Source organism: Lampetra planeri, chromosome 7 (assembly GCF_965212315.1).
Source record: "Lampetra planeri chromosome 7, kcLamPlan1.2.h2, whole genome shotgun sequence".
In the NCBI taxonomy this organism is placed as follows: Eukaryota; Metazoa; Chordata; class Hyperoartia; order Petromyzontiformes; family Petromyzontidae; genus Lampetra; species Lampetra planeri.
Window position 1 is genome coordinate 4,035,486 of NC_136113.1, and position 144,179 is coordinate 4,179,664.

The 144,179-nt window shown below is 49.7% G+C and overlaps 5 protein-coding genes across 5 annotated transcripts; 3 read left to right on the forward strand and 2 right to left on the reverse strand.

Annotated features, from left to right (window-relative positions):
* The first annotated feature begins 646 nt into the window (after positions 1 to 646).
* Positions 647 to 7,042, forward strand: LOC144719796 (prokineticin receptor 2-like). Its single transcript, XM_078595995.1, has 3 exons — positions 647 to 1,119; positions 2,366 to 2,675; positions 6,629 to 7,042. Exons 1-3 carry the CDS (start codon positions 647 to 649, stop codon positions 7,040 to 7,042), a joined length of 1,197 nt encoding a protein of 398 aa, XP_078452121.1.
* A 7,517-nt stretch (positions 7,043 to 14,559) lies between these two features.
* Positions 14,560 to 28,370, forward strand: BFSP1 (beaded filament structural protein 1). The gene is made up of 8 exons (XM_078595996.1): positions 14,560 to 15,238; positions 18,197 to 18,257; positions 19,857 to 19,952; positions 21,688 to 21,819; positions 23,519 to 23,620; positions 25,437 to 25,657; positions 25,803 to 25,909; positions 26,331 to 28,370. Exons 1-8 carry the CDS (start codon positions 14,730 to 14,732, stop codon positions 27,377 to 27,379), a joined length of 2,277 nt encoding a protein of 758 aa, XP_078452122.1. The 5' UTR covers positions 14,560 to 14,729; the 3' UTR covers positions 27,380 to 28,370.
* A 2,709-nt stretch (positions 28,371 to 31,079) lies between these two features.
* Positions 31,080 to 63,237, reverse strand: PCSK2 (proprotein convertase subtilisin/kexin type 2). Its single transcript, XM_078595998.1, has 12 exons — positions 62,571 to 63,237; positions 56,603 to 56,707; positions 50,601 to 50,714; positions 49,531 to 49,639; positions 49,375 to 49,412; positions 46,420 to 46,496; positions 44,916 to 45,004; positions 41,625 to 41,800; positions 37,160 to 37,375; positions 36,694 to 36,794; positions 36,059 to 36,286; positions 31,080 to 34,080 (listed from the first exon to the last, which is right to left on the reverse strand). The coding sequence occupies exons 1-12, from the start codon at positions 62,751 to 62,753 to the stop codon at positions 33,567 to 33,569; spliced, it is 1,950 nt and encodes a 649-aa protein (XP_078452124.1). The 5' UTR covers positions 62,754 to 63,237; the 3' UTR covers positions 31,080 to 33,566.
* A 4,729-nt stretch (positions 63,238 to 67,966) lies between these two features.
* On the reverse strand, positions 67,967 to 82,271 carry LOC144719798 (uncharacterized). The gene is made up of 6 exons (XM_078595997.1): positions 81,674 to 82,271; positions 77,622 to 77,725; positions 76,942 to 77,255; positions 73,771 to 73,907; positions 72,108 to 72,198; positions 67,967 to 69,082 (listed from the first exon to the last, which is right to left on the reverse strand). Exons 1-6 carry the CDS (start codon positions 81,902 to 81,904, stop codon positions 68,676 to 68,678), a joined length of 1,284 nt encoding a protein of 427 aa, XP_078452123.1. The 5' UTR covers positions 81,905 to 82,271; the 3' UTR covers positions 67,967 to 68,675.
* A 40,531-nt stretch (positions 82,272 to 122,802) lies between these two features.
* On the forward strand, positions 122,803 to 133,658 carry ABCB10 (ATP binding cassette subfamily B member 10). Its single transcript, XM_078595999.1, has 13 exons — positions 122,803 to 123,648; positions 124,124 to 124,327; positions 124,963 to 125,165; positions 126,205 to 126,339; positions 127,010 to 127,156; positions 127,433 to 127,568; positions 127,851 to 127,946; positions 128,148 to 128,357; positions 128,643 to 128,722; positions 129,820 to 130,000; positions 130,991 to 131,034; positions 131,149 to 131,183; positions 132,237 to 133,658. Exons 1-13 carry the CDS (start codon positions 123,117 to 123,119, stop codon positions 132,493 to 132,495), a joined length of 2,262 nt encoding a protein of 753 aa, XP_078452125.1. The 5' UTR covers positions 122,803 to 123,116; the 3' UTR covers positions 132,496 to 133,658.
* Positions 133,659 to 144,179: the final 10,521 nt, after the last annotated feature.

The following is a 144,179-nucleotide window of genomic DNA, read 5'->3' on the forward strand; positions in this document are numbered from 1 at the left end:
TCGTCAGTCTCCGTGTGGCCAATGCGTGGGCGGGTCATTCGAAGAGAGGGACGGACACCGCACGCTAATTGCAGGCACGACCTTCATCATAACCATCTGAAGCATCGGCGCAACAACAACAACAACACAAAAACACACACAACAAAAAACTGTTCATTTGGAATCGGTCGACCCGACTCGCGTCCGCTCAGCCAGCATCGGATGAGCGCGCCTCGCCTCCGCGTTTGCGCATTAAGTCTCTCTCTCTCCCCCCCCGCTCCTCGAGGAGTCCCAGCGGTGCCGATCCGCTCTCTTCACGCGGCGAAAATCGCCGCTCTCACGACACGAGTCGGCAGCGAAGCCGCGGCAAATGAACACAACGAACAAACACAGTCATTGCAATTCCACACTCCACGCGAGTCGCTCGCAGACCCACGCTCGCGCCTCCAGTGACTGCGCGCGCATTAGCGGCGCGGCGCTGCCTGTGCCCGGGGGCCACGAGGAGGCCGGACGAGATCGAGCGTGCGTCACCGCGCTCAATCCGGGAGCCGAGTTAGACTCCACCGCCTCCTCCTCCTCCTCCTCGGAGCTCTCACCTCGCGTCCTGTACGGGGCTCGCGGGCAGAAGCTGCGAGCAGGCGTCTTTACGCGTTTCTGCACTCGAGCCATGGCAGCCGAGCCCTGCAGCGCGTTTTACGCGGAGCCTTGGGACGGCACCGCGCCTCCCACGGGACAGCTGAACGCCACGCACTGGCCCCCGGGTTGCGACTACGGGGGGTACGACGTGGAGGACGAGAACGGGGCGCAGGGGCCCGGAGACCCGACGCTGCCCACGGCTCGCCTGCTCATCGGCGTGGCGTTGGGCACCACGATGCTCGTCTGCGGCGTGGGTAACGTGCTCTTCTGCGTGGCGCTACTGCGCTGCCGCCGCCTGCGCAACACCACGAACCTGCTCATCGCCAACCTCGCCGTGTCTGACCTCGTGGTGGCCGCCGTGTGCTGCCCCTTCGAGCTGGAGTACTATGTGGTGCGGAGGCTCACGTGGAGCCACGGGCCCCGGCTCTGCGCTGTGATCAACTACGTGCGTGCCGCCTCGCTCTACGTGTCCACCAATGCGCTCCTCGCCATCGCAGTGGACAGGTGTGTGCGCGGAGACACCGGTCTCACGCAGGTGATCATCTCCCATCTCACGCAGGTGATCATCTCCCGTCTCACGCAGGTGATCATCTCCCATCTCACGCAGGTGATCATCTCCCATCTCACGCAGGTGATCATCTCCCATCTCACGCAGGTGATCATCTCCCATCTCACGCAGGTGATCATCTCCCGTCTCACGCAGGTGGTCATCTCCCATCTCACACAGGTGGTCATCTCCCGTCTCACGCAGGTGGTCATCTCCCATCTCACGCAGGTGGTCATCTCCCATCTCACGCAGGTGATCATCTCCCATCTCACGCAGGTGATCATCTCCCATCTCACGCAGGTGATCATCTCCCATCTCACGCAGGTGATCATCTCCCATCTCACGCAGGTGATCATCTCCCATCTCACGCAGGTGATCATCTCCCATCTCACGCAGGTGATCATCTCCCATCTCACGCAGGTGATCATCTCCCATCTCACGCAGGTGATCATCTCCCGTCTCACGCAGGTGGTCATCTCCCATCTCACGCAGGTGGTCATCTCCCATCTCACGCAGGTGGTCATCTCCCGTCTCACGCAGGTGGTCATCTCCCATCTCACGCAGGTGGTCATCTCCCATCTCACGCAGGTGGTCATCTCCCGTCTCACGCAGGTGATCATCTCCCATCTCACTGAGGGACCACCCTCTTGTCTCTTTATCGCCCAGGGATACTGCGAACACCGCACGTGATTCACACATTGGCAAATGAAAAATGTCATCCTCCACGGCTGTAACGCGTCAGTGTATCTTCCCGATTTATTATTAATATCCTGTGTTATTATCTGGATTGGCAGAGCTCCATGATCACTTGTCTTCATTCAAACACCCCCTAGGGCTCCATTGCCTCGTGAGATGTCCACTTTTATCCCCATGAGATTGTCCACTCATTGCCTCATGACATTCAGCGACCTATCAGACAAATGCCTGAGTCCGCCACGGTCTTTCTTAATGTTACCCTCCGCTTAAATGAGCTGAGATCTTCACTCAATGCCTCCAAGTTATCGCTTCAGCGCGCCGTGACACTTCGCACGCAATGTCCCCATGAGATTTCAATCGCAAACCCATCACCCTCCCCCCAGGTTCGCCTTCTCATTCATCAGCCCTCACGAGGACCGGGACGTCCCCCTCACCACGAGGCTCCCGTCTCCATCACACCCCCGTACCCCCCACGCCCGCTCCGCCCTCTCTTGCCTCCTTCCGCAGGTACTTGGTGATCCTGCGCCCACTCCAACCCCGCATGGCCCGGCGCACCACGGCCGCGCTGCTGGCCGCCGTGTGGGCCCTCTCCGCGCTGCTCGCCGTCCCAGCCGCGCGCTTCTCCACGGAGACGGCGCTGCCGGCCGCAGGCCCGCGCGACCCCGCGCAGCGCAAGTTCTGCGGGCAGATCTGGCCCGCTCAGAGCGCGCTGCTCTACAAGTCGTACTTCCTCACCGTGCTCAGCGCGCAGTTCGTGGCGCCCGTGCTCGCCATGAGCTTCTGCTACGCGTGCATCGCCAAGGAGCTGTGGTTCAAGGTGGGACGGTGTCCCTCGCTCGTTCCCTCGGCGTCCTTCGTTCATTCCCTCGGCGTCCCTCACTCATTCCCACGGCGTCCCTCACTCATTCCCTCGACCCCCCTCACTCATTCCCTCAGCGTCCCTCGTTCATTCCCTCGACCCCCCTCACTCATTCCCACGGCGTCCCTCACTCATTCCCTCAGCCCCCTCACTCATTCCCTCAGCGTCCCTCACTCATTCCCTCAGCGTCCCTCACTCATTCCCTCGGCCCCCCTCACTCATTCCCTCGGCGTCCCTCACTCATTCCTCTGCGCCATGGCTCTGCTCACCGATTCCCTGCTGCTTGTGCCCCATTATAACGCGGAGTGGCTGCGATGAGTGGTGTCCCCTGGCGGGGACACGAGAGCAAGGCGCGTGCGATGCGCGCGGCGTCTAAATGCGACACCACATTCGAGGAGGCTGCGTGGAATCGGTGGACACTTTTTTTTGAGAATAGGTTTTGCCCTTTTTTCTGGCAACGAAACAGGTGTTGAGATGTTAAAACCCCAAACTGAAACCTTTTAACAAGGAATCATGTCTGCATTAACCACAATACTTGTGGTCAGAATGCAAACAAATACATACTCTGATAACACTGGTCAACACACTTTTCTGGCATAAGGTATTCCAACGGTTTTAAGGTAATTTTGGGGTGCTGATTCCATATCTGGCATCAGTTTTTTGAGATATCAAATATTGCATTTTCAATAAAAACTGCGGAAGAAAAATATTAAATAAATGTGGATATCTACATAAAATGATATGATAAACACACTATCCTAAAAATACAGCACCATATTTTAACACTAAAGCAGTCACTGACTCGCAACAACTTGCAATCATAAGTGACAGAGTTAATTTCGGGTAAAATCAATGAAAATGGGGTATGCCGATAGCATAAAAATGAGACGTGATAGAGCAAATCTGAGATCAGATTTGGAATCAGCACCCTGAAATTAGTCTAAAACACCTGCAAAAGTCCAGGCCAGAAAAAAATGTTTTTTTTTTGTTGACCAGTGTAATATATGCATTGTCTTTGAAACTGATTGGTCCACACTTTTTGTCTTGCCTTCTTCCACAAGCGACGTCAACAAATTCGTCTCGAGTGGAGCGGCGGGTTAGGACATTGCGCTTTGAACTCTACGAGCGCCTGACATCAGTAGCGAGTGGTATCTGAACGAATCCCAGGGCCCATGCCAGCACTTTACTGACACGCACTCGCCAGTGCGGTGGTAGATGCCCGATAAAACCCGCGCGACAGACATCGCGTGGTAAGCGAGACGACACGGGAATGTAAACAATACTCGCGACGTAAAAAAAAAATAGGCGTTTACCCCTCTCTGGCAATAAAAGAGGCGTTCAGATGTCCAAGCACCAAATAGAAACATTTTGGAAGGAATCGAAGTCCGAAAAAAATGTCCACCATCAAATATTCGCCACAGGCGTCGCTGTGCGTGGTGTCCCGTGTGACACCCAGAGACCCTGGGGAGTGGGGGGGCATTATAATCCACGTGGAATCCAGACGTACACGGCGGTCATCTTCCTCACCCACACAGCCCTCACCCCACAAAGCGTGGAGCGGCGTGTCCCCCACCGTGTGCTCACCACCACTCACCCCCCCAACTGCCCACACCCAACTCCCCACCCCCTCATCCCCCCCAACTCCCCACTCACTCAAACCCCTCCCCCTCATATATAGACAAAGATCCCTTCCCTATTAGAATGAAACATGTTGGGGGCAAGTTCTGTTAGCGAGCACCTATTGTGGCCGGGATGGCACACGAGAAGGGGTAGGTGGTCAGAACCATGCACAGCCGATTCTCCCCAATGCGGAGGTTTTCACACGGCACAAGGTATTTATTTAAGGCCGAGTCGATCTACAGGAACGGCCCAGGACTGGTTCACATATTCGTCACCGATGTATGCCGTGAGCGGGAATCGAACTCGGCTCGCCGGGATCGTTAGCGCAGTGCGCTAACCGTTGCACTACCGCTCCCCACTCACCCACCCCCCCTCCCCCCCGTCCCTCCCCCACCCACCCCCCTCCCTCCCCCCCTCCCTCCCCCACTCACCTTTTCATTGCTTTCACAATTGGCCGAAGCGTTTTGAGACGGGAAAGATGTTTCATGGGATGATGATGGATGACGGAGAACGCTGGATGGGTAGAAATATGAAGCAGGCTTCGGTGGTGGTAGCGGTCATCTGATAAGTAACGAATCAGTATGTGGTGGCGAACGAGAGCAATGGGGTGAAGCAGTGCGTCATGAAGGAGTTCGTTGTGAATACAACTAATGATTGGCGAGTTATGAATGAGTGAATGTGGTCATTAGTGGTGAAGCATGGTTGTGAATGTGCATCTGTACATGAGCGGCACAAATTAATCAGTAGCGCCGTTGAGAGCCTAATAAATGACTAATATGGGATTATAAATAGCAATCAACGCGCCCCCTGCCGCGAAAATCTGGCAGGACCCTCCCGTAGAAGAGTCACGAGTCTCGGTCCGGCTTTCCTGGGAAACCAAGAGGAATACAAAGACACAAAGCAGACACGACGGCCTCGCTCAACCCTCCATCAGCCACGCGGTCTTGTTGGGGAGAGCGCATGCAATCCGCAGCTTTTGTTCAACGCAAGGGGCCGATTTCAACATTCGGCGACATCGTCAGCTGTTTTCGAACCAATTGCTCGTGAACTGGTATATGTATCGGTTAAGGAGAGACTACGCCGAGAGTAGGAGGCGTAGTGTCTGCGTGTCTGTGCTACTCGTACCCAGCGCAGCGACCCGACATGATGACACGGTGTTAGTCATGAGCAGATTGCACCCATTCACGCACAGCACGCTCCGTCATTCGTGACCACGTTCACTCGTTCATAACACTTACACTCATTAAAAAAAACCACACACACGCACAAATCACGCTCACCAGAAATTTGTTTCGACTTAAAACTTTCGTGACTGCAGGAATTCATATTCTTTGGTTCTTTCGGTAAAGTCACGTAGATCGAAAAGAAAAGAAAGTGAATAGAAATAATAATCTACACTATGGGAACCTCATTTGCCAGTAAAAAATATGATAATTGGTTCTTTACCCTTCTATCTGGCAACAAAACTGACACCTTTTTACAAGGAGTCATGTTTGCATAGACCGCAATACCTGCAGTCATAATACAAACAAAAGAACATAACTCTGATAATGTGCACTGTCCTTAAAGTTGATTGATCCACACCCTAGACAGCTTTCCTTAGAGCCTAGTCTCATATGGGTTGGACCAGATGACGCCTTTTGGCGTCATCTGGTCCAACCCATATGAGACTAGGCTCTAAGGAAAGCTGTCTAGGGTGTGGATCAATCAACTTTAAGGACAGTGCACATTATCAGAGTTATGTTCTTTTGTTTGTATTATGACTGCAGGTATTGCGGTCTATGCAAACATGACTCCTTGTAAAAAGGTGTCAGTTTTGTTGCCAGATAGAAGGGTAAAGAACCAATTATCAGAAATAATAATATAAATAAATAATAACCCCACGACGTTTCGATCGCAACACAAGCGGTCGTCAACACAAGCGGTCGTCATCAGGACCGCTTGTGTTGACGACGACCGCTTGTGTTGCGATCGAAACGTCGTGGGTTTGTTATTTTTATTTTATTTTTTATTTTATTCACTTTATTATTATTTTTCTATCTACGTGACTTTACCGAAAGAACCAAAGAATACAGTCATTTGTTGTATTCATAAGAAATATATTCAGCCATTCATGAATTCACGCGACGCTAGTGATTTGTGTGCGTTAACAAGTGAGCGTGCTAATGAATGACTATGGTTTAGGAGCGAAAGAGTGCGCGTGTTTACGAGTGAGCGAAGGAGCGAGCCGAGTCGAGTCTCTGATGACCCCCCCCACCACCTCCCCCCCCACCACCACTTCCCCGACACAGCGCGTCCCGGGCCACCAAACGGAGCAGGCGCGTCGCCGGCTGCGTTCGCGGCGGCGCGGGGTGGTGGCGCTCGTGGGACTCCTGGTCGCCTTCGTGCTCTGCTGGGCGCCCTTCTACGGCTTCGCGCTCGTGCGCGACTTCTTCCCCGCGCTGCTGCTGCGCCAGCGCCACTACATCACCGTCTTCTACGCGGTGCAGTGCGTCGCCGTGAGCAACAGCGCCGTGAGCACCGTGCTCGTGGTCACGCTCAAGCCCGACGCGCTGCTCGCGCACGCGTTGCGGCCCTGCCTGCGACGGGGGCCGAGCGGTCGCGCCGCGGTGCCGGCCCCCGCGGTCGTGGCCACGGCTTCGGCCACTGCGCCGAGCAGCCCGGTCGGCGTGGAGCTCAAGTGCACGGCGGTGTCGGACGCGTGATGGGGGGCGTGGGGCGTGGAGGGGTGGGTGGGTGGGGGTGACGCGGCTGCTTCACTCGAATTCAAGCTCGTCGTGGTTTGGGCATTTTTTCGTTTCTGTTTGGACGTGGGGAGTCGCGATTTATTCACGGCGAGTATAGGGGGTTTAGAATGCCGCTGTGAATTTGTGAGTTGCGGCGCGGTGCCGCTAATTCATTAATGATGTTAATTGTGGAGGGGGGGCGGGGGGTTAATGAGTGGTCTCGTTCACTCGCGCTGGGGATGAGCGGAGCGCGCAAATTGCGTGGCGATGTTCTTCGCTGCCGCCAGTGCTCGCGACCATCACCACCACCACCCACAAGGGCACAGCTTGCCGTAATTACCAATCGTCAAGTGCATCGTGAAACGTGGAGCGAATTGATTTGCGTCTCAATTGCAGAATGGGTAAACAGAAAGAAAAAACGCTGCACCGTGGAGGTGCTGGGTGAGGCGGCGGCTGGTGGGGGGGGGGTATCAGGGTGAATGGTTTAAGTGAAGCGCATCTCGCGCACCGGGAGCTTTCACCATGCACCTTTCTCCACTGGCCGTCATTTCATTGCCGCTAATTGTGAGAAGCGTGACGCTTTCTGCAGAGACGGGGGGGGTGGTGTCTCCGTATCCTCATCACTCACGAGCACCCCCCCCCTCCCCTGCCGAACCCCCCAAAAACCTCGTGTAACCCCTCGTCTCTCTCTCTCTCTGATGTCGAGGTCACGATCTCGCCAATGCAGCCTAAATTTATCCACAGGTCACGTGATCGATCAGAGTATTTACAATTACCCCACGCCACCGCTGCCACATGACCAATTACCAGGGTCATTATACAATCGTACTAACAGCAGCGCGCGCAGTGACCTCGCCCTGTCGGACCCGCCACGTGGATTATTATTCGCGATGGAAAAAGGCCGCGTCGGGTCGCTCGGCACGCGGAACCGTGCCCGCGGCTCGGGTGGAGGCGAGGGGCACTCAACTCGCCAGAGGGGGAGCCCCCCCCCTCGCCCTCTATGTGTGCTTGAGATGGAGCAAGAGAAGGCATCACAGCTTCGGCGCGTAGCTATACACACCCCCCCTCCCCACCACCTCCGTTGTTACATTGCCGCGTTCATTACACTGTGTAACAAACACAAATTTGCTCCTGGGTAGTAAGTGTTATTTCCTAATTGCTTATGCCTCAAAAGTACAGAAAATGGCTTTTGTGACCAGGACAGTGATATTTTGAAATTGACCTATTTTTAATGAGAAAACGTGGTGTGCATTTGTAGTGACTGTGATTGTCACTGTGTGGTGCCGGGCTTACGAAGCCACGGCGGTTAATGTGCCGACATTATGTGTAGCCCGCTTACTGGGCGAAGTACCACCAGCCCTAGCGGGGCTTGGGTGAGCGCTGGTCAGCACAGAGACACCGCGAACAGTGTGCGGTGCGGGCTCCCGGTGAGGGAGCGAGAGGGAGCGTCAGCTAGCCAGGGTTACCTCGGGGCATGATATGCTGGTTGACCTGCCGACACGTGACCGGATGATATTGGAGGGGTGCCACCGGTGGACGGGGGCCGCTGGGCGGTCACGTGGTCCAAAAGAGCTCTCGGGAACCTTCGAGAAAGAGCTCGAGAGAGATCTGGAAGGTGGGTGGGGCGAAGGGCGGAGCAGCCCCAGCCCAGGGGGATATAACGAGGGCCCCGTGAGGAGCTCGAGGTGCTTCGTGTTGCTGATGAAGAAGATCCACATCGGGGAGCAGAAGCCTCTAGCCACGCGACCCGGGACCCAGCTTGTGGTCCAGGCCGGGATAGCGAACCGTGTCTAGTTCTGCCGTAGCGTGGCTAGATGGGCAGTCGAGACCCGAGTGTAGATTGTGTGATGTTGCGTTAAGTCTACGTAATAAATAGTGTTGCTCCCAAGATAACGTCTGCGACTCAATTGGACTCGCTACACATTTGTGTAATTCCTTCACGTAGAGTCCTGGTCACAAAAGCAAAGTTTGTGGGGAATAATAGCCATTTTCTATACTTTTGAGGCATAAGCGATTAGAAAATAACACTTACTACCCAGGAACAGAAATCGTGTTACATAGTGATAATTATCGTGGCCAATTGCCTTCGGGAGGTCCTGGGCGTCGTCAGGGTTCCCCGTTTGCATGCGACTCACTGAAGCAACCTCGCGTTTATTTCGAGGGGATTGCTTACTTTGGAATAAGCGGCTCTGCGTACGGGTTTTGTTGTTGCTGCTGCTGCTGTTGTTGTTGTTTTAAAGTAGGATTCGTAAACAGTATATGTGTGTAGCGGTTAGCGCTACGCTGCACTACGAACCCGGCGTCCCGAGTTCGAGTCCCGCTCGCGGCCAACACCGGTGACGATGATCTGAACCGCTCCTGGGCCTCCCCTAGGTAAACTCAGCCTCAAATGAATATTTAGTGCGGTTGTGTAAGCATTGCCACTACGGAGACAAAGGCGGTCGTCATAGGTGCTCGTTAACAGCGCTTGCCCCAACAATCAGTTCAGGCTATAGGGAGGATCTTGATTTGAAGCTTTCGTGATTGCAGGAATCCATACTCTTTGGTTCTTTCGGTAAAGTCACGTAGGTAGAAAAATAAAATAAAACAAAAAATAATATATCACGACGTTTCGATCGCAACACAACTGGTCGTCCTCAGGCGGAAAACATATAAACAAGCAGTGGTCCTGCTGAAGCAGCGAGAGAGCTGCTACAACAAGAGGTTATTTACGTGGCGATGGGAAAGCAAGCGGGGTCTGAGCTGGAAAGGAATTCCATCCCCGGACGCAAGCACGTCAGTTGTGTTAATGGGGGAGATTAGGCAGAGAGAGATTAGGGAGAGAGATTAGCATGAAATTAACTTCCGTTGCCGCATAAGAATATCGTCGCATATGCGCACAACAGCAGTGTTAATGGGAGATTAGCACTATGTTGATGGGAGAGATTAGCCTCGGTGTATCGATGGTTCTGGCTGTGTGATGGGCTTTGTGTCTCACTGACGCGACCACCGTTTCGGTGGTTCACTTGCGTGGACGCGCTTGCCTCACAGCACAGTTGGCAGAGCTGCAGCTTGTGTTACACATAGACATGACATTAACTTGCTAATCCACCTAATCTCCTTGCCTAATATCTCCCATAAACATAGTGCTCATCTCCCATTAACACTGCTGCAGATATCCGACGATACTCTTCTGCGGTGACGGAAGTTCATCTCTCTCCCTAATCTCCCCCATTAACACAACTGACGTGCTTGCGTCCGGGGATGGAATTCCTTTCCAGTTCAGAATCCGCTTGCTTGCCCATCGCCACGTAAATAATCTCTTGTTGTAGCAGCTCTCTCGCTGATTTAGCACAACCACTGCTGGCTTATTTTTCCGTCTGAAGACGACCGCTTGTGTTGCGATCGAAACGTCGTGATATATTATTTTTTGTTTTATTTTTCTACCTACGTGACTTTACCGAAAGAACCAAAAAGTATAGGGAGTATATTTGTCTTTGTATATATACGGCAGTAGGGTGCGAAGTGGAGTGTCGAGCACATTACGCTTACGAACCCGGTAAGCCACGTTTGATTCCCACTTACGACCAAAAACAATGGTCAATATTTACACCGGTCATGGGTCTCCCCTAGGTCGACTCGGTGTTAATTGAGTACCTGGTGCGGTGTGTAAACATCGGCACTGGGCGCGGTGTTGGTCACCCACTGCCTCGTGCGTCATGTCTGACTTAATTGATGCCACTCGCAAAAAGCACTTGCCCCAACAGCCTGTTAAAGGCTATACGGGGGATACTTATCTTTGTAAAAATATACGAGTGAATTTAGCGGGAGGTAACGATCCTCTTTAAAATAAAAAAAACACATGGTGGGCTACAGAAATTGGGTCTGTGGAATTGGCTGCGTAAATTGTATATTGGAGGGGGTGGTTCGAGGTGGGTAAATTCAAATCTCTTAAGTGACGAGAAAACCCATGGCGACCGAAATCAAAATCGCGCTTGGAAACAAATCTAGATTAAAATACAAGTCAGTTGTATTATTGTATCGAAGGACGGTGAGAGATGGCTCTACGGCTTGAGGATTAATCATGGCTGATGATGATGATGATATATGTCAATGTGAGCCATCTCGTCGAGCCTGCGGCGGCTTCTGTCCTCGGCATGGCGGATGAGTCGCTGTGCCTTGCTGACAGATGCACGTGGGCATCACGACCCGTGCCCGAACGTAACTCCGAAAGCTTCGCGAAGCCCGCGCCAGTCCACCGGGCGACTTCAGACATCACCGTGCTAACCCGTGAGCTACATTCCGCGTTCCGGATCCGTCCCACACCACTCGCCCCCTCGATTTCCTCCGTGAAAAATTATAGCCCCGGGCCTTCTGGCCCTTCCCGGCCTTCCTTTACAAAATGCTCAGCGTTGAGCGATGATGGGGCTGGCGATGACAAGTGGCGGCCATGAGATGGCAGTAGGCCTAGAAACAATGCGCTCAGCCTGCAGATGATTAATTCTTCACCGATCCACCCGTGGAATGAATACACAGTTTAGGTGCGTGGCGTTGAGTGTTTATCTCCTCGGATGCGTGCGTGGGATGTTCCGGGTACTCCGGTTTCCTAGCTCATTAAGCCAAACACTCGTAAACATAATAAGCTAAACATCCCAATAAATCAAGGCTCCCCTTTAAATGAGATACAATGAGATTCAGCTTGCTAATGGAATTAAGGGACTTTTAATTAAACTGGCAACACACGAATCCAGCAGTGAATTGATAAAGGGCTTCCCAAAACGAGAGCCAATGTATGAAAAATGTTAATCCGTGGGCGTAATGGAGGCGTTTCGCCTAATTATCTGTTCCGAGAACTCTGCGTTTTGAGCGCAGTCGGTGTAACGCGGCCATGCCGTTCTACCACGGCCACATTAATTATCGCGACCCTCTGTGTGGCGAGCGAACGCAGCACTCACTGCCTCGCAACCACACACTCGCGCAAATCACCCCAGCGCGCACGCGGTGAAGAGTCCTCCAGGAAGGTCCTTGTGCGAGACGGATCCATGGAGACAACGTCCCACTTATTAAAGCCACGCTTGGTGCTGACCACACAGAGAGCGCAGGGGGTGCAGAATCATTCCGTTTTTTTTCTTTTTGCGGGCCCAATATGACCTTCCACCACCCATTAAAGCGCAAGCTCACACATTTTCCACGAATACTCACGCGAATAATCACGAGCGTTCGCCTTTACCGAAGGAGCTCAGATTTGAAAGTGCTGCCCTGTGGAATACCCCCCCCCTCTCCGCCCCCACCGAGTAGCCCTAGGGCAGCAGCTCAGAGGCTTGCTGTGACGGATACATTTTGCTTGCGGCCCGCTGCCAAGCGGGTCCGGCTCATGGAGCCCACGGGGGCCTGTGAAATTAATTAGTGTCGGTCCGTGGACCGTAGGCTCCCGCCCTCTATACCTTCGAGACTACTGGACTAAAATAGCTGCTGTCACCGGGCACCTTTTTGAAGCCGGCAATGACAGACGAACGGCTATTGTGACCAGCACCACGCCCGGCCGTCTTTGTCTCCCCCCCCCCCCCCCCCCCAGTGCTTGAGAGTAAAGACCGCACCGGGCGGTACACGTTCACCTAGGGGAGGCCCCCGGGACACAGCACTGATGTGAGCCGTGATCCGGAATCGAGCTCAGGTCACCGAGTTCTTAGAACAGCGTTGGTCACGTACCACCCTTATAGCCTGAACAGACTCTTTGTCGCAAGTGCTGTGAGCGAGGGACCTATGAAATCCGGCACGGCACACGAGTGGCTTGGTGGGCAGCACCACGCCCGGCCGCCTTTGTCTCCCGAGTGGCGATGTCTATACACCGCACCCGAAAGTAAATTGAGGCTAAGTCGACCTCATGGAGGACCAAAACCGGTTCAGATAATTATCACTTGTGTTGGCCGTGAGCGGGAAGAGCACGCGAGTTTCCGGGTTCCTAGCGCAGCGCGCTATCCAATACACGACCATTACCCACAAACATACATCCACAGATATATATGCACCCACATACACACAGGTACATACATACACACATACATACACACAAATGTATATATATATATACGCATACATACGAATATGCACACACGTGCGAAGTGAATACAACCAAATGACCCATGGAAAGCAAAAAAACGATGGTGCTGTGGTCAGTTCTCGTGTAGATGGATCCGTCTTTACAATTTGGTTTTCCGAGTGTCGATTAAACAAGCACTGGCTTCAGTTCGCTGTGGGTATGTGGGCAAGAGAAGAGACATTCTGGAATCGCGTTACAGTGTCAAGTGACAATTCATCGTGTATTTATTTACGGTAAACATTGTTAAGTTTGCATGTCCCGTGGAAACGTAATTTGTCATCAAATTGTAAAACAAAATAAAAATCGCATTTTTTTTGGTGAATATGTTTCTGCTTAAGTATAGTATTACAATATTGTCCAGGTATGCTATTTCGTAATACAAAATGAAGTGACCGCATTGCTGTGCTTTAAAAAAGAACGCTCATTCGCACAGGAGGGATGCCGGCCGTTGGTCAAGACTAATGACGGAGTGGCGGCCAAAGGAGGGGAACGCGTTCGCGTTCACCGTGGATACTGCACGTTGACATCAATCCCTTTGTGAAGGCGCTAGAAGGTTTTTTTTACACGGCAGGCATCGTGAGAGATGGTGACGATTTGGAGAGAGAGAGGCCGTCATCCATCAGTGGAGTGGCGGTGGTGATGATGATGATACAGATGTAGGGCTGCTAGAAATTATTGATTGTAGTAAAATATTAATGCGGTGCATGCACAGATATGGGCTTCAAATTAGACAGCACTTGGAATGGCCCTGGCGGGTCAGGGAGCTGATACCGGACTCGAGACACCGAGGACCTGGGATTGAATCCTGGTTTAAGCCGCCCGTGGTGTTGGCCCGGCCACAAATGAGTTTCCCCTAATACATCATAATTTTTCCAATTTCTGAGAATTTGAAATGGACACTTGTTGTTTCATGATTAAAAAAAAATGACGCATATTGTGCAATGTGAACAGCTCGTGAGGTTTTCAGACATTATCAATTGTAGACAAATCAAGCCAAAGTGCCTCCCTACGAAACCGAGAGTTGACCGGCGCTCATAACCGTTGGCAGCTCTGTGCCAGTGGTGGGAATTCAACATTCCTATGGCGGGGGCGGGGTGGAAATAATCGTATTTGTTTCTGTCAGTGGGGAGAACAGTCCAGTCGCGCGCAACGTCCACGCGATGTCCCTTTCACTGCAAGCAACGCGGTTGGAGTCAGCGCCCGCGCACACACAGACACACACAGACACACACGCGCGCGCGTGTCTGTTGCGCGTTGTATTTATTCTGTTGGCAGAATAGGCCAGCTGTGTTTGTGCAAAGGGCGTGAGAGCTGATCGCAGGCGCGGGGCCGAGCTTTGTTCCCGGCTCTCGGCGGTCGCGGCCCGCGTCGGTGTTTCCCTTTGTCTCGCTTCATCCGCGTGCGACTCGCACAGCAGCGCTGGCATTTTTTGGTTTTATTCGAGCCGTCAGACGAAAATACCGCTGAGCGCGATCGGCGTCCGAGCGCCGCGGATTAGCGAGCAAATCTATAAATATGGAGGCTCTCGGGCCGATTGCGCTTTTCTCACGCTGGCTGGGATGCCCGGCCACCTGACACGACCCGAGCATGTCCCAACCCAGCGGGGTCGGGGTACCGCGCGGGGATGACTGGCACCGAGGAGCCGCGTCCCCTCCGGACCGCGGTCTCGCCGAGCGACAGGAGGTCACCGCCTCCAGAGGGGCGCGTGACCCGGCTCGGAGGGACGACGGCCTCGGGCGCTGGGGAGCCGGCTCGCTGGCTCGCTTCGAGCCATCCGCCCTGCACGGCCGCCTCTCGCCGCCGCCGCAGTCAGCCCACTTCGGGGCCGACGCGGCCGAAGTGGACGAAGTGCGCGAGCTGAGCGCGCACCTGAGCGGCTTCATCGGCCGAGCGCGCGCGCTGGAGCAACGCAGCCTCGTGCTGCGACATCAGCTGGAGAAGGCGCGCCGCCTCGCGCAGCTCTCGGGGCCTGATGCCGTCTACTCCGAGTGCCTCGGGCTCACGGAGCAGAGGCTGGACGACCTGAAGGCAGAGGAGCGGCGCCTGCGACGCGAGCTGGAGGCGGCGCGCGGGGAGGAGACGGATTACAAGCGCCGGTAGGGGGCCCAAGGCCATGAGCGAGGAGGGTCACGTGGAGCACGTGGGCCAGGGGTAGTGGAAGTTGGGGGAACTTGGCCCAGGCACTTGGGGCGTGGGGAACGACGAGGCCGCACGGTGCAGGCGACGGTGTCGTGGCGTAGCTGGTGCCCCATTTATCAAGGACGTTGGTAATCCAGTGTCCGCCACGGCAGGGGAGTGATAACGGGTCAAGGGTCAGGGTGGTCCGCGTGCACACACGGAGACTCCCGCACAGAGAGCTGCGGCAAACGTGCCACGCATTACGCGAGTGTTTACTTGTAAAGCGTTTATTTAATTGGAATCAAATGTATTCATTAAAACACAGCTGCGTATTTAATTAACAACAACAAAAAACTTCACATCTGCACGGTGTCCATCACTACCAGCTCCAAGACAACGGTCCCTCGTATTAGAATTATGAACAGTTGGGTCAAGTGCATTTAGCGATCACCTATTTAAGGCCTGTACGGCACACGATAAGGTGGTGTGGTCACGACCATGTCCGGCCGTTTGTGTCTCTCTCTCTATCTATCCATTGTGCTCATGGTTTTACATTGCACCACTATTTTTTATTAAGTCGAGTCGACCTAGAGGAGACCCAGGTCCAGTCCATCAGTTAATATCAATCTTGATTTGAAGCTTTCGTGACCGCAGGAATCCATACTATTTGGTTATTTCGGTAAAGTCACGTAGGTAGAAAAATAAAATAAAATAACGTCGTGATACATTTTTCTTACAGATATATTTTTAAAATATATTTTTCTACCTACGTGACTTTCCTGAAAGAACCAAAGAGTACAGTTAATATCACTTGCTACTGATATTAACCGTGGTCGGAAATCGAAGTTACATAGCCCGGCTTCGTCATGAAGTGAAGCTAACCACTGCGCCGCCACTCCCTAACGCACTCACTCCCGCTACACACACTGGCTCGCGTTGCAGTGGCGTGCAGTTATGTTTAACGGAGTAGCGATAGGGTAGAGTCCTCTATCGATATATCCTACATTGCCACGGAACTTGGGTAGGGTCCCAAAGTTCTCAAAGCTTACGATAAACATATAAACGCGCTTTCAGATGCGCTTCCGCGGCCGTCTGGAACGCTCTTCTTTACGATATTAGGAAGCTACTAGAGCTGTGCACTTCTAACTCTAGATTGAAAACTCAATTCTTAAGAACTGCTTTTTGTTTTTTAGTTTGCTGTCCTTCCCCAGCACCTCCGACGAGCACGGTTGGCTACGTACGGTGCGATAGAAGTTTGACCTGCTACGTATTATGCTTTGGTACACGCAAATACGTGTGCATTATGCCCGCCTTCGTTGTTGTTTGCTACCGGCTATTGGTCCCGTTGTATAGGCGGCACGAACAAACGAAACTCAACTCAACATTCACGGCCTCGAATCGGGAAACGGCGCGTCCGTTGCACCACGTGTCCCTCCGCGTCGGTCCCAGCGACTCCTCGTCAGCTCACCTTGCACAGGGGCGCACCGAGGGAGACTTCGGTGTCTGCCTGATTGATCGAGCGATTGATTGCCATTATTTAAGCCAGCTAAGATCCCATTGAGACCTCAGCTCTCTCCCTCTCTCTCTCTCAAGGGAGACTTGGGTACAATTGTACACAGGGTGCTTCTAAAAAATGTTAACACTTACATGGGGAAATAATGGATAATACACTGTAACATGATAACAACTGTATGTCAAGAGCTTCAAAAAGTGATAGAGTCTCTCACTTGTTCGCAATCGTTGTCAACGCACGCCTGGAATCTTCTCCAGGTGGTCTCCAGAGCTCGGAGGCACAGTTGCAAATTCTCAGAAGTGTTCACATTATTTTGAAGCACCCTGTACAATTCTTTATTTGAAGCTTTCGTGACTGCAAGGATTGATACTCTTAGTTTTTTTTTTTTCACTCTGTACAAACACGTGTGGGGCAGTAGTAGCAGGCGATGCACGCACGATCCGTGGTTGGACTGTGCTTCTATGCGCCTGTCTCTATGCTCTACGCTTTCACGAACCCGGCACGAACTCAGCGTGGTGAAGTAGAATCAGCGTAACCCCCACGTGGTACGCGTGGTTTGACAACAGGCACTGTACATGTACAAGGCATCACACAGCAAAACAAAAAAACGCCAGGTACTCAGAAGTGGCAGGTTGATAGTGATTATTATCAGTTTAATACCTCGCATGCTTTTGAGACCAATATCATCCGTAATATAGTTTTTTTGTTCGATTGCGTAGATATAAATGTGTCGTTAAACCCGCCACCACCCGACACAGCCGATTAGTAAGGTTTGTCACGTAAACAGAACATGCCAATTCGTCACTAGTACAGCACACCGGTGTGTTGGAGAGTAAACCCACAACATTTACAATCTGAGTACGACGTTTCACCAGGAATTACAACCAGCTTCATCAGGCGGGCAGCCAGATGTGTCAACGAATTGGCACGTTCTGTTTACGTGACAAACCTTACTAATTGTCTGTGTCGGGTGGTGGTGGAGGGTTTAACGACACATTTATATTTACGCGATCTAATCCCCCAAAACCCCATCTATTATGAATATTGGTCGCGAAAGCCTACATGTGAAACTAGCAGCGCCGTCTGTTTTGAGGACGGAATGTTTAACGCATAGTAGGCTTTCGCGACAAATTTCATCCATAATATAAATGTGTCGTTAAACCCTCCACCACCCGACACAGCCAATTCGTAAGGGTTGTCACGTAAAACATGCCAATTCGCTACTAATACGGCACACCGGTGAGTTGGAGAGCAAATCCACAACACATTGACACTTACGCGATCTAATCCAAAACAACCCCATGTATTACAGATGGTAGTGATAATGATGACGATTGATGAGGTGGTGGGTTTGAATGATGGTGCCATGATGTCCCGCTCACAGCCGAGGCAGCGTCTGACCAAGACTCGCCGTGAATTTCAGGTGGAAAAGTGAGAGCGACAACCTCCAACGACTGCGGGAAGACCTGGAGCGGCTGAGCCACGTAAAGCCCCGCTCGGCACTCACCCTCCACCACCCCCACGCCACTCACCCTCCACCACCACCACCACCACGCCACTCTCCCGCACTGCCGCGCCTTGCTCGGCACCGGCGCACGGCAGCAATAACTCGTCGGAGGAGGAGGCAGGGCCTGGAGCAGTGCTTCTTGACCTTCACTGCAGCCTTGCACCCCTTTGGTGCTTCTCAATCGTGAACAAACATACATGTAGAATGTTAATATATACCTCGGGTTTCATGTTCCATGGTTCTTTCATGTAAAGTCGTCACGTAGATAGAAAAAATAATAACAATAAAATAACGGAATAAAAATACCACGACGTTTCGATCGCAACACAAGCGGTCGTCATCAGGAACAGGGAGGTTAGCCTCTGAGGGCAAGCTGTTTGTAAAAGTTTAGAGATGGGCGAGGCAGCTAATATTAATGTAGTAGAGGGCTCCGAAGCCGGCAGTAGGTCGACACATCGGGTTTGATGAAGCAACGTAGTTGTATTTACGTGCCTACGTGCCTAAACTGTGTGTTCGATGATTTACCTTCTAAACTAAATCTGGCCATGTCTCTCGTTCCCCAGAGAGGGCGTCTCGCACCCTCAGGGGAGCGTGCACTCCGGGTTAAGAACCGCTGGGCTGTCGTGACGTTTCTGGCAATGGCCCCTTTTGCAGGGGCTCTCTGCCACATTGGCCCCGCATCAGAATCAGAATCTCGATCTAGACTGCGAGGAATCCGATGAGCTTGTGGAGCTCTGTTTTTTCACAGATGTCCAGAGATGGGCGCCCGGCACAGGGCAGCCTTTAAGCAGCGTCGCCGTGGCGCTGTGAAAGGCGAGGGGGCGGGGGGTTGGTGGATCAGCCACACGAGTTGTCAATCTCCATTCTCGCGGGCGTCGAGGACGTTCCATTAACCCCGGGAGGAGGCAGCAGAGTACAGACAAAAAAAAAGACGTGGACTCCACGTGCCACGTCTGTACGGGGATCCGAGGTTTTCCCTTCGCAGCGCGTGGGTTTCCTCCGGGTGCTCCGGTATCCTCCCCCATGTGAACGCCCATTCATGGGCTGAAAACACCTCTATACGCAGAAGATCGCAGAGCTCGGGTAATTGTCGGTAGCGTCGCCGGCTCGCCGCGTGGCTGCTCTGAGAGTCGTTCTCTCTCTCTCTCTTCGAGAGCGAGTGAATGCTTGAGCGCGTGTTTTTATTACTAATATAATAAGCCAAGAATGTGTGTCCCGCGCGTGACGTCACTCTACATGAGGACCCCCTTCCTCATGAATAATCATGAGCGGGTGACGTCACTCTACCGGCCGCACCCCTCCCCAATAACCATGAGGGGGTGCGGCATGTGGCCGCACCCCTCCCCAATAACCATTAGCGGGTGACGTCACTCCACATGGGGCAACCCCCCACCACCCCGCTCATTAACAATCATGAGCTGAACAATTTTGAATATTCAGATCTACTGCAATATACACCCGTCCTTGGACGGACAAACAAGCTCGTATATACATGATAGACGAACGACACCGGTGGTGGGGTGGAGGATGAGCAGTGCTCGGTGGATCTGTCTCTGGAGCGGACTTTGTGTTGCAGGACGCGCACGAGGCGCTGTCCGCCCACCTCGCGCTGCAGATCGAGACTCAGGTCCTGATGGAGGACGCGGCGTTCACGCGGGACGCTCACAAACAGGTGGCTGCTGCCTTCACACGTTCCGTCACTCATTCATTCATTCAACAACAACCAGCCCCCTAGCCGGCCGTTAGTTCGTTCGTCCGTTCACCTTTGGTCGGGCGTTTGTGTATTCATCCCGCGGCCAGGCGTCCATTCTCGTTCGTACCTGGCTTATTCACACCTCGTCAGGATGCACCGTAAGTCCTGGCCACGTGTCTCAGTCGCTCATGGTCGCGCGTTCGTTCATCCATCGCTCATTCAGTTCATCCCTCGTTGAGCCATTCGCTCATTCGCCCTTGGTCTGGTCGTGCGTTCACTCGTTCGCCGCTGTTCTTGCACTCACACTTCCATTCACAGTTGATCTTCTTATTTCACTCATTCGCCCCTGATCACACTCACACTCATTCGCCCCTGGTCACACTCACACTCATTCGCCCCTGGTCACCCTCACACTCATTCGCCCCATGCCTGGCGCTTGGCAGCGCTGCGTTGTCGTTGCTAAGCACCACCGCCTCGCGAGCTAATAGAGCAACATGCAGCGGGACAACGCTTCGGACGAGGCCCCTTCTTCAGAGGCTTCGAATTCTCCGCGGCATCACGAGAAACGACTTTAGTCCATTACGCACTCCGGCGATGCTCCGGCGTTGACGGTGGAACACATCTGTCTGATGCGAAAAATACCTGCCAGATGTTTTCCGCATACATATTTTCGTCCGGCCTGCGGGGACGAATCTTAGGGTCATCCTGGACTCCCCACGTGGTCCGGGTTCTCTTTCGAGGGCAGCTTGCAGCAGCATTGAAGCTTAGCCACCCGGAGGTGACGCACTGCACAGCAGGGGATTCTTGAGTTGTTTCTCCAAATCGAATTTATTTCTCACGACTCAAAACTAAAGTGCAGCGGAGATACGGACAGAGAAGTTGTGTTATTTTCTTCCAGGAGCTGAGATGTTAACTACCTCGCTTGGTATGGAAAATAGTTTGCATGTTCTCCCGTGCTCGCGTGGATTTCTCTGGTTTTCCCCTCCACATTTAGAATCGTGCGTTTAGAGTATTTAGCTGATGGATATTTTTATGTGATAAGCTACTTCGTTGAGCGATCATTTGTGGCCAGATCGCTTCTGAAAAAAATATCTCTATAGCTCAGTGGGCCTTACCTGCTCATTTTTTTTAAAGTTTAGAGTCGTATGAGTCACCAGGAAGGGTAATCTCCTGGAATCTAGGATGCTTGTTGGCCGGCTGAGGTTGTGACTAGCGCTGCACGATTAATCGATTTCAAATAGCAATCGCAATTTGAAACAATGTGATTAGCAAATCGCAAAGGTTGCGATTTTTTGCGATTTGAAAAGTCCTATTACTTTCTTATTTGAATTTTTTATTTTTTATTGTTATAACTTGTTTTTATTTAACTTAACAATTGTTCTATGTTTGATTATTCTATTTCAATGATTTTTTAAAATAAATACATGTTGGAAGCAATTAATATATTTAATGTTCTCATCCTTGCATTAAAATATATTCATATGTTGATGGTATCATGTGGTAATGCTCCATCACGTGTTTTAAATCTATTACACAGTGAATATTGAACTGAAGCTTGACTTTAAAAAATGTAATCGCAAATCAAATCGCAATCGCAATATCCGTCAGAAAAAAAAAATCGCAATTAGATATTTCCCCCAAATCGTTCAGTCCTCGTTGTGATCCCCCCCCCTTCTCCTGACTCCTCCCCTCCCGTGGTCCTCCTTCGCCACAGCACCTGTCCGAGCTCCGTGAGAGCGTGGAGCTCGTGGGGCAGATGATGTCCTCCAATGAGGGGCTCTCCCCTGACGTCTTGGGGACCACGGAGACCGAGCAGCTTCAGCACGAGATGGGCAGCGACTGGCAGGTGAGCGGGGGGGGGGGGGGAGTCGAGAGGGGGGGTCAAGGGAGGGGGGTTCGAGGAGGGGGGTCGGGGGGGAGTCGAGGGGAGGTTCGAGGGGGGAGGTTGGGGGAAGGGGGAGGTCGAGGGGGGGTCAAGGGGGGGGGGTTCGAGGTGGGGGGTTGGGGGGGGGAGTCGAGAGGGGGTAGGTTCGAGGGGGGGGGGTTGGGGGGGGAGTCCAGGGGGGGGTTTGAGGTGGGGGGGTCGAGGGGGGGGTCAAGGGGGGGGGTTCGAGGTGGGGGGTTGGGGGGGGAGTCGAGAGGGGGTAGGTTCGAGGGGGGGGGGTTGGGGGGGGAGTCCAGGGGGGGGTTTGAGGTGGGGGGGTCGAGGGGGGGTCAAGGGGGGGGGTTCGAGGTGGGGGGTTGGGGGGGGAGTCGAGAGGGGGTAGGTTCGAGGGGGGGGGTTGGGGGGGGAGTCCAGGGGGGGTTTGAGGGGGGGGGTCGATGGGGGAGTCGAGGGAGGGGTCAAGGGGAAGGGGGTTCGAGGTGGAGGGTGGGAGCGAGTCGAGGGGGGGGGGTTCGAGGGGGGGTGTTGGGGGGGTCCACAGCGATGGCCAACGTCCTCACCCGAATGTCCACCGCGCCAATTCGCTGCTGCCACGCGCACCGATAATGCACCGCGCTCGGGCGACTCGACCTGTAACGCCACGGCATGGGCACGCGCGCCGGTGGGGGAGATGCAGCGGTGACATCGGTGGGGGAGATGCAGCGGTGACATCGGTGGGGGAGATGCAGCGGTGACATCGGCTCGCGTGCGTACGGGCGGGCGCCAGGCGGATTGTTGCGTCGCGGGTTTCGTGAGGGGGCGGTGACGGCTTGGGGGAGGTCTTTGCGCAGCGGTGGATTTGGTCACGGTGGTTGGTTCGGGCGAGGGATGGAACTGTTGGTTGATGTTAGTAATAGGGGGAGTACTAGTGGCTGGGTGGTTGGTGTTAGAGGCTGGGTGAGAACTAGTGGCTGGTTGGGGTTAGAGGCTGGGTGAGTACTAGTGGCTGGTTGGGGTTAGAGGCTGGGTGAGTACTAGTGGCTGGTTGAGGTTAGTGGCTGGGTGAGTACTAGTGGCTGGGTGGTGTTAGAGGCTGGGTGAGTACTAGTGGCTGGTTGGGGTTAGGGGCTGGGTGAGTACTAGTGGCTGGGTGGTTGGGGTTAGAGGCGGGGTGAGTCCTAGTGGCTGGTTGGGGTTAGAGGCGGGGTGAGTCCTAGTGGTTGGTTGATGTTAGAGGCTGGGTGAGTACTAGTGGCTGGGTGGTTGATGTTAGAGGCTGGGTGAGTACTAGTGGCTGGGTGGTTGGGGTTAGAGGCGGGGTGAGTCCTAGTGGTTGGTTGATGTTAGAGGCTGGGTGAGTACTAGTGGCTGGGTGGTGTTAGAGGCTGGGTGAGTCCTAGTGGTTGGTTGATGTTAGAGGCGGGGTGAGTACTAGTGGCTGGGTGGTTGATGTTAGAGGCTGGGTGAGTACTAGTGGCTGGGTACGAGTCCCACCTAGCTGCTCGTCCCAGCCCCGCATTCACCCCGAGTTTGCCCCTTCAGTCTCGTCTCGGCTTCCCCCCCCACCACGCTCCACGGGGGGAATGACGCCGCTCGCTACTGCGCTGAACCGACTTGCCCCGGCCATGTGAATGTGGACATGATGAGGCGTGATGGGGGGGGGGGCTGTGAGCGTCTGCAGGGCGGTGCTGGCGGGTCTGGCGACGTCCACCAGCAGCAGGGGACGGAGCTCCGCGTCCTGGTGGACTCCCTCTCCAGCCAGCAGAGGGCGCTCCAGGATGAGGTGCTCCATCATCAGCATCACCACCACCCCCCCCGACTCACGTCGCGTCCGCGGGGTCTTCAAGCGAACACTCCCAAGACCGCCGGGGCCTGTCCGTCACCATCACCATGATCAGCATGCCACGAGTGGGACGCTATGTTACAATGGGAAGTCGCAATGCACATCCTGTAGGTCAGTTAGCTGCTATTCAATGGAAGGAAGCTTCCTCCTCTGTTGCCCAACGTGTCTGGAGCTCTCTACCCCTGGCCGTCTGCACTGCCGTGACCCCATTGCAGTTCAGGGTCAAGACGCTTCTCTTTCCCCCATCTGCCTGTGGACTCTCTGTTCTCTAAGCAGTGTCGTTGTACCCTCTCTACCCTGTACCCTCCGATACCAAAGTGGTTGCAGCGTCGTTGAAATGGGCCCTGGTGCAGAGAATGACATGGGGCCCCCTGTATAATTACCCCTTTGTCTATAGTCTGACGCTTGGGGCCCTGTGAAAAAGAGCTTCATAGCTTATCGGATTTTCCCAGCATCAATCGTCGGACTCTGGGTTCTGGTGCAGTTGCACTGGCTACACACGCCACTGCTCCTACCCCCTCCCCCCTTCCCCCGCAACAGCCTCTTCCAACTGGAAATAACATCGAAGAACCAAAATCTCTTTCCAAAGATTGGCACGGTCTTGTGATGCAGTCACATACAGGCGCCGCGCTAAATCCAAATTGTGTTTTGTATGGAGCAGAGATCTGATGACGCGAAGGCCGTAGCATGCCTGGCACGGGGACGTTATAATCCACGTCCTGGGCTTGTGGCAAGATCCCGTGAATCTACCCCCGCCGTCAGGCAGGGTGCGCGGATTACGTTCATTCCGTCAACTCAGCGATTTGCAAGGACCCGATAATCCCATTGGGCAAAATCAGATTGGACCGTGAGCTATTTCCACAGCGCGTTATTTGACTTCACCTGAACGGCAACAATATTTTGTCGGCAGTGGCTTAGCGGGAGCTTTGCTCGTCTGTGCCGTGTGGCCGCTGGCAATTTAAAATCAAAACGTAATGCTGAACTTATTGTTTTAACGAGTGCATTTGAGCGGTGTAAAGGAAAACGCAATACACTATATAAAAAAACGAATCTTACCTTGTAGAGCCACACCGAGGCTGTGCGTGCTGATCTATCCAACATCAGTTTGAAGCTTCGTTCATGAGAACAAATGAAGACTTGAATTAAAAAAATGCCAACAGGTGTGTCTTTATAACACTCTAGTAATTCTGCTACGTTAAGATTGAAAACAAAAAAATAAACTATCAAACTATATAATTTTTTACCAGGTAAGGCCCACTGAGCTCTATAGATCTTTTTCAGAAGCTACCTGGGCACAAATGATAGCTCAACGAAGTGGCTTATCACCTGCACATTTATAGCAGCCAAATACTCTAAAAGGCGTGTTTTTCTAAATGTCGAGGGGAAAAACCGGAGGACCCGGACAAGATTCCACGTGACCACGGGGAGAACACGCAAACTCCAAATATAGAGGCGTCAGGGTTGGGATCGAACCCACAACCTCCTGTGTACCACGCGAGGTAGTTAACATCTCGGAACAGTGGTGTCCGATTGTATTGAGAAGTGTGCGATTGGCATTGAAGTGATGTTACTAGAACGATTTCACACAGGGGTATACATTCCACATGCGCGTTGCAAAACTAGTTTCTGTGTACAGGATGACCGCAGTGGTGCTCATTTTATTCATCCTAATTTTAACCCTGACTCCATGACACCTGACATACCTAAAACCCACCCCCCCCCCCCGGACCCCACAACGACGCCGCGCTGGTGGCAGTGCAAGCAGCTGGAGCGCAATCTGCGGGAGGCCGAGGGCGCCAGCGAAGCGGAGCTGAGCCGCGCCACCGCCGAGCTCCAGGCCCACCGGGTGGAGCTGGCCCAGGCGCTGGGGGCGCTGCGATCGAAGCGTGCCGAGAACGAGCGACTGTGGGCGAGCACGCGCGACCTGGAGAGCGAGCTGGAGCGCTACCGCCGCGCCATCGAGAACGAGGACTCGCGGTAACGCTGGCGCCGCAGGCAGCGACACCGAACGCGAATAGCGGCGTCGCACACACCCCCCCACCCCACCACCACCCCGCTGAGCAAACACCGATCGCTTCTGTCCGTGCGTGTGCCCGTTTGCTCGTTCGTCTGCGACATCCAGCCTGCACTCGGTGATCATCGGCGCTGTGCCAGCGACGGTGCACACTCTGGAGCGTCGCTGCGTGCCCGAGCTGGTGGCACGAGAGCTGGGCCGCGGGGCACAGGCAGGTGCGTCCTGTCACACCGCACGGAGCGCCGACGCGAGCGCGGTTCGCAAACTCCCAGCAACCCGCTGACGCTTCGTGCCCTGTTGCTGTGATGTTGGTAGACAGGGCGATCGAGTATTGAAACAAAACAAAAAAAACCCATCAGGATGTATAAAAGCTAATCGATTCTACGGAACTGTTTAATGTGTGTTGACATTATAAGTGATGCACTTTCTGGATACAACGTTTTGGTGTTTTGAAAAGAGCAAGGCTTGTGCTCTTTTAGACGTTGGCACAGCCGACGGTAGCAGAAGGAAAACAAGGGCGAGTCTCGAAAGCGTAAAACTATGGGCGGTATATTGCGCCCTAATGCAGGTATTGCACAGTGCGCGCACGTGTGAATTCTGTGCTGATGCGTCGATGCTGGCGCTGTCTCGATACAGACGCAGACTCGGTGTTTGTGCGGGCCCGCGGTCGGAAACTGGCTGAGTCCACCTCCCCGACGGAAGATCCGTGCAGCGGCCACACCGCCGCGCCGGGTGAAGACGTGTTTGAGACTGAAGGCCACGGGAAAGATCGATGGGGGAAAACGGGAATGGAAACGTGGACTGGGCGTAAACGAAACGAGGAGGAGGAGGACGACGACGAAGCAGGAGATGACGTCCCAGACGGAGTGAGATTCAGCAGGGCCTACAGCAGGGTGAAGGATTTAATCAGGGAGAAGATTGGCTACGGGGACGCCGAGGACTGTGTCTCCGAGACGAGCAGCAGCGAGGAAGACATTGCGATGTACACGATGCCGAGCTCCGTGTGCGTCACCGGCCACGGCAGCTGGCCCCAGCCCTCGTGCTACTACGAGCCGAGCCTCGGCCACGTGACGGTGATGGAAGCGGAGGTTGAGGACGAGCTCCTGATTCCCCTGCCATCACTGGGACCCCTTCCTGCTCCTCCTTCAGATCCCTCACTTGACCGAGACATCCTCATCCCTCTGGATCCCATGCTTACGCCAGACCATGTACCTCCGCATCCACCTGCTCCTCCCTCCGTTCCAGATACCGAGCAGAGGCGGGAATCCAGAGAACCAGCGACGCCAGCACGAGAGGGCGGCGAGCAGGAAAAAGATAAAGGCGAAAAGGGGAAGGACAAAGGTCCAGAGGCCTCTCGTGACGCGGACAGGAAGAAATGTGACGCAGACAACGAAGCCAAAGACGGAGACAAGACGTCCATAGGCAAAACCCCTCCATCTCCTCCGCAGGAGACCATGCACGACGTAGAGAAGACCAAGAGCGCAACGGATCTGGGCAGCCGAGCCCTAGGAAGGGCCGGATACGGCGCGGCTGGCGAGTTCACGTCCTCCTCCATCAGCTACGAGAAGCTGGAGGTGATGGAGTCGACGGAGACGACGGTGGATGACAAGCGGCATGACTACGAGGAGAAGTCTTTGGTCATCGAGACGTCAGTGGAGAGGAAGGAGACATTTTCTTCGCACTGAGCCACTTGGGTTTCGACGCAACGCAGGGCGTGGCTCACCGCTGCGTGTTTGACTGAAATTCAACCGAAACGATCGGCCCCGTTAACATGATTTCCAGAGCGATTCGTTTAATGGCTTTAAACCACGCGTCCAGGTTTTTCTGGCGCCGTGCAGGTATTTAGATTTAGCTCACGGCGTGGTCAAGGGCGAATACAATTCACGAAGCACGCGCTTGTGGAATCACACACACACACTCTCAAGCGCTGCATCACCTACTCATTGCCAGAGCTGACCAGTGCCGTTGATTTCCGCAGTGTCTATAGTCTCTACTAAAAAAGCAACGCGCACGGTTGTGGTTTGCATGATGTGGTAGTTGGTGGAATCCTTAGTAAAAAAAAAAAACAGACTACCCCACGGTCTTGAGACATATACTGGTTGTGTTGGGATGTGCAGGAGAGTGACCAGACTAAAGTCACTGTTGACAATAATGTAATAGATACAAACACAAAAACTATCTAATAAAACCGAGAAAAACAAATACCGTGAAGAAAATAAAAAACATAATCTCCTACTGCTAAAGAGCAAACATTGACATTTGCATTATACAGTTGGAAGAGTTAGGCACGAATTTCAATCCATCCGTAAGTTGAACAATAAAAACGAATGAGGGCGGCGATAGGGCTTCAGAGGTTGTGCCGAACGCTTAAAATTTGCTCTTTTTTGGGGCCACGGCGTCAGTAGGCGCCGGTCGCGCTGCCGAGGGCGCAGATGTTGCGGAGAAATAAAAAAATGTGTGTTACCTGCGGTACCCCGCGGTGCAACGCGCACGATCGGACGGGACCGGGGCTCGCGTGGCCTGGTGAGCCAGGTCCCTTGGGCCAGCACTCGGGCCCATCGCTGCCGGTCAGAGTTGTTTGGAAACGCATTTTAGCGCTTCGTACATCGCCGCGTTGGGCGGTGGATGGTGGATGGGGGATGGTTTTTGAGCGCGTGGAATAAAACTTCGAGCGGAAAAAAGGATCCTTGCTGGCGTTGCATTGGGTGTCGCTGCGTGTGTCTTTTAGGCGCTTCATTACGTAAAGGTCACAGCCGTCCACCCTACCACCAAAAACAAATCCGTTAGAGACGAGTCCTAGGTCCGTGTGTGCCAGGCTCGACGAAGTCAGTTTGATGTTCATCCATAATAAGAAGAAAAACAATACTTTCAAGTGACGATCATGAGCACAATTGTAGAACTCTCGTGACATGAGTGCAGTGTGATGTATTGAATTCTCGACATTCACATCGCAGTGACATCATCGCTACATCGCTATGTCGTCACTCCTGAAATTAACTTTGAAGTCTTCATTTGTCTTCTCAACAAACCATCAAACTTGTGCCGGACAACTCCTGCGTGTTGGCCACAAGCGAACTTGAGCCGTTCAATGTTTGGGTTGGGCCTTCCCCTAACATCGTGGCATGCCATCTCCGGCAAGACGCACCCAGCAAGCCCGCAGAGTTGCGTCTCCCACTCCCTCCCGACGACACGCAGCTGAGAAACCAACTCGTTTGTGCCACAGAGATCACGTTCCATCGTTCCCCAGCCATCGTTCCCTCCGTGCGGCTATAGTCACGCGTTCTGAGCTAAACCCTTCATATTAAAACTTTCAAAAACGTGTGAAACGGTTGCTCGGTTTGCTTCGAGTGTAGTTTTACTCTTCCCTTCCGTCTGTTAGGTCCTGACTTCGTCCTCGCCAATGTAAGTGCTGGAGCCCAATCCGCGACTCTATCCCTGGGTTACGCAGGGGGAGCACAACATCCATAATCGAGGTTTTTTTGGGTGACTAGTGACGAATTGGCACGTTCTGCTTACGTGACAACCCCTACTAGTTGGCTGTGTCGGGCGGTGGTGGGTTTAACGACACATTTATATATTTACGCGATCTAACCCCCCAAAAAACCCCTCTATCATGGAAGATATTGGTCGCGAATTCCTACCACGTGTTGAACGGAGCACAACATGCTGCGTGGACCAACGTTCTTTAACACAACAGACACTGGCACGCTCCAACCACGCACGGTGACCCTGTTTGTTTTGATTACGGAGGCATGGGCAAGCCCTCCCCCCATACGGTGGGGGCTAGAGCCCTACCCCCAACGTTGACCGAGAATAAGGCCAGGAATCAGCTCGTGCGCAGGCTTGCTTGGTGGATCACAATGACATCGTAAGTGACGGCGGCGGATTGGCGAGGCCTTCATGCAGCAGTGGAATGACCATGGCTGCTGCTGCTGCTGATTATAACCGTTTAGCATTTCGGTGTCATCCCCAATGTAGTGTCTCGTTTGCCCTTAAACGAACCTGCACACGTGCAATACCCTTACTTCCTACGAACAGCAGACAGTGGCTTTAATTTAATACGAACAACAAAGACAAATATCCCCCGTATAGCCTCAACAGACTGTTTGGGCAAGTGCTGTTATCGAGTAGCGCCTACGAAGGCCGGCACGGCACACGAGGGGGTGGGTGGCCAGCAACCACGCCCGGCCGCCTTTGTCTCCCCAGTGAAGATGTTTTCCACACCTCACCAGGGACTCATTTGAGGCCGAGTCGACCTAGGGGAGGCCCATGACCGATTCCGATAATCGCCACCGGTATTGGCCGTGAGCGGGAATCGAACTCGGGACTCGGCGGGTTCGTAGCGCAGCGTAGCGCTAACCGCTACACCACCCAATGCGAACAACACCCACAGCTCGAGAGAGACAGGGCACACGCACAGGCGTCCACCGAGCACCCCCACGAGGGGTGACAGATCCGCGTGAGTCCAGCAGAGTGGCTTCCCCGCTCACCGCCTCGTCCCTTGCCTCCAACTCTGGCCGAGTCTCTGCGCCACGCGAGACGACGAGGGGCAACAAGGAATGCTCGCGGTGCCAATTTCTTGATGGCAATGAACCCAGTTGTGTTACAAAATAATTAAAAAATTCCCAAAAATAAAAAAAGATCACTTGCGTTTAAAATAGAATTGAAAATTGTGCCAACAAATGTTTAGCTACCTCCGCTGCAACTCAAAGAGTGAAATATCTTGTCTGGGAGCCCATGATCCATTGGGGAAAGGGGCTCAAGCTGTCTAAATGTGGGCAAGCGTCCTCCGAGACACGGGGCACCACGGTGGCGAGACGTTAACTACCTCGCCTGGTATACAGGAGGTCGTGGGTTCAATCCCGACCCTGACGCCTGCTGTATATTTGGACCGACCCTGACGCCTGCTGCATATTTGGAGTTTGCGCGTCTCTCTCTCTCTCATTATCATCACGGTGGCTATGAGATGTTAACTACCTCGCCTGGTATACAGGAGGTCGTGGGTTCGATCCCGACCCTGACGCCTGCTGCTGTATATTTGGAGTGTGCTGTGTCGCTCTCCCCGTGGTCGCGTGGATTTTCCCCCTCCACATTTAGAATCAACGTCACGGCGTTTTAGAGTATTTGGTTCCGATAACTTTCCATGCGATAAGCCACTTCGTTGAACTATCATTTGTGGAAAAGAGCTATACAGCTCAGTGGGTCTTACCTGGTTTCAAAAAGAAATAAACAAGTTGAATAGTTTGAGAATAATGAGGAGCTTAGAAGCCGGGGCAAAGGATGCCATATTGACGCTCGCGGCTCCGGGCGAGGGTAGAGAGGAGAGATCCTCGCGATCCTCAAACGCAACGTTCGCGCGGACACGAGGAGGCGGAAGCACGAGGAGAGAGTAAACTGGAACATTTATGTAAATACGCAGCCGGAAAAAAATTAGACGGAGACTAAAGCCACATTTGGTTGACGAGAGAAGGTGTTCCGTACACACACCTCGCGAAAGAAGAGATGAACGCAGAGGGCAAGATTTGGAATGGCGACAGGTCAGCGAGAACACGGCGTAAATTGCTCTGCTCCCCGTCATGTTAAAACGACGATACGGTACTTCATGTTTACATTCAAATATTAATTCAACAGGCAGAGACTACAACAGTACACTTATATATTTTTATAGGATATTTTAGGGGGTTTTTTTTCGCCCCCTTCTTTCTGAAATATATTAATCTCTCAAAATGTTAACAAATAATTTTAATGTTTTCTTCGATGGACATCCGGCGTAAATGCGGTCGCAAGCCGAGCACACATCTCTCGGCACCGGCACACGGCTCGGTGACGTTTTTTTCTCTCATCTCTTAAAATTGCACATTTTTAGGAGGAGGAGGAAGGCCCTCTCTCACGAAACGCTCAAGAGATTGATAAACGAAGTGATAAAAACACTGCGCCGAAACACTTAGACACCGGTGTGTGTGTGTGTGTAGTATTTATCAAGTAACTGTCAAGCAAAACCGCGTCTCCTATTTACAGAAACGTAGGATCTGCCTGGGATACCGCCGGTCGCCATATCCTCACACTGTTGCTGGCCTCCGTGCACAGACCGTTGCGGAATGACGTGGAGGAGCCACAGGAGCTTGCGTTTAGGGGATTGGACCGAGATCAGAGAACGACTCCGCCGCTTTTCTGCGCTCAAAACGCAACGGGCAATCGGTGCCAGATGGAAAGACGCTTCGGAATCCTGAGCGCCGTGCTCATTAATGCGGCCTTTGAAAATTTGAACGCTATTGTGCGCGCCTACTGTGAGCGGCTATTGTGAGCAGAAAACACCGAACGGGGCCCTAAGGCAATGGGATTCCGATATAAATGACAGAGGGGCTGAGATTGTGACAATCAGGACATGGCGGTGTAGGCCAGGCGGGAGACCCGTCAGCGAGCAGCAGGAGGGCCACTCCACAGCGGCGGCACCGAGAGACTATCGTGGGCTCGCGGAGCCGAAACGCCCGAAGCGTGACGGCGCGTGACCGCTCACCTGCCTGTCTCCTTCTCAAGCGGCACGGGTGCGTGCCCACAGCCCCATCATTACACAGCTGAATCTGAGGACCATCTCAAAGAGGTCTGAAGAGCCTGTGGATGCTGGCGTGTGGGAACGCTGCAGAGACCGACTGCACTTGGGGTGCGGAGGGGAGCGCGAGACGCGGGGCGTCTCTAACCCTGCAGCTCCTCCACGGTCGGAACCAACAGCGCAAGGCGTTGACGCCACGGCCGATTGTTAAAATTCGAAAGCGTGATTATTTCCCTTCGAGTTCATTTTCGAATTTCAATTGTTTTACTCATTTCAGTGGGGCTGTCAAAGCTATGAAATGTATATAAGCAAAGATTGTTTGTGGAGCCAATCCTTTTGAAGGCCGGAATGTTACCGGAAAAAGTTATGGCAGTGATGTGCACACAATTGGTGGTGTTGTGGATTTAGAAAAAAAAATAACCAACCACTGATGCGTGTTTCTGTTTATCGGAGGAACGACACCCACATACGAACGAGCGAGAGCGTTTTCTGGAGCACGGAGAGCCCGAATTGGGGTGAGGAGTAAGCATCTATTTTACGTAACGCCCTAACTGCTATCATCACAAAAGTTGATGGGCAATACGGGGGGGCTGTCGATACGCGTTAGCTCGCAGCATCGATCAGACCCGTGGCACAGTCCGGACGTGGAGTCTATTACTTTGGCCGCATTGTTTTTCAATCGTGAGAAAGTGCCACGTAATTCCTCGTCTCGTTTGTGCGGGCAGTGTTCCCGCAAATGTTTGATGACCTCCGTAGCATATATCCACGTGTGCATTCGAGTTTGAACAAAGCCAAATGAAAAGTCGGTGCTCAGCGGTGCCGGTGGGGTGGAATAAAATAAAACTCACATTATTAAACATCTTTAGAAGAGATTATTATGATCAAGAATATTACTCATAATAGGCCCAATAGAAACAGAGTACATATTACATTAGCGATGTCGGTGGCTGGATGTGCGTGTGTGTACACGCGCGTGGTGTTTGCTACTCAGCTTGGCCCGGTGTGTGCGTGTGTGTGTGTGAGCGCGCGCGTGTGTGCGTGTGTGTGCGCGTGTGTGAGGACAAGTGTGTGCTGTGCTGCTGTGTGCGCGTCGGCATGTGTGTGAGAGCATACATATGTGTTTGAGAACATAGGTGTGAGCGTACGCGTGTGTCAGCGTGGGTGTGAGCTTACGCGTGTGCACGTGATGGACTGCACCCGCGTGTGAGCGCGCGTGTGAGATGCTCTATGTGCGTGCGTGTGAATGTACGTGTGTGTGTGTGTGTACACGCGCGTGCGTGCGCGCTCGAGGGCTCCATTCTAGTCGTCGCCGCCGCCGCCGCTTAGCGGCCGCCGTTTCTCCGCCGGAGGCTTCGCGCCACGGCCTCGCCCAGCTCCTGCTCGAGCTCCTGCCGGCGCGACATCGCCAGCTTGGAGCCCGAGTCGCGCACCACCTGACCCACGTAGGGCGGCGAGTGCGTGCCGTGGAGCATGAGCGTCCACTCGGAGATCACGCCGCTTCGCGCCGCCGCCGCCGCCGCCGCGGGACCCTCCGCTCCGTCGGCGAAGCCCACCTCGAGCGTCCACCGGCCGCGCGGGTCCTCGCCCCACGTGTGCGTCGTCATGAAGGGCCAGCGGTGGAAGCCGACGCGCGAGTCGGAGTCGCGGGGCCGCCGGCCGAGCAGCAGCGAGCGCGTGCCCGCGGGCGAGGTGAGGTTGAGCGTGAGGTCGCCTCGCCGCGTCGCGTTCACCGTCACCACGGCCTGCGCGTGCTCCAGGTAGCGCACGTGGTCGGCGCGCCCCTCGCACGCGTCCGTGTCCACGGTCAGCACCAGCCTGCCCTGGCCCGGCACGGCGCTGCACGGAACGCACGGAACGCAACGGCAAGGGGAGCGACTCCTTAAAGGGTGAAAGGTTTCGAAACGAACTTCTGAAGGTCGCCAAATGCTGCGGCTGTTGCTGCTGTTGCTGCTGCTGCTTGGTGGAGCGGCTGAAGTGGCCAGAAATGTCACAGCAATTTCCAGAAATCGGATGAGCTGTGAAGCTCCTTTTTCACAGATGTCCAGTAGGGGCAGGTCAGAAAGTTCACAAAACAAATAATGCACAAACGATAGGAAAGGTAAGAAAATCATGAAAACTAAATAATTAAACGCCCTCGCCCCGGAAGGCCGTCAGATGTGTCGCTGGTCACTTCCGCAAACAGTAGTCGCGACCGAAACCTAAAAAGCCACGAGATTTAGTGACAAAAAATGCTCGGTTATCGTCACTGGTTGTTGTGCGCCTTGCTGTACACGGGGCTGTGCCTGGATGGCTTCGGGAGCGGGAAAGAGGCTCCACCCGTGGCCGGAGGGACACTGAGGCGGAGGTGCCCATAGAGAGGCACGACAATGAAATGGAGCACGGTCTCCCGCTTCACGCTGCGAGTTAACAGGTGCCGCCCCCCCCGACCCCCGCGCGCCAATGGTTTAAATGCATTTCGTTTTGCCATTACATCGGCGAAAGCCCGGACTTGAAAGGCTTAGTCGGCAGAGGCTAAGGGTGAAGCACTCGTTGATGCGCACGGCTCAGTAAAAGCCCAGTCTAGTGGGCGCACAACAACAATACAACAACAATACAACAATACAACAAACCCCAGATAGACACTGGAAAAAATCCGATGATGTCACTTTCGGAGCCACTCCACAGCTCTGCAATATTCAGAGAGCAAGGGAAAAGTGCTTCCTTGTGCCTGACGTCGAGAGCACATTCTGTGAAAGGACCCCACTGCAGCCATCAGAATGGAAAAAAATAAAAGAATAACAACACTCAGCTCATTTGTCATTAACACTGCCCTAGATAACAGACGAATACACAGCAGGTCGAGAACGCGTCGTCAGAGCAGAGACGTTGGCTGTCTCGTGCTTGTCGATTGTCCTTTTACACCGACGATGGGCACCGAGACATCTGGGAGGTGTTAAGAAAGCTGAAGGCTTCAACGCGCTTTGAATCGACCCGTCAGGAGGTTTACATTTCGTAGACAACGAGCATTCAGCGAGGCTCCGATCGCGGTGTTTTACCCGCGCACCATTTGGCCTCTTGGCTCGTGATGATTTTCTTGGCTTCATTACCCCGCGGTCTCATTTTGCATTGTCCACCGCGCGTGTTGTTTTTTGCTCATTTGAATAATTGCGTTCGCTCAAACAGCCTCGGCAAACACTCGCGTCTTCTTCTTCTTATTATTATTATTATTTCTAAAGATTTTGCAGACACCGCAAATAATCGATTCTCACGTGCGCGCAAATGTGACGAATGTAAAGGGAACGTAAGAATCGATCGACGAATCAATGGATATTCACGTGCAGTGTTTAACATGCCATCGCTGCGAACGTCAGCCTATTAGACACCACAACTGCTGCCATTCCAAGGCAACGTAGCAACGTTGTACGTGTTATTGTTTAACGTGTTGCTTATTCATCGCTGCCAACGGCAGCCCCTTAAATGTTGCTAATATAGTAGCAGCGGGTGTGGGTGGAGCTACATCGCGAGTGGATGACAGCAGCAATTTAGAATTCTATGGCTTCTGGGCACAATCGTATCCCAAAATGCTTTACAAAAATGAAAACCAAACTACATTAGAGCGTAGCAGCGGACTCGGGGGAAAGGGGAGAGATCAGGCCAGGGAAACACGAGAGAGTGGAGCGAGAGTGGAGCGAGAGCAACGCTGCGACACAGCGCTGGGATGAAGCAATCACCAACACTGAGGACAATAACGAGTCACTGGGGCAGCCAGGGCAGCAGCACTGAGACACTGGGACAGCGGGGGCAGCCAGGGCAGCAGCGGTGACACGGCACTCACCGCGCGCTGGTGATGGAGCCACCCTTGCAGTGGAAGCGCTCGGGGACGCTCCTCCAGTCGCGCGCCATGCGCACCATGGCGCCGGCGTCGAGCACCCCGTAGCCGAAGAGGTGGTTGAACTCGAGGCCCACGCCGTTGCGCTGCCACTTGTGCACCTCGTCGTGCAGCTTGTTCCGCTTGGACGTGAGCACGGCGAGGTGCTGCAGGTCACGCCACGTCAGCTCCGGGCTGCGCGTGTTGGGAAAGGTCGGTGGTGGGAGCGAGCGATTATTTAACGCCGACTGCTCCGCGCTGAGCGGCTGTACGCAGGAATGAGCCCGGTTATAATTGAAACAATCATTGAGCGATTCTGCTCGCGTTGGCAGCGGCGCACGAGCACGATGAGCGAACAGGACTCGTCAAGTTCGTCGATAACACTGTGGCCTCAAAAGCAAAGGTGCGCAAACGGTGACGTTTCGAGCAATGGCGCCCTTCGTCCTAGCACGTGGTTATAATGGAGGTGTCCTGGAAAACCTGAAACAATCCCCCAAAGTAGTTGTTTTCTTGTTGCGAGTAGGCGGATTGAGTGCGTGTTGTGGGGGTGCAATCGCGTGCCAATGTGTGGGGTTGGGGGGGGCGCGCGTGTGGTGACTTACTTGGCCTCGATCGCCAGGGCGAACACCCCGGCTGCTTCGGGGGCTGCGGCGGATGTCCCGGAGTGTCGCAGCGTGCAGTTACCGTACAGGTCCGTGGTGGCCTGGGCGGGGAGCGACACGAGACACGATCGTGGTTCCCGTGAAACCTTTCACCCCGTGCGTCTGTCACGCCAACGAGCTGCGCTTGTTCGCAGATGCTGCTGCTGCTGCATGCCTCTGATGCATTAGGCTGCTGCTAATGAGGAATTCCTTCACTCCTCTGTTATAGGCACGACACATCTACAACCCACTGGATTTTCATCTCATTTGTTTTTCAGGAGCGCAACACAATTAGTCACAAACGCGTATTCCATTAGCGGAATCCCATCGATGTCAACCTGCGCGTCAATAACGCAGCTCCCCACTCAAGCCCACGGGTGTCGTGTCCTCCCAGCCACCCTCGTCCCCGTTGCTCAGAAAAACTCACCACGCCGGCCTCGGGGTCCTTCTTGCGCCCGTTGCTGAAGGTGGAGGCGAGCGTGGAGGAGCAACTCTCGTCGTAGAGCGCCGTGCGCCCGTCGTTGATGGCCGAGTTGATGGAGATGGTCCACATGCTCGACGCGTAGCCGTCGCAGTTGCAGTCGTCGTAGGAGCCTCCATCTCCCGACGCCCACACGTAGATGCTGCCCTTGCCTCCGCGGCCCTGGAGGGGCGACGTCGTCAGGGCGATGGGTGGTTGGGATATACGGCGAGCAACGTGGAAGCTATCCGATGTGTTTTGGGGCCGTCCATAAATGACGTCACGCGATTTTGGACGATTTTTGACACCCCCCCCCACCCACCCACCCTTGTCACACGGCGTCACAAAAAGTCAGACCCCCCCCCCTCAAATATGACGTCATAAAGCTTTGCCCCCCCCCCCCCAAAACCATATTTCCATTTTGAAAACAAAACATGCTTAAAATCGCTTTAAACTATTGCCATTGTAGTGCGCATTTAATGTGGCGCTGCACTCTGATGTTGTAGGAGTGTTGTCATAAGAATTCTATATTTATTTAAAGTTGCGCATTTTGATGTGACGTCACATTTCTCACCCCCCCCCCCCCTCGTCACACATTGTCACAAATGTCTGAGCAACCCACCCCCCCAGGTGCGTGACGCCATTTATGGACGGTCCCTTTCGCGTGTCACCGCGTGTGGTTCGGCATGATGCCCGGACGTTTCGCGTCCGCGTGGCGGGAGAGCTCCTTCAGGAATTATTGAAGAAAGCTCCCGGCACGTGGAGCGAAATACGGGGGGGGGGGGGGGGCATCGTGCCGAACCGCACGCGGAGCTACGAGAAAAGCATTGGTAGAGCTATTCAGCACAAGCCACGCTAACCCGCGCTGAAGCGAGATGCACGTTCAGCACAGAGATGCTGGAAGAAAAATCTGTACAGCAGAGCTTATTTCCCATGACTCACATTATCCGTGGGAGCTGTAGGGTCCAGGAATTTTTCCCGTGTGGACAAGTGGAGTCAATTTGCGGAAATCTCTGTGGATAATAGAATCCGGGGTATGCGCCCCCCTCCTCAAAACGGATAAGATGAGTTCCTTTGTAGATGTAATCAGAAAGGGGAGGTAGCCAGAGGCGACGCACACTTGCAGGACGGAGGAGGGCAAGTCAAACAGGGTCGGTAACCAAAGGGAAGATCTAACAGCAGGCAGTGGTGGTGGTGAGCCTGTAAGAGTAGGCCTTGGAAGCCGCGTGCTGACGACACGACAGCTGTGAATTCTAGCAGAAGCAATGGCGAGGTGGCGGTGCCACAACAGCCATTAGGTGTGACGACCTCTTGACCCCCTTGACTTTTAGAGAGCACTTGCAAGCAGAGCACCACAAGAACAAACGGGGACCTCATTGAGGCTCAGCTTGTTACATTATGCAAGGCCCTTCTTTTTGACGAGGAAGCAACAGGAGCACCATAAAGAATATGTACACGCGCAGACGGAGGAGGTCACTACCTCCGTACAGGCATGTAACATACCTTCAATCTAGATTTGAAGTTTTCGGTAAAGTTACGTAGGTATAAAATAAAATAAATTAAATCACGACGTTTCGGGCGCAACACAAGCGTCCGTCATCAGGTGGGACAACCACAGCAAGAAACAATTGCTGAAGTGGGAAAAAGAGAATTTGTATTTCTGTGGTTGTCCCACCTGATGCGCCAGAAACGTCGTGATTTTATTTATTTTATACCTACGTGACTTTACTGAAAGAACCAAAGAGTATGTAACATACCTACTTGCCGTACTGTCTCACACGAATCCCTCATAAGCGCTCGTTGTTTTACAGTCCCGTTGTTGATCTATTGCTGGGTGAAGGCCTCACCACGCCTTGGTGGTCCTGTGGGGTATATGACCCTGGCCTTACGATGCTGGATCAATGCGAGTTGGTGGAGGTGCAGGGCCCAGGACTGGCTCCCGGAGTTTGACCTCGGGTCACCGGATTCAGAGCGCAGTGCACTAACCGTTGTGCCACCGCTCCTCCCCAGCCCTCATTATATTTACCTTTTTTTAAATACACATTGGATAATGTACATGTAAACCACGGTGTACGTATATGCCACTTCGCTCGCACGGTATTAACCAGAGAGAGCTGTTTATTTGTATTCCACACTTCCCTTGTGCATTGGAGTGAGTCTGTCTCCAAGACAATGTCCTTCGCCATGAAAGGGATCAATTGGCTATGATAAATGAACCAAAGGCGTAATGGATCTGTAATGAAATTTCCTTCGTCGATGCAATGGATATCATAAAACAGTTGCGCGTGGTGCTCCACAAACAATAACACACCCACATGTACACACACGTCGTGCACAGAGATACAAAGACAAAGATCCCCTGTATAGCCTTAACATATTTTTGGGGCAAGTGCTGTTATTGAGCTTCGATGAAGGCCGACACGGCACACGAGGGGTGGGTGGCTAGCAGCAAGGCCGGGCGCCTTTGTCTCGATGTTTATACACCACACCAGGTACTCATTTGAGGCTGAGTCGACCTAGGAAAGGCTCAGAACCAGTTCAAATAATCGCGACTGGTGTTAGTCGTCAGCAGGAATCGAACTCGGGTCACTGGGTTCGCAATGTGCTAACCGCTACGCCACCGCTCCCTACGGCACACGAGTACACACACACACATACTCATAGCAATGCGTCATTTCTAGAAATTGGAAAAACAAGCCTGATCACGGTTGCCTGTGTTGCAATCGAAACTTCGTATTCTATTATTTATTTGCTTTTCTTTCTATGTGACTTTACCGAAAAAACCAAAGAGTAAGCCTGTGTTATGGGCATATCGTCATTCACACCACCCTCCACCATCCTGGTAATTCAATGAATTGTCACGATTAGGGAATCCAATTTTGATTTCAGAACTGATTACTTTTTGTCTCGTCCGTACGATTTTGTTAGAATTTCAGTTAATGACATCAGCAAATCATTTTCACAAGATTTCAATGAACTGCAACATATCGATTCTCACGCGCGTAATTCCGTGCACGCACTTGTGAGCACAATGACCGAATTAAGCCGATATGAACGTGAAATAAACACGTGCCCAGCGAATCACAAGCCAGTGACTCTTGACGCACAACCGCATGCCCCCGAAAGTGGAAACCTGGACTTGAGCGAGGGACGTATCCACGATGCAATGGACCAACCCCGAGGGATACAGCGACGACGACGTGCCGAGATCGCGTCGTTTGGGAAACTTTGCAGAGAGCAGATGTCCAGTGACGGCACAAAACGGCGATTTCCCGTCGGCGATGCTCGCGGACATCCCAGCGTAAAGAACCCGCGCGTCGGGGCATCGGGGACGACGTTGCAAATGAGATCAGGCCCAGGCCAACGAGGATCCCCGGATTCGAACTGCGGCCTCGGCTCTCTGAGGTTGTGCGCGTGAGAGAGCAGCGTGTCTTCGTGGTGGCGACAACCCCCTCCCTCCCGGCGGGATGATGTTCAGCGGGCCGCGCGGGAGCGTTAATGAGTCTGGGTGCGTGGAGGAGCTCACGGGCATCGCGTGATATTTTTCGTCAAATTTTTTTGTTATTTTTCCACGAACAATTACGTTCCGTGCTTTGCGTGTGGACTTTACTTAAGGGTTTCTCTTTAAAATATGGACGTGCTTAATTCCTATTTGTAGAATGTGGACGAAAACATTTCGCCCTTCAGAAGGCTTTCAATATCGTTGTATTGGGATACAATGAGAGAGCAAATTATAATTACAGTTCAATTATCAAGTGCAGGGACGCAACAGGTGAGAGAGCTCGCGGTTCTCTTCGTGACAGAGCGGAGGGGACGCACCCAGGAGACCTAACGACGAGATATTGTTGCCGAATGAAGACAAAGACCCCCGTACAGACTTTGGGGCAAGTGCCGTTAGCAATGCACATATGAAGGCCGGCACGGCACACGAAGGGGTTAAGTGGCCAGCACCAAGCTGGCCACCTCTGTCTTCCTAATAAGTCGACCTAGGGGAGGCCCAGGACCGTTTCAAATATTCGTGACTGGTGTTGGCCGTGAGCGGGAATCGAACTCGTGTCGCTGAGTTATTCGTGGAGCGCGCTAACCGCTGCGCCACCGCTCCCCGCACACAACGGCACGTGCGCTGGCGTTAACGAGCGAGCGGAGTCATCTTAACGAGCAGGCGCCAAGCTTCAGAGGAGTGCATAGCGCCTTCGCAGGCCACGCGGACACTGAACGAGCGAGCGTAGCCAGGTCGGCGGGGATGGGTAACGCAGCCTCGCAGTCGGAATTCCTCCCAATTAGGCGTCAGCGCGTGCACTCGCCAGATCCTGCAGCGCTGCCTCCTGCCCGCAGCACCTCGCGATCGCACGGTCTCTCCCCCCCACGCCCTCTCGACTCCCCACAGCCGCTCTCCCCGATGGCACATCCCCGCCCGACTCCCGGAGCGAACCTTGTTGACGCCGTCGGCCATGGCCTGGAGAGTGAGCTCACGAGGGCCGTCCACGGTGCGCCCGTCGTCCGTGGGGCCCCAGCTGGCGCTGTAGATGTCGATCATCTGGGGCAGGTGGCTGATGGCCGACGCCTCGATGATGTCCGTCATGAAGGGCTGGTCCAGCATGCGGATGCCTGCCACACGGGAACGCGCGCGAATCACGCGCACGGACGTGCACACGCGCGTGCACGGAGCCGTAGAGGCACGGTGGCGCGCAGAGCACTTGGTATTGGCCACCCGCCGCCCCCCCCGTGCAAAGCGTGAAACGGGAGCACCCCTTGCCAAATCTTTACCCTCCTCTTGCTAGCGCCCGCGAAGGGGCAAATGCTCATTATTTAAGAGACATCTACTGTTGCCATTGTTGGAGAAGTAGATTCGTGATTTGCATTTGACCCGGGATTAGTAGCACCGCCACGCACGCTGGATAGCTACGTCACCGCATACACACGCACGCACGGGCACACGTGCATCAGCACGCACAAAACAACAGGTGCTCGCACATACAAAGATAAGTATCCCCCGTGTAGCCTTAACAGACTGTAGGGGCAAGTGCTGTTAGCGAGCACCTATGAAGGCCGGAACGGTACACGAGGGGGTGGGTGGCCAGCACCACGCCCGACCGCCTTTGTCTCCCTAGTGGCAATGCTTACACACCGCACCAGGTACTCATTTGAGGCTGAGTCAACCTAGGGGAGGCGTACACCTACATGCAGATCCACACACACGCACGTGTACAGACACAGACGCACACGTGCACGCCGACACCCAATGGCGCACACGTGCGGGTACGGGTGGAAGGCACGAGCCACGGTGCATTTAATCGCTCTAAGTGCGCTATTTCTGGCACGTGCGTCAATTTCACTCCTGGCTGTTTTCGTGTACATTTGTGCTCCGGAAAACCACATCCCCGAGACCCACAATCCCATTCTACGCGTCGGGTTTGCCGCGCTATTCATTGCCGAAGTGCATTATGCACGGGCACGGCCAAGCGGAACAGCCCGTGCCACCGCGATCGCCAACCCTACCCAGGCCCTCCTTCCCGGCGGCGCGCGCCACGCGCACAACGCTGCACACCGCTGCATCAGCCGCACACCGCGCGTCCCATTCCGCCACTCCGGGGAGGAACAGTCCCCACTTTTGACAGTGAATTTAATTCGTCGTCGTCGTCGTGTTTTAATGCCATGGTGATTTATGCCACGGCCGCCGCGGCCCTGGCGTATCGCGCCGCGCGACAGACGGCACGTGCAGAACGCAACAGTTGCGTATTAGCGACGATCGCTCGTTACATTAATTGGTTGGAGGAGTTGGCGAGATGTTGATGGTTGGGTGGGTGGGGGGGGGAGACGGGTGTTGGGGGGGGGTATCACGCGAACTCAAGTGTGGAGAAATCAAGCCCCGCGGAGTAACAGCGCAGACCCTTGACAGGGCACACGCAGTGCCGTGGCCTCGGCAGTCCGAGCGGGGTTACGTCATTGTCATTCTGCCGAGGAGGAGGAGGAGGGAGGAGGAGGAGAAAGCGCCCGCGCCGAGCTGTCAAAGGAGCTGATGAGTTTGGAAGCCGAGGTTGGGGGTGACACGAGCGTTTGCTGCAAGCAATTTAATTCACGGCTCGCTGCCGTTGCCGCCGACGAGAGCAAGCGACTAATCTTGGGAGGGAGGGAGGGTGGGGGGAGCACGTGGACGCAAACTGAGATCAAACGCAACAGGGTCAATAATACGTCTCTTTTACACTGACAGCAAATTTATTGTACGTGATTAGCATCCGTTTTTTTCCCCGCAGGCAACGCAAAAAATTAATAAAAACACGCTTTAGACGGTGGTAACATTACGGAGTCAAAGGTGTTTCTCCCTCCTCAAATGAGCGTTTTGTCAGTGTTTACCTCCGCAAGCAAGCCTGTCGTGGTGGAAATTTCCACGTTCGGTTGACCGGGACCGACGTCGCCACAGAATAAGCACTGGTGGCTCGCAACAATGTGGTGCGAATTTTATCGACCCGAGGAGGATGATGGGTGTGAGCCTGCCATCAAGTCGGATTTCATCGAACGCCTTTTCCACGTGTGAGTGCGGAGCTCTGCGGAATTGCTACATCCGGTGTCATCAGCATAACAAAACTATTCACGTGAGCTAAACAAGCAACACACGAACGTGGCTATTGTCCCAAGAGTCACTAAGGAGGGCCCTGTATTTGGATTTTGGCCAATTCTATTCGCGGGAAGCTCGCACTGTGTTAATGGAAACTAAAACACACGGGAGAAAACCCACACACGTATAAGGAAATAACACTCAAACCTCCCAAGAGATGGATTATATAATCAATTGCTTTGCTGCCAGCTCCCGGCTACCCTCACAATCCAAATCAGCAACACCACCTGGTGTTTCTAGGCCGCCTCCCGTCCAATTGCTAACCGGGGCTCAACCACACTTAGCAATCAGGATGGATTGGGGCCCATTCGGGTGATTTTTGTCATCAGCTCTGGAAAAGGCGCTTCGACCTTCGGGGCTTGTACAATGACTGGTACAAGTGTAGTGATTGTTTCGCACGATCCCTGGGACACAGAAATAAAGAAGGCGGGGGAAAACACTCCACGCTCTGATTGGTTAGAGCACGGAGAGCAAGAGGATTGGCCGGAACGTTCAAAAGGGGAAAGTAGCTGGAGGGTTGGGTGAGCCGTCAGGTGGGACGGTTATGCCAGGTGATGGTAGGAGAGGATGATGAACGAAGCAAAGTGCCGACTACACCGAGCATCTTCTTGTTTCCACTGATCGTAAAAAAAAAAGAGAGGATGATGAGTGATGGGGACAGAGTGCGACGAGGTGCGGAGCCAGGAAGAGGTTAAAAGAGGGAGCGGGAGGCGAAGTTCGGGGGCGTTGCGGGAGAGAAGGTGTGGACCCGTGCCCTGAACAACAGAGACCTTTTACCTTGTGGATGGAGAAAAGGGCCAGAGAGACTTCTTTCGCAAGCCACTGGGAGCGGTGCGGCGAGAAATTCCTGTGTGGGCCGCCCAATGCCGGTGTGTTTCATGCGTGCGCGTGGTAATTACTGCACCGCATTACGTAGCCGGCAGCGGGCAACAATCAGTGGCAACTATCTGAGTCGCGTCTGGGCGTGGTGCTTTGGCCATGCCGCGCACATCGTCCGCCGTGTTGGCAATAAGCGGTGGCCGCGAGCAGCAACTTGCAAGCCGACAGTGCGTGTCGAGGCTACCTCGGGGGATCGTTTGTTCGTGTTTGTGCGCGTGACTCTGGTACCTGCCACGCGTGAGTTGTACGCGACTCCCACTCCACACACGTTGTTGTTGGCGACTGCAGAAACTTCCCCCGCACAGCGGGTTCCATGGCTGCTCCACACACACACACACACACAGACAAAGGTCCCCCGTATAGCCTTTAGCAGACTGTCGGGGCATGTGCTGTTAACGAGTGCAAATTAAGGCCGGCATGTCACACGAGAGGGTGGGTGGTCAGTGCCACGCCCGGCCACCTTTGTCTCCTCAGTGGTCAAGATTTTGACACCGCGTCAGGTACCCATTTAAGAAGGGGGGGGGGGGGGTGGGAGGGGCCCAGAGACATTTCAAATATTTTCGCAGCTGAGGTCCGCCGTGAACAGGAATCGAACTTGGGTCGCCGGGTTCATAATGCAGTGAACGAACCACTGTGATACCGCTCCTCACATCACACGCACGCGCGCGCGCGCAGACGTGCACACACACAGACACGAAGCGCACATTGCAAGCCTAGCTTGAGGGGGAAATAACATCATCTCATTTCATTTCCACTCCAAGGCGACGTCAGCGCGTATCTCTGCTCACTCGAGCATGCAGGGAAGAAGCTTAAATCCACTCGTGGACGTGAGCCAGATATTCCACGGTGAACATCCCTTTTGTGCAGTCAACCTATTCGTTGGACAAGCTATTGCCGACTTCCCCCCCCCGAGGCGGCACGGTGGCGAGATGTTAACTACCTCGCCTGGTATGCAGGATGGTCGGAGGATCGATCCCGACCCTGACGCCTGCTGTATATTTGGAGTTTGCGTTGATCCTCCCCGTGGTCGCGTGGATTTTTTTCTCTGGGTCCATCGGTTTTTCCCTCCATATTTAGAAACATGCGTTGAGATTATTTAGATTATTTAGCTGCTATAAATGTCCTAATGATGGGCTACTTTGTTGAGCTATCATTTGTGATGGCCAGGTCGCTTCTGAAAAATAAGTTAATATCTCAGTGGGCTTTGCCTTGGACAATGGGCATGGTTTCGTTTTCTTTGTATGTTTGGGTGATTTGTTTACCTTTCTCGTACTGTGTGTTGTTGCAACGTTCTCACCCGCCCCTACTGGACATCTGTGAAAAAGAGCTTCATAGCTCATCGGATTCCTCCAGTGTTCATATTCTGACTTACATCCAACCTCGAGCGGCGATCATAATTATAATGAGCGTCTGAATTGACCCCGAATCGAGATCGCAACTCTGGACCCTTACAAATGACGAAGCCAACTGTGGCAGTCTCATTGGTTCTTTCGGTAAAGTCACGTAGGTATAAAATAAAATAAATTAAATCACGACGTTTAGATCGCAACACAAGCAATCATCATCAGGTGCAATCGAAATGTCGTGATTTAATTTATTGTATACCTACGTGACTTTACCGAAAGAACCAAAGAGTATGGACCCCTGCAATCACGAAAACTTCAAATCTCGATTCATAATTATCTCCTACCCCGCGGGGGACGCTGCGCGCACCGCCCCACGAGCGCGTTACCTGTTGAACCAGTCGTCGGTGTAGCGTGGGTACGGAAAGGGGTCGTTGCTGCTGAAGTCGTAGCTGGCCTCGGCATGCTGCGAGCAAAGCAAACACGGATTGATTAACTTACCCGTCGCCTCGCCTGTTATAACCAACGCCGGCAGAATTAATCTGTTCAAAGTGGCGTTTTGTTTTACGCGAGCCCTCCATCGGAGGGTCTAATTGGATCGCGGCGTGAACGTAAATCTCGGCGTCTTTCGCCTCTCGACGCACCGCGAGATGGGATTATTCGGCACGAATGCGTAGATTCACTCCGCTTTTTGTTCATTAGGTTTGGTTCATTGCTGTTGACAGGATCGCCCTTTGGAGGGGGCTGGTGGTGGGGACTCGGGGCTCTGCACCGGTGATGAGAAGTAATACGACTCTCTCCACCCACTCCTCTTCTGAGTCGCCTCGTCCTTGCTTCCAAGACCTTGGCACCGGCCAAGCGGTGATGCCATAGTAGGTAATGAAATAAATAAGCGTACAATATATCGTCTCCATGTATCTGTCTACTTGACATAAAGTAATGCGTTTCTTCCACAACCCATCATCAGCACGGCCTTCTGTGAGTATTGTACTTCCGTGAGTACGGATGTCCCCGTGTAGGCGATGGATTGTGAAATACGTTTTTTTATTATCGCGGAGAGACGGGAATATGGAGTCGTATTGTCCGCTTTTCTATTTTATCATCTATTCTCGACAATGCCGCTTATGATTATTTTGAGTCATAGTATGTACTGCATTGTCAGAGGGTTTTCGTCTTCTTCTATTAAGTAAAGTTTGGGGTGACATTCGCAAATCTCAAAATGTGGCCTTTTACGTCGCTCATACTGTTACCATTTACGAAGACTAAGATCCCCCGTATAGCCTTAGCAGGCTGTTGGGGCAAGTGCTGTTAGCGAGCACCTATGAAGGCCTGCACGGCACACGAGGGGGTGGGTGGACCGCTGCACGTCTGGCCGCCTTTGTCTCCCTAGTGGCCAATGTTTACACACCACCGCACCAGGTACTCATTTGAGATATAAAAAATATAAATACCATTCCGGATTGAACGTCAATACAAAAACAAAAAGCATCGGCATGTACACGGTTTGTTATGGCACTTATTTGTATTGCAATTTAGCAATGTGTTTCACTGTTGAAATGCCACCTTTTTACCACGAATATGCATGTTCTTTTTCAATCACATTATTTCCATTACCCCCAGTTTCAAGTTTTAATGCAGGGCTGAGCAAAACTAAGCAAAAGCGACAATTCCAGCGATTTCACGTTTCAACAAAACCCATTTTTTTTCTTGCAGAATCCTAATTCTACGTGATGCGTTAAACAAGGCGGAGATTGTCACACGCAGACTTTCATTGGAAGTGCATTACAAATCCATTCCATTCACACTGTCAGCCCGGTTAAGTGCACACTCCGCTCGCTACACTTTTACTACCTGCTCATTTATATATATTTTTTATTGCTGCTGCAGGCCGGGAACAATGTTGCACATCGTCCCGCATTAGTTAACCATTACAAAGCTAAGCCACTCGATGCCGAACAAGCCATTCAGGCGACCACCAGCGTAAACCTTGCACAATGTAAGCGGGCAGAATTCATGAGCCACTTCAGCTTGTGTTGTTCCTGTGTGCGCCTAACTCGTAGTCTGTGTCCCCCTCCCCCCTTAACCATTCAAAGCATCTTCTTGACGATGCTCCTGGCTGATGGCGAGGGAGCTTCGAGGGCTGACTGTAGGTGAGGGTTGAACGATTTGGGGAAAATATCTCATTGCGATGTTTTTGACAGATATTGCGATTGCGATTTGATTTGCGATTAAATATTTTTTTAAGTCAAGCTTCAGTTCAATATTCACTGTGTAATAGATGTTAAACATGTGATGGAGGATTACCACATGATACCATCAAAATATTAACTGCTCTGTCTATTCTAATGCAAGGATGAGAACTTAAAATATATGAATTGCTTCCAAGATGTATTTATATTTTTTGAAAAATGAAATAGAACACTCAAACATAGAACAATTGTAAAGTTGAATAAATGAAGTTATAATAAAAAATAAATTCCAATAAGAAAGTAATTTGACTTTTCAAATCGTAAAAAATCGCAGCCTTTGCGAATTGCTAATCGCATTGTTTCAAGTAGCGAAGTCGATTTTATATCGATTAATCGTTCAGCCCTACTGCAGGTGCCGTGGTGAATGCTGCATCTCAGCTGGAACAATCCTTGATGCTGCTCTGCGAATCATATATGACGTGCCACATCCGTATCGCATTATGTTTGTCCGTGTGCCCTATATTCCTATAAACTTGTGCTAGCATTATAGGAATATAGGGCGCGATAATATAGGATTATGGATGCGCGTATCATGTATCTCTAGTGGGAGTGCCTTACGCCGATAAATCACTTTTTAAGCCAGCCTACAGCGGTGTTCCCCAAAATATCGAGCAAGGAATTCAGCCCTGCTCGTTTGTGGTGTCACCGTGTCGGATGTCAACCTCCAATGTGCGCTGCAGTTTGAACAACGGAGGATCAATGGCGCCGTGACATCGTCTTTGATGCCACAGCGGCTCACTTTGCTGTGAATCTCAGAAACCGGTGGTGTGGTGTCACAACCACTGCATTCACTCCCCACTCCGCTTGTCCTTTGCCTTGCAGCTTCTCGTTAGGTGGTGACACCTCCAAGTGCGCGTTGCACACAGGAGCACGCATAACTCAGAAAAATAATGATCGTAATGCGAATAAAAAAAATATATAACGTAAATTAACCGTCCACAGACCCTGTTGAGGCTATGATCAAATCACCCTGAGCGCGCACGACTTCATCAGATCTCACACAGCTCAGCAGCACCGTTTGCTGGGCGTTACGCGCGCCAACGCTGCTCGCGATTCGGCGCGTCGACGGCAGTGAGCGAGTGTGCGTTGACTTACGTAGTTGGCGGCAAGGTCCGGGTGAAGGTAGTCGATACCTGCGGTCGATGCACAAAACATCAGCGGTGTAACGCAACACCAGCAGCGTTCACAATAGAACACCTTTGTAAAACGTGGCCCTGTGTTTTGTTTTGAACAAACACAAAACGGACCCACCGTCATCCATGATGGCGATGGTCACTCCTTTGCCCGTGTAGCCGAGTTCCCAAGCCTCCACCACGTTCAGATCCAGTCCAGGTTTCCCATCTGCCTGCCCCGTGTTTATCTAGGACATCGAGAGGCAGACGTGGGGAGGGGGAGGGGGGTGCGAGGGTGGGGAGCAGGGGGAGACCGTGAATGTGGGGCATGAGGAGGGGGATGGTGGTGGGGTGGGGGGTAATAAGGAGGTACAAGAGAGCGACAATGCAGCAGAGGCACAAGAGACGTATTCAGCAGGACTGTGAACACGGTGCGGCATCATGGAACACTTGAGGAAATACGTGTCCGCTTAAGAGCTCACAGGTGCACGACTTCTGCTTGGAGCGCATTTTCCACGGGATGGACATCCACCACTCGTCCGCCCAGAGAGGCGCAACGATTTTGTCACGTATCGATTTTGTCACGTATCGATTTTGTCACGTATCGATTTTGTCACGTATCGCGTTATTTAATGATTTGTCACGGACTTGCTACTTTTCATCGTTGGCAGAGCTGCGGCTGCCGAGGAGCACACGTGATGGCGGACAAATGGGACGGCGTTGTTCATTGCGTCAGAAAGCGCCTCTTTAGCCCATAAGTGCAGTGCTTTTAGCGTTCACTTTGCATTTTAGCCTCAGGTTGCAAAACGCACGCAAAGTAACATTAATCCGGGACCATTAGCAAATGAAGCCCATGTATAGTGACGAAGGTTGCCACCTCTTGAGGTACAAACCAGAACATATGTAATGGGAAGAATATATCACAATCCTGGAGGAGAGGAGAGCTGCGTGTACACGCGTTGCTTTGAGTGGCGTGCTCTTTTTATTTTAAACACTTCTTTCGCGCCGTACGTAGCCAACCATACTAATCGGAGGTGCAGGGGAAAAAAAATTACTCGTAAAAAAATAACAACCGGGAATTGTAATGTTTCGCAGAAGACTCACAGATGAGCCCGGACGGCTGACTCAAAAAAAAAATGTCAACAATCCCAGGCGATCCGAGACAAGGTGGCGGCCGTAACAATCGGGGTGTGGGGGGGTCCTCCATACCAGGTACCACTGCTTGCTGAAGAGCGGGTCGTTCATGTCGATGTTGAAGTTGTCCAAGGACTTGTATCCGCGCTTGTTTCGCGAGTATCCCTCCTGCTGCACCACGCGCTTCACCTACCACACGCATCCACGGCACGAGGATCGGGGGGGGGGGGGGTGAGAACAACTGCGGTGACAAACGCCCTCGATTGTGGGTCGCAGCAGGGATGGTATCGACAGTGGTGAATTTGTGTCTCCGATTAAACCAGCGGACGACTGGCGCTCGTCTCAGTACTCTTAGGGTTTTTTTCCGGTAAAGTCACGTAGGTAAAAAAGAAAATTAAAATTAATAAAAGTAATAATAGAAATAAAATAAAATAAAAAATAATAAATAATAAATGTGATTTATTATTTTTTTTATTTCTATTATTAATTTTTATTTTATTTTTTACCTACGTGACTTTGCCGAAAAAAAACCCTAAGAGTATGAATCGTTGCAGTCACGAAAGCTTCAAATCGAGCTCGTCTCAGTTTCCGGCCCGTTGAAGCTCTGAGTGAAAATTCCGCATTGCCACGGCGGCCGGAAGCCTCTCCGTCGTGAATAAATGTGGCAACTTTGCTTTTTCTTTTTTTGTCTTAAGCAACTGAACAAAAAAAATTTCATTTGTAAAATTTAGCGATTGTATTGTGAGCGTGACTATCAAGATGGGTTTCAAAAAACAAAACGGCTAAATTGCCTCGGGTCAATGGATGGCTTCTGCACCAGCGGTGTTCATCGTTGTGATGATAGTCATGTTAAAGGATCTTGTTTCTCTTGCTATATTTTGCTACGATTGGGGGGAAGGAAGGGGATTTGGACAACGCACGTGAAGTCAGAACTACACGTTTACGAGAGTCGCCGTGGTGGCGAGATGTTAACTACCTCGCCTGGTCCACAGGAGGTCGTGGGTTCTATTCGACCCTGACGCCTGCTGTATATTTTGAGTTTTCATGTATCTCTCCCCGTGGTCGCGTGGATTTTTTTCCGGGTCCTCCAGGTTTTCCCTCTACATTTAGAAACAAGCGCTTAAGAGTATTTGGCTGCTATGAATGTGCACATGATAAGCCACTTCGTTGCGCTATCATTCGTGGCCAATGTCGCCTCTGAAAAGGAGCTGTACAGCTCAGTGGGCCTTACCCGGTAAAATAAATAATAAATCAACAATACATTAATAAGTCAAACGCCTCGAGTGTTGGAGAACAGCGATCGACTGGCCAAGCGCAGTGGCAGGACAGGTGGCCTCAGTCACCTGTGCGAGCTGACACGCATGGCAATGTCCTCTTTACAGCCCCCCTGCCTGGCCCAGCTCCAACACGGCAAAGCTGCACTTTGTTAAATGAATGCTGGTTGACGGGCTGACGATGTCGGTTCAAAGTCGCGGGAGGCACAATAAATATAATTCGCAAAAGCTTTCGAGGTGGGGGGGGGGGGCGTTTGAGCAAGGGCGGCCGCCCAGGCCCCCCAAAGATGTGATGGGGGAATAGAGTTGCGTGGGTGATCTCCCCCACCCCCCTACACCTCTGCCTTCGCCTCCGATGAGAGCCCCTTAGCATATTCTTAGGTTTTTTCGGTAAAGTCACGTAGGTAAAACATTAAAATTAATAAAAGTAAAATAAAATAAAAGTCACGACGTTTCGGAGGCAACACAAGCCTCCGTCTTCAGGTGGAACCGTCACAGCCACGACAGCTGTATCAAGTAAATGAGAGATTGCAAGAGCTACCACTCCGTATATATAATGGTTGGAGAGGGGGGGGGGAAGGGCCAAGTACGGCACACTTTTTATTCATATGGTAAGGTGATGCTTAAGAGGGTGAGCCTTTGTTATGGAGAGGTACGGTTTGTGACTAAACCTGGCAGAGGTGTGGACTCGAGTCATGTGACTTGGACTCGAGTCATGAATTTGATGACTTGCGACTCGACTTGGACTTGCATAACAATGACTTTGTCCCACCTCTGGAACCTGGCCTACATAACAATAGTGTGACAAAAGGGAGACAACAACTAAACATGGTAAAACAAGCCTGGCTGTCTATCAATAACCTGTAATAGTTGTTTGTCAAATAAGATTGGCCAATTAAGTCTAGTTAAGACGGAGGCTTGTGTTGCCTCCGAAACGTCGTGACTTTTATTTTATTTTACTTTTATTAATTTTAATGTTTTACCTACGTGACTTTAACGACAAAACCTAAGAATATGAATCCTTGCAGTCATGAAAGCTTCAAATCTAGCCCCTTAGCAGTTTACTTACACGTGCCAATAAAGTTGTGTTCGCTCAGGATGACATTCCCGTCGAGGCTGGCCCTGACTAAATCCATAATGAAATGTGTCCACGGACGGAGAATGAGATATTCTTCATATCCACCGCAACTGGCTTAGTCACTGTGTATGTTATAGCCAACAATGACAATGTCAAGATAAGAAATACACGTTTCGCTATCAACTATCAACTCGCTTAAATGTCCCCTCTAGATGAGCACTGTCTTGCAGCTAAATAAAAAAGCCACCTGGAATTGACGACACCTGGAATGGTGATAATTGCGTGCGGAGGAGGCAAGGTAGCCATTGAATGCTGCTACTTAAGCCGCTGGGCACAGCATATTAGAGCTGAGCAGAGCGAGCTTTGGAGATTGGCGAAACAAAACAGGAGCAGGCAATGCCCGTTCTGTGCACTCTCACGCTACACACAGCGCGCCTTTAAATGATTCAGTGTACAGTCCCTGCTAAATTATTCAGTCCGCGATGCCCAAAATCCACAGTCCTCCACGTGCCCAGGCCTCCTGCAGCTGCTCTTGAGCCTCGATGGCTCAACGAAGCCGTTTATTCATTTTCATATTTAGCTTTCTCGAATCTTACAAAGCTGCAGCTCCAAATCCCCCGCCCCCCCCCCCCCATAATGAGCGTAGGACAGGCACGGTGAGCCCAGAGCGAGTGCTCGTTGCATCTTCACGATGATGTGAACGCATGCGGTGTAGTGAATTTAAACGCAGGCCCCCAATTTCTCACCCCGCTAGGAACTCTCTCAAATTATGCCCCATTAATAATGCAGCTCAGGCTCGATCAGCACGGCAAAGCCAACGCCGCGTGCGCGTGCGTGCGTGCGCGTGCGTGTCTCTGTGTGTGTCTTTGGAGCGGTGGGAGCAGTGGTGAACGCCCTGGGATACGAAAACCGACGCAACTGGCACGATTTTTGTTCGATTCCCGCGCATGGCCATTAACTGCGGCGAATACAGTATCTGAACCGGTCTTGGACATCTTCGTTTGGTCGACTCAGCCTCAAATGAATATCCGGTGCGGTGTGTAAACATCGTCACTGGGGGAGACAAAGGCGGCCGGGTGTGGTGCTTGGCCCACACCACTCCCTCGCGTGTTGTGTCCGGCCTTCGTAGTTCGCTCGCTAGCAGCACTCGCCCCAACAGTCAGTGAAAGGCTCGACAGGGGATCTTTGTTGTGAGATCAATTTGCAGAAGGCGAGCAGCCGATTTTCCTTCTCCACAGCTGGGATGCATTTGTGATGACCGCGAACACTGTCCCAATAATACGTCCAGGAATACTCTTTATATAATGATGCGGGTGAAAGAAAAAAAAGCCCAGATATAATCAAACAAGATGTTGGACGGCGGCTTCACACGCAGAGGAACAATGAGCAAATAAGACGGTACATGTGAGGTTTTTTTTTAACAGATATAATTCTATTCTTGGTTCTTTCGATAAAGTCACGTAGAAGGGAAATAATAAAATAATACAAATATTAAACAATAACAATCCTCATGACGTTTCGACTGCAACACAAGCAATCATCATCAGTGATCCTCAGTGATGATTGCTTGTGTTGCAGCCGAAACGTCGTGAGAATGTTTATTATTTTATTGTTTAATATTTGTATTATTTTATTATTTCCCTTCTACGTGACTTTACCGAAAGAACCAAGCATACGAATCCCTGCAGTCACGCAAGCTTTAAATCAAAAGATATAATTCTAATCCAGTACTTTATCATCATCAGCCATGACCTATCTAATCCACTGCTGGATGAAGGACTACCCAAGTCCTGATTATCGCTAAAAAATACGTAACGGGTTATCTTTGGTAATCGGAAACAATGGAGTCCCATCGGCAATTCTCAAAGCGAGCGCACAAAACACACGGGACACACGTCGCAGGGTTACGGCGAGCATGAAACAAACGCACCGGCCCCTCCATGGAAGTGCGGGAGTCTTCACGGTCTTATGAAAGTCACCGCAGAACGGCAAAAACCAGCTCTACAGCAACGAAATGCACGCGCTCACGGCCTTTTTCGGTCTGAATTTCCGCTATGCGATTCAGGCCCAGCACCCACACCGTGCGGGTTTCCACGGGAGGGGATATTTGATCGTTCTCCATCCACCACACCGCTCAGGGTTGTTGAAGGTGGGCAGCGTAAGAAGACATCGGCGCATGGTGGCGGCGCAACGGTGGTTTCTTGCTGCGACGTATCCCGCACGGCAGCGGACACCGTCTGGAATATTCCAGACGGTCGCCCATCTTAAGCGCTATTCAGGCTCAATTCTGCCGAGCGTCACGAGAGCAGTTGAAATCGGGCTAATGCCCGGGGGGGCGGGGGGGAGGTTTGATTATGAAGCGACGCATCAAAAAACGCCGTTCACAAAACAAAGCAATTCCTGTACTTTGCCACCACGCACTCGGCAAGGAACGTGGGCGCACGCCAATTGCACCTTCCCGCACCATCACCCCGTGACTGGCTCACATTACGACCGAGCCAGGGCCTGGCACCGCCGTGCTCCCCCCCACCACCACCGCCCCAGCTGGCAGGGAGGCATCGTTCACAGCAGAGCGACGGTGTTCCTGAAGCGTGCAAATTGAGGCTATTTTCACTCGCTTCAGAGACGGACTCACTTAATTTGTTACCCAGATGGAAAAAAAACGATCACAAAAAAACCCATTGTACGATACGATGTCATTTCAAATAAATATTGGCCTCAATGTGGCGTTCCTTCTGCCATGAGCTGTGACGTGGCTTTCTTTGGTCGCGTGTGTGACCTAGGACACGGTTATAATTGAAGTTTAGAGTTGTAACGTAAATTTAACTGCATCTCAAGAGGTTGTGCTACAATAGCGGGATGTACATTCGTAATGTAAGATGCAATTGAGTAAAATAAATAGTCATCGGCAGAAGAAAAGCGGAAGGCCTTGGACCTAGATTCTTTCGCACCGTACGTAGCCAACCTTGCTAATCGGAGGTGCGGGGGAAAGACCACAAACTAAACACACACAAAGTAGAGATTTGGCAAGCCACGGATGGCCGAGGGTGTGACATCTCCAGGCCACAATCGCAGCAGCTGAGCAAGGAGTTGACGTGCGATTTCGTGGAAGTTGACCGAGGATGTTGACGGAAGCGCTCGGTTCTTGGAGCTGAGATCACACGTGCAGGCAAATAGAGTGAGTCGAGATGGGAGAGCTTGTTCGGGGCGAGTGCGTGGGGTTGGAGGGGAAGATTTCGATGAGAGATATGCAGGGTTGAGTCGACGGAGGGGAGTCTAGTGTCAATGAGAGGCGTTAGATCGGTAGGGGGTGAGCGCATGGTGGATCACACGTAGAGGTGACATGCTGCCAGCCAGGTCGCGCTGTCCCTGCCGACATCTCGGTGTGCAAAACAAACTCCCATCGACTGCCTCGATTCATTTGCCGTCGCTTGAGTTATCCTAGGTGGCCACGACTGCTTAAGGCGGCAAATTGATGCGATAAAAGATAACATTGTGCACATGTGCAAAATACCTCCCGCTTCGGAGAGAGATATACCTCATCGAGTCAGCTGTAAATGCGCTCATAGCCCGCCCTGCGGGCACGCTGGGACGGACACGCGTCACCTTTTGGCTGAATAATGGGAGCCCAGCACGCAGACAAACAAACAGCGAAGCCTCGGTAATGAACGCCTGCCGGCTGTGCAATTCCTCCGCGTGTCACTCTGGCTCCTTGTGCGTCTTACCCTGGGGTCCCTAACGAGGCGGAGGTGGTGAGAGAGGCTGCGCCGCCTCCTCGCCCGCGCCGCCGCGGGGTGGGAGAAGTGGAAGAGGTCCTGAGCAAAGTGGAGCTGGGGAAGGGGGTGGGGGAGGGTTTGATGAGGGCGTCAGACTCGTAGCGGCCCCGCATGCAAACCGTGATGCTTACACACACACATAGCACGACGCTCCCACGCGGACACACCGAAAATGTATGTATGCTGAACTTCTTTCGCACCGTACGTAGCCAGCCGTGCTACTCATGTGCACGCGGTGACAGACGCTTCGTCACTATGATCTATTTCAGGAGGGTGCTGCCACTTTATCGCCATAGAGGGACTACGTAGCCATGTGTAATCCCATTTGAGTGATTTGCAAGATTCTTTTCAGCGATAGGAAATTTGGCCAACAATACCAGTGGCACTGTGTGTGTACCAACAACAACAACAAAAATCAAATTGCTTACATCACACAAAGACAAAGATCCCACATATATCATTAACAGACTGCTGCGGTAAGTGCTGTCGAACCCGGGTCACCAGGTTCCTAGCGCAGCGCGCTAACCGCTACACTACCGCTCCCCACAGTAATTCACACACTCACACGAACATCATGACACTTACCAATGCACCATGATGCAAACACGAGGTCACCCACACCATGACAAACGCGTGCACATCATGGCACAATACATGACGATCGCCCAACCACAGAGACAAATATCCCCCGTATAGCCTTAACAAACTGTTGGGGTAAGTGCTATTAGCAAGTATCTATGATGTCCGGCAAGGCACACGAGGGGATGGGTTGCCAACACAACGCCCGGCCGCCTTTGTCCCCCCGGTGGCGATGTGTACACACCGCACCAGGCACTCATTTGAGACTGAGTCGGCCTAGGGGAGGCCCAGGACCGGTTCAGATAATCGTCACTGGTGTTGGCCGTGAGCGGGAATCGAACTAGGATCGCCGGGTTCGTGATAACCGCTACACTACCGCTCCCAATCAGGCACGCACACACCAACATGCACCCTAACGCACACACACAACCGCTACGCGGCACGTCCTCTGTTTCAAATCAATTGCTTTATCTGATGCGCCATTATTTGCTTTGCGGGTGATTTTTTTTTCCAGATTTAGGAGAAAGAAATACGAGGGCAGCCATATATTTAGGCAACGCAGCTCTGGGTGTATAGCCCAGTAAATGCCAATGTTTTGAATATAAACTAACAACGCCAGTCTATTCCCATCAAAATATAGAAATCGGTCGTCGATACGCTATGTGCCCAGGTAGTGCGATGTCTTACCAATTAGAGTTGGCCAAACATCCCAATATAGGACCACAGAACTTGGGCAATCCGTGGCGTCGGTGGTTCTCGCGAACCTCGGTGTTAAAATTCGAGGCCCGTTACAAACTTCGACAACGATCTGAGTTGCAATGTCCTTGAATTATGCTAGATTAAATACAATAACAATCATCAATATTATTATTATTATAAACAATGACTCTCCGGTCAAGCTTTAGACAAAACCCGAGTCTGATTCCGTGCGACCGGATTACATCACTGAGTCATCTGCTGCGTGGAGGCGCTGGCCGATAACATTGTGTCGCTCTTTGAGAGGAAGCGCCTCCATAGTCTGGGCAAATTGAATCAGCTGGCGTAATGAAGCAGCACATATTCATTTCACCGCTCTGTGGAAGGGGGGAAAAAACCCCTGAGTGGTATTAGCCTCACTGAAATAGAAATATCCTTTGTGTGATGCATTGCGGCATGGTACATATTGTAAGGCGTAATTGTTTGAAAATGTATCGCTTTGTTCGTGTAAAAAATGGCCACTTGCAGTTGACTTCCGTGAATACCAAGCGAAAAGATGAAGAACGTGTCCACCGTAGGGAGACGTCTCAGCTCTTGAGCGATTGTTAAAATCACCGAGCGAGCATCCACCGTCCGAATTCCACGGCCTGCTGGCACGTCACGAGGTGTCCTCCGGGGGGTGGTGGTGGGGGGGTCAGGAACGCCGACGAGTCAAACGATTGCGGCCGCCCTCAATTGGCCGGCGTCTCCGAGTCAAAGTCTCCGCGGCCGGCGCTTGGCCGCGCGTGACTGCGCGAGCCCCGTGCCTTCGGTGGAGGAGGTAAATGCAGACATCGATCTCGCACCAAATCAGGTAACAAAGTTGTCCCTCTCTTGCGGCTCCAGGATGATAAGCAGCATTGGAGGTTGGAGTGGGGGGGGGGGTTCTCACCGTGTGCCGTAATAGAGGTTCATCAAAGATGAAGTCACTCTCATCTGTCCGGCGCTGACGACACAAGTCGCGCATCGGAGACTAATAAACTAGAAGACGCAGCCACTACCGGGAAGGGGGTGGGGGGGGGAGTGCATCGATCACGCATTGCAAATATTTAAGGATGTGACTTTTGACATCGGGAGTGAATATGAACTCATGGGCGCTCTTTGTGGCCTTCTTGTTGGGACCAAGATATGGAAAGGTTACACAATATGTCAAGATGTTTGATTTGTTTAATGCATAGATCTTGGCATACTTTTAAACTACAGGGTGTTTAAAAAGATGGGCCCGTTTTGAAATCGCCATATCTCTGCAACCACGAACCGCCCATGAATGAAACTCTTACCACTTGAAAGGGCGGGGCATAGAGTTGCGAATAATTACCTCTCGATGCCTCTCCCAGCGCACACACAGCCCCTAGCCTCAGTCATTCGCAAGACGCGCCGCCTCCACGTTGGATAGGTCGCACAGGACCCCAAGACTTGGCGCTACACTCTTGGCCCCCAAGATCCCCAGACATCACGACACCCTGCGACTTTTTCTTGTGGGGATACGCGTCAAAGACCCGTGGTGTTTTGTGCCACCATTAGCGACTAATCTGGATGACCTCAAAAACAGAATCACGGCAGCGGTGACTTCAGTGGAAGAAGACACTTTGAGAGGCGTTTGGGACGAATTCAACTATCGTCTCGATGTTGTCCGTACAGCAGGTGGAGGGCACATAGAGCATTTATAAAATTGTTAGTAAAATTTGATAACTCATTAAACCGTTTGTAACTTTTTGTGTAATTATAACACGTTGCCATCGTGAAATATACTGCTTTGAAATTGGGTCCATCTCTTAGTTACACCCGGTATAATGAAAATGCCGTGTACAGTGTCGATTTCAAAGTTCACAGTCATAAACCTTATAAATATTAAAATCAGGTCGGTTAACCTCTGCACGAAGCATGTCTCGAAGAAAGCGCAAGACCCCCCCCCCCCCCAACGATGCATGCGCGGTATACAGTGCGCGCTCAAAGCGTAATCCACACGGAAATCCGTCCCTCGTCTCAGTGTGGTGGCAACCAAATCTTCCGACTCACATTCGGGCACTTTACAACAATATCATAACCCTATTTATAGCCACGGAGCCAGATACGCATTTATGAGCCTCGCGAAGCCAGAGGCTGCTGCTTCCTTAGTGCTCACCCTCGTTTAACCCATGGCAGATCGTGTGGACAGCTTCCTGCACAACGCCCATTGCACTAAAATGGTAAATGTGCGCCATCATATTTATATACACGGCTAACCTTGCGGCAAAACGAGACCAAAGCATTCAGCAATTCGTAGCCACTGTACACCTTGTATATATATTTTGCAGTGTAAATCGTTTTTGCATAATGGGATTGTAATAGCCCATGGACCAGAGCAAAAAAATGTACCATCTAATGTGCCTTTTGTTGTCGTGAAAACCGTCTCCTTTCTCCGTAAAAAACAACAACAACAACCGGGTTATAATATATTTCACAACACAGTGCACATTTTGATTTAAAGCTTTCGTGACTGCAGTGATTCATATTCTTGGTTTTTTCGGTAAAATCACGTAGAAGGGAAACAATAAATAAATAATACGTGACTTTACCGAAAGAACCAAGAATATATAACACAGTGCACAGTTTGAATACGAGCGCAAATGTAGACACTGCGAGTAAACGTGGGGAATTCAGCCGCATGCTCTTGGCGTGAAATCTGCAACCTACAATCGGAGCCACGCTGGGGTTTTGCCACAGCAGGCACGCCTAGGGAACATCACGCCGCGATTACAACCCAGGCTCCGTGAACACCGACCGCCTCTGCAGTTACCCATCGCAAGCGAGGGTGATTAAACAGGAGTGGCGGACGTGGTGGTGGGGGGGACAACGGATGGCATCACCATCACTCGGGCAGTCGCGTCAGTCATGACCGACTGAGTGGTCACTGCGCGTTTAAGGACGTCGATGATCCTGAAAGATTTTGGTCCTCCAAACGCCGGCCCGCGGAACCAACATCGCGCCGTGCGAAAACCCCGAGCTGTGTTTCCGCTGAGTTCCCTCCGCCACGCTAACGACTCTCGACGGGTTAGCGAGGTGCAATGATAGCACCGCAGAGGCAAGGGAGTGGTGGGCAAATGGTGGAGTCAATCTTCACACAAAAACGTGGTGGCGCTTGCCGCTGCTGCACAGAAAGCGCCCCGTGCTCAATCCCGGCGACTCAGTCTGTCGGCAGTGGAGCCGGGTCTTCGTTTCGGCCAGGCTGGTCCGGATCAGGAAACCCGGAAAATATTTCCGCACCCGGCAGATCACATCCAGTACACCCCCTCATTATGACTATGGAAAGTAGTCGCGCGTCTATTCTGGTTTACAGACCGCCCTGAAAACATGTTCATTGAATGCATTATGCCTTGACTTTAATAATGTCACACACACACACACTGCGAGCTTGTATCAAATATAGAACATTCTAATCATGCGTCCCTGGGCATCAGCTATCGGGTTTACAGCTCTGAAATTGAAATGAAGGCGGCGCTCGTGTAGTCGCGGTGTTAAGGTCACCGCTCGCGCCGACGCGCCTAGCGGGGAAGTTTGATGAGAGTTATAAATGTCACGACAATTATAACCAGCGATGATGCGGGTTGATCCATTTAGAGACTCGTATCCGCTCCTTAACAACGGTGGATTTCGGCACTCAATGAACGCCGCTGCTCGACTTGATAACATCACATGTGCACGAGAGCCGACACTATTGAACGTCCCTGTGCAGAGTGCGGCGGTCAGCGCTTTGCACAAAGCACAGGCGAAACGGTCACGCGCATGGGGCTTGCGCGTGTGTCGTAACACCACGGCTCTAGCTTTAGACCGGCAACGTGTCGCCAAGACAATTGGAGGTCATTGCGGCCGATGTCATTGAAGCATCCCACAACTCGCCGCCGCTCCCTTCATCTGTTCGCTCGATTCTCCCCGGCTGTTGTAAAAGTCCATGGGCCACAGCAGGCATCACCGACAAAGGTAGAACAACTTTCGCGGTACCGATTTATTCACACGGCTAATGAGAGTGAATTACTCAATAACCCCACTCATTTCAAGTGGTTAGCACGTAATCCACTGTTATTTGGCCAGATAAAGAAATGGTAACCGTTACATTTATGCCCCCTCGAGTGATACCGGTAAGGGAAATAGCTCGTCTGGCCTGAAGGGCTATACAGCTGCAACCTGACCTTCAGGATCCACCCGTACAAAAAATAATTGTCTCTTGCGACGTATGCGCACTCACAGCAACGCATGAACAACGCGTATGTATCACACATAGTGTGTGTTGCATCGGCGTCTGGACTGTAACGGGTGCGCAGGCGAATGGACTCCGCTCGTAAAGCGGAGCTGTCCCTCCCGCTCGTGGTGCTGAAAGTGAGCGGCGCCGGGCGACTGCCTCGCGCCTCTACAGCAACGCGGTGCTGCGCACGAAGACATCGTGAGCGGATAAATAACCAAAAAAAAGTTACAATTTCAAAGGCGATTGCACTACGAGCAAAGTAACGCGAGCAATGCTCGAGCGATCCGCGCGGCTCTGAGGCGCACGGCGGGAATCTATTAGCATCCGCGCGCGTGTCGGGAGCGCGGGTCGCGAAGCGCCTGTGCGATGTGCGGGAAGTACCTGGCCATGGTTGATGAAGCCGCGGTCCCGCGCCACTTGCCCAGCAACGCCGAGGTCTCCCTGATGCAGCTGCACCAGAAAATGGTTCGTGAAGAGCGGGTCGCCGCTCGCGAGAGCCAAAGCTGTCAGCGGCAGCAACGCGAGAAGGGTCACCCCACCGTTGCACGCGCTTCTCAACCGCATTACGCCTCTGTGGCTCCTACTCTAGTCGAGCGCACTCCACTACTGCTACTAATAACAACAGCAGCAGCAACAGCAGCAGTAGCAGCGACACTACTCCCTAAGCATTCAGTAACAACACATCGCTGGGCAACGTATCGGCTAAAGTGTAGGGCCGCTTATGAGCGCGGCTTGCGCGGGTCGCCCCTCCCAGTCGGCATGTCTGCGTGGAGGGGAGCGGCGCGAGGAGTATAAATACGAGCGGCCGGCGCGCCGGCTGTTTGCTTCTGGGCGCTAACGCGGAGCGGATCGTCGCGGCCGACGGGACGGATCATCTGTATAATTCATGAAGGTTTGCGCCGCGAGCCGCGAGCAGGGGAGCCGCGTCACCGCGCGTCACTCAGCCGTCCTATAAACCCTCCCGCGCACCGCCGCCACCCCCGCTGGAGTGGGCGCACACGCGAGCAGGGGCGCTCAACTCTACCGCGGCGCGCACACTGCCTCGTGGGGGGGGGGGGGGGGGTTGCGATGACCTATTGTTGTTGTTGCTATTATTAATCTAAGAGCGCTGTGTAGCGGCTCCGTCATGCGGAGGTGGCCCAGAAGAGAGGGGCGATTTCTGGAGCGGCGCGGCCCCACAGTGAACACGCGCGTGCAGGGTGTCCTGGTTACGACGAGCTCGCGTATTCGCTGATATCTCACGAAGGCGTTCGTGGGGTCCCGCGAGATTTAAAGGCTCGCTTCGGTCGGGCTGGTGTGGTGTGGGAGGGAGGGGTGGAGATATCCTTCCCCTTGCTCAGCCCGCGGATTCCGCTCGCTGGCAGCGCTGCCCGTAAATCGTGGAGTGGAGTGGGGCCGCGCGGAATGGGGCGCTCGCTGTCCCCCGGCTAATTCGCACGGCGAGTTTCCCGCGAGCGCGCGCCATCGACGGGGGATGTCCACGTCCAGAACGCACGGCACGCGCCAAGAACACGGCCGAGGCATTTCGAACATGAAGCTCTGTGAGCGACGTCCCTTAGATGACTCATTTGTACTCTAGGGCTATGTCTCTTATATAACATGTACAAATCCAGAAGGCTAGATTGGTGGCTTTAGTGCACAAGCGCACACGTTGAAAAAAAACATTCGCCTCGTTCGTCATTCTCACTGCCTGGTAACAGTAAAATAAATAATAGACTGACGTTTCGAGAAATAGCTCTTCTACAGAGACAGCCGAGAGAATGGCATATATATATAATAAATAAGCAGACAATATGAGTATTTTCCTTATCTGCTCCTCCATGAATAAAATGTGTTTTTATTTTCACACATCCCATCAACCACAACGCCTTCTGGGCGTCCATAATTCCAGCAGCATTGGTTCAACGCAAGATATTTCTGAACCTATTTCGACATTCGGCGTGGCATCAGCGGAGTCGGGCTTTGCGTGAACCAATGCCGGCGAATTGCCACCCATTTATAGGAAAGGACACTCAACTGAGATGAATCCTAGTTCGTCGCATAAACTATATAATACGTTATTATATATTTCACAGCTGCCTCTATATAGGTCTATATTACACTTGACGTCCCTCGGAACAATGTCGACAAAATAACGACCGCATATTAATTTGTGCTAAACCTACATTTTATATTACAGTCCATTCCCGCCCGTGCGTGACATTTGCAAAAGCGCCTTGCTCCGAGTGAACGTGACTTGTTACCACTGCTGTGGTTACCGTTTATAGATGAAAGGAAATCGTAAAGCACAAAGGGAGAGACTTAGTCTCGCATTTAATAGACTAGAATCGACCCCGCCATGCTTGCGTCCCCGAGTATTAATTCTTCCTCCGTCACTAACAACAACACCTACTGCAATGGATACCCATGCAGCTTTCGAAATGCCACAGCATCTCATCTCGATGCGATTCACTTCGCGAGGCCAGAACACTTCAGCATGGGTAGCGATGCAATGTGAGATTTTTTAAAGCCAATCCGGTGCTCCATCATAGGACTCTAGTGACGTCATTGTGCCCCCCACCCCAGAAATAGAAATGTAAAACTCACCAGTATTGGTGCGACTGTGGTCATCCAGAACAGACCACACACAACGTATCACGGCGCACTGCCCCCGATACACAAAATACGAATGAGACGGCGATGCACTCGGCTGCTCCTGACGCGGTTATCTATCTGGCTTTGGTTACCTGAATGTGAAATTGTAGTTCTTTCCCTGCATCTACATCAAGCATACGGAAGAAGAAGAAGAAGCTTGTGCCCCCCCCCACCACCACTGTTCAATATCACTCCATGTTTCTATCACTCAGTGATGGGGACGTCACCATCACGTTGAGCGTGGTTCGTTGAAGACCCTACGAATGCGTAAGACACTCACATCCCCCACCTCCCCACGAGCAAGTGCAGTTAGCGAGCACCTATTCTGGGTGACACGGGGCGACGTCAACACACATTAGGGCCTCCTCTGTCGCTCACGTGCTGACGTTATTCCCACCGCAGCGGATACGCGGTTTCAGGCCAAATTCCATTTTGAAGAGACCCGTGCCACCCTGCTCATAACTCAATTCAATCGTCCCTGGCGTGTGTGACATTTCGCCCAAACCAGCAGAGCCGCTTGGAGACGCCACCGCATCTTCTTGCGGTCGACAGAATTCAGCAGCATCAGCTGAGATACAACGCCTGCTCGAGGCGATACAATCTGCAAGATACGCAGGACACGAGAACAGGCGGGGGTGGGGGATATTATAAGGGTGTGGGGGGGTCCAGAGGGAGGGAAGAGGGAGGTTGGCAATGAGAGGTGGGGGAGGGAGACCGGACTGCCGTTGCCGGCAGTTGCGCCAGGCTGAGTAATGGCCAGGCAGGAGGGGTGAGTTATGGCCAGGATGCACGCACGCAGTGGGCCTTTCGTGTCCAGCGGTGCTCATTAAACGGATGCCGTTTCAATTCCACCACGAGCTGATCAAGCCCACGATACAACCACAAGAACGCGCACAAGCGTTTGGAGCTGTGATAAAAAAAAATATAATTTTATTGGCATTGCGTAACCGTGCTATAATACTCGCTCCGCTCCAGTGGAAGGCCGCGATCCGGCCCGCGTGTTACTGATGGCCCCGGGGCTGCGTGACTGGGACCCTTCGTGGCTCCATCTCCCGTGCCTGTGGCAACCCACGCGGTTGTCACAAGCGGCTCCGCGTTGCGCACCCGCGCGTTGCAATTAACGGGAGCGTACCGAGCGCGGGACTTTATCGCCCATAAAGGCAATCCCGCTTGTCGTTCAATCACCGCATAACCATTTCATGGTATTGACAATCTAGTTTCTGCCTTTGCGAATTTATAGTTCACTTTAATGATTTTCAATTTTGACCTTTTCGCGCAAATATATGTGCGCTTAATAGTCTTCCGCCCGATACGCACTCGCCAAATATCAAATCCATATTCGTTGGAGGATACTGACGGCTTAAAAATCAACCAGAGATGTCTGGGGCTGAACTCTCGAAAAAAATATGTCCCCTCTACCACCACTATCGGTGGAGTTGGGGGGGGGGGTTGGAGGGTTCCAGAAAATCTTCCATGAGAAATTCAGAAATTAAGACACAAGCATGGACCTTGACCGTGACTGAATGAAGCACAAAAACCCTCGACGCATTGCTGATATTAAATTTGGAAACGATGACGTCGACATACCCATTCGAGTCGATGCGATGCGCGTCTCGCTGTGCACCAAGACCAAGTACAGCTCGCCAGCCTCGAATCCCTTCAACGTGCCCAGTCTCAATTGACAGGGCATCTCACATGCAGGGCAAGGGGCGGGCGGGGGGTGGGGGTGCAGATCAATACAGGGAGCTTCTCCCACAACAGCGACGTCAATAACTGGCTGGGGCTTACTACTGAAGGGGCCGTCTCACAGCTACCACAGGGCCCCTTCAATGCCCCTGTATATTGCAAATTTCCTCGCCGCATGTTTTGCCGAGTAAACACCGCTCTCGCAGCCCCTACGGTCAAGGGAGGAGCACGGCAGTTATTGCGTGTTTGCGTTCGCTAGCAAGGCGTGAAATTGTCTGTTTGACTCATTCCGGGGTAACGTAGTGGAAATTCATATCGGCGCGGAGAGGCGCCGCTCCTGTTCCCTTGCACGCGAGGTGCTCTGCAGACCTTGTTCACACACGCACACGCACACCGGCATCCTCTCGCGGACTCGCCTGCCCACGCGCGCTCCCTCGCGTTAGCACGAGAGCGAGGTTCACTTTCACACGAAGGGACACGCGCTTTATGAGAAACGTACAAAGCAGCGAGTCGGGGACACTTGTGTATTGTAAATGATTGTATATTCGTGCATCTCGAGTGCTTCTCCTATGACATTTTACAAGGCGATAACGGCGGAGCGCTCCGCTGTAAATACAGTTTAGTTTGTCTCTAACAAGCAGTGGGCGGTTGTCGGAGGGCAGAGGTTAAAATCATCAAGCGCATTCAAGATGTTCTCTCCGGTTTAAAACCAACACAGTGAGAGCCTTATCTCAGCGTGCGAGCAGCCTTCGAGGCGGGGGTGAAAGGTCACTCGGTCCTGTCATTGCAGGCACAGCCATCCGCCGCACGCTCGCCACGGGTCCTGGAACAGCCGCTCGGCGGCTCCGCGCAGACAAAGTGCATGTTTGCTCTTCCCCGTGTGCGATCGATGAGAGAGGCTGTTTTACCCAAAAATATATATCATTCAGCGTTCCAAACAGTTTTATCCAATTCGTATTGCTTAGCAGCGTGTTTCTCACTTGCGCGTGCATCACGTCACGTCACGGAGACAGAGTGTCCATTCGGAAACGCCGACAGTAAGCATTGCACCACCCTGTGCTGGGAAAGTGTCCATCGAGGAGATATCACAGAACTACTGACGAGACTCCTTCAAGTGACCTTTTATCCATGTCCTTGACTCACGCACCCTGCTTTCAAACACACTCCGCTATTGTTTTATGGCAGAACAACCCAATAATGTTTAATCTCAGAGCTGGCATTTTGCCAAAGTGAAACAAAACATTTAATCTGATAGGGCTGTTTCGTGCAGTCATTCGTAACTGGCCCGAGACCTTCACCTTGCTACACTCGAACAAAATCACTCAAGTGCTTTATATATACAGTATTTAGAGCAATAGATGCGATTTGCCACACTCACTCAAGACATGGTTTGCATGAGAGCCGAACCGATACGTTTGATTCTTAGGGCGGGAATAAAGCCAAAATCGGATGCTAAATCAGATTTAATGATTAGGTTTTTTATTTCTTGTGCAGTCATTTGGGAACTGGGCTGTGATCATCACCTTTGCTACGATTAAGAACCGAGCCTTAGCACGGACGGCTGAACCCCAGAATTAAACTCAGTTTCTCAGCAGTGCCGGCTCAGTGCTCGAGCCCTTGGGCGAGCTAAGGAAGGACGGTTACCAAGTGATCCCTATGGATGGGAGGGGGTCAGCCGGTGGACAATGGCAATCGTAGCCCAACGCTTGGGCCTCTCGGCTTATGGACCTCTGTGCAGTTGCACCGCCGGCACACTTGATAGCGATGCCACCGACAGCGGCTACTGTGTTTGGATGCGTGCGGCAGCTGCTGCCCATGGCTCAGGGTTGCTTTCACTGGATCACGTGAACCTGAACCAGAGCTACAGGGCTGTGCACAAACCCGAGACCGCACTGGTGCACATACAACACCTCGCAGGCAAACAAAGCAACAGCGTCTAGACAATGCTGCCCGAGCGAAACGGTTTTTCCGCCCCATGTATGTTACATGTGGAATATGTTAGCATCATTAACAATTATACGAAAAAAAATCAAACACACGGACTGTGCATAATTACCACGGGACCAGTTCGTAAGAGTAAATAAAACGTATGTTTAACAACAATAATGTGCTGAAAGGTAGAAGGGGTACAACTCAATTGAACCATTGCTCGGTGGCGGTTAAACGTCATTCGCGTTGGTCTTCTCCCGTCGTGGGCACAGACTCCCTGCTCCGGATGTTGATGATCACCTGAATCTGCCCACCCGTGTCCCCGACCACAGCCATCTTCGTTTCCTTCCATCCAAAGTCCCCGTGGCGACTCGCCCCAGCGTGCGCCGTCGATCGATCCCTCTCGGCCCGGCTTGGAGGACTCTCGGCATCGGCAATTTGACTGTGGAAAATCTCTGCGGCGTTGGTGCCGCCGCCGCCGCCACCGCCGCCGCATCCAGGTGGCTCGCGGCATCGGTTGCCCGCCATGGTGGGGCCAGTCGCGTCGAAGCTATTGTGCTGCTTCGGCACCGATGGCTTAAAGCGGCCTCGCGGACACCCTGAGATCTGCTCCTCTCTCAAATCAGCGCCGATTGCGCATCGCCCTAGGAAAACACAAGGAGCAACGTCGCATGTTGAACGTATACGAGAACGATCAAAAGTCAGCGGTGGGCAATGAGCGTTGAGAATGAGTGTTGAGGCAAGGCAAGCAGAATTGCTCCGTTATTTCAGAATGTCTTTAATGTAAAACCAAACTCCTTTCCGCAACCCAGGTCTCCATTTGCAAAAGGCTCTTGTGAGGTTAATAAAGTATAGATCTGTGCGGTAAACCCTAGTATCAAGGCACATGTTTTATGATGAGGTTGTTGAGACCAGAAGCAATGGTGTCACAGTGATTAGTGAACCACACGACGGCGAACCCAGAAAACCGAGTTCGAGTTTTGGCCACAACTTCATCCAGCAGTGTATTAACGCGGTTGGCTACGTACGGTGCGAAAATTCAACATACATACAGACAAAATTACTGTACACTATTCCTGTGACCACATTTAAAATCTACATATCTTAAAGCACTTTGCTACCCCACATGAAATACCTCAAATACATCACATAAAGTACACCCACATTTCATGCACAATTACATGTCGCAACATGGCTATGTGTAAATAGTTATTGCAAAATCAATCCCGAGCCAAAACTTAAATATATTTAACAAACTTCGGTTTTCTTTATTGTTTTCATTTCGTGCTATCTCTCTCGCACATCACCCTCTTTTCCACAATTATGTCACGTTTCATCTCCCGGCTTGCAAACACCATCATATCACCGCGCCGCTTATAGGAATTTGCGAGGGAGGAAGGTGCTCCGTTAACCTCTTATCATCGGCAGTGCCTGCCAATCAACATGATCGCCGCTTCAGTGGGAGCCCCCTGGGATACAGATAATGATGTGAGTGGGCGGTGGGAACAAAATTATCGGCCAAGTTCTGGGATGTTCTATTAGATGATGATTCTTGGCAATCTCTGATTACAAGATGACCGTGGAATCGCATCAATCTACTTGTTTCCTCGACAAGCACCTGCATTTTTGACTTGCACCCCAATTAAATTGTTTGGGGATACCGTTTTGTGAATACTACTAAAAACAGATTCATTGTAAATGTTTAAACCTATTTGTTTAACGAGGTGGTCGGGTGACCCAGAGGTCACTGCACTGACCCGGGGCCGCTGAGATCCTGGGTTCAAATTTATGTTTCAGCCGCCCACGATTAATTTGGATTTTCCATTGTGGCGAGTTGATGGTCTCAACCCAGCTCCCAATGATTGTACACAAAAAAGCCATCATATTTAACCTGATATTTGACAAGATTTGGCTAAACTCCAGCTCTGAGAATAAAAACAAAACACGTAGACTATCGGTTTAACCGTCATGTAACATTCTCTTGGATGAATGCGTGGGAAACTGTGTCCCTTTCTGCTGAGAAGATAAAACAACGACTTGAAGGATTTGTTGAAATAAATCTCCTGAAAAATATCTCCCACTGGCTGGGTTGTTTGTCCCATGATGTAACTATGATAGCACGATTGAAAAAGTACTTAAAATAAATAGATTTCCAGTTTGAAATTATTCTAAGAGGACTTCGTCACCTCCAAAAGCATAGGCCGTTGCGTTGCGTGTAGCCAACGCAAAGGCTCCTTCACTAATGTGCGCAGGGATGACTTCATCTCTTCCATTAAATTACTGACAAACGGCACTGGTGTTTTGTTGAACGCTCTGCATCAACCATTCACCCTTCCAAATCATGCGACACAAAGGTTGTTGAGGAAGTACGCTCATGCATGGCAGATTGATTATTTGCTATTAAGTATGAAAGCACTTATGAATAAATATATGAATGAGAGTAAATGACAACCATACTTCACCAAGAGGTGTTCTGATATCATTTACCGTGGACGTAAAGCTGTGGCTGAAAATTAACCCCGGGTTGTTAGGCTCACAACGCAAAGTGCAAACCACTGTGCCACTACTCTCCTTTTAGGGCATGAACACAACTTTAGTTAAGAGAACGATGCTGTTTCTTGTGAGGCTATACATTCATAATAACCAAGATCGCGATTTTAAAGTGTTAGGGAATGCACAAACTGCGTATTGCACTGCAATTGACTTTCGGCACAATCCCATAATCCAGATGTTGTGATTTATTGTCCACCTCTTTAAGTAGATGTCTGAATGCTGACAAAATCCTGTGGGTGCCAACACTGGCTCCGCATGACATCTAGATGAGATAATTTCAGCGATTGCCAGGACGCACTTTAATGCCAGTGGCAGGTTCAACAGGGAAATGCGTCAATCGGTGTGAGGACTCGGGCAGACCCCAGGAGTGTTGAGTCACTGCCCTTTATGTTCGGGAGATGTAAGGGTCAGGGTGTGGGCGGTGTGGGCGGTCGGCCTCTGTGCCCGGGAGGCAGACGGGGTTGAAGGAAAATGAATGTGAACCACACTAATCAGGGGGCCGTCCAAAATGCTTCATATTGAAACATATTAAAGTCATAAAACTTAACTACGATGAAATTTTTAATCTCAGGGTTTTTTTAACGTAATTTTTTATGGGTAGAAAAATAATCAAGCAGACATTCACACCCCTATGAATGTAGCTATCTTCATTGTCTTGTGTTTTTTTTTCTTTTGAAAAATCATCGAGCAATGACTCACGCACGTTGGGTTAATGTAAAAAAAAAGTAAACTTCTGACAAAATGTTTGAACTGGCGTCTCACAAACAAAAGACAACAACGGCATTCTCATCGCACATTTTTACAAGACGTGCCTGCTCAACGGGGGAATGTGGTTGCGGCGCACGTATACATGGCGCGCGCGCAGGCGCTCCACAGGGAGATGACCCGGAACATTCTGTTCCAGGACAAACACTGCAGTTGCTGCATTCCCATTCTTTGCATTCAAGACAGCTCGGGCTACTTTCAGGGCCTTCGGACACAGCATGCGAAATAAATAGGCGTTATAAACGCGCGAGGCTATTATTCATTTCCATCTGCAACTGTTGACCTCAGGAAACAAACCAGTAATCGAGCGGTTAGCGCAAATAACATGGCAACACGTGTTGAGAAACACACCTCCGCCGTGTGGTTCACTCCTGTTTAATTCCCCTGCCGCCCTCACTCCACTCAGGGCAACAGGTATGTGTAGCCACACGCTGGGAGGCCTCTGCAAAGCACAACGCAGGACACGTGAAAAGCATTTGGCATTAATTTCAGCGACGAGCTGCACACACTGGACTCCCTGGGGAACGGCGGGTTGGTGCCTCGGCTGTAATCTCCAGCGCTGGGCTATTTGGGCCCCTGGTGGCCCCGTCGAGCAATGGATTCATTGCATCGCCGCCTCGATTTAATATCGTGCTGCCCGTCGTCTTGACATGCCACTGCACTTGGCGGTGCAGGTCAGCACAAACCAACCGCATCGTTGATTTTTGCAATTAAATTTTTTACAAAAAACAACGCTATTTTTTTTCTTGAGTGTAAAGAAAACAAGTAAATACACAACCATTCAGAAAATTGCAAATTTTGACAAAATACACTGCTGAACCAGAAACTGCACTCCAGGTCAATTGGTGCTCTCTCAATGACTCCGCTCCCCATCCATTGCAGAAGCAGCCACTCAGATACTCATTCTTGCAAGCCCACCGGCCGCCGGAACCCTTGAGGACCGGGCAGATGAGAACATTTGTTGTAAACGATGCCCTGAATGAAACTGCCGTTTGTGCCGATACTGCATCGGTCAACCTCATACCCCCCCCCCCAGCCCAGCCACGCTGATCAACGTCCTCTTCGCAACAAGTCTCTCGTGCGACCTCATGTCTGGGTTGCACGGATATCCACGCAAGATGTAGAATTCACATACCCGTGAAAAAAAACCCCAATAACAATTGCCACCGAGTCGTGAAACAATGCCATGGCGAAAGTGGGCAGTGAATCTATTGCAGCAGTCGTTTCGGATTCTACATGGGAGTCGCTGGATGTTTCGTAAAACTGAAATGAAAACAAACATTTTGTAACAACAACAAAACATACATTGTGGCATTTAGTATATGGCCTCTGTTCAGTATCAACACGGAAATGGGAGAAGCAGCACTCACAATGAAAAATTGTATATCAAATGAGGAGATACTTACATTGGTTGGTTGTTAAATAAATCAGGCTCTATTGTGTTACCACAGTTGTGTTTTCATAGCTGCTGGTTCTCTTGAATTCACCCTCCCATAACACGGAATGGCAGCCCAATAGGATGCGAGCTGGGCATGCAAGGATTCACTCCACCACAATTCAATGCATTGCTTTCAATGAAAAGCTGTTAAAACATGAAATCCTTGAGTTTCATTTCAATGTATTGTATGTTTACATGCATGGTGAACTTCTTTCGCACTGTAAGTAGCCAACCATACGAATCGGAGGTGCGAAATTGTATTGTTTACCTTTAGAAGACCACGTGTTTAACAATGGTGATACAAATACCCTGGTGTCTGAGCTATACTATAAATTGACACTTGTTAGGGGCATATTGTGCTTGCGTGGCATCACAGGATGGCGTCGTGTTCGCTCTCTACGGGACGAAGGCTCCTGCCCCACGCTGCTCCCACAGAGATACACAAATCCCTCGTTAGGGGCAGAATCAAAGCGGTGAGGACCGGAATAATCAAAAAGCCAGCGGGCAGTGCCAGACCACAGCACCAGTGCAGAGTGGATATGCGCACGGCGGGGGGGGGGGGGGTTGTGGCATTACCTGATCCGGGGAACGCCGCACGGTGCTCGGGTTGGCGCGTCTGCCGGGCCGGCCGTTCACGTACGAGGCTCTCGCGCCGACGTCACCGGGCGTGAGGGTCAAGGCCCTGCAGTTTCGCGCAGCTGGCGAGCTTTGCACTTTGTTCCGAACGGACAAACAGGAAACACAAAACCCTTGATTTTTTTCATGAAAAAAATAACTCCGAGAAAACATTAAAAGCTTTTTTATTATTATTATAGGAGCTATATAGCTCTGTGATCGCACACGCCTGTGCCATGGCCTTGTGGAAGGCATCGCTATTGTAGGAAATGAAAGACGGAGGACTGCAATCCCCCTTTGTGGACAACATAATGCATTCCATGACCACAACGCATTGCATGGCAAGACGTTTTCTGAAAAGATGATTATACATCTCGGAGCTACAAATAAACAACGGACACCGATTCAATGAGATAATTGAATCTCAAGGGAGATGGGTGATTCAAGAGGCTGATGCCATGTCAGCTTGCAATATGGGCCAGCTACGCATGATTAAAATTACTTTTCACGTGCAGCAAGTCCATGCTTTCAGCTTGGAAGCCAATGATTGTGTAGAATAACCTCGAGTTAAATGTGTGTTTTTCACTTATGCCAGTGCTTAGACTTAAAACATGTTGTTGTTGATGTGATGATAACTCGACGCAAGGCATATGGGGTGCCCCCAGTGTGGATAATGAGGCCCATTGCAGTGTCCTCACAAGTTATTCTGGGACACCATCTCCTGAAGCCACTTTCAGACACAAAGCAGTTAACTGCTAGCGGCAAGAGATGTAAATAAACGTGTATTTTGTCCGATGAAACGATGGCAATCGTGCAAAAGGTAAAAATAATCCAGTACAAATCGAATATCATTTCAAATTGGAGATTACGGCTACAGAAATAGCAGACAGTGAAGGACACAGTCACAGTGCAAATGAAGTGCCATTCGCAGGCAAGTGGGTCATCAGTAACCGGCCCTTGCCAGTGATGTCTGACGTCGCAGATTATACGGCAGCAGTGGCAGGAGAAGTGAATGTCACTCTCCTTCGCGCCTGGCAACAGCACGACTTCGTGTGAGCAGGGAGAGGCGGGCTGCGGTAGAAACTACAGAAGTCTACACAATTATCACGCTCACCCACTCTTAAAAAAAAAACCCATCACCTCACTCGCTGTTTATCTGACACCAAGCAATTACGGTCGAGCGGTGGCTGCCCCTTTGAACAAAATGTGTGGTTTGGCTTGGCACAAAACCCCAAGTGCATTACCCTCACGAGTTACGAAATGCAATTATCTCCCCAGTGCTCGGTAGCTAAGGGAGAGAAAAGTGTCCGGATGGACAACTTTAATCTGTTTGTGGCAAACAGGGCCTGACGGCCAGCCGGCAGGCCGAGCGGGAGTTGGGGGAAGTGGGGCCAGAAGCCGCCAGGGCCCAACCTTGTGCGGGCGTTACGTGGCACAGGTAAAGTATTGGACGCGGGTGTCTGCAAATATACAGGCGTCAGGGTCGAGAATTGGGATCAAACCCATGACCTCCTGCATACCAGGCGAGGTAGTTAACATCTCACTACCGTGGTGCCCTGAAACGGTCCTGACCCCCCCTCCCCCTTCAACTGGTAAAGTGTGGTCAAGCAACTCCCATGAGCAAAAGGTGTTGGGCAAGATTTCATCCAGCGGTAGATTGACAAATGGATGATGATGATGATAATGACATCGTGGACATTCAGATCTAATTTCCAAGGGAAACCTGGTAAGATTGGCAAAACCATTAGTCCCATTTGGAATTCACAAATTTAGCCCACACAACCAATTAATATTGCACAACAGAGAAATATATAAATATATACCCATACATTTTAGATGTTGTTATTGTAAGACTTTAGAGACGTAATGATTCACCATGCAAAAGACATTAAGATGAATTGTCATGATTCAGCGTCACTACTCAATTCATTAATCGTCTTTAAAAAATGTGGGCTAGGAAGTGGCAACAAAACACTGATGGGGTCACGTGAACCCACTCAAGCAACATATACATGAAGGGAAAATATTAATTCTTACACACAATTCAAAACGTGTATCGTGAACTTAACAATCGATATTAATTCATGAATCCATGCATAATTACACCCCTACAAAGAGTTCAAATGAAATTGAAATGAAAACAAATATTTATCATTTAAAATATTACAAAGTCATCAAAACGTTGGCTACTTTGTACAGATTTGGTGATAAAGAAAACGGATTTGCCGATCGAGAAAACAAGTCGGATCCTGAATTACAATCACTGGGTTTTACTGCCGCCAATTGCCAAGGGTCCTGGGCAAGTACGTAAGTTATTCCACTGCAGAGAGGCCACAGCAAATTCCAGCAGTTAATCTCAGATATGGAGCAAGAGGCAATGAAAGAGGCAGAAACCCTTTCACCAGACAGTATCACCTTGACAGAATCTGAATGGCTTTGGTATATCTGCAAAAAACATTCCGTTGCTTCCCACATTTTTTTTGGATAGCGACGTCCATTTTGTCGTGAACAAGCTATCGTAGAAATGCGCTGAGCGGGAGAAGGATAAATAAATAAAAAATGTTGCAGCAGTTTGAATTGTGTGAAAAATATTACGATTTTCATTCAAGAGCTACGTCCATATCCATGTTCTTTGAGGGCACCTGAAAGGCATGCGGCAGAAGCCGCGCTATGCGTTGTGTGCAAGGCTAAGGTGTGCCGCCATTTTTACACAAAGAACTCTCAGGTCAGAGCCCAGTATGATGTAACTATGGCGTGCGTCTGCAGGTCAAAATCACAAACGATATGAAGCTAACTAAACAAACGATGAAAATAAAATATATCTTATCGAGTATTAATCTTATTAAAAAGGGTCAATGAAAGCTAAGACAAGAATTGCAGGCGAACGTCTCAGCAATGCAACGTTTAACAATGTCAGCAGCTTCGGTCAAATTATTCATCAACGTTCATATTTCACTGTCATCCTAATTGTTATATTTGTTGGCAAACTTTAACTCAAAAATGAAGATCATCGTATGAAATTGTTGGGTACATTATGGCCCGACTACTATACATATTTATTACATAACTGACAAGACATTACCGCAGCAAATAAACGTGCGAGGCTGTGAACGGTGCGCGGGTTGCACTGACTGGGGGGGGGTCCTTCCGGGTGGCTTCTCCCGCCGGCGCCGCCGGTGTCCACGGTGCCAGAGCAGGTGGTGATCGGCCGGGCGGTGGCCACCAGCGACGCTACGTGCCGAGCACCAAGGAAGGCAGGGTTGGGGCAGCTCCGTGAAAGATGGGATGGCTGAGCGGAGGAACAGTCGTGGAACGAGTGTGGAAACAGCGAGAGGCACGGACCAGGCAGGGACAGCAGGCGGCAGTTGGCGAGCCCGCGCGCCCGCCTGCGGAAAACCTCCGACACCTGCTCAACGCGCCGTGGCTCGGCCGCCGTGCGAAGGCTCCTGCCGGGGTTGGGGAGAGGGGTGCAGTGGTGGCAACAACAGAACGCGGCGATGAGATTCGGTGCGTTGGAGGAGGGGGGGGAGCGCCGGGCGTGAAGCCCTGCCGAGTTCTATTGATGACCAAACAATAGTTTCATCTTCCACTCCGAAGGGCACCGAGTTTGGCAAGTGAAATTCAACTTGCGTGGCGCTGAAATTAACACGGGCAGTCAAGTTGTCGAGCGAATCCCGAGATCAGAGCTCTCCGTGGTATTCGACTGTGCCGGACCGGACGTGTGCTGCTGCTCGACTGCCGCGCGTGCCCGATCTTAGTGTGACTTGACAACACCGCCTTGCGCAGCGGCCGCACCCACTGCCTCTGCTTACAGGACGGTGAGCGGGTTGCCGAGGGGAGACGCCAGCGGGTGGACGTTCCTGGTGCACAGCACCCTGGCGGACGCCGGCGCTCGTGTCGCCAGTGCGACGTCTCCCTGCAAACAGACGACGCGCACACAGCAGCCACACACTTGTGTCCCGCCAAACCAAGGACATGCATCACACGGTCAAAGATGCGAGGTGGCCGGGTGGTTCGGAGGCCAGAGTGCTTGGCTGACGCATCTGAGATGCTGGGTTTGAATCCAGAGGCAGCCACCCCTGAACAAGCCGGGCTCTCACGTGTAGTGAGGTTATAGTCCCAGCCCACCAACGAATGCGCTTTAAAACGGTTTTGCACTTAAATTTGGCTAAACGCCAGCTCTCCGTTGAAAAGCGGTGACTTGAAGAGATACCCTAACTGATGGTTACACTGCTGTGGGAGAGTAGTGGATAGATTACACTGGTCAACACACTTTTTCTGGCATAAGGTATTCCAACGGTTTTAAGGTAATTTTGGGGTGCTGATTCCAAATCTGGCATCAGTTTTTGTCTATCACATCAGGTTTTTGAGATATCAAATATTGCATTTTCAATAAAAACTGCAGAAGAAAAATATTAAATAAATGTGGATATCTACATAAATGATATTATAAACACACTATCCTAAAAATACAGCACCATATTTTAACACTAAAGCAGTCACTGACTCGCAACAACTTGCAATCATAAGTGACAGAGTTAATTTTGGGTAAAATCAATGAAAATGGGGTATGCAGATAGCATAAAAATTAGATGTGATAGAGCAAATCTGAGAACAGATTTGGAATCAGCACCCTGAAATTAGTCTGCAAAAGTACAGGCCAGAAAAAAATGTTTTTTTTTGTTGACCAGTGTTATTTATCTCTCGACGCATGAAGCGTTATCGGGATTAAATTAGTAGCGGGGGCGGGGACGGACAAAATAGAAGATGTGGATGCCATTTGATATTTGGTGACCTTCTCAAGAATCTGTCATGTTGCTGTCTCACTGGCAACCGGTTCAGAAAGGGGACCGTGGGACCCTTGACAGGAAAGACATGCCTTTCCACGGCGACACACGCGTTGACTGCTACTTGCTCAGGTAGCTGCATTCGCCTGTGAGACGACACTGCACGCCGCCGTGCACTGTCCCTGCCGAGATGCTTCGCATAGTGTGCGTACAACATCTCTGAAATTAGACGACACTAATTTGCACTGATTAGGACTGCGAAATAATACACAATTCACGGTGTATTCGAATGACAGCGGGCAGGCAAAGAAGCGTAGAAGTGAGCAGGCAAGCGGTTCCTTGAGGGTTCAGTGTGGGATCGAGGCTGCCTCTCCGGCATCTTGCTTTCACGGACCTCATCCATGAACAAAGATGCATGCATAAGATGTTCAAGTAGCCTACAGAGGCACAAACGAGAAACAACGATTCTCTCTTGCCGTTGCCACCAAGACTGCGTGCGCAGGGACCAAAACGGTTCCAGGGGTGCACAATCGCAACAGCACGCACCACCCCATTCGGAAACCACGCGACAAGTCAGGTCACATCGGTAGCAGTGGCAGAAGCGGCAGCAGCAGCAGCCTCTGCGTTGGACATACGGGACACAGGGAGATGGTAGTAGGGACAGCTGTGGTCTGTGCAGAACATTCATTTAACTTGTAGAACAATAGAGGCTCATGCGAGACCGTGGTGTGGAAAATCTATAGAAGCCGATGCAAATCGATGTAACGCAACAATGAATTGCCGATGGCCCATGGCAGCCTAGGGTCCAGCAACAAGCACAGTTAATTGTTTAATTGTTCCTACTGGACTGTGGGAGTACAAGAATAACGACTTGAGCAATGTGGATCAAAGGATTTCCCATTCACCCAAAAAAGACGAGCACCAAAAGGTCCTTGGGCCATTATATATTCGTTTAAAAAAATAACCAAAGGCATTTCATTAACCTTATACTCGTTACACATTACATGTCGCATTTATAATTTCCATGTTCATTCTGAGCCGATTTTACCCTTTGCACCACGAACCGTGCACAGTTATAATTTGTTGTAATCTCCATTCATTATTAGGTCCTTGACTACAGAGGGCTCTGAAACGAAGTTAATCATAAAAGCATGGTCAATTTGCAACGTGGGCTTGAATTGCATGTTTTCATTTAGGCGCACGTCATAGCCCTATCTTTAAATACGCTGATTTGATTTTTTTTGTTTCGACACAATTAGAATTTTAAAAGCCCCTAACATCGGGAATTGCACTCGTCGCCCGGATGAAAGCCCTCGCACATTAATGCCCCATGCGTCAGAATTTTCAAAATGCTATTTCACCAGAGCTTCGGTTACTTCCGGCGGAATACGCGAAGGAAAATAATTACATCTCGTTTAAAGGTACCTTTTCAAGTAAATGACACGAAAACTAATTCTATTACACCAGCCGGAGGTTGACTCTGTCTGGGTGTTCAGCAAGCTATACTACTTATCAATTGAATGCGACTAAATCCGCAACCGTTTTGTTATTTAAAATGTGGAGAATTTTAGTTTTTTAACCAGAGGCCGTTTTCCTTCACGGGAGCTCGCCGTCACAGCATCGCTCGCCTCTCATCCTGAAACGCCTCTCAATAAAATGACTCTGAAATTTCCCAAACATCCAGTAAAAAGGCGATTTTGTGCGACGGCATTATTGTTAACTTGGCGTTCTATAAGCAGTCGTCGCTGTTGAGCGTGCGTGTCTACTCGACTGCGTAACAGCCCACAATGCACTGTGGGGGCACCGTTTTTTTTCGCGTGAGTACTCTGGAGCTCAAACAATGAATCACACCTGCTTTTTAAAACCAATTCACAATTTTATTTCATAAATATCTGTATGAGTGGGTTCTATTTATGATGTCACTGAGAAAAAGCCAAACAATTTTTTACAACCCACAAAAACCCTAGCCCAATCGATAACGTTCATGGAAACATCAGCACATTTTCCAAAAAAAATCATATAAATTCGCACAATCACCAACCCAAGAGAAATCGGGCAGATCATCTCGAAAGCATCTGTATCAGCAAAAATAAACTGACCAACAGAGATAAACAACTGCAGGGTTAACTGACAGCAGCTGTCCGCATGAGGTAGATGTAATTACAGCACACGGACCATCTGCGCCGGGGTTTCAAGCCGAGTCTGAATGAGGGATGTTGAGGCACCGCCCCTCAGTGCCCAGTGTCCTTCAGCATCAGAGCTCACCACATGTTCTATTAACACCGCGTTATATTAGAAATAAGCATATATATAATGCGGACGTTCCAGGTACTGGCCTTCTGCTCAAATGAACGGTCACTCCCTGAAACATCGGCCTATTATTTTTCTTTTTGATTTAAAGCTTTCGTGACTGTAGGGATTCATATTGTTTCTTTCGGTAAAGTCACGTAGAAGGGAAATAATAAAATAATAAAAATATTGAAACAATAAAACGTATTTTATTATTTCCCTTCTACGTGACTTTACAGCGCGGAGCAGCGGGCAGTGGTGGGTGCATTGCACTATGAATTCGACAACCAAATTTCAGTTCCTGGCCACACCCAACATCAAGTGCAGAGTGAGAGCTGAGACGGTTGTAGCCACCCCTTCACGAACTCACACTGACCAGTGTGATGCAGTATGGTCAAAGAACGCCCACGACTAACACGATATTATGGAGAGCTTCATGCAGCATGGCCTTGACAAAAGGCTGTAAATTAGAATTTCTTTCCCTTTCACACACGTGGATTTTTTCCAGGGGGCTCCAATTTCCTCACGCACGTAAACACTCATTAATTGGCCAAAACCACATTAATATATAGAGGACTGCAGAGCTTGGACAACTGTTGGCACCAGCTCACCGTGTGGCCGCCTCCCCGCTTGCCTGCTGTTCCTCACACCTCCGAGTCGTTCTTTCTATCCGAGAGTGAGCGAATACTGTTCGGCGGCGCGTCGCAAGTTGGCGTTACATATCTACATTTGTATTATTCATCATTATTCAGAGAAGTGTATGCAAAACAGAGGCACTCCTCCCCCACCTTGCTCGGGCTCAGAGGGCAGCTTGGTCGGGCAGCGTCACCGCAATCTTGGAAATGCACGGCCGTCGCCAACCTGCCTGTCTCTCCTGGCTCCTGCTCGTGCACCGGGGCTTGCTGGTGCTCGTTCCGAGCACCCGCGCCCACAGTGTGGCGGCTATCGCGAGCTGCCAGGACCACGTGGCCCAGTCCAGGCCGGGGGCTCTCCCACATATTTCTCCTGCGACACAACATTGCATGGTTTCAGATCCACGGGCAACCTCCTTCTCGGTGTTTCATCATCATCATCATAATAATTTATTATTTCCACTGCACCACCCATGCAGCACTTGTAGAGTCGACCGAGAAAAAGTGGTATTTGAGATGATTACTCGGGAAGGAAGTGATTGCAGACCAAAAATAAAATGTTCAAAAACAACGCAATGCAGACGATATGCACAATCAATGAGAGAACCAAGTTTTAAAAGCTAAAATGTGCTCGAGTCTTGTCTCCCGTTTGTCCACTCCACTGTTTGATGGGAGAAAGTGACAGGGATGAGTATGGCACTACAGAGCAGCATGAATATCATAGAAGAAACTGGATGGGAAGACATTATCTGCTGTACTGATTTTAGCACAAAACATCAGATGCTTATGTCACCCTAAAGTTCAGGTTCAGGCAAGGTGCAGATATTGATTCCTGCGGGCCAGGTATTGAATTTAATAAATATTAGTGCAGTTCTACCCACAATGCAATAGCTCCTCTGGTAGACCACATGCACATCCCACAGGCTTTATTTATGTACCCGAGTTTTAATGAACGACAGTAAACATTTGATCTAATTTCGATGTTTTTTTTCGAAATTTGGGGAGGACAAAAAAGGAAAGCTCTGCACATGTGGTAAATGAAGAATTTGGTGAATGACGCTCATTTATCAGCGTCACACACTCACTAATGACGGCGAGGCGCGGACAATGCAGCCATTAATCTCCAGCTGCGGGAATCGATAGAGAGTGTGAGCAGCGGGGCATAGAGTGGCACTGTCAGGCGCCGGGTTTCAGCGCCGGGCCAATGGGGCGTGTGTTCTGGGCACAAGCTTGGCACCCATCCTGTCCGGTGGCACCATCCGAATAAATTCCCCATGGACCCGCCGAGTTGACCGGATTAATAGTGAACGTGCCTCGTCACCAGCGGTCAATGCCATATCGTGGAGGAGATAGGCCCAATAGAACGGGGATAAACGGTCCCTTCTCATCACCGTATAAGTCAGTGGAAAGATTTTTAACTAAAGCATTATTTTCCATGACTAAAACTGCGACGGCTACATTGCTTTACGTGCAGATCCGCTTCCTGGGCATTGACTCACGCACCGGTGCTGCCGCACGTGCATCCGATAATGTTGCGTGGCTATTAAGAAAATCTCCGCATGCGTCCTCTGTGCTATACCCGAATGCAATGCGGCTCGTGCGTACAGTTATGTTAATGTGTTCAGCTATGGGAGACGCACAACTATCGCCGCGATCTTAATTGAAATGCACCGCCTCGCCCCGGCAATTCTTGTTTTGTGTCGTTGTTGCGAATGATAACGCCGGTAGCAGCATTTACACCCGGCTTCTTCTCTAACAGATGCAGTCGCGCACGAAACGTCAACTGTCAGTGCGGACGCGTCAACGCGTTATCCCCAGTTAGCAATGGCGTGCTCAAAAGTTGCTTTAATCGTTATTCGCTTAAGTTTCGATTTAAAGCTTTCGTGACTGCAGGGATTCATTTTCTTGGTTCTTTCGGTAAAGTCACGTAGAAGTGAAATAATAAAATAATAAAAATAAAACATAATAAAATAATTCTCACGACGTTTCGGCCACAACGCAAGCAGCCGTCCTCAGGTGAAGAACAGGTCTGTCGGGAAGACGTTTCGGCCACAACGCAAGCAGCCGTCCTCAGGTGAAGAACAGGTCTGTCAGGAAGACACCCGACAGACCTGTTCTTCACCTGACGAAGGCTGCTTGCGTTGTGGCCGAAACGTCGTGAGAATTATTTTATTATGTTTTTTTTTCCCTTCTACGTGACTTTACCGAAAGGACCAAGAAGACGTTATTCGCTTGTTATTTAAACGGCGCCACGTGGCTCCGTGGAGACGAGCCGCCTCTGGACCACCATCACGCCCTGGCAACGCCCACGCGGTGGTGCGTGGGAGTCTTTGAAAGTCAAAGCGCTTCCGGTGGCCGGTGGACACGGCTGACAGACATCAGTCCACCTCCGAAGGCGCACGGTAAATTCGCTTTAGAGCGTCGCGCCGGCGGCCAGATCGCAAAACGCTGCAGAAATAACGGTCGTCTCGTGAAGAATATCTGCCGTTAGGTCTCACAGTCCTGCAGTCCCAAATGCAGAGGGAAGATAAAAACAAATCTCAAAGAGCACACTGACACAACATCAGGCGATAAAACCATCATGCATGCGGCGGTGAATGGACGTCTTGTCTAAAGCCCCTTTTCAGCCAATAACTTTAGTGTAACAGAGGTTGCATTGTAGCGGCGCTGCGGTGAGCACCGCCGGTGCGGGCAGTCGAGCACTGATGCTATGCGGCATTATGCGAGACCAGCCCGAGGCAGGCATGTGGAGTATGGCATATTGAGAACGTTATATGGCAACACTCCACAGACTTTGCCCCAAATGATATGCGTTACAGAGAGAAACAAACACACGCAGCAAGCTGCAAGTGTCTTCGCAGTTCAGGCTCATCACGCCTAGCGTCAGTCGCACACCGCGAAGATCACACACAGCAGCACACTTCATAAAATAGGGTACTTTATGCGTGAGTTGATTTTGCGTGTGCGTTTGTGTCTTTTCCCCAATTTCATCCTAATTGTCTTGGGATAATGTGTCCATGCAGATCTCTAGCAGAGCAATGCAAGCCTTGGCATTCGAGAACGACGCACGGGAATGGATATCACAGAGGTGCCTTTGAAAGCCCTTCAAGTGACCTCTGGTCCACACGGTAGAGGGCAGCACTCTCTCACTTCATCATATGGCAGGCAAATAAATTTGTTTAATCATCAGAGCTGGAATTTAGACAAATTAGAGATTTAAAAAAAAATTATGCGATGAGATTTTGTGCGATCATTGGTGACCGAGTTGAAAAAGCTCACTCAACTTGAGAATCCGGTATTAACCTAAGTTAATTCTAGATTTGAAGCTTTCGTGACTGCAAGGATTCATACCCTTAGGTTTTTTCGGTAAAGTCACGTAGGTAAAAATAAATAATAATAGAAATAATAATAGAAATAAAATAATAAATCACGACGTTTCGGAGGCAACACAAGCTTCCTTCATCAGGTGTAAAAAGGCACAGCAAAATAACTGTAGTGTATTATTTTTATCTACGTGACTTTACCGAAAAAACCTAAGAGTATTAACCTAAGTCGTCAGTGGTGCCAACTCAGTGCTCTGAACTCTGAGACACCTGGTCACCACTTGTGTATATTAAGCGTTAAAATGCGTGCACAAAAAACAAATACATTACATATCATATTCTTGGTTCTTTCGGTAAAGTCACGTAGAAAAAAAAAATAAAACACAATAAAAGAAAATAGGAACTAAAACATTATTTTATGATTTCCCTTCTACGTGACTTTACCGAAAGAACCAAGAATATGAATCCCTGCAGTCACGAAAGCTTTAAATCGAAACATTACATTTCAGCCGTACCTCGACTATTGGTACGTGCTTTAAAACTGCGGCGGTGCATTACGGCTATGGGTATGTTTTGCGTCAATGTCAAGATGCCTCCAAATTCCAATTAAAAATTGGTGGCTCCTTCGTATGTAATCCAATGGCAGCCTCAGGCCTGATTTGTCCAATTCAGGGGATAATTATCCAGTTCAGCGAGCGTGCAACATTAAATCAGGTCACGCTCGGCTTGCCCTTTCCATGACAATGAAGCACCTTCATATTTGCAACTCCACCCATATATCTCACTCCTCCTACGCCTTCCACTTATTTTCTTATCGGTCGAGTAATAAACTGAAAGTATAAAACCGTTAGGAAGTTCAATTAACACATTAGATTTATATTTGCTGCGACTGCAATGGCACGGGCATCTACTCTTTTACGGATACCTCAAAAACGAAAGATTTTTAAACAATTTTTCAAAAGCTCTAAATATACAGGCGTCAGGGTCGGGATCGAAACCACGACCTCCCTCAATACCGGGCGAGGTAAATAACATCTCGCCACCGTGGCATCCCACGGCAGTGGGAAAACTGATGCTGTGGAAACCAACACACAGCACCAAACGGGAAGACATAGCGGAAGGATCTAATAATAACAACAGTAGAGAAAGTGGCAAAAGATTGGAAGTGAAGAAAATTTAGTGCGGATAGTGCACGCGGAAATGCATAACACTACCACACAATGATCGTCAAAAGAATTCTCAATGGATTGCAGTGCTCTAGAGCGATGTGTGTGGTTTCGAGACATCACAATGAAATGCGTACTTTTATTTATAGAAAATAACAATAACTGGCAGGAAACCATCGCATGAATTTGGCCATGTCGCCAATCGCCATCCAATAATGACATTGAATTCAATCACAACGATTTGCAATCATGCTCCATCGAGTAAAAGCTATGTGCAGTTAAATAGCTATCAAAAAATTGTCCATTTAAAATATGTATTCCTGATGCTGTCACTGGTGATTGGGCTGAGCGCATCATACTTGGCGAGGAAGAGAACCAATTGAGTAAGAATCCACAGCTTCCACTCAGGACACCTGAACCAGTGGCTCGGCACTGATTGTGTGTCTTAGCGCCCTCGGGCACATAACCACTTACCCATTATTTCCAAGTCAATATTTTTCAATCAGACCTTAAAGCAACAATCGTTAGCGGTGTTGCAAGTTACACACAAAAACGGCGCACTCGATCATCGAATCTTAGGATAGCGGTGGCGACGACAGAACACGTGAAAGATGTCATTCTATCATTGAAATAAAAGATTTCGAGCTGCAACCTTTGCTCAATACAAGCGTGAAGGGATAGCAGCGCCTAGAGCAGCTAGGCTCAGATAAGAGGCTTTAATACTGGTAGGAACGAAGTGGACCAGACCACCAATAGATTATATCGTCCGTCCGTCCGTCCGTCCGTCTATCAACATCGCCCCCTACTGCAAACACTTGGCATGACCCTGTCCGACAAGATGGCCGCCCGCTCCCCCTGCGATCTGTGAAATAAACAAGATGGCCGTCGCTTCCGGCGCCTCACGGCGAAACTTTAAACACTAGAATACAGTAATTTTTTCTTTAACTCCTCTATACCCAGTCGATATCCCTGTACCGGTACTAAGTATTATTCCTACCAGCCCACCCCGCAGGGTCCTGTTGGCGGCCGCCCTGTGCGCTGAAGTGTGCCCCCCGGGGCTGCCGGCCTTCAGCTTCGTGTGAGCACACTGGCGATGGTGAGTGGGCGGCTCGGAGACTCTGAGCGTAGAGACCTTACCTCCTGGCGACGTCCACGGGCTGTCGCAACACACCATTTGCCGCAGCGGCAGCGTCCACAAATTCACGGTTCGTGAGCTGAGGCCAAGGGTCCATAATCCAAGGCAAGCAACTCCACCCCCGTCTTTTTTTGTGTTGTGCACCAAATTCAGGAGCGTGCAGAGAGATAGTAAACTTAATAATAATAATATATTTTTATAATAACCTCGACAAAGGCAGAGGTTGCGCAACGTGCATGATCGCTGGTGCGTATAAACGGAGGCGTGTACAGGTCCAGCCATGCATATGGAAGCACACTGAAATTTGTGTCTGTAAATGTGTAAAGAAAAAATGCTACCGGTACATTTTTTTTCCCAAACACCCACAGTAGACACTTCTTACCATTAAAAAAGGGCTTCTTAGCCCAACAGGCCTTACCTAAACTCATCTGATTGACTGACTGCTGGATAACAATATTGGGCCCATCGTAAAAGTGGCGCCTGCATGGAATTATTTGGCAAACGTATGTGGAGATGATGGTCGTTTCACATTTACATGCACAATTAAATTTCGCACACAAACGATGGCAACACGGTATACGAGTGTGATTTAATCTCTTTTGCCATTTCCCCCCCGGTCTTATTCCAATTGCGCTTTTGGTGTCACGTCATGACGCAAACAGGGCACACGAGATGTGAAGGTCCGTCCACAGTGGGAAATACCACCGTGGCCTTTTTGTGCACACACCAGGCGACAAATTCGCACATGCAGTCAAATGACATTTTTGAAATTTTCAGATTTTAAATGCGGTCAAATTAAGTAAAATACTATTGGAGAGGGTTTTTTTTTGCAACTCGTGGTGACAGGGCTGAGACCATAAATCCATACCGCTGGAGAACCCAGTTTAATCATGGACCAGATTTTAAACCCAGATTTTTGCCGGGAATCTTAGCAATGTCAGCCTAGAGCTCTGACCTCTGCGCCACTCAATACCTCACAGAATATAAATGTAGAAAGGAGCATATATTGATATTGCACTGAGAGTATTCATTTAATTTTTAATCGTGATTACTGTACATCGATGTAGCAACTAGAAGCACTACTTTAGCTTGCGCGAGAAGTCTTCCTGTTCATTGGAAACGGTGTGAGATTTTCAGGATTTTGAATGGAACATTTTAAAGTCCAATCATGCTGGGCAGCACTCGGGAACGTGTAACATGGAAAAAGTGAGCACTTATCGGCAAAGACTGTACGCAACTGCACAGGTGGCTAAGCGCGTGCAACAGGAAAGATGGACACACATCGCTGGCCACACTCAAACCAAAGTGCAGCTGACCCCTGGCCGACCTTATTTTCACCATTAGCGCATCCAACACGGAATTGCTCAAAGCTGCACGATTCACAGAGCACTGCACCATCTGTTTTTGTCTTGCTTGATTCACGATGTCATGCAATTTAAGCGCACACACCTGCGGTGGCTACAGCAAAAGGTCAATCGGCTGCTGGAAGGTTGTCCAAACGCCAGCACAACCAATGCATTGTTTTTTTGTTGTTTTCGCGGCAGTGCTGTGCACAATGGCACATCGCGTTTTAATTAAAGAACACTGCGGGTTGTTGCTGTTTGCGGCTATGTTTAGTAAGCGCCATTCACAGGCGGTGTCTGCAACAGGGGTTAGATCAGGCCATCTGCACGTGCCGCGTTTCGCGCTGGCAAGGTCTGCTCACCAGTGCAAAGTATCGCACGAAACACAATCGCAGATCCCAAGTTCTACAAAAATGTGTTTTGTACATGGTCCTTTTTGCACAACAGTATTGAATCGAGCATTAATATAGGTAGTCTACAATGTGTTCCTATATCTCTAAATACGGGTTATTTACATCCGAAGGCTCTAAGGATTAATACAAAGAACATTGGACACAAAGACACACATACACATGGCACCAAACTTAGATTTTGGTTCAATCATAAAAATAAATACCTCTTCATTTCCTCTCTCTTTACGCATCGCATTCATTCAATTTTGGGGCACCGAGAGAATTTGGCATCGTTGTGATTTTAATTGTGAATGAAACGTGCGGAGGCCACCGCACGGGTGACGACGTCGGGGACAGACATAGGAGATATAATATCGCGCTTGGAAACGGCAATTGATTTAAGTGTAAGCGGTTCACGTAATCGGTCGTCACGAGCGTGGACGAGCAAAAGCCCCGGGGCGGCTCGTTACCTGGCCAGCGCGTGCAGCTGCCGAGTGGATGAGTGGGAGGAGTCGTCTCGCCCCAACACGGCCAGGGCCCTGGACGGCCCTGAACGCAACCGCCTCGGCTCCCCGTGCTGCCCACGCACAAGACGCCAACGGGGGAAAAACAAAGGCAGCAGCAGCGGTTGGTATTCAATGTAGCAGACCTCAATGTCGAAATTTACCATAATAAACCTCAGAAACCAAGGCAACGTGTCTTCCTGCTCTAAAAAGGCGGAGGGGGCAATGCTCCGTACCGTTGGTGACTCTGAGACAGCGACAGAGATTCAAAATAATGGTGGCACTTTTTTAATGGAACCATCGAACAGTCAATAATTACTTCTCATAATGTGCTACATATTTTGGCAACTCAGGAGTAACAATGGGCTGCATTGGCTCCTGTTCAGGGTTTGACCTCGCGACATTCCGAGTGCGGGTCCAAAGACATGACGCAGCGCCGCTTGGCCAAATTCGAATAAATATTTTTTTAAACCTGTGTGGGATACACCCGTCTCTCTCTCCCCGCCATCTTTCTTTGAAAAAAAATATCTACGTTAAGGTCAATATGGAAGCAGATGACAGTCGTTGCACTATATTTAAACACACCTTATGCCTTCATGTTAACCCTGCGTAATATTCCCGGAAGTCATTACAATAATTGCCCTCCTTGAAGGCACTGTGCCAAGATTAATATCATTGCCTTGTTTCTGCATGGTTGGCCTTCACGTCATCAGCTATTCCTTTTACTGTAAGTGATGGGCTTGCGGTGTGCTGCCCTCTGTACTGACGCAGATCTTGAAAACGTGTGTTCAAGCCCATACGGATAGGGCACACAAAAATAAACCCATTAAAAACGAACATTTTTACCATGTAGTTCAGTATTTACAACAACTACAAAAAATATCTTCAAAGTAAGCTGTTTCCACTGGAAACAATTCATAGCAATTTAACGTGCAGAGAAAATCAAACAGATGATCGCAGCAATTGCTTGATGTCGGGAGTCCAAAGAAAGCTTTCAGTAATATTATGATAGGGCGCGTTTAATTTCTAAGGCATTTTAATGTGTCCTGTGTCATGTCACCAGCAGCATTTGGGACAGTGACATCATCGTGTATGAGCGGTACCATCTGTCTAGATAGTACTGGCTTTTTAAAACGTTATTTAATGCTTTAAAACGCTTTATGGCTAACTCTTATCAGGGTTGCAGGGACTCTTGTTGAAAACATACATATGTAATGAGAGAGCGCCATCCAGGGGGTGCCAGAGGGTAATGGGTACAGCCACCATTACGTCATCAGCATCCAATCCTGATGGGGGATATGATCTGGGCCGGAGAGGACGGGCGGGGTTGCTGAGAGAGGTTCGGGAACTATCGAGAAGGTTCCCCGAGGGGGCGTGGCGAGAGGCGGGGCTTAGCTCAGCCGAGTAGGATATAAGGGACATCGGGGGAGGACTCGTGGTCGGTGTGGGAAGCCTGGGTTCCGGACCAAGTCGCTGCTCATCTCCTCCTCGCCACGGGCCACGTCGCGGATCCTCCCTCGGAGCTCACCTCCGCTTCTAGCACGCCGTCAGCCAGCGGCGAGGCCGGGTTCCCCAGCTCTGGTGACACCCGCCATCGCGCACACGGAGGCGGTGTCTGCCATATTGCGCGCGGAGGAGACGTCCGCCATTACGCGCTACGCGGCAGGATGCCGCCATCTTGGACGGTGCGGCGAAGGTGGGTGGGGAGCCCGCCATTTCCAACGAGCCGCGTGCTGGGAAGGGTGCGGCAGCCACTGCTGTCGTATGGAGCAGTACCGATCGCGGCCGTCGACCTCCCCACGTTAAATAATTAATCGCGGCGGGCGGCGACTGGAACGCCTTCACCTGGAGGTTCGAGGCGGCGTTCCGGTCGGTCCATTGGACAGAGGAAGAGGCACTGGTTGCTCTACCGACCGTGCTGGACGACGACGCTCTGGCGGTCTTCAGGCCCATTCCCCCGGAAAAAAGGTCAACGTTACAGGGTGCGCATGCCGAGATGGCGGAAGTTTATGAACCACCTTCAGACACACAGAGGAAATTTATACAGCATAAGCGGGGCAGTTCGGAATCTCCCCTGGCCTACCTTAGTGCTTTGATGGTGTTGGCTGTGGCCGCCTACCCCAATGTGAAGCAAGAGGCCCTCAGCTTGCTCGTCATGGACCGTATGTTGGCACTGGGAAGAGACATGGGGGTTATCCTTCCTGCATGCGCCACGAAACGCAATCATCCAGATGGGCTGCCAGGTGCTTGCACGTGCACGAAAATCTGCAGTGCTGGTCGCAAATGGCGGCGTGGACGGGTAACCCGAATCATGACGGGGAACCACAGGGTTGGTCACAAACTAAGGTTGTCGATATTCTGCCACGGGAAGAGTCTTCGGACGGTGATCTGGCCGCTGCAGCTTATCGATGGGATCGGAGACGGGGCGATGCTTCTCGTCGCCGAGGGACCGACGGACCACGTCTTCGTGAAGACCGGGGGGCTCTGAGGCCGGCCGTCACTTGCTACCGATGCAGCCGGCTGGGTCACTTCACGAGGGAATGCCGGAGTCATCCTCGTTCTCCATCTTCGACTGCTGTTCCGACTCCTGCTGCCCCTCTGACGGCTCATCTTCCAAACCTGCAGGCGAGTCGGGACACACGGCCCATTTTGCAACCTCATGCATCTCGAGTCGCGGTGCCTGTTCGCTCACAGCGGGATTTGGTTGTTGGGACCAATCATTCAGGTTCAATTACACAGAATTGGCCCAATTCGCTCACACAATGGAAGAAAGTGGCGCATTGTGTAGTCGCGGCGGCTGCGGGATCCTCGTCGGTGCCCGGTTCGATGCAGGGTGTGAGCGTTTGTATCTTGGTGGACACGGGGGCTTCCGCTACTATAATTTTGGATGTCATTTGTTGTCTATTCCCGTTGCTCAAATACGGCCGGTCGTTCACGCTTGTGTGGCGGCTAATGGGGGCAGCATGGGCGTGATTGGCCAGGAGGATGCCCTCGTTGTCATCGGTGATGTTGCCGTATCGGATCTGGTTTTGATCTCGAGGTCGTTGGCTGTGCCCTCTTTGCTGGGAACTGATTTTCTTCGTCGCATGCCCATTAAAATCCTGGTCGATCAGGGTTGCTTGGAGATGCCTTCAGGTCGTAAATTGTCCTTTTTGCCCTCTCCCTTGCTGTGTTCGACACCGAGCAGCTGCAGTTCAGGCCCTCGTTGATGTCAAGGTGGACATTTCTCCATTACGCTATCGCAAGGGGATCGGACATGTTGATTCGGCGGCTGGAGTCCTTCTGACCTCGTCTAATGCTGTGACCCGAGGGTTGGCGCTTGTTGGCACGCAAACAATTGTTTGATCCGAGCAAGCCCTGTTCTTACAGGTACTCAACAGGGGGTCAGATGCTGTTATAGTTCCTGCTGGTACGGTGTTGGCTCATGCCACCACCATGTTTTCGGACCACGATGAGGTTCAGCCGCAGCGGTTGGTATGGGCAGCTCAGCCTTGCCGTGAGACGGATGAGCGATGGGTTGCCGCGTTGTGTGGGGAAAATGCATCCTTGTCCTCCGAACAACGGGGTAAAGTGCGCTCCCTGCTATGCAAATATTTGGACGTATTTAGTAAGGATGAATTCGATCTGGGTTGTTATCCCACCGCGTGCAACGTGCGGTCAACGACATGCTGGCCACCGATATTATCTCCCCTTCTAATAACCTTCGGGGCGCGCCTGTTGTACTCATCAAAAAGGACGGTAGCCTCAGATTTTGTGTCGATTTTCGCAAGTTGAATAAAGTTTCGGTGGTCGATGCGTATCCACTTCCGCGGATGGATGACTCTCTAGACGCCTTGTCCGGCACAAAATATGTTTCCACCCTTGATCTGTTTTCGGGGTTTTGGCAGCTACCCCTGGACGAGTTGTCGAAGCCAAAAATCGCGTTTCGCACGCCTCAAGGTCTCTTTCAGTTCAATTGCCTTCCGATGGGCTTAAATTCGGCTCTGGCCACCTTTCAGCGGTTGATGGAGCTCGTTTTGGCCGGCTTACAGTGGGAAACGTGTCTCATTTACTTAAACGACGTTATTGTTTTTAGTCGCACTTTTAACCAACATCTGCAGCGACAGCGCTCCGCTTTTGATAGAATGCGCTCCGCTAACTTGAAATTTAAGCCGGCCAAGTGTCACTTGCACCAGAACTCAGTGCGTTACCTGGGTCACATTGTTAGTTCCGAAGGCATTGCCACGGACCCTGAAAAAACTGCCTGTGTCTGTGATTGGCCGACCCCTGCGAGTTTGGGGGATGTGCGCAGCTTCATAGGATTTGCGTCAAACTACCGTAGATTCGTGCCGCATTTCGCTACAGTCGCTGGACCATTGCACGCATTGACTACTAAAAATCTGATGTTTAAATGGGGTCCGTCGAAAGAGGCACCGTTTTTGCCCACAGTGAATGGCTGTCTAACACGCCCATGCTAGAATATGCCAATTTTTCGCTGCCATTTATCCTTGACACCGACGCTAGCGATACTGGCATCGGCGCTGTGCTGTCTCAAATTAAGAATGGCGTGGAAAAGGTGGTCGCGCACGGCAACCATGTCCTTTCACCTGCGGAACGTCACTATTGTGTTACCCGGAGGGAACTTTTAGCCATTGTTTATTTCGTCCGCAAATACAGACCTTACCTCTATGGCAGGGAATTGTTGTCCGCACCGATCATGTGGCTCTTCAATACTCCTTGAAAATTGAGCAGCCAGCTGGCCAGCTTTCTCGTTGGCTCGAAATTTTGAAGGAATTCTCTTTCAGCGTCGTTAACCGTAAAGGTTCTTGCTACTGCAACGCGGATGCTTTATCGCGGCTGCCACAATCGCCTCCTTGCCCGTGTCTGTCTGGTACAAGTCGTTGTGGACCCATTGCCTCACGGACAAGTACGGCTATGTCTGCAGTTGCTGCTTCTGAGCCTTTAGAGGCAGGTGCGCCAGTTGACAGCGACTCCCCCGCTCCGTATGGATGCACGAGCAGCTGCTTGATGTCTCCTTAAGGGATCTGCGAGATCGGGCTGAGCATAGGCAGGTGACTTCCACTTCTGTTGAGGATGGCCGGTTGACTCTTCACGATGGCCTTTTGATGTGGAGGGAGGAAACGTTGGATCGTTGGCGAATTGTTGTTCCCCTTGCCCTTCGGTGCAGCTTGGTTCACGCTCTGCACGGGGAGAAGTTGTTACACCTTGGGGTGCAAAAGTCGCTGTTGACATTGCAACGGGATTATTATTTGCCGGGGATGACGGGCGATGTCTCCAAATGGATTCGAGCTTGCAAAGAATGTGCTCAGAGGAAACTGCTGCAGCAGAAATGCCACCCGCCGCTGCAGTCTATTTCGGCCTTGAGCTGGTGGCATTCAATTTTTTGGGGCCCTTTCCGGTCACGTCTAGAGGGAACAAGTTCCTTTTAGTAAGTGTTGAATATTTTACCCGCTGGCCGGTGGCTTGGCAGCTACCGGACCAGTCGGCGGCCTCTATTGCCGACGCGTTTTTGAACGGGTATGTTATGGATAAAGGTGCTCACGAACAACTGCTTACAGACCAAGGCCGGAATTTATCCTCTAAGTTGTTTCGCGAGGTTTGCGATGCATTGGGCACTGAGAAAATCAGGACGTCCCGTACCATCCTCAGACGGACAGTATGGTTGAACACCTGAACAGGACCCTGTCCACTGTGCTCTGTCAGACGGTGGACGCCAAGTAGGCGGATTGGGATCTGCTTGTGCCTAGCGTGCTCGTTGCGTATAGGATGGCCCCTCACGCTTCCACGGGATTTTCGCCATTCTTCCTTATGTATGGGCGGGAGAACGTACCACCTATTGATACCCAATTGGGTGCACCGATTGCTAATGCTAAGTCTAAGCTGCCAGAACATGTCCGCGATTTCCTGCGACGTATTTCTGACGCATGGGAGGCGGCTAAAATGAACACCGCCAAGACACAAGCGCGCAATGAATGTCTTGCGCGCAGATCTGGCCGTGACGTGCCATGGTCTGTTGGTGACAGGGCTTGGTTGCATTGCCCTCAAGTACCCATTGGCACCTCCCCTAAGCTGCATAAGCCCTGGTGCAGACCAGTGGAGGTGATCCGAAACATTAGTCCGCAATGTGTGCGTATCCGGGCAGGCCGCTGTCTTTGGTTCATCCACCCCTCACGGCTGAAGCCGTTTGTTCCTCCTCAGCTTACCCCTTCATCTCCACCAATTTGTCTGCCGAAGTCTGACGTGTCTGACGAACCGGGGGTGGCGCGGTTACGTGATGACCGTCCGAAGAGCTCTGTTTTACCTCCCAGTGTCCGAGCCCCTAACTGCCGATGTGGACTGCGATCCCGACCGGGCCAACCATGCTGCGATGGAGCCCTCCGCTCCGCCATCGCTTATCTTGCCGCCTGGCGTGCCGACCAAGGAACAGCAGGAGCCAGTTTCTGCTGCCGGTCTGGCATCACGGACTCACTCCAAGACGCTTCTGTTTTGTTGAATTCGCCACACGGCATTCTCACCTTCTTGTGTTGCTGCGTTCGTTCGTTTTATTATCTTGTTAATGTTAAATGTTGTTGTGGGCCCTTGGCCTATTGAGTGCGACTCCTCCGCAGAGGACGGGCAGAGTTGCTGAGAGAGGTCAGGGAACTATCATGAAGGTTCCCCGAGGAGGCGTGGCGAGAGGCGGGGCTTAGCTCCGCCAAGTAGGATATAAGGGACATCGGGGGAGGACTTGTGATCGGTGTGGGAAGCCTGGGTTCCGGACCGTGTCGCTGCTCATCTCCTCCTCGCCACGGGCCACGTGGCGGATCCTCCCTCGCTTCCAGCGCGCCGTCAGCCAGCGGCGAGGCCGGGAGAGCGGAGCGAGCCTCGTGGGAGCTTGGAAAGGGACGCCTCGTCCACGGGGTTGGAAAGAGGGGAACACCGGAGGGGGAAGAAGCACCCGAACAAGCATCGTCGTGGAAGTACTTTATTACACATATATAAAACAACATTCAAAAGGAAATACTGTATAGCGATAATCCTTGATATTCATGACATTTCACAGATTAAACACTTACTTTGGTTTTAAATTAGTCATCTCCATAGAACATTACGATATTAAATCAGAACAGTGCTAACACGAGATTATTCTAACTGAGGCTATCGGTCATCTCCGACTATATTTACATTTCACGTAAAATATTTTTGACACCGCTTCAAGCAGAAATGTCCATCGCAAAACGAGATGAAGTGTCAAAGTTATTCGACAAGTCATTAACGTTGATGTCGCGTTCACGTACAGACACACACACAGAGACCAATGCTGCAACCACTCAAGCCTGCACAGGCTGTTTAGGCCTCCACTACGAGCGAGCACCTTTGCACTCACGCACGTACACTGGGATGCACACACGTACACCTGAATAAATATACGTGCATGCACGTAGGGGCCGTCCATAAATGATGTCACTCGATTTTGGCCAATTTTTGACCCCCCCCTTCCCCCCTCGTCACACGGCGTCACAAAAAGTCAGACCCCCCTCAAATATGACGTCACAAAGCTCTGCCCCCCCCCCGCCCCCTAAAACCATATTTCCATTTTGAAAATAAAACATGCTTCAAATCACTTTGAACTATTGTCATTGTAGTGCGTATTTAATGTGGCGCTGCACTCTGATGTTATAGGAGAAAACATGTATTATAAAGGCGTTGGAAATCTGAAATTTTGCATAAAATTCACTTGAAAATATTCATCCTCTAACTAAAACTGCAGATGTTCAGAATATTATATTTAAATTATCTTATAATTATCAAATATTAAAACTAATTAAAAATGCAAAGCAGGCCACCAGCGTGTGAAAAAAGAAGCTAAACATGGTAAAACAAAACTGGCTGTCTATGAGTCACACGCTTTTTTCACACGCTGGTGGCCTGCTTTGAGTTTTTACCCACCCAGCAGCATAGCAAGGGGCTGCTTGGTCCTGGCTTGCTTATCTGCCTCTGCCATCTACATTACAAAGGCTCAGTCCCAGCAGCTTTTTTAACCATCGCACAACAACTCCTCGCCCGCGGCCCATCCTGGCTCCTCCCCCCTTAACCAGTATATATAAGGTCGGGTTTCTTGGGACTTCTCTCTACTTGATACAGACATTGTGCTGTGACGGTTCCACCTGAAGACGGAAGCTTGTGTTGCCTCCGAAAAGTCGTGATTAATTATTTTATTTCTATTATTTTTATTATTTATTTTTATTACTTATTTTTTACCTACGTGACTTTACCGAAAAAAATCTAAGTATGAATCACGTATTAATTTCACAGAATCAAAAGCCCTGGTAGAATCAAAATGTTTAATAACAATCATACAAAAAAAATGACAAAATGTGTGCTTCTCCATTCTCCTATGGAGAAGCAAAATGCTCCTTCATGGAATAAAAAAAACTAAGTGTTTTTTGCGCATAAAATACTAAATCGTGCACATGGTATACTGAATCGTGAGCGGTTTAAAAAAAATCATTTCCATAAGGGAACTCCGTAGTTAAATGAAAGATCCAAAATGGTTAAATTCAGTCACTCATGGTTCATAGTAGGACAATGGCGAAAAGAAGCATGATGCCATTTTTTGGGTACAAAGGACTAAAATTTCATGGAGGAATAATTAATCATGGAGGACGCGCTGGCTATTGTACGCTTGCCGAATGATGTATATTTAGTAGGTACTCCATGATTCATTATCCCTCCATGCAAAAAAATGGCTGTTTGATATCTTTATACTCAAAAACGTTTCTCTCTATATTATCATAAATGTTATCGTAACATAATAATAGTATACAAATGTAATACTGATATAAAAAAAATACATTTAATAAACAAATGTATGTGATTTAAAATTCTGTCGATTGATATGACAGGAATAATAGTACTTACGTTTTTATTTTTATTCTAAACTATCAAGCGTGTTTAATATAACGACTGCATTCAATTTGTGTTTGCACTTCCTCTTCCTGTCGAAGTATTAATTATTCTTTATAATAGTGTGACGTGGTTTAACTTCCGGTTCTAAAGTTTAACATTAATATAATCTCTCCTAAAAATAAAAGGTGACCATGACAAATTTAAATAATAAAAAAGTTAACAATGATCATTAATCAAAATTAGTGTTATAAAAAGTATATTTAATTCAGTAGAACGTGTTGTTTGCATTTATTTATAGTTGCGCATTTTTATGTGACGTCACATTTCTCAAACCCCCCCTCCTCCTCTCGTCACACATCGTCACAAGTGTCTGACCCCCCTCCCCCCCTAGGTGCGTGACGTCATTTATGGACGGTCCCATACTTGCATGCACAAACAACAAAGACACATGCGCTTGCTGGCAGAGGTTTTTGAAAGCAAACAGCTGGTGTCACATGTACCATACGCTTTGGGTAAGAAGCACACTAAAACAATGTTCCTATTACCTTGGACTATTACCTTTTTCCTATTACCTTTGCACCTCTGATTAGCACACGGTTGATTACGTACGATGCGAAAGAAGTTAAACACACACACGCGTGCACTACTTTTAAACGAACAAAAAACTTATTGGAAAAATCCCACCGAAAGTGCTTAACACGACTAGCAAATGGACCCGTGCCATTTGCTGAAAGGGTTTAATTTGGCTGATTGCTTGGTTGTTTCCAACATCAAAGAAACAACGCGGCTGAATGGAACAAAATCCGGTGACCCGTTTCATCCTCCTGACCTGGAAATGAAGCGCAAATGGATTAGCCTTGGGAGAGCATTATACGAGAACAGCTCCAGGTCCTCGTAAACAACATCGCATGCTCGCGAAAGGTTAACGTGATTACCAAGTCCAGCTTCCCACCCAGCCGCTACCCACGCTTGTATTTTAAACACAGCACCAACCCAACAATAACCATTAGTGAGCCTATATAGTGTGTGTGTGTTTATATGGCTTTGCAGTGTGTTTGCAATATTAACTACCAAACATAATTATTTGAATTATTTATCAATGAGACAAATTGAAAGTGGCAGATCAACGGAGACTGTGCAATAAAATATAATTATTCAGTGGAAAAATCCTTTAGCAAACCATTATCATTGCATATTTATTTACCAGTCTCACATTAGTCATCGCAAAGAGGAAACTCGGTACTCAATACAATGTCTTTATAATTCCGATAAATTCGGTGTATACAGGACTCTCACTCTCTGGCTCGGCATATAAATGATGGGTGAATAACACATTATGGAAGATAATTAAAAGGAAGTGCAATGCTAATTTAGTAGCTATGCCATCTGAGTCAGGTTTCATTACCCTGTAAAGAGTAAATATTCGGCAATTACAAAAAAAAAATCTTAAATAAAAGGTTATGTTGAATATATATTGTATTTCTGAAATACAAAATATCCGGTGACCCGTTACAAAATATGTATGTTTTATTACTTAAAAGGTGATGTTGAATTATATTTCGATTTAAAGCTTTCGTGACTGCAGGGATTAATCTTCTTGGTTCTTTCGGTAAAGTCACGTAGAAGGGAAATAATAAAATAATAAAAATAAAACATAATAAAATAATTCTCACGACGTTTCGGCCACAACGCAAGCAGCCGTCCTCAGGTGAAGACCAGGTCTGTCGGGGAGACAGCGTCTGCGTTGTGGCCGAAACGTCGTGAGGATTATTTTAGTATGTTTTGTTTTTATTATTTTATTATTTCCCTTCTACGTGACTTTACCGAAAGAACCAAGAAGATGTTGAATTATGTTTTCTCTACTTATGAATATTTATGAATAATAGTGGTGTAAAAGTATGTTACGGTCTTTTTATGCTTTTATTTTGCTTACACATTGGAGTTTGTTTGCGGTTTCCTGGGATAATTGTAGGCCTCGACAAATACAGGGTGGATCGGTGGTGTAGTGGTTCACGCACTGCACTATAAACCCACTGACCTGAGTTTTTGTCAAAGCCAACACAAGGGTGAGTGAAGTGGTCGTGATCTCCCCCTCACCAAACCGCACTCACAATTGTGAGCAATTAAGGAATCCACTGCGGGATGAAAGCCTCCCCACGCAATATTGGTCATTAGGAGGCCTTCATCCAGCCATAAACTTGACAAAGGGCTAAAAATAATTAGAAATAAAAATAATGATAATAGGGGTTTCCCTTTTTTTCTGGCAACAAAACAGGTGTTAAGATGTTAAAACACCAAACTGAAACCTTTTACAAGGAATCATGTCTGCATTAACCACAATGCTTGTGGTCAGAATGCAAACACCAGTCTCTGGTGTGGACCAATCAGTTTCAAGGACAATGCATCTATTACCAGATTGTGTTTTTGTTTGCATTCTGACTACAAGCATTGTGGTTAATGCAGACATGATTCCTCGTAAAAGGTTTCAGTTGATTGGTGTTTTAACATCTCAACACCTATTTTGTTGCCAGAAAAAAGGGGAAACCTATTCTCATATTTTGGTACTGGCAAAGGAGGTCCCAGGATGTAGAAATATATAGTTGACATGACTTGACGGAGTCACAGCCCAGGAATGGAACGCGCCTCAGAGGACGTCCCACCGAGGATATGGAGCAATGAAATCAGCACTTTGTGCAGGTGCTAGGTGCTCATTACATCGCAAAATTGTGAGAGATGGCGACAGCTTGGGGGGGGGGGGGGGGCTCTATCCAGCCGTGGAATGGCAAATGTTTTAAGACGGCCAGTGCGGGTTGGTGAGGGGCTGCTGGTCAGGACTGGATGTTTGCTGTGGCTGGCAATAAAACTCAGGTGACAACGATGAGTGCAGGTTATTTAAAAAACTAACCTAAGCCCAACTGGTTTGCAAATTCTTCCGTGTACAGCTGCAAACAGTTTTGCCTTTTTTACTTGGCATTGCAAAAGACTTTGGAGCCAAGAGATCGGAGAGGCAATTTCATGCAAACCGTTCACACTCGCACTGTGCCGAGGCCGGTGGATGCACGGTGTTTCCGACCCAGGGGATATCCTGCTGCTGCTGCCTTCATTTCCACACGGCAACATTTCTGGGCCGTGTGCTCCAAAGGTTAGGAAGAACACAGGCTGCGAGGTGAAGGCTCTGCCTTGCATGTTTATTCCCAACCTTCGTCACAGAGGCCCAAGGCGCACAGCCACGCATTTCGATGAATAACGCTGCGCGCCATGGGTTGTTTTCGCAGCTTTGTGCTGTACAGCTCTACGATGTGTTTTCCGGTTGTACCGCGTGCTGGTATGAGGCATGATGGTCTGACGTTTCATGAACTGCATTCAGTGCCTGAACAAGCTCGCAACACGTGGAGCAAAACTCCGGACGTCGTGCCGAATAACGCACGGACGTTACAGTCCTCAAAAACACGCCTGAGAGCCCCATGATATCTCTTTTTAAGTTTTAAAAACAGTGGGCGATATGTTTTTCATTTATATGAAAGAATTAATGAATGTTCAAATACAACAAAGAAGGGAAGCATGGCAAAATTTTGGCAAAGAGGAAACGTCCACTCTGCGTTGTTTCCGAGGTCTTGTTTGGCAACACAGCAGGGGCAGCCTCATCGTCACTCTCGACCTGGAGAGGCTCATATTGACCACCGAGCTACAACAAGCCACACCGAGCCACTCTGAGCCACACCGAGCCACATCGAGTTACACAACCACAAGGTCCACAATAGCTTATGTTCACCTCTTAAGTCGCAATTGTCCACCACGAAGACAAACCATAATGAGTGCATCTTCACTGGTACCACAATAGATATTCAAGTACATCTAAATAATGTTATTCGTGATACTAACTGAAAGTGTAAATATTGCAAGATTTTATGCAAGTTGTTAGTTATATAAATGACATATAATTAATTTTGAATTCTATAAATGGCCAAACTTTGCATCTCTAGGCAAGGGGATGTCAACCCAAATACGGGTGCAATGCAAACGCAAACAGTTAATGAACTACGACATTACACATTTTGCAGTAGATACGGCTTGACAAAAACACATTTTTGCTTAAAATAATTCGCAAGATCAAAAAAAGAGGTCAAGCAGAAGAAATGTAGTTTTTTCTCTCTTTCAAAACCAAACCGTGGATAATACAATCCATGACCATACTGAAATTTCAAAATAAAATCACCGTCACAAAAGCTCGAAATGTACGGAAAACATTGCGAGGTAAGAAAAACAATGCAATGGAAAGAACAACAGGAACAAACAAACAAAACCCCCACTGGACACAAACGCGTGCAAGAGCACGTTTAATTTCTGGCTCATTTTGACGTTTAGTGCGTCAGTCGGCGAGTAATTGGAGCCAAGGGCGGCTGGACACGCTGTGCCACTAACACGCGAGGACTCGGCGGGACGCGGGATTTTTGTTGTTCTGTGCACCGAGGCAAGAGCCACCGTGGCGGCGTAACGTGACCGAGCGATTCGATTTGCTCGCATTGTCGAGTCGGCCTCGTTTATGCCACGGCAGGCGCTGTCGGTCTAACCCACGCAGCCCAAGGGTGGTAACGGCAGCGCTCATACATTTGCAGATAGTGATGGTTAGAAGGCCCAGCGATTGTTAAACAACCTTCTGTTGTGCTGTGCCACGTCTGTGGAATGCCTTGCCCACCGGTGTTGTCCGCGATTTGGAGACCACGGCATGTGGCCAAAACCCGTCTCAACACGTGTTCATTCTTTCTCACTTTGGGTTCTCTTCATGCGCTCCTATACTTTTCAGTTATTCCTCCCCTTGTCAAACAATGTATCCATTCGTGTGTCCATTTATTTATATTTGTGATGTACATCGTTTTGAGTACCTTGTAAGAAAGGTACTTTGTACATTTTACACACTCTTGAAATAGAATATGTAAACGATAAAAAAGTCAAGTTACGGTATTAGTCGTGCAATGAAGCACTTAAAAGGTGGGTCACGTAAAGGCCATCATCTCTGACCCTACTCGCCAAATGCTAGAATTCGATTATTATTGTTATCTGAACTGATTGAATATTTAAAAATTAAAACAGAACGTGTTTCATCATACACACTTCAAATATAGTTTATCACAGTTGGCTGCGTACGGTGCGAAATAAGTTTAACATACATACAAAGAAAACACCGTGTTCTCCTTATAAATGACAAGAATAAGAAATATACCCTCGTATTTTTTTTCGAAGTCTTCGATATATTTCGATTTAAAGCTTTCGTGACTGCAGGGATTAATCTTCTTGGTTCTTTCGGTAAAGTCACGTAGAATGGAAATAATAAAATAATAAAAAGAAACATATTATTATTCTTTTTTTATTTCCATTCTACGTGACTTTACCGAAAGAACCAAGAAGAGTCTTGAATATAGTTTTTTTGTCTGATTGAGAATAATGAATGGCAATGCTCAACATTAACATATGCTCGTCTGCGAATGTTGCAACAACAACAAAAACGATTTGGACCTGTAAACGATTCAGGGAAGCAAGGTGAATAAAATTCACCCTTGGAAAGTTGTTTGCGAGACTAAAGCGTCCGAGGATGGCTGTTTAAACAACCTTCCCACGAATGCCAGTGCATTTTTCCCTTGCGAATGAAATGCCCTGCTATTTCTGTTAACGCTATGCAGGCATTGATGTATGTAAATAACATGTGACCCCATTTCATCACCAGCATCTCACTGCACAGTAGATATCCCCCCCCCCAATACATTATACATCATGCTACAGAACAGATCCTGCAGAAATGATTAAACTACAATTGAACAAAAAAAGAACACGTAAACAAACGCATATCATCACACCACCTTGCCATGAGTGAGGCACACGTGAACTTAAATAGAATCATGTGCACCTTAATGGGAATGTAATATTGCACAAGACATTTTTAAGTACAGTACTGCATTATACTGTAATGGAATCGCCCGGAATATAATGCGCTCAATCTCATCACATCTTGGCAGCTAAAGCGCGATTGAGCTCGGAAGGCGCTTAGGTGGGCGACCACCATGCATCACAGGTGTTGCAGGCTGCTTCGGGGCGACGTCGTCAGCAGAGGGCATTGCGGGAAGATCCAGTGTTATACTGTACATCTATGCTCCGACGTCTATGCCTCCCCAGCATTCACAAACCCGCACTGCCCAGGTTCAATACCCACGCGGCGTGGGGGAAACCTTCATCCAGCAGTGGATTGACAAGAGGCAGCCGAATAAAAGACGCCGCCAGACGAGGAGGCCTCAACCTACGACAAGAATCGCCCATTCGCTTCGACGCTGAGCTGAGCTGAGCGAGCGCGGTTGCTCTGCGTTTGCGCCTCCTCTCGAAATGCCCCCGGGGCTGTCAGATCTCAACCACCGCGCCGCCCGTCATCTCCCGGCGGCAGTCGCCGGCAGGGTTCAACCCTCCCGGGTCACTGCCCCGCGCGAACCTTGCACAGGCGTCGTGCCGCGGACTGCGCCTCATGCAATTCTAATAGCAGCAATTGTGAGCCGAAAATGCAAAAAAAAAAATTGCTTCGTGTGAAAGGTGGCATTATGAGGTCGATTATATTCGAAACCTCAAAAAATAGCTAAATTGCTTTGAGCAATTTTTGCATTTTTTTAAACGGCTGCAATTAATAGAGGCGGAAGTAGACCTGCACGGGGAGAGACACAACAAGGCTATTGACCTCACGCATGCAGTGGAAAACGATGATTCCCGTGTTAGCTATGGACACGCTTTAGCCCTGCAGCAGCAGCAGCCTGGCTTCTGTCGGCTGTCACCACCGAGGCAGTAATCGGCAATGGCTCCCTCCGATTAGCGCCGCAACCTCCGATTAGCGCGGTTGGCTGTGCACGGTGCGAAAGAAGTTCAACGTACATACGTATAACCATCGTTTCGTGGGGATAAAAACAAAAACCTGTTTCAAGGGAGGAATTATAAAATATGTTTCTTGTTCAATGCGAACAATGTCCTCTCGGTCATGTCAATTGCCATTCATTATATAAGGGTTTTCTCGGTTGTTCTATACGCCCGAGAAAAACGTCAGACGTATTCAATCTAGATTTGAAGCTTTCGTGACTGCAGGAATCCATACTCTTTGGTTGTTTCGGTAAAGTCACGTAGGTAGAAAATAAAATAAATCACGACGTTTCTGGCGCAACACAAGCGTCAGTCTGCTGAGGCAGACTGTTCTAAAAGGTTTTAGAACAGTCTAAAAGGTTTTAGAACAGTCTGCCTCAGCAGCAGACCAAGCTTTCCCACCTGATGACGGACGCTTGTGTTGCGCCCGAAACGTCGTGATTTATTTTATCTTATACCTACGTGACTTTACCGAAAGAACCATAGAGTATGAGACGTATTTGTTAAGAAAATATGCGTTACAAACAGAAAACATTGTAGAGAAAAATAAAAATCTGCTTTTATTTTATTTAACGAATGTTTTATACATTTTTATTGTCTAGCATATTATGTGTGAGTGCCATTGGAATAGTTACATTCTTGAGGCCCAGGTAGAAAGAGGACCGAACCCTCTCTCAAAGAGGTGTGTACCCTCCACCACGCCACACTGGCATCATGGGTCGTAAGAGATTGCATACCCACACTGTATCCTCACCACACCGTGGCTGAACTATTGAGTGTGCAGGCTGTGCAACTGCGCCTAGACCCACTGGCCAGAAGGCGCCATAATTTGGGTTACGAAGAGGGGGGGGGGGAGAAGGCGGGCAGGAGGCCCCATTTCACTCCGCGCACCAGGGCCATGACACACAACCACGGCAATCCTACCACAAATGGTGAAGTGACCCACGTACTACTATCGTGTTGCACTACTTCATTGCTTTGCGGATGAGCACATTTACGAATGCAAAAACTCGGTTTCCACTGGACACGAACACACGTGGTATTGAGACCACAGGTCTTTGTGTAAAAAAAAAACCATTAACTCACGTAATGGTGTTCTCACCTCAGAGAACACATTGATACAATGAACGGAATGTTCTCCCACTGAGGGTGCAGGCTTCACCGCACAATCGCGGCACGCCTTGTAAAACCAGGCCACACGTACGGTGTCATCTGAACAACTCCGCCGCAGCTCCACGCGGTGTTATGTAAACACATCCCGTGCGCGACACGAAGGTGTGGGGGGGGGGGTACGCTCTCATAGTAACACCCCCCATCCCAGGAGGAACTGCCCTGCACCCCCGACACGAAGCAGAGACCCGAGAAGGGTCATGTATGTCAGTGGCCAGTGGGGTGTATTCACAAGAACGGCCACTGGCGTTTCAAGGAGGCGTCATGATGTCAAACAATATTGACATCACCGGGTTGCATCAACAGTGAGGGATGATTGCGGCTGCAAGCGCTCGACATCAGAACTACTGCTGCTACTCACATCGCCTTACATCAGCCGTGTCTGTCTGGGACAGTGATTCGGCAATATCTATATATCCGCGCCTGGAACACCGCATCATCCATCATGCCTCTCTCGCTGTGGCTGTGTTTACTAGTCACGCGCCCCCTTCCAGTTCATCAACGAACGGGAAAATAATGAGGTTAGAAATTAAACCCTGGCTATGAATGCGGTCACTACTGCTAATGATAGCAAATTTTATCAGCCAATTAATGTCTGAGGAGTCTACCAAAGCCTGACAAGCAGGTTCCTTGGTTAAACATTTCAAAGATAATGAACACAACTGATAACTGCTTTGCAAAATAATGAATTTTATTGATTAAATGACTCGTCTTCGCCGAATGCCCTGGTCGCATCGCGTCCGCACGCGCTGGAAGAGCAAAACTCCCCAAGAGGCGGCAGGAGGAACGCGATTGATCCGCCGCTCGGTGCGCATGAATTACTCTGACTCCTTCTGTGAAATGTGTCTGGCCAAATTATAGATCAATTTAACGGCGTGCTGCATCAAAAAACAAACAACCAAAAACAAAAACGACCCTTTCACCAATATCAAATGATACTTGCCGAGAAGACCTCGCATTTTTTCGAGGGCTAATTTTTAAACGTTTTTTTCACCCCCCCCCCCCAACCCAAGCTTTCCTATCGACGCCGATGTGGCTGGAGTGGAGCGGTCATTCCCACACCGAGCGCACGTGCTTGCACGACTCTCATTGGCGCGAACATCTTACATTATACATGACACAACTCCACATTTCGCTGCCACCATACAGCCCGGTCCCGAGTCCATTTATATTCTGCCGACCTTGTTACAGCAACAACCCAATCTAACGGGCAAATACATGCATTGATTCGCTCAGGCACAATTCACCTTTGAGGCATGGGGCAGGGCAGCAAGCCTGACGAACCGATACGGAGGCACTCTCTCGCTCGGACACCTTCACGAACTGAACGCGGCACAAGTCGTCAATGACGCCGAACGTGAACGAGCATCGGTGCCACAGAGGGACAGTTCACCTGCTGCCCCGTGTCTCCAGTTCCCTGGCGCAATAGAATAAATCACTGCTGCCCCACATTGTAAAGCCACGTCTATGAATTCCTGCTCGTGCCGGGGGTCGTTGTTGGTATTTCACCACGATGGTCAAAACGGGTTGGCGAAATCTGTCGCTCGCAAGCGACGTAGCCCCATGGCAGGGAACTGAACATAGGTTGCCGGCTTCGCAGGGCAGCGCGCAAACCCACTGCGCCCCAAAGCCCTCTGCCCGATAAAAAAAAATAAAAATTAAATTCACCTCGATTTGATTTGTTTGACAAGAGCTCCTCTTGTTGCCCAGGTTTTAGGCTCGCTCGGCTCAAGCGTCTCTCGGCGACTACTATGAATCCTAAGTAACAATAAACAGATGCAATAAATATAAAGCACGCGCAGGGATCGGCCTCCTCGGGGCAAGCTCCATGGCAACCCGCCCGGCGCCCCCGCGGCCGCCGGCGCCCCGATGGGCTCCGATGTCCCCACACCCTCGCGCGGCGCGCCACGCACGTACGCACCATTAATCCATCCACCTCATACCGGGCGGGGGTGGTGGGTACCTCGGTGGCTTTCCACCATGGCCACCGCTCGTGCGCCCACCACCATAAACAATTAGCCGCAGAGCTGCGAGCGGGCTGGCGGGATGGGCTTTGACGCAGATGTTTTACGGCGACAACGAACATGGGAATACACGGAGCACTCGTATTCCTCCTGGATCTGTGTTTGTGTGTGTGCGCGCGAGTGTGGCTGGTGGGGAGCGGTGGTGTGGTGGTTATGCGCGCTGCGTTTTGGAACCCGGCGACCCAAGTTCGACGATTATTTGAACCGGTCCTGGGTCTCCCCGAGGTCAACTCCGCCTTGATGTGGTTTGTAAAATTTGCCACTAGGGAGACAAAGGCGGCCGGGCGTGGTGCTGGCCACCCACCCCCTCGTGTGCTGTGCGAACCTTCATAGCTGTTCGCTAACAGCACTTGCCCCAGGCTATAAGGGAGATCTTTGTCTTGTGACTGGAGGTGCAGTGGTTTGCGGGGGGGGGGGTGTTGCAGGTCACTCACGACCCTGGCGACCCGAGTTCAATTCCCACTCACGGCCAACAGCAGTGACGTTGATCTGAATTGGTCCTGGGTTTCCCCTAGGTCGATTCAGCCTCAAATGAATATCCAATGCGGCGTGCAAACATCGCCATTAGGGAGACAAAGGCGGCCGGGCGTGATTGCAGCCACATCACCGCCTCCTGTGTCCTATCACTCTTCGTAGGTGCTCGCGAACAGCACTCGCCCCAACAGTCTGTTAAGGCTATGACGGGGCTTCTTTGTTTCTGCAGTGGTTCTCGCTACAAACTGGTCGACCCGAGTTCAATTCCCAGCCACGGCTCACATCAATGACGAGTGGTATCTGAACAAGTTCTTGGCCTTCCTCTCGGTCGACTGAAATGAGTACCAGATGTAGTGTAAGCACTGAGGATACAAATATGGCCAAGCACGGTGTTGACCATACCATCCGCTTATTCACGGTTCGGGATTAGATAGGTGCTCATTAACAGCATTTCTATAAAGGCTGTAAGGTGGGCCTTTCATCTTTGCCTTTGTGCGAGTATGCGCGACGTTGCATTCCGTAGATTCCCTTGAAAGCCTAAGACAATTCAGCATGCTACAGTGTCCATCCGTGACTTGAGGCGGCGCATGGTACACACCTGCTACTGCACTCCAAAGCTCTTAATTGCCTGGCAGAAATACAAGAATATGATGAGACTGGAATTTGGAGAAACACCGCACGGCGTCAAACATCAATATTTTTTTTATTTTATTTAGCCGGATAGAGCTGTGTGAGAAGACGTGCAAAAATGACGATTGGGCTTAGGCGTACAATTTTCCTACTAAACGTTGCCTGTGAGGATTAAATAAGGTACTGTAATGGGAAATATAAACTATTGTAAATTAAGATTACACTACTTTGTGTTGTAGGGGGAATTTTTTTTTAACTCAATTATAGTATCTGATGGTAACTTTGTACCTTCCAATGAAGGTGATGTGCCACAACATGAATAAAACACGAGGCGTTCTCCGGACGCTGTACGTCAAACCTCTTTCCATGGATTAGCTTATATAGTACTTTCCATTACTCAAAAAACAGATATGCTCGGCTTTATTAAGTAATTGTCATTTCAAGCGACTCTATGCCATGTGTGATCAAAAACACACATCTGTCTAATCAAACGTTTCATTATTACGTTCCCAATAAGGTTGCCTGCGCTGGGTTTTATGACCGCATTTTGTTTGAATATCAGCGCATTTAATAATCTTTAACAAACATGGCACGGAGACCACGAATCGTGTGCGGACATGCGGCACACACAGAAGGACCGTGTGACATGCGGCACACACAGAATGACCGTGTGACATGCGGCACACACAGAATAACCGTGTGACATGCGGCACACACAGAATGACCGTGTGACATGCGGCACACACAGAATGACCGTGTGACATGCGGCACACACAGAATGGCCGTGTGACATGCGGCACACACAGAAAAACCGTGTGACATGCGGCACACACAGAATGACCGTGTGACATGCGGCACACACAGAAAGACCGTGTGACTCCAGGCCTACTCGGCGGTTCGCAAAGTGCCTGCTATACTAAAAGAAAAAAGTGGATTTCTTTGACACGGTTCGAATTGATTTAAACCCTCCATTATTCTGCCAGACTGCCATTAAAAGGAAATAAAAAAATATATATATATATAGCTACAAACGTCCTATTTGTACTCACACAGTTGCAGGAGGTACTGTTGCAATTTCATTGATCTTTTTTCAAATATATATTTCATAAAACTTCATTTGCAAATTGGTCAAGAAAACGCCATTAAACTTATCAGAAGCCTCCTGGTCGAAAGGAGGCAGGTGAATAAGTGAAAGGTTACTATAAAAGTTATACATTATGGTAATGCAAAACACTCATTAATGGTATCAGCCAAACATCATAATGGAGGATCCTCCAGTAAAAAATCTACAGATCCAGGGGTATATCCCTGACTAAATAATTGAAAAAAACAAGAAAAATGAGGGCAAGCACACTCGCCTAACAAGAGCTTTTATACGTTCCAGATAAACAATTCAACTCTTTACACCGTTGTTCATCCAAGTGTATCGTCCCCACTGGCTGTAAGCACTCATGAATGCGTTTTGCAACAATTATTGTCCCTTTAAAAGGTAAAGGTGCAGCCCTGCAATTGCATTTACTGATTATAAATATGCAAGCATAGATTTAGTTGAACATAACTGCATGCACACCATGTGTGCGTGCAATTTTTATGTTTGTGCGTCACACTTACACACATTATCATCGCTTCAATAAGATGCTCTAAAATACAGAAAGCCTAAACATAAAACAGATATGTTTATGGAATGGTGTGAGCTGGGGCATGAGCAAAGACAAGCTGCCTGGCATGACTGGCAAGGTGAAGAGGGCAAGTAATGTATGTCCGAGTGACGACCGGAGACAGCTCACCTTCACGACTTGCCCAGAGAAGCCACTTCTGACCTCAATTAGATTTAATGCCTCATTCCCGGCGTGCTGCAGGAGATAGAAAGGAAAACAAATGCACAAACGCACAAGCACAATTTAAGACCTTGACGTACGAACGCTCACAATTGTTTGACGGGCATTCCCAGCCAGGATAACAGTGCGACATAAAGTTTGCAGCACGCAGGTATGGCATTGTCATGAATTTTATTTGACGGTCCTTAAAGATCAAAACATTTGCATTTCATTAGTGAGCCGAGCAACGCTGCAAAATCCATGTATGTCTTTCCCCATTTCATAAAATCAGTGACATTGACCCCGGCGCATGCATTGCCACATTTGTCTTGCGATGGTCATGTTTGCTAATTACCGTTGGGCCTTGGACACTGGGATTACAGTATTATCAATAGCGATAATTGCAGCAAACAGGCACCTGGCAAGTCGTCTCTATTTGAATTGTCTGCTTCTGATTGCTGTTTGCCCGCCTGCCTCGTTTGCTGGAAATATATATATATCTTCTGGCCAATCTATTTTCGCGTGCGTGCGTGCGCGTGTGTGTGTATGCCACGTCAACAGTTCGGAATGTCAATTTTCCAGGAGACGAAGTGACATTTCGGCTCCTGTGTCTGCATCTGGCGCTCGTCAAAAAAAAGTCTCCCCCTTTACAAAATCAATAGACACTTTTTTTTTACACTTTTGCCTTCCGATTGCAAGCCACGACAGCTTTATTGCACAGCGACATCATACTAATAACATTACGCAAAGTGCACACGAAAAAATGTTAGATTAACACACACCCATTATACATCGTAGAAACCTAATGTGTAGAATACTAATGGCAGCAAATTGTTCGCCAAATATTTAATATGCACTCAATGAGCCGAGAACATTCATTGCGTTTAATAAAAAAAAAGGAAAATTAGCACATTATTTTATGCTCAAGAATATTAAAACATTGTCTTTTGGAACGAATTAAATGGGTTTATTTTGCAACTTAATCTTTGTAAAGCCTGCCACCTAGTGTTCATTGACTCATTCTCAGGTAGATAAAACATCGATAATTTTTAAAGTTACCTTTATTACACAAAAAACTACAATGGTAATGCTGGTTTAATAAAGAATAAAATTTTAGCAGCCTCAGCATCACAAGTACAATGTCCTGTCAGTTTAACCAGGCAGTAGTGTAGTGTATGCAGATGCCTAGTAAGATGGGTATGGCATAACATTTGTTGCTATGCTCGATTGTACGTAGCCAACCGTGCTAATCGGAGGTGCAGATGAAGGACAACAAACTAAACCCAAACAGCAGTTCAAAAGAAATTAGTTTTCAATCTAGATTTAAAAGTGCATAGCTCCAGTGGCTTCTTCATTTCATTTCGGATGAACATTCCAGACGGCCGCAGAAGCGCATCTAAAAACGTGCAATGGGGTCACCATCTTTGTTCGATGGCTAGCCAAATGATGCTGCGAGGCTGACCGGAGTTTCACGTGATGGTTTATGCTCCTTTACAAGATCAGCAAGGTGGTTCATTGGTGGCAAGCACTTTGTGTGTAAAGACTTGCGACCTTATGAAGTATTCGTGAACGTTGCCGATAATTGACAATATACTAACTACTTAATTTAATTTTAACACGTAGGCTTCCGCGACCAATATTATTCATTATAAAGGTTTTTGGGTTAGATCGCGTTATTTAATTTCATGTTGCCGAAAATTGAGGATGCATTACATGTGTTCATTCAATAAATGATCGAATATCAAAAATGTTTAAATAATCAAACATCATTCCACAGATGGTTTCTTTTCACTGGCGTGCGATTGGATGAGACATTATGAACATCAGTTGGAGTTTGTTCCAATGGGGGAGGGGGGCCACTGGACTTGGGTATATAAGGGCAGTTTGCAAGCCAGACAGGACAGTTGCTCCTCTTCTGCCCACATCCATCATCCTTCTACTGCCCACATCTTCTACTGCCCACATCCATCATCCTTCTGCTCCAGCACCCGCAACTGTGGGCACGGCACCAGCTTAATAGCAAGCTGTAAGTCTGCCAAATTATTTAATAGTTGTGGTGGGATAAATTGCCATAGTTGACAGTTTTTTTTTTTCCTGTGCCTTCATTTGTTAAACTGCAGATGGTGGACACAGGTGGAGAGGCGACTCGGCAAGGATCATGGGGCAGACACTTCCCGGAACCCCACAGCATCAGCTCGCAGGCGAAGGAGGTGCCACCGGGGACTTTGTGCCTCAGTGAGAGACCCCGTAGTCTTAAGCTGTGGTGGTGCTTTTTCTGCAATATTTTACTGTCTTTTCTTGGATTTTCTGTTTCCACTCAGTCACATATTCACTTTAAGATGTTTTTTGTTCATGTTTTTGTTTTTTTGTTTGTTGCGGTTGCACCCGATTCAAGAGCCGAATGGCTCACAGGGCTATACCTAATAAATGAACTTGAACTTGAATCCTGATAGCATGCCGAGCTGTGCACCCGGTGAGGTGAACATGTGTTTGCTGGATGCGTATTTGCTGGATATGTACGAGTTGAGGGTATGGAGGACAGGGCTGGTGTCGTGGATGCTGATGGTGGTTGTTGTTGTTCTATTGCCGTTGTTTTTTTTCTAACTGGAGGGGTGATGCGTGGGGCATCACACGAGAACCTGGCGAGAGTGGGACTCAAGCCCTGAAGTGTCTCTTCCAGTGCCGGCTCGTTGCATCTCCACTGTTTAGCACACTCTGGTCGTACCGCGCCACAAGTCACACAAGTGTAACAATTTAGCAGAATTTGCCCGTCGAACTCACTCCGAGGTATGAGCCCACCCCTGGCATGCGTGCTACTCGGGAAGCCAGCTTCTTTACACTTCGAATATCCGAATGTCATACCAGTGACCCAGATCCAAGCACAGCCACTGGGCTAACCACGGCTTAGTTTCAGCCGAAGCTGTCTCAGTGCTGAGATCTGGAAATTATTTCCCTGTCCCCCCCACCCCCACCCTTCCCTGCAATTCCCACTGTCAGGGGGCTAGACAGTGGGGTCCAGGGGGTAGGGGCTTGGAGGGACCCTGGGCAAGATTCCTTGATAAATTAAGCCCTGGTGCTAACTCAGCACCCGACAGTCTGGCTCAGCCGCGATCGATGATGAAAGCTTTACTCCAAGCAGGTCCACGTGTACACCCAATAAAAGGGCTCACACCACACATCAGCATTTACCCTTGCATTCGAAACAAATAGTGGATGTTTTAATCTGTGCTGTTTATCAAAGACAACTGAAATATAATAATAATAATAATTTATTTACATCCCTGTCAATCTACTGCGCGACGAAGGCCTCACTAGTAGAATACTAAAGACATTTTCTCATAACATTTTCCATCCTTAAATTATCATAATTGCTTGAAATCTAAACTTTCATTTAAAGTAAACATTGCTGTATACACAGTTTTAAATGTATACAGCCATACTGGAAAGCAAACACTGAGTTTGCACTCAGAGCAAATCAAAGCAGAGCTGCGCCCAGCGGCATGAAGTGTTATTCGTTGAGAGGTTGGCTGGTCGGACCTAAAACCCTACTCCCAGAACACCCAGCCATCGACGGTGCTTCAGCGCATGAGGGGTCAATTACTCAAGAACTCTTCTCCGCCTTGTCGCCTCCCCTTGATCACAGCCGTGCTTGTGGGAATCCCACACTGTGAAGGCATGGGGGGGCTGCATCTCTGCCGAAATAGTGGGCCCACTGACGAGAGGTGGGACACACACCTCGACGAGTGCGCATGATGCCAGGGTGCAGGTAGGAACTGAAATACGGTTGGGAACGAAAAACACATTCCTGCGGAGGGAGCTGGTAGGAACGTTGGGTTGCTCGGTCAATGGTCAGGGTCAACGGTGGCGTGGTTTATTTCGCAAATATGCCCGACTGCGAGGGCGGGCACAAGCCGGCGTGAGTAGGTTAAACGTTAAGTTTTATAAGGGCACCACGGGGTGAGCAGCCCCTCCCCACCCAGCCCCACCCCTCCCACCCCCCACCCAGCCCCACCCTCCCCACCCAGCCCCTCCCCACCCTCCCCATCGATCCCCTCCCCATCCCTCCCCACCCAGCGCCTCCCCACCCTCCCCTCCCTACCCAGCCCCTCCCTCCGCACCCAGCCCCCCCCTGCACGACGGACGGACGGACACAATAATCCCCTGTGGGCTGGTGTAACCAGAGGTTCCTACCAGTATAAAACCAGAAGCACAAGACCTGCACAGGGCTGCGCTCTGGGGCGAGATATTGCTTTCACTGTCTCTACTCGGGTTATATAAATGTACTGTTACATAAACACATACATTAGTTACTCCGGTTTATATCGGGATAAAAGACTCTCAGTCTACATGTTAAATGTTATGATTTTTTACCTCCGAATGTTAATCCATTTGTATATTACATAACATTCATGAATCACGATGCAGCAGCTCCATATGCAATATTTTATAGGAAGAGACACCACGTCAAACGGCACAGTGGTGCAACAAGACACCTTTGAAATTACACTCACAGAGATGGTCTATTTGTCTGTTACGTAACTTACCACAGCAAACGCATGGAATATTGGTTTTAGATTAGTGCATGTGACAATCATGGCCGGTAGATGGTGTGGGGGGTAATGTCAGCATGCGGCTCACCTGCTCCAGCAGGGAGCTGCCAGCGTGCCACCTGCGAGCCCAGGCCGGTGGCTGGGCACAGGGCGAAAACCCATCCTGTGCCCCAGAAACAGAATCAGAATATGTACTTATAATGGAAGAAACCGAAGAGCTAATTAATGCTCTTTTTCACAGACGTCCAGTTGGGGCGAGTCAGAACGTTGCAACAAACAATCAATACAAAAACACGATATGAGTGCAAAGTATAGGGAAATTAAGCAAATCACGAAAGAAATATACAAATAAATAAAGTTATTTGACCAGGTAAAGCCCACTGAGCTATTAGCTTATTTTGTCAGAGGCGACCTGGCCACAAATGATAGCTCAACGAAGTGGTTTATGACGTGGAAATTGATAGCAGCAGCAGAGTGGTTTTGCCGCATGTTCCTGCAGTACCCTCATTACGCATAGATACCAAAGCAAGCTACATCGAGATGTGTATGAAACTTAATTTGTCCATCTCAGAGACCATCTGACACGGCGCTAAACTTAATTGTCCATACAGACCTGGAGCGACCAAAGCAGCTATTGTATTGATGATGGGCGATGTTTAACTATATGACCATTGATCTTTGTCAACTAAAACCTCGACATATTTTCGACATGCTATTTTTATGTTTTTTAAAAATACATTCTCGATTCTCTTCCTATCCCTCAATTTTATTTCATGTTGAGAGTTGCATATATTGTGGGTTACAACTGGCCTTTGTGGCCTCTTTATAGGTAGTAATAGAAACAGATCCACATCGATTATCTCAACGAGATGCTGGTTGCCCTGGTGCTCCAAGGGAATTATGCCCGCAGGCACACTGACAGCATACATGTTTGACTTAGAGCTGTTTCAACGAGCTATTTCAGTAGTTTTGTTGAGCGATGGATACTACTTCGACCGCATCGACATGACTCGTGAATATGTCATCGAAAATGATTGCACACCCTCAATTCCAAAATACAAGTGTCGGATCGTATGGACACTTTTGAGACTGACTCCACATTCTTGTCTATTTACTTCAAGCGTCACTCTTTTCAGTCACTCGCGGTTGGCAGGCAAACTTAGAGCTGTACAGGGACTACGATGTTTAATTAAGTTTTACATCACCGTACAGCGTCGAGAATGTTGTTTTGCCAAGCATTATAGACACGATATCGTGCTACTTTAATGTCAAACGTTAAATGTAAAAATGCCGCTTGTATTTTACCGTGAGAATTGTTAAATGTATTATTGACGTATCTCTTCTCACCTTCAAAAACACCACAATACATCGTGTTTAATCAATGGCAGTTTCTCGACTGTAGTTACACAAATGCTGAGTACTGCCTGCAGCTAAATTCACGCATAATTACGTGCACCCTGGCAACAGACGCGCCGCGGCATGCCGTCACCTGGGGCAGTGGATTTTCACTTTTTAATATACAACAAACCATATGTCAAGGTCGAACATCTTAGCGCCAATGGCCCCCTGGCCAAACCTCCCCCCCCCCACACCCACGCGTCTCCTAAACACTCGATGTATCGGCATGCACGACGTACGGTTGAAGGTGAGCGAGGAGGATGTCCCGAATTCTAGTTATGCCCACTTACCATGATCACCACACCTGGAGTCTCGCAGTGATCGAGCCGCGCTCTCGGGAGTTGAGGCTCACGTTCTGCAAGTCCCCGAAAATGTCAACATTGCCACCACGGTCACGCTCACTCACTCCACGCTCTTCTGCTGGACGTGCACAGAAAAAACAAGTTATTAAAGCACACGTTTGGTTTCTCCCACAACGCACGGGCAAACCGTGAACGAGCCAACAACAAGAGTTGGTTACAAAGGGGGAAGTGTCCTGACGCTTGCGTTCCGAACAAAGAGTGTGCTGTGACCAGGGGTGGCTTTGTACGCAATGCACCAGGCAACCAATGAACACTCCCTCTTAACAACAAGAATTACACAGTCATTCAGAATAATTGTAATGCTTCCCAATGTCACGTACGACATGCACTCACTGTATGCGACTTAAATATTTACAATGTATAGCATTTGAACAAAAGAACAATTGAAACAACTGTTTACGTGGGGATGGGGGAGGTTAAAGCCATGTTACTGTGCACGCTATTTGAGTGTTCAATAACAACTGCTTACGCTGAAAATTCCTTAAACAACCGAGTCGATGTCTCTGGTCGTTCGTCTCGTCTTCTTCAACACAGTCCTCCTGAGATCACAAGAGGAGCCGAGGAGAGCACAGAAACTCACGACAGTGGCTCTTCTTCCACGTGGAGCTGCAGCGGACAAGAGCCACGGAGAGAACCTCTCCCCCAGAGGACTCTTGAGTGGGCTGGAAATAGATAGAATCGAGGTGGGACTTGTCCACAGTGTACCGAGCCACTGGGGCGGGTAGTGAGGGGGGTGGGAGTAGAACTGCAGACCACGTGAATAGGGTAGGGGGAATGTCCTGGAAGCCTGGTGTGGGTTGAGTATGGCGAGATATCTTGAGCTGGGATATCCAATTATTGAATACATCAATTTACTCGACGTGTTTGAAAAAAAAAAGTCTCACCTCTCTTTCCAATGTGTGTCAGCCACGTGCGTTGTCGGGCCGAGGTAATCCACCACAAAAAAATAAATGTTGATTAATAAAGTCACGTAGGTAAAAATAAATAAAAAAATAAAAAAAATCAATAACAGAATAGAAAAGAATATATTTTTTTATTATTCTTTATTTTTACCTACATGACTTTACCGAAACACCCTAAGAGTATGAATCATTGCAGTCACGAAAGCTTCAAATCTAGAATTGATGAATAACTTTAGTCGGTTAATTGGCTTAGTGCATTCGTTTACTGAATCGATTAATTGAATAGACCCATCTTCTTGGTTCTTTCGGTAAAGTCACGTAGAAGGGAAGTAATAAAATAATAAAAATAAAACACAATAAAATAATTTTGACGACGTTTCGGCCACAACGCAAGCAGCCGTCCTCAGGTGAAAACCAGGTCCGTCGAGGCGACAGAGTCTGAATGAAACAGCACACGAGCTTGGAGCATATATAAGCTGGGCGCCTTGACAAAGGAATTTGCATATCAAGAGGAATTTAGCATATTTATGGGAAATGCAGGAATGTGATTAGTACTACATATGCATGTGCATTATGCAGGATTAACAGCATCAAAGGGAGCTGCAGTTGCTGCTAAAGAACCAAGAAGAAGAATCCCTGCAGTCACGAAAGCTTTAAATCGAAAAAAAAATGAATAGACCCAGCTCCAGGAGGTATTCGGCGAACGTGTGGAAGGAGTCGGGGCGAAGAACCAGGCAGTGGTCCCAAAACATGCACCAACCAGATCACAAATGTCGAATTGTAACCCCTTGGCCACACCGAGGGCAAGGCCATCGCTCTTCCTCGTGACAATCAAATGAGATGAACGTCACACCGCACTTCACGCATGAAGTGGAATGACTGCTAAACGCGATCTTCTGTGCAGGGTTATGGTTTCAATGGCTATTTTCACTTCGAGTGTCTGCTTGCCGCAGAATGAATGAATAATGTTGTAATTTGCATGACAACACGGTGACACCAGCCCTGATTACTAAAAGCATTGTTTGGAGGGTTGTGATGACAGCACGTTGTCTAGGGCAACGACGCTTTATAATTGGCCTAATTGCAACGTGACAGAATAACAAGACCCCCACTGGGCTCTCTGCGTATGACTCACTGCGAAGGCTTAATGCGATGTTTGGTAGAAACACAAAAGGCACAAATTGCCTTTAGATTCGTGCAGTCGCGAATACAGTTGCTTTGATGTGCAATAACGAGAATACTGAAAATTAACATGTACAGTGTGTACATCGTTTTATTGTGTTATAGGATTAGTAATTTTCTAAAATTGCAGAGCGTTATGGATGTTAACAATCTAAAAAAATAATATCGTAAAACGATACAATGTTGGTAAGAATGTAGTAGAGCTATGCAATGGTGTTGATCGCAAATAAGGTTGACTTGTGAACCAGTCAACTTGATTTGAAGCTTTCGATACTGCAGGAATCCATACTATTTGGTTCTTTCGGTAAAGTAACGTAGGTAGAAAAGAAAATATTTTTTCTGTTATTTTATTACAAATTTTTTACTTTATTTATATTTTGTTTTATTATTTTATACCTACGTGACTTTACTAGCTTGTTTGCCCGTCCTAGGACGGAAGCTGTAATATTTACGAAAAAATTGAGCGGAGTATAATTGTATCTTGTGTAAATTTAATGGCAGGGAATCTTGCACAAAATATGTAATCGAACACCTCACTGCATTTTACTGTAGCACTGTATTTATGGCAGTGAATCTGGCACAAAACTACGGCATGTCACTGTAGCACTGTATATAACTGACCTTCAATTTGTTAAAATGCACTGCTCTGAAATTTTATTCTCTTCTGCTTTCGGTCGCTGGGGTTGAAATAAACTGGAATTCGATACAATATCTGGAAAATCACCGAGAAACGTCTATTTTACCATAATGTAGAAGTTATAAATTAGACTTACCTTTTGTCTCAAGTGCTGAAGAAATAAATAAAGACACCAAATCCACTTTGTTGCTGCGTATAATTATTTATTAGATTCACTTTCAATAAAAAAAAACGTGAAACTTTTAGCAAATTAATGAGAAAAAAATAAAGTCTGCATTAACCACACGTACTTGTGAAAAAAAATGCAAACAAACATGCTCTGATAATATATGCATTGCCTTTGAAATGTATTGGCCTACATATATTATTAGAGCATGTTTGTTTGCATGTTTGGTGTTTGAACATCTGAACACCTCTATTATTGCCAAAAAAAAATCTAAAATCTATTAATTCTCAGAGCTGTTTTGATTAGTCAAATCACGTGACCACCTAAATGTGATATCTTGCTTGCAGTCATCAAGGCGAGTGCTGAGAGAACGACTCACTACACTTGAGAGCCCTGTCTGGATTCAAACCCAGGCTGAGGCGTGAGCTTTGAAAATGACAATCTGAGCGGCAAGAGGATGCGTTCACTTAATATTTTATTTATTTTTACTGGTCGGAACCGCCAGGTTACATCAGCCCACAGGGGATTATTGTGTCCGTCGTGCAGGGAGGGGCTGGGTGGGGAGGGGAGGGTGGGGAGGGAGGGGCTGGGTGGGGAGGGTGGGGAGGGGCTAGGTGGGGGTGGGAGGGGTGGGGCTGGGTGGGGAGGGGCTGGTCACCCCGTGGTGCCCTTATAAGACTCAACGTTTCACCTACTCACGCCGGCTTGTGCCCGCCCTCACAGTCGGGCATATTTGCGGAATACACCACGCCGGCGTTGACCCTGGCCACTGACCGAGCAACCCAACGTTCCTACCAGCTCCCTCCGCAGGAATGTGTTACATTTATTTTATTTAAATCTTTCCCTTGAAAATCTCTCGGGTCATGGAACATCTCATTTGTAAGGGTATCCAGGGTGTGACGCACGTATACAAAAATGTTAAATATGTAACCTATACAATGTCCGTGTATACAATGAATAGCACACTCATTCAAACACAAGGATAAACAATATTGTGCATAATTAACTTGGGAATACTGCCGGTTCAAATACAATTTATTTTAGCTGTAACAGTTGCAAATATTGTGTAAGTGTGGTTTAATTTGGTATCTAAGTTTATACTGCCAGCTTAGTCTTCGGCTACTAATACATTAATGCTAATGATGCATACCGTGTCAACCCAAACGGGTTACCCATATTCTTGTACAGGGAAATTGAGTTTTCAGGTCGATATGGCGTACGGCCGTTTCAATACGGGTAAAAAAAACATTTGTTGTCTATTTGTTTGTGTTTCTCCCTTGTGATGGGACTTTGTAGGATGAACGTTGAGACGTGTGACCAGTAAGGTTTGAATTGGTCTGTAATAAGTTGGGGCACATAAGGGTTGACAGGTATGATGATGCTTTCAATGACAGGTCCATCCATAATGCAATGGAGCAGCAATATTTTCTAATTTTACTTTTAATACAAACGAGTTTATTGAGGAATATGTTTGATCATTGAAGGATGACTTTGTTCGTCAATAGCTACGAATACATTGTTAGGGACGTCCATAAATGACGTCACGCACATGGGGGGGGGGGGTCAGACATTTGTGACGATGTGTGACGAGGGGGGGGGGGTGAGAAATGTGACGTCACATCAAAATTCGCAACTTTAAATAAATATAGACAACACGTTTTACTTAATTAAATAGACTTTTTTAATAAATGTTTTCTCCTACAACATCAGAGTGCAGCGCCACATTAAATACGCACTACAATGACAATAGTGTAAAGCGATTTGAAACATGTTTTATTTTGGGGGGGGGGGGGCAGCGCTTTGTGACGTCATATTTGAGGGGGGGGGGGTCTGACTTTTTGTGACGCCGTGTGACGACGGGGGGGCGGGGTCAAAATCGTCCAAAATCGCGTGACGTCATTTATGGACGGCCCCTTATTCATATGCCAATTCAAACATTGTTCATCAGCAAACCAAAATATTCCTATTATGCCCGATGATGAAAAGTACAGCCTCAAACTCTTACATCGCCTATCTCTCCGGCCTCGACATTTCTGTGTGTTGCAGAAGGCCCATTGCCCGAAACGTCGCCTTAAATGATGAGGGGGTTTTAAACGAATGAATCGAACAACCACGATGGGTGGCGTTTAAAGACGCGTCGCTCGCGAGACAGCCAATCCGGTGCGTCGCTCGCGAGACAGCCAATCCGGTGCGTCGCTCACGAGACAGCCAATCCGGGGCGTCGCTCGCGAGACAGCCAATCCGGTGCGTCGCTTACGAGACAGCCAATCCCCGTCGCTCCCCAGTCGTAGACGCCACGCCCCTTGCGGAAGTTGCGTGCGACAGTGTCCCGACACGAGTGGGGGGGGTGGGGAGCGCAACGCGTGAGGAGTTCGCGATTCCCACCGGCTGAGGGTGGACGCGAGGCCTCGGCCCACTCCCGCTGCCGCCGCCGCTGCTGCTGCTGCTCCTCCACCTCCTGTATACACCCCCCCCCCCCACCACGGAGCCTTCACTCACGCACTACGAGGCGAGGAGAACGCGTGCCTCCGTGATGCCCGCACTCGGCCCGGGCTACTGGAGCGGCTACCGGCTCTGAGGCCGTGACCCCGAGGCACACAACAACCCCCCCACCTCTCGCCCGCATCGTCCCGTCGCTTGCGAGCAGGATGCAGTGCGTCCCTGTCAGGTGCCCTTTGCTGCTGTTGAGGCTGCGCCAGGGCTCCCGTGCCCCCCGCGTGAGCTACGGACGCGCCGGGCGCTGGGCCGCGCCGACCCGTGGCCCTTGCCGCACGGCGGTGGCGGCGTTGATTTGCCGCGGGGCTCCGCGGTTATGGCCCCAATGCACGACCGCGTTGGCGAGGGCTGCGTCGGGCTTGCAGGCTTCCGCGGAGCGATGGGCCCAGGCGATGAGCGGCGCTGGGCTCCGACGAACGGGTCTGAGGGTGGTGGTCCCGGGGCTTCCAGGGGTCATCGTGCCCTGGAGGGGTCACCTGGGATTCGCGGCTCCCGGCGCACGGGCCTGGAGCCTCCACCACGTCAGGAGGTTCGCGAGCGGCGCTGACGATGGACGAGGCCTCAAGCAAGCGGGTGACACTGGCGCGGCTTCCGAGGTTGGGGATGTTAAGAGCGCCGATGAGTCCTCCAAGGACTTGAAGAAGCTGATGGCGCTTGCACGACCCGAGAGTCGGACGCTCGCCGGTGAGACAGCGCCACATTTCGGCTGCCCCGGGACGTTAGCAGTGCGTCGTGATGACCGCGGTGTTGCCCCCCCCCCCCACCTGCTGTTGAATCCTGGCACGAGCACTGCACGCGATTGACCGTGACGGGGATGAATGTGGAGTGGCACATTGTCAATTGCTGCGCTCGAGTTATTGTGCGGAATGCACAACATAACTTGTTTTTATATTTTGAGCACACGCCAGGGTAACGTATTCTTGAGCAGATATGGAATTAGATAAGGTGAAATCCTTATGCTCCCTGGGTTATAATGCACTATTGTATGCCATTAATGGATTTGGCACAACACAAAGCACAAATTGACTTGTTGAGAGGAGCAGGGCAGCTTGACCTCCCATTTAGTTTGAAAGGCTTTGTGAGTTTAGTGAGATTGTGTTTATTCAAACTTCGCCTTCTAATCGCCGGTTTTGTTTTCTTTGCCTTCCACTCGTGGCAGCGGCGGTGGGGCTTCTGTGCATATCGAGTGTGGTGACAATGTCGGTGCCGTTCTGCCTGGGCAAGGTCATCGATGTGATCAACAGCACTGGCGGCGTAGACATGGCACCCACCGACTTGGCTCACCTGGCCACCGTGCTCTCCGGCATCTTCATGGCCGGGGCCGTCGCAAACGCCGGCCGTGTCTATCTCATGCAGGTGTCAGGTCCGGCCTGCCACGCACCACACCACCACCACCACGGCTCTGTGATCGGATTGTGGGCCTCTACCGGTCCAGGCCAGATTGTCTGTCAAGTGTAGTACATTGCCTCTATGGCAGTGGTCAAATGTGAAGATGCATTCAGTGTTGCCTGTATTAAGTGTATTTGTCTTATGTATTGCTCATTAAGTGTGATACAATTTATGGAGAGCTTAACGTATTTAAAAGCTAGGCAGGGGGTGGTGGCGGCACAGTCAGGTGTGTGCACTGCACTCAGAAGCCGGCCACCTGAGTTTGATTCCGAGTCATTGCTAACGCCAGTGGCAAATCGTATCACAGCCAGTCCCGACCACCTATCCCCCTCCCTGCCCCTCACCTTTCCCAACTTGCAATGACCAGTGTGGTATAGTCCAACATCTCCCGTGACTGACATTACCCGCGGAGGCCTTCGTCCAGTCGTGGATTGACAAAAGGGCTTTAAAACAGCACTTAAGAAACATGAAGTCGTTTGTAAATAATGAAGATGTTTAATGCATTTCCAAACTGCAAGGAACAGGCGGTTGTGAAACCCTTGATCTCTTATCGGTAATCTCACCATCGTCCGTTGGGGCATGTGATGATGACATCTGGTGCGGTCGCAGGCCAACGGATTGTGCAGCGACTCCGCGACTCCCTCTTCCGTGCCATCATGCGGCAGGAGCTCGGCTTCTTTGACCGGACGCGCACGGGCGAGCTGGTGAACCGACTGTCTGCTGATACGGCCCTAATGGGCCGCGCTGTCACGGAGAACTTGTCCGATGGACTGAGATCTTTGGCCCAGGTCACGGTCGGCATCGGCATGATGGTGCGTGAGGAGTAACAGTTCTACCCGAGGGTAGTAGCGTGCACAGCCTGAATAGTGGTGTGGTGCTACATTGTGGCACTTCTGTAAAAGGTTAAATATGTCTCCAATTAATAAAATATTTCATGGTATTTTTTTTTTATAATAGGGGGAGCGGTGGCGCAGTCGTCGACATGCTGCGGCTTGAACTTGGAAACCTGAATTTGAGTCCTGGTCACGGCTGACATCGCCTATGTTTTACATTCCCATGAAAAAAATTGTAATTGGGAATGTCAAATATATTCTATCCATCTTGTTATATTAACACAGTGATGTGTCAAAATATAAGAAATATAAGAATTGTTTTTTCCCTTGGCGGAAAGGGTAAAACCAATTCTGATTCTGGAAAGAAAGGTCCCATGATGTAGCTGCTCGCCCTTAACTATAAATGCCCTGATAGTGCATTGTCTCTGTGCTGTTTGCCTTTTGGTGTTCTCTGGTCGAGGCTAGGCTCTGGTGTGGACCAATCAGTTGCAAGGACAATGCTTATATTGCCAGAGCATGTTTTGTTTGCATGTTCACCACAAGTATGTGTGGTTAATGCAGATATGATTCTTTGCTAAAGATTTATATTTGGTGTTTTAACATCTTAACACCTGTTTTCTGCCAGAAAGGGTAAAACCAATTCTTATACAGTGATGTATAATTATTGGTCATTTGGATTATATTGCACGTTATGAATTAATGTTATGGCATATTACTGACCTTTTTATGACACAAATTGTGCATAGAACTTGCATAACAACGTTGTGTGGAGGAGATATGTTACAATTAACCCTCATTCCAATTCAGGAGTATAATTCGAATCAAGAATATTTTATTTTTGATTTCCATATTAGCCTCAAGCGGCTGGAGGGTTCAGATTAACGAATTACATCCAACACGTACGAATCCACAAACATATATCCCTGCACACTTCAACGGATGCACCGTGGACTTGCGCATCAATGCACAGCACCACAGTGGGTGACGCGAGCTGTGCGCGCCCCCCGTCCTTTTCTAGTTTTACGTCTCGCCGAAGCTGGCCACCTTCGTCCTCGGCGTGGTGCCGCCCATCGCACTGATCGCCGTGGTGTACGGCCGCTACCTGCGCCGCATCACCAAACGCACGCAGGACTCGCTCGCCGAGGCCACGCAGGTAGGGCCGCCCCCGCCGGACACCAGAGCTGTCACTTATCCAGCAGCGGGCACATTTGTGATTCACCCCAACCTCCGTTGCATGAATTGTCACCAGTTCTTCGAAGGTAAAAGCCTCATAATTGCATGGGTCAGTTTGGATTCACGGTTCGATTGAATATTTGTTTTTACGCTTAGCTTGTGTTTTGCTATTCACAATGCACATCTTGTCCGTACTATCTCTGTGTTGTGTTTTACAAATGACTACTGCCCATCGCATGTGTATTGTCAATCTCATTTATACTATTCTGTTTGTCTCATTCTGACCATGACCGTAATGTAAATATAAGAAATTGAAAATCGTGCTGACTCGCACAACGTGGTGTATGTATCACGAGTATAATAAATAATTGTAATCAATGAATTTTACATGCTTGGCCAGCAGCAACTTCAAGCAGGAGGGACCTTTAAACATCTGAACGTTGAGTTGGCATGTGCAAGCAATGTGACGGATGTATATTGCACATATGTTTATCATCAATTATGGAATGCTCACGTGTACCCCTCGCAAGCCAATAAACAAAGTCTGCCAAAATAAGTGTGCCAGGCAGTAATTGATGTTCAAAACAGGTGGACGTGTTTTTGTTCTGCTTCACCGACCTTGCTTTCACGTCTTCCGTTCCGCACTGCAGGTGGCCGAGGAGCGCATAGGGAACATTCGCACGGTGCGGTCGTTTGCGAAGGAAGAGCTTGAGATGGAGAAGTACTCCTCCAAAGTGAACTACGTGCTACAGCTGGCATACAAGGAGGCTTTGGCTCGAGCCGGCTTCTTTGGGGCGGTGAGAGCTTATTAGCGCGCAAGAGCGCAACGGGAAAAGCCGGGGTTTGTGGGGCGTGTCTGCACACGCAGCATTAATGCTGCTACAATATAATAGACATGCCCAAAGAGATCCTGACATACAGTGTCGGAATCACTCAACCGATGTTGCAGCCCCAAACCAACACTGTTGTTGTTTCTGCCGATTGCATTTGGAGGGTAGAGAAGGTTGTCAGGGATTGTGTTGAGATGGAATGAAGGGATAAGGTAAACAGCGAGTGTGCGTTCGTTTTTGCAGACGGGGCTGTCTGGCAACCTCATCGTCTTGGCCGTGCTGTACAAGGGGGGACTGCTCATGCAGAGCGCACACATCACCGTCGGGGACCTCTCTGCTTTCCTTCTCTACTCTGGTTGGGTGGGCATCAGCATCGGAGGTAAGCTCACCTTCAGGTTACAGCAAGGGACACTGCTCTTGCCTTTTGCTGTCTTATATTTATTATGGCGTGATGAATAGTAATTTGTACGTCTATGTTCAGACTACTTTGCCAGGAAATAAATAGCTTCAGTTTACCTACAGTGGATTGCTTCAAAGCCTCCACTGACTGTTCGGAGTTCACAATGGTTCACTGTGTTGTCAATGGTCTGTTCAGTATTTTTAGCATTTTGCCTTTACCGAGAAAGGGTAAAAAAAAGTCTGTGCTTCATCTCCACCATAGGACTGAGCTCTTTCTACTCGGAGCTGATGAAGGGGCTGGGAACTGGCAGTCGCATCTGGCAGCTACTGGATCGTCAGCCGACCATCTCACTCGGTGGTACGCCCAGCCCAATCTCGAAGCAGGACATTCCGCATTAAATACCATCAAACATACAATCTTTCAACCGCGTGGGCGCTGACTTTTTGCAGCGGAAGTATTCGTCAATTAAAATAAACAGGTGTGGTGACGATTGCGATTTTGGGCTCCCTCTGGCTGATGCCGGCTGCTTGCTTTGTTGTGACGTGCGTCGCGTGGCAGAGGGGCAGGTGGTGCCGTTGCAGGCGCTGCGCGGGGAGATCGAGTTCCGTGGAGTGCACTTTGCCTACCCGACTCGTGAAACCGCCCCGGTGTTCCGCTCGCTGGACCTCGCGGTGCCGGCTGGCCAGGTCACCGCCGTCGTGGGCCCCAGTGGCTGCGGGAAGTCTACACTCCTGTCGCTATTGCTACGCCTCTACGACCCGCAGCAAGGTCGGACGCTCTGCTGCCACATGTCGCTCGCATAGCTAGGAGAGGTTGGGGCGCAGTATTCGTTCGCAGCAGAGGTCACCCTCCCATGGGGCACACTCGCACTGCTTTATCATAATCATCATCCGCCAAAACACGTATACGGATTACCTATTGGTATGGATTTGGACATGGTGTCACGCTTTCGCCAAAGTTACATATATGAGAATAAATATTCGGATACTGGGGGAAATATTACACATACACATGTTCACGATCACTGCATTGTGCATTTGTTCTGTGTTACAGGTCAAGTACTAATTGATGGGCAGGACGTCCGGGAGGTGAACCCAAGCTGGCTACGATCGCAAATTGGCACCGTCAGCCAGGTGCAAGCCCACATATCACTATCAGAATGTGAACTTACAGAAAGACATTTGCCCATAAACACAACTCATCCAGTAGGCACACACCTCGGCTGTATGTCGCGGGCTGTGCGATGCGAGCTTTAAGCTTCATTAGATGAAGAGAGACTTTAATAGTGCATTCAGGTGCTCCATCATAGTCATCTCGGTGACCCTCGCTGAACTGACATTAAAATGTATTCGAGTGACATTAAAATTCTGTTGACGTCAATGCAGCTCAGCGCGACAGATGGCCTGAACAAGAGTTTCAAAGATTCATACTTGCGTCAGTTGTGTGTGTCTGCACAGGGAAATGGCTATTATGTTTCTTCTTGAATTGATTTGTGTCTAATGCCGTACGTCTGCAGTGAAAGAAAAAGAACAAATTATGTATACGAACGCAAAAATTTGAAGTCTACGAATAACGCATTCGACATGGGGGTGGGGGCACCTCTTATTTTCTCGAGATGAAGAGGACTTTCAGATCCCTCGTAAATGCACAAGGTGGGCCACACATCACCCAAGCGGTGACTGTCATGACGGAAGCGACCGATCATGCTGAAATTCGATTCTGCGTTGTTGCCGCCTCGAAATTATTCCCCTGACATTCCTGATTAGTGCAGTTAAGATGCTGGCAGTGAAGGATTAATGTCGTTTTGCGAGCTATTTTGAAGTGGTTGGGTTTTGGCCAGTGAAACGAAGTTGTTGGAAGTATATTGGCCCCTGCAGGCCATAGGTTATCTATATTACAATAAAACATTGCGACACTTTTGGTTGACAAACAGAGGAACTGTTTGGTCTCTTCCATGCTGTGTTCAACCACCACTGCAGGTCAAAGCTCCTCCATTTTTTCTTCTTACCTCGCATAGCTCGTCGTGGAAATTCCCTTCCATCTCTTTAAAACGTTGCTCCGTGAAAAAAAAAAAAGTCTTCAGCTTCATCTGTCGCCTGATATTCGTAACCGCCAGCCATTTTTTTTTTTGCATTTGGGCCTGCGGTCAGGAACCGTGATTTTCAACAACGAAAAAAAACCCCCGCATGAAGCAGGACTCAAACACCCCTCGCGTGCGCGTGTGGCGCAGGAGCCCATCCTCTTCTCGTGCTCAATCGCGGAAAACATCGCGTATGGCGCCGCCAACCCCGAGGCCGCGAGCAAAGCGGACATCGCCCGCGCGGCGCAGGCGGCCAACGCCTTCGGCTTCATCGAGGGCTTCCCCAGCGGCTTCGACACGGTCGTCGGCGAGAAGGGGGTGCTGCTCTCCGGTAACGCCGCTCCGGCGAGGAGCTCGCGGGAGATACGGTTCAACCCGTACAGTCAACTCATCCACTCTGCCTGCATTCAACCATGCACTTTACTGCGAGTCGTAATGCACATCTTCCTGCTCCTTGCCTCACACTGCTCCAATTTGGAATTTCCTCCCATTGTCTCTTTTTTCCTCGCTTCCTCCGCCGAAACCTCTTTACTTTGTAAATTCCCTCCCGACATCTCTTTTCCCCAAGTCCTCGAGGCCTTTGCTCTCAATTCGAGACGCATTAATTTTTACCCATCACACCATTTCTTCCGTTTGTTGCTGGTTGCTTGGTGTTTCGGGCCTTTGGGTCTGTGCTCCGAAACATTGGGGAGAAAGCTGGAGTAACCGGAGGAAACCCATACATACAAGCCACTAACACTTGTGTGCACAGATCGATTCAGGAATCCATTGTTGTACAGGCCCCCTTGCAGTGGTTTAGAGTCCGCATAGCAATTTGGCTGAAATGCCATTTATTACTTTTATTTCTTGCATCAGAAAGATGTAAAAACTGCAAAATGTAATTTATGCGTTTGTTCTCTTGATGTGGAATGGCATTTGGGCTCAAAATCATGGCTCTTTGCCCAGTAGCTTTGCATGATTATTCTTACACTACTGCTAAGTATCACACACTTTTCATCCGTGTTGGCAAGCAGTGCTTTGCCCCTGGCCTTTTCAAAGAAATAAGCCCCCTGTGCCAAGATTTACTCAATGAAACACTTAAAGGTGTGAATTACCAGACCGGTTTCTGTGCAATTATCATCAACGCCCAGATGGAAACCACAAACGTTTGCCGCACACGAGAACCTGGTGCTTTTAATTTCCTTGACCGTGAGCCCATGGTATGGATCTCAGTGTTACTTATTATACCACTGGCACATGTCAAGCATCAGCCTCTTTGAGGCACTCGCTGAGCTCACAAACGATAAACATTCACACGGGTTATGTCTTCCACTTCACACAGGTGGCCAGAAGCAACGAATTGCAATCGCACGAGCCATCCTGAAGGTGATGCTTTTTTTACAGCGGAGCATTTCAAATTACACTCGATCCCCCACTGTATTTGAAGCGTAAATGTGTGTGTCGTAGCTCTGCCAATGATTTTTTTCTTATTCATTGCAGAATCCAAATATCCTCCTGCTGGATGAAGCAACAAGGTAGGATAAATCGTTTACTCCGATTATCATCATCAGCCACGATCAGTCCACTGCTGGGTGACAGCTTCCCCAAGCTGCCACCGCTTCTCGCTGTCTTGCGATGCCTCATTATATTAGATTTTTTTAATACTTTGATCTATAAAAAGCTCTGTTGATGAGACACAATGTTAAAACCTGTATAGAGTTTGCTTGTATTGTGATTTAGTGCTGCTAATAAGGCACTCCCAGATGGTCGCGTGGCCAGTGGGTTGGATAAGAAATATGTATATTTTTTACGTGGAGTGGTGGATATGTGAAGAAGACACATTGCTTATTTATTTTGTTAACACTGGAAAATGGTGTATGCACAATGTTATCCTGTTGTATAGATATTTTTTTATTATGAGGTGGTGTTAATGACGATTCCTTTTTTAACGAGTTGCAAAACTACATTTCACCTTTCCAGTGTTGTGTGTCGCTAAATATTTTCCTGGTCACCGGAAAACTGTGATGGGCACGTGAATAGTAACCGCAGCCATTGCGAGAGGTATGCTTGGCTGTGGCGTGCCGGATGCGGAAATATTTACCGGGGTCGCTCACATGAACAGACCCAGTTGAAATGAAACCCTGGTTCGTAGTAGCAGTGGTACTCGTAGTGAATACTTGTAGGCCCCAGTAAGCCATTGTTGTTGAAGGAGGCTGGCGATGTCAACTGAAATTAAACAAAACTATTCAACTAAACTTTTTATTTTACCAGGTAAGGCCCATTGAGCTATATAGCTCTTTTCAGAAGCGACCTGGCCACAAATGATAGCTCATTGAAGTGGCTTATCATGTGGGAATTTATATCAGTCAAATACTTTACTCCAAATGTATGTTTCTAAATGTGGAGGGAAAAACCGGAGAACCCAGAGAAAAATCCACGCGACCACGGGGAGAGAGACACGCAAACTACAAATAGGCAGGCGTCAGGGTCGGGATCGAACCCACGACCTCCTGTATATCAAGCAAGGTAGTTAACATCTTGCCACCACTAAATTAAGCCTCATCGCATTCGTCACCGCCGCCCCGCAGTGCATTGGACTCGGAGAGCGAGTCGCTGGTGCAGGAGGCGCTGGACCGGCTGATGACGGGACGCACGGTGCTGGTGATCGCGCACCGCCTCTCCACAATCCAGGGCGCGGACCGCATCGCCGTGCTTGAGCGAGGCCGCGTGGCCCAGGCCGGCACTTACGCACAGCTGACGGCCGACACGGGCGGCATGTTCCATCGCCTAGTGGAGCGCCAGACCGCGGCACACCACGCGGTCGTAGGGGACCAGCGTGCCGGATGAGCGGCGCATGTCATCGTCACCATGTAGTTGGAACTCAAAAGGCTGATCGCCATTTTCGACGAACAGTGACTTTGCATTTTCATGTAAAGGGATACGAGGAGAAACTGCCGAATGATATGCGCGAGCTGCCCGAACACCGATTATGAAAATCTTTATGGCAGGTGGACAACACGATGAGCCAGATGATGATCGGGGTTGCTGTAGTTGTGGCGGATGTGAAGGATGTATCTTGCCAAGTCAGTGCTGGCACCAAACTACTTCCTGAGAAATCCGTTGTCCCACCCTATATACTTTTGCGTGCACTTACATTGTAACCACATTACTCTCGTTCTATAGCTGTGATGTGTCGTGTTTTAAAACGGAGCAGACGCAAACGTGGACACGATGCAGTCGCAGAATCCAAAGTGCCACCTTGTGCCGTGGAATCAAAATTGTCCACACAGGTGATGGGAAATGATGTGGCATCTGTTGATCTTGTTAGACTTATAAGATGATATTCTGTGAGTACTGATTCAAAAAGTCTACACAAGGCAGGTTGTGCAGTGTTTCTACCAATAACATTGTTAATTGTGTAAGTTTGTGCCGTTGGTATTCAGGGAAGATGTGAGCGGTGAATCCCACAGAATATTTGAAAAAAATGTAAATGATCAACCACACGCTGTCACAATAACAGTGTCTTTAAAATGCCAATATTAAAGGCCAAATATATTTTGTATATGAGATATTTTAATCTATTTTATATGTGCATTATGATGTGTAGATTGTCTCTTTTAAAAATGGTGTTTTGGTTTTTTCCTCGGGCACATACTTGTGCTCGATCGCATTAGAACCGAGTCTCCACCCTCTCGAGAACCACCGAGCTTTGAGCGCTGGGTCTGGATGCCCCCCCGCACTCTGAATATTACCCTGTAAAGAAAGCCCTCCTCACGAGTTTACAAAAAGGAACTTTTTATGGTAATTTTTTTGTAATTTTGATTAAAAGCCATCACTGGTCTGTGGAACTGCATCAGCTTGTTGGATAACCACAGGGATTGATGTGATACCAAATTACTTGGCCGTAAACGGAGGAGACGCTACTATAGACATCGCTCTTGTGATTGGAGCAGGTTTGCCTGGTGTGGTTTTTATACATTCCACTTCTAAATAAAGACCATTCATGATGAGTTTGCATTTGATGTTTTGTCGTCATGTACTCTACAGGTTGCTCACACACCGTGGTTGTGTTACGTGCAACGGAGCGATGGGTCATTGGTCCGTTGCCCCTCGATCCCTGTGCCCATTCATCAGCCGAGGCGGCGAGTATCTCGGAACCCCAGGACCTTAGAGGGAGGGGGCATCAGTAGGGCAATTCGCCTCAAGTCCATGGGGACCCCAGCAAATAGCACAGATGGTATTTTGGTATTTTCTGAGCCTCCAAAAACCTTTTGGGGCGGCCCTACCAAGGAGCCCCACTCTTATCCCCTGCCCTCCCCAGAGGCTTCCATTAAACCAGCCAAGGCCGTACCCCTGGGTGGCCCGCGGCTGCATGCCACCACTCTCGCGCGCACACAACGCATGTGTATGGGCCATCCAGAACGTGTGTACAAGTGGACTGAAAATAGCCCGTGCGGCTGTACATCCAGAAGCAATCACCAGAACTTCGCTTTCATCCGTTATCGCCACGTTGAAGATGTTAATGCTCTGCTTTGAATGAGTGAGCGAGCGAAAACCCTGAGTGTCGTGCGGTTTCGGGTGCGATCGCCGCACAGCAGTGCACGCCTTGCCTTGTTTAGGCAGCGAGAAAAGCGGTCAGACGTAACTCGATCGGGCTCTCAAAAATACCCACAGCGTGCCACTCAGAACCGCTCTCCGCTGCCCCCAGGCGCGAGGGCAGGGTGAAAAAAAATCCCCTCGGTGACTCCAGGAAAGGACATGGCCCTCACTGCTCAAGGTCTCAGCGAGATGAGGGTGCGGCTATGGAGTGGTCGGCTTGTGGCTCGCAGATCGACGAGTTTGCAGACTATGCCTCGGGTTTTCCAGTCTCGAATGATGCGTGCAGGTGAATTTCTGAGAAACTGGTTTGATCATCGGTGGGTTTTTTTTCGTACAAGACGGGCGCAAGGGTGGTGGATCACGAAGATTTGTGACATCTCCCAAACCCGTTGTTGGGCTGTGGGGTGACCAGGAGATGGCGGTACAGCAAAGCGTGCATGTGGGATTTCTCCGGGTACGCCTAATGCCTCAGGCTTGCAACAGCAAACAATACTCATTAAGTGAAATTGGACAAACATCTCAAAGTAGCAACCAGTCTGAAACATGTATCTTGAGACTCGATGAGGCTCACAATTGATACGTTACTATGCTATCAGTTAATCTTTTCTATTGCATTTGCTTAAGGAATTCCAACCTGCACACATTACCCGAGACGGGAAAACCCCAATGCAGAGTGTGTCTTCCTCAACCCGGAGCCATGAGCCACCACGGTCACCATGTGATCCTGACAGCCCACGAGCAACGTGGAGAATCCACGCACGGCCAAGCGGTTTGCACATCTCTTGCACTGAAGGCAGTGGGAGCTTTCACCCGGTGAAGGGCGGCAGGGTTGCGTAGTGGTAACACTTGGGCCTCACCGCACGAAGGGACCCAGGGTTCGATTCCTGACTTGGGCTCCTTTCTGTGTGACGTTTGTATCTTCTCCCCACCCCCTATTCTACACGTGGTGGGTTTCCTCGGGTTTCTCTGATATTAAAAAAAACTGACTGGTAATCGCGAAATATGTCAATGCTGAAAAGATTGGTTGCAACATGGGACCTCCTTTGCCAGAACCAAAATATGAGAATAGGTTTTCCCCTTTTTTTCTGGCAACAAAACAGGTGTTAAGATGTTAAAGCACCAAACTGAAACCTTTAACAAGGAATCATGTCTGCATTAACCACAATGCTTGTGGTCAGAATGCAAACAAAAAACGTACTCTGATAAAATATGCATTGTCTTTGAAACTGATTGGTCCACACCAGAGACAGCTTTCTTTTGAATCTCGTCTCAAAACGGTGTTAGCCTTTTGGCGTCCTCTGGTCTAACATCGTTTTGAGACGAGGCTCAAAAAAAATCTGTCTCTGGTGTGGACCAATCAGTTTCAAAGACAATGCATATATTATCAGAGTATGTTTTTTTGTTTGCATTCTGACCACAAGTATTGTGGTTAATGCAGACATGATTTCTTGTAAAAGGTTTCAGTTTGGTGTTTTAACATCTTAACACCTCATTCTAGATTTGAAGTTTTCGTGACTGCAAGGATCCATACTCTTTGGTTCTTTCGGTAAAGTCACGTAGGTGAAAAAATAAAATAAGAATACAAATAAATAAATAAAATCACGACGTTTCGATTGCAACACAAGCAATCATCATCAGGTGTGACAACCACAGCAAGAAATGTTTTACTAGAGTGGGAGAGAAGCCGGAGTTCAGGCGTTTATATAAATCAGAGAGGGCGGGGGGGGGGGGGATAAGGGGAGGGGGAGCTGGGCAGGGGGGGGGGGCTAGAAGTAAGTGGATGTGGTGTATGGAGATGATGGCGCTCGAAACAGAATAAACACAAAATAGCGGCACTGCTGAACGCTGAGGATACAATTAACTCGGTAAAATAGACTAGTACCGGTAAATAAGATGGAACAACTATGAACAATTACATTTTACTTGGTTAATTACATCTTTCCAATGATTGCTCAATTTGTATCCATCCTCTCGGTTGAAGTTACGTCTATGTTTATATATCTGGATGGCTTCATGAACGAATCTTTTATGGTAGCCAGACGGCTTGCAGAGCACCTTGGTCTCGGAGAAAACAATATCATGAGAGCCCACAACGTTATAGCAATGATCAGCAACGGCAGAGGAATTAGTTCTGCCATGTTTCAGATCTGACTTATGCTCGCGGATACGGTCAGAGACATGACGTTTCGTTTCCCCAATGTAACAATAACCACAGATGCAACTTAGTTTGAAGACTTCAGGGTATTATAAGTCAGGAATGACATCCTTCAGAGATGGGATTAGATCACGGATTTTGTCTACTGTACTGAATCGGACCTGGATCTTGTGTTTGTTTAAGATTTTGGCAATCTTTTTGATAACGCCTGCTATGTATGGTAACGTGATGGTTTTGATCGGGGGTTGTTTCTCCATGGTTGGAGAAACAGCTTTGCGGATAATCTTCACACCTGTTTTGTTGCCAGAAAAACGGGGAAACCCTATTCTCAAATCAGTTGCAAATTACTCGATTTGCAACATCGCCCTCTACTGCGACCAAACTTGGCACAGGAACACTTCTGAAAACAAAAATAGGTTTCGAACTCGTTGAGGCTTTGCTGGGTTAAAAAAAAGGGTTCTAACAAAAATAACCACAATAAAACAGAATGTTACCACTGAGGCAGGGCACACGTGGCGGCAGTGCGAGAGGCGTTTTTTCTGCCCTTTCCACAGGGCCCACGTGCAACGCCACTCGGCTTGTCGCGGTCCTCCTCCATCAACGATTTTATTGCCAAAAAATTGGAGTCGTTTAGACTCAAATTTTTGGCAATAAAATTATCACCATTTTTTAAACTCTTGGGTAGGCTAGGCCATCTTCGACTTACAATATTTTCGACTTACGATGGAGTCGCCGGAACGCATCTCCATCGTAAGTCGGGGACTACCTGTAAACGATTTTTTGAGTCCCGTTTAAACTTAAAAAAAAAATCGTTTACAGGTAGTCCCCGACTTACGATGGAGATGCGTTCCGACGATTCCATCGTAAGTCGAAAATATCGTAAGTCGAAGATGGCCTCGCCTACCCAGGAGTCTAAAGAATGGTGATAATTTCGCAAAACAGAGCAATTTACAGTACCGTACTGTATAAACTATATACTGTCTTTATTTATTAATTACAATACTGTATTGCACAGTAAAGTGTAAAGTAAAAAAAACGAGGTAAATTCTTAGGCTACCTTTATGAACTGCAATTTAATATAAAGTTTTTTCAGGAAACAATCCTATCTGCTATAAAAAAAAACTTTTAACATGCACTTGAACGTATCGTATCGTGGTAACCTTGAAATAACATCGCTAAAGCTACGTATCATACAGGGCATTGGACGTATCGTAACGTATCATATTGTGCTGTACTCACCAAGATTCTGTCCGTCGCCTGCATTCTTCAACGATGTTAGGTTGCTGATGGCAATTTTGTCGTATCGCTATCGTAAGATCGAAACATGTGTAAGTCGAACCATCGTAACTCGGACACTACCTGTATTTACACCCATTGTGGTGGATTGTAGCCCCCTCTAGTGGCTGTGGGGATCCGGTGAACTCCAGTAATTATACCAATCACAAATTATAATGATGCGTCGTGCATCGTGAGCAGCAGACGATGATTAATCGATTAATAGTTGCGCCGCGAAAGAGGCGCGCGCGATGATAGCGGCTCTCTGTGGAAAAAATTCGCTCATTTTCGGGGGGGAATGTGGGGGGGTAGTTGGGGTGGGGGCGATGGTGTTGTGTGGGGGGAGGGGTGGACCCAGGGTGCACGTGGCCTCGCCGGACCCCGTGGCCTTGCTGCCTCCTCCTCCACCCCCGATAAGGATGAGTCGGAAGGGGACACTGCTGCCCGCGGGGCCACGGCGGACGACGAGAAGACGCGTGGACGTAGCCGACAGTGGGCAAGAGTCAAGCGCGGCTCCCTGCTGGTGCGGGTTCTAGCCTCCGTTGTTGGCGACCCGGAGCCATTTGTAGAAAGTCCACATTCCTGATGCCTCTCCATATCCAGGCAAAGACGGCCACCGCTGACTTCACACGAAGCGGTCGCGATTTCATCCACCGGCCAAAGGGGCGATTTGCTGAGCGGGTCACATCTTCGACGCGTTCCTCCAACAAAAGCGCCACGCTTGGCTAAGCGTGCCCTCTTGCAGTAGTTTGCGTCGATACGGCGGTACACAATATTTGAGTGTTTAAAATCGAAATAACCAACGCTGTGTTTCTAACCGTCACTGTGAATAATAAATCTGCGGTACAAGTTCACCGAAGCGACAGCGTTACGCCGTATTTATTTATGTTCCGGGCCGCTGTACGGCGGCGGTAGTTTCTGTTGAGTTTGTTTAAAATGTCCCGTAAAGAGAACGACGCATGAAACGCAACGCGGCTCTCCTCCGCGCGTGCGTTCCTGCGTGATTTGCGGAACGGCGTTCGCGTGGGTTTGTTTAGTTTCTCTCAAAAGTAAAGCGACGGCTTGCATCGCCTAAATAAAACACGCCAACACTCGTCTCGAGTGGCGAGAGCCCTTGACAGTTAAAACCTTACGTTTTAACAGTTGAGCAGAGTGGCGTGTTTACTGCGAGTGCATCAACAACGGCGGAGCGGTTTCACGAATCGGATGCCCGCGGCCGTCACGATGCGCCGCAGATCCTCGTTGCACGGTCGTTTGAAAAGATGAGGCGGTGTTCGATCGGAGCCCGCTTCGTACGTGCGGATGGGTGCGACCACAACCCACGGCTCGCCAGGTGATGTGAGACGCGGAGGGCTGCGAGGTGTGTGGTCAGGAGGTGGCAGTGCTGAATTGTAATCACCCCCACCCTTTCTGCGGCTTCTTCGGACTCAGCTTACCACGTTCTCATTCGTGTCATCGGATACACTCGCACCGTATAAGGGCACACTTGAATAAGCGAGGGAGTCTTCGAGACTCAAGTGAGGCTATCCCGTGTAACGAAATAGAGAGACTCCTCTACTTACGAACTTTCACAGATACAAACACCCGTCCGTATGTCCACTTGCCTGTTCGGACCGAGTTTTTCAAGAGAGGAAACACGAGCACTAAATGGAGTTAGCATCTCCATCGGCAGAACGTGAAGAACCAGTGGCATCTACATCTGCAGAACGTGAAGAGCCAGAGGCATCTACATTTGCAGAACGTGAAGAACCAGTGGCATCTACATCTGCAGAACATGAAGAACCAGTGGCATCTACATCTGCAGAACGTGAAGAACCAGTGGCATCTACATTTGCAGAACATGAAGAACCAGTGGCATCTACATCTGCAGAACGTGAAGAGCCAGTGACATCTACATATACAGGAGATGATACAACTTTTAAAGCCATTCCCCGTGTTTAGTGTACATGCCGCACAACACGTTTGGAATCGACAGGAGTAAAGTTGGACTTACGAACAAATCGACTTTACGAACAGACCTCGGGAACCTAACGCGTTCGTAAGTAGAAGAGTCTCTGTACAGCAATACCCAGATTTACAAATGTCGTCACTTTATTACTACCACTGCCAGATTTGTGTCGCCCCAAGCCACACGTCGCCGACAGAACCATCCGTCCTTTCTCGTATCCGTCGCCTCAGCCTTCGCCCTCACCTGCCCCGTACACCGCTTTGGTTTACGCCGTTTCGATATTCGTCGCACCTTTCAGGAACGCATCCCCGTCGTAAACCTGCCGTGTAAAAAAAACTTTCCCAAAACAATTGCTGAAGTGTTTCTTGGTGTGGTTGTCCCACTTGATGACGAACGCTTGTGTTGCGCCCGAAACATCGTGATTAATTTATTTCATACCCACGTGACTTTACCGAAAGAACCAAAGAGTATGGCTCCCTGCAGTCACGAAAACTTCAAATCTAGATTTTCCCAATGCCATTCCGCATGAGCAAGAGTCACGCGGGCTACAACGTGACGTCGCAAAGCAAAGGCATGTTGCCTAAGAGAGCAAGACAAATAAAAGGGCCGAGATTGCGATGGACCCGTGATGCGATATTTCCTCTTTCAATAAATCTTTACGACCCCCCCCCCCCGAGCATACAGACGTTGTCAGCTCCGTGCATTGCGGCCCGGTGCATTGCATTCACGAACACGAGAGCTCGGGTAATCTAAAATGCCCCACGTGACCTCCAGTAATTACAGGCTGCATCCAGGCACTTTGTCACAATTACAAACGTTCAATACGTAGGCACCGAAAGGAGATAATTAAATGCTAATTGGTTTATCAAAGGTCAGCGCTGTACGTTACGACGTGTTCGGAATCGTGTACAACGCCGCTGATATTTGATTGAATCTCTCCCCGTAACGCAGCCAATTTATATCTACCTCATTTCCGGTCGATAAACATAATCTTCGTCCGATGTATGCAGACTTGTCTCCTCCATAGGAATGTGGAATTCCCACCGTTGTATAGCAACCGTCAACAAGATAAACTTTGTGGACTTGCATTTACAAACGAGCCAATCTAGCCCCTTCACGTTCTTTCTCCGCTGCTGTTAATGCTGCTCTTATTGTCAAAGTTTAAATTTTAATGTTTTACCTACGTGACTTTACCGAAAAAAACTAAGAATATGAATCCTTGCAAGTCACGGAAGCTTCAAATCTAGAATGTCAAATTTCCTTTCGTTTAGCCTCTGTTGAGACCCCCTCCCGGTTCATGTCCAAGCTCAAGATCTTCCTCTCCCCTCCTGCTCCTCACTATTGTCTCTCTGGAGAAGTATCTTCTATCCAAATGCGTCCACTCTGACCCGAATAATTGTACCCATCATCCCTGCTGTGACTTTACAAAAAAATATATATAACTCTTGAAACAATGCATGCGGGTACCTTACTCGTATTTTTCACGTCGTTGTGAGATGCTGGAAGAATCACCCCCATCAATAAATACATACACACATGCATCTATAACACTGGATTGTTATTGTGCCTTACCCCCCCCTCCCGACCCATCCACGTGTTGCCCCCCGACGCAGCTGCTCGCGACCCGAGGAGACGCGGGCGACTGTTTTTTGTGTGCGCGGCACAAGGAGCCCATTGACGCTTGCGCGAGGCTGCTCAAGACCACGTGGGCAGCCGGAATCTATCTGCTCATGCGTTGCCCAGCTGTCCGTGCCATTTCGTCTCCACAAACTCCCCCACCCACCACCCTCCCGCCAGTGCCCAGGGCACCCCGGCCTCGCGTTATCCCCTTTCCTGTTACATCTCGAGCACACGGCCGCCTCCCCCTGCTCAGCTGCAGGTCTGGGGGACGCAGCTGCTGCGTGCCAAGGTGCCTGCTGATTGCCGCGCGGCACACTGGCGGTGGACGTGGGGTTAAACACGAGCGCGTTGTGCGTGCGTGTAATGATCTCGTTGTCATGCCCCCTTGTCAGCGGGACACTGTTCACGGTTCGGAATGAGAGCGGTGCATCACGCATTGAATACAGGCAAGGGAGGCGACGGCTGTGCGTAGAGCAAGTATGGTTACTTTTTTTTCAATGAGAATGAGCACTTCTGTGTACACTTAGGCTGAACAAAGACACCGCCGATAACAACTCGCCAAACATCCCAAGGCACAAGACCCTCATTGACAACAGTCTTGAGACTTAACGCGGCTTCGGTGGTTAAACAACAACAACCACAATAATGTAATTATGCCATTTATATGACCGATTTATTTTTAAATTAATTACCATTAATATCAGTACAAGGGAGCGGACTGCTTCCGCGTATTTCCGTCAATCATAGCTAGCGTCACACTGCAAGGCGCGGTGAGCCACTTGGTTCACTGATGATGTACAAGCGGTTATTGCCTCTTAAGTGTTAAACTCAAGAGACGTGGAAGCGATTGAGACTTCTCGGCTGGCCATACCACCCCGCCCCCCCCCCCTTACAGCCGAAATCAATCAACAATCGGCTGCACGTTTTGGAGACCCGCAATTCTAGAAATATTTTAAAATATATGTATTCTAACTCAAGGGTCAGCAACGAAAGAAAACAACAAAAAATAGGCATTATTCCGAATTCTGTGAAACAGCTCAATATTTTAAGAAATCGCAACAAGGCAACGTGAATACGAGATGGGTGGTGGTCCTTATTACAATGACGGTCACGAAAAGCAGTCGCAGGCTGCGAACCCCGTTCTAGCTCTAAGGACAGGACGACTGTGTTGTGTTGGTACCACGCGTTCAGCTTTCTAGCCCTTCTAGAACATCATTGGGGGGGGGGGTTATATCGGTCGCCATCACGACTACATATATATTAGATCATGATGTTCTGTACCCAAGTAACTACATATAAGGGCTCGTCCTAACCCGGACTCGAACCCAGGCTGGAAGGCATTGGAATGCCTTCGTCTCCATTTCTTGTGTGATCTTGCAAAAAGGGGGGGGGGGGGACGTGAACCGCGAACAGCTTCCTCAACCTCCCAGCAGGCGTCTTGAGCTTCAGAGCGCGCGCTTCCACACTGACCATGAAAGGCGATATCGCGCTCGACACGTACGGAGAGGCAGCCGCGGGCCAGCGCCGTCCAACAGGTGTCTCGGCAATCCCCACCAACAGCAACAAGAACAAGCAGCAGCATCAGCAGCAGCAGCATCATCAGCCGGGGGCCCCCGCCTCCTCGCGCGCCCACCCGCACACAACACGAGGGCGCGCACATGGCAGGGAGGAGGAGGCGGAGGAGGAGGAGGCATCTGTCATGCCGCTTCACATCGCGATGGATGGAGAGGAGGAGGAGAGGGTGGGGGGTTGCTCCTGTTCACGGCTCCCTTCTAAATTCCTAATTAATCCCGCGAAGTGAGTTTTTTGTTGTTTACGTTAGGTTTTTTTTGTTTCAAGGAGGGGAGGTGGGGGAGATTGAACCATGCGGCGAGGGACACCCCCCCACGACTGAGTCTGCTTTAGGGGGGGCTGGGGGAGGGTGGCGGCATGTATAAGAACATCAGATTTGGGGGTGGGGGGCTCGCTGCACGATGTGAGACTCACGACCGCGGGTGTGCGACGCGAGCGAGGGGAGCGCTCGCTTCGAACTCCGGCTACACTCGGCGAGATCACAGCGATCCCCGTGTAGCCTCGCGCGCACTGCGAGGACAGGTGCTGTCAGCGAGCGGCCTGTGAAGACCGGCACGGCACACGAGGGTGCGGTGTGGCCGTGATCCACGCCCAACCGCCTTTGTCTCCCCCAGATATGATCGTTTTTTTGAACACCGACTTTTCTCAGGCCGTGTCGACCGAGGGAGTGGAGCCACACGCGCCACTCTCTCGCGCTCCTCCATGGAGAGTCCCCGTCTGCCCGGGGGGGAGGGGGGGGGCTTGCACACGCCAAGTGTCGCCACGTCCCCGAGTGCCGCCAACACCGAAAGGACGAAGCCTCGGACACTAAACACGAGATCCCCTCCCCCCCATGCCGTCTTTACGCGGCAGCCACACACACACGCGCGCGCCTGCGTTGCCTCCTCCACCACCGCCGCCGAGCAATAGCCTCACCTTCCCGGCGTTGATCTGCAATTATATATAACTCAGACTTCCACATAAGGCCAGCGCGCTATTTTGGAATACAAAGTGCAAAGTGGGCCCTAAGTTTAGCCGGGCGGGCTGCGGGGGAGCCGCGCGGCCGCTCGCTCACACGTGCAAGAGCGCTCAGCCCCTCGGCCCTCTGTTGCCCCGGGGTCTTGGCACATTGTCCTTTATTTAACCAGGTGAGAGGCACACAAAGCGAGCCTCGTGAGACGCCTTATATGCTCTGGCAAGGCAGGTCTGAGAATAACGACGATGATGGTCTGCTCTTGAAAATGATGATGTCACACAGTAATTGAAGTTAACTTGACAGCAAAGCACGTACTCTGCTATTACGATCTGAACGACGTCAACATTAATTGTCGGACGGCGGCGGGAGTCGAACCGCCAATTGTGTCCAGTGACTCAGAGGCCAGC

Excerpts from the sequence above, each read along its gene's own strand:
- ABCB10 (XM_078595999.1), top strand. The coding sequence starts at position 123,117 with ATGCAGTGCGTCCCTGTCAGGTGCCCTTTGCTGCTGTTGAGGCTGCGC. Across the intron at positions 123,649-124,123 it reads CGAGAGTCGGACGCTCGCCG|CGGCGGTGGGGCTTCTGTGC; the intron begins GTGAGACAGCGC and ends CACTCGTGGCAG. Across the intron at positions 125,166-126,204 it reads CGGTCGGCATCGGCATGATG|TTTTACGTCTCGCCGAAGCT; the intron begins GTGCGTGAGGAG and ends GTCCTTTTCTAG.
- BFSP1 (XM_078595996.1), top strand. The coding sequence starts at position 14,730 with ATGTCCCAACCCAGCGGGGTCGGGGTACCGCGCGGGGATGACTGGCAC. Across the intron at positions 19,953-21,687 it reads CGCGGGACGCTCACAAACAG|CACCTGTCCGAGCTCCGTGA; the intron begins GTGGCTGCTGCC and ends CCTTCGCCACAG. Across the intron at positions 21,820-23,518 it reads AGATGGGCAGCGACTGGCAG|GGCGGTGCTGGCGGGTCTGG; the intron begins GTGAGCGGGGGG and ends GAGCGTCTGCAG.
- LOC144719798 (XM_078595997.1), bottom strand. The coding sequence starts at position 81,904 with ATGTTGTGTCGCAGGAGAAATATGTGGGAGAGCCCCCGGCCTGGACTG. Across the intron at positions 73,908-76,941 it reads CCCGGAAGGACCCCCCCCCA|TGCAAAGCTCGCCAGCTGCG; the intron begins GTCAGTGCAACC and ends TTCGGAACAAAG. Across the intron at positions 72,199-73,770 it reads TGCGGCGTTCCCCGGATCAG|AGGCCTCCCAGCGTGTGGCT; the intron begins GTAATGCCACAA and ends TGTGCTTTGCAG.
- LOC144719796 (XM_078595995.1), top strand. The coding sequence starts at position 647 with ATGGCAGCCGAGCCCTGCAGCGCGTTTTACGCGGAGCCTTGGGACGGC. Across the intron at positions 1,120-2,365 it reads CTCGCCATCGCAGTGGACAG|GTACTTGGTGATCCTGCGCC; the intron begins GTGTGTGCGCGG and ends CTCCTTCCGCAG. Across the intron at positions 2,676-6,628 it reads CCAAGGAGCTGTGGTTCAAG|CGCGTCCCGGGCCACCAAAC; the intron begins GTGGGACGGTGT and ends TCCCCGACACAG.
- PCSK2 (XM_078595998.1), bottom strand. The coding sequence starts at position 62,753 with ATGCGGTTGAGAAGCGCGTGCAACGGTGGGGTGACCCTTCTCGCGTTG. Across the intron at positions 49,640-50,600 it reads TCAGCAAGCAGTGGTACCTG|ATAAACACGGGGCAGGCAGA; the intron begins GTATGGAGGACC and ends TCGATGTCCTAG. Across the intron at positions 36,795-37,159 it reads AGGACCCCGAGGCCGGCGTG|GCCACCACGGACCTGTACGG; the intron begins GTGAGTTTTTCT and ends CTCCCCGCCCAG.